Here is a 124,480-nt window from a genome sequence, read left to right on the forward strand (position 1 = left end):
CAGATCACATCCTGATCTTATGATAAAACCCCTCTGCTCACCGTACATCCCCTTCCAGCTGAACCTGGGAAAATGAAGCACTGGGGACTCCAAGGGTGGCAAAAATTAATGTTGTTAATTAAATGACATGGCAGCTCACAGGGACAGCACATCCCTGCTCAAGGTGAGGCCTCCTGAACACCTCAGGGGTTTTATAAGCAACTGTGCAGCTTTTTTATTGCTCTGGAACATGCTGCTGCCTGCAGGGCCAGGTGGATTGTGGAATATGATATCCAGGAGTGACTAAAAGCCATGGAAAATCAGCTTCTTTCCTTCACCCTGCAGGGTTCAGCTCGGAAAAGGAGTCACAGGGAAACTCCTACATGGGACAACTGCACGAGTGGCAGCTGCTCCAGGAATGAGAAGGAGCCTGGCAGCAACAGGAGGGATCTACTCCAAATTTTATAGGGTAAAAGCACTTACTGTTCATGCCAGGAATCAGGAAGGATCCATCCCTGGGAGCACCCATCTTCCCTGGATGGGCCAAGCCACCCCTGAACCAAGGGATTTTAGTGACAATGACCCTGACACCCCTGGCACATTAAAAACCATGGCTGGAAAAAAAACCTATCAGCAAAATTACACTTTATTTTGGGTTTTTTTTTTCTGTTGGGGAGTTTACTTTGATGAATTGTAACATAAAAAGGCCTGGAAAAACCACATGCAAAAGGGTTTCTAAGTAGCAGCTAAAGTTTCTATTCCAGCATTACAAGCTATTCCAAATGATTTCCAAATTCCCAGCTATAAACTATTCCATTAAACAAACAGTTTTATCTTTAAACCCCCCTCCACCCTACCCCAATTAGTGCAGTGCAAAGGAAAAAACCCAAGGAATTTACATATTATTTTCCAACTTATCCCATTGCAATTCCCAATGATCTTGAGACGACCTAAAATAATACATCCAATTTTCTCGCCATCATAAAAAAAAACATTTCCCTTTCTTATTCACAGATATATTTGTGGCAAATGGCTGAATAATTACTTACAAACAGAACAATCTCTCTTTTTTTAACAAGTTTCTTACACCAGTAAACACGAAGAGGGGGAGCTTTCTGGGGGAGGGGGTTTGGCAGGGCAGGCAGAGGGTGGGGGTCCCTTTGGGGTCCCTGGGACAGGGCTGTGCTCTCCCAAGGTGATGCCCTTACAAAATTGGCCATGTTAAAAAGGAAGGGCTGTAAGGCTTTGGGATGTGAGGAAGAACAGGAGCCACCAGGATTTTGTGTGTCCCACCCACCCAAAATGCCCCCTCAGCCCCTGCAATGGCAATGGGACCCTCTGCCCTGCACAGGGGCAGGGAATTGTCAGCTCCCTGCTGGCTGCTGCCCTCAAACCGAGCATGGAGGGGCTGGCTGGGAGGAGATAGCACCAAACAGTACCTTGGGAATGCCCTGAGCCCCCCTCTGTGTCCCTGTCACCTCCCCTCTGCCCTGGCCAGACCCCTTTGCAGCCACCTCACACCCCACGAGTGGGGCACTCCCAGAGCTCCAGCAGGAATGGGGAGCAAAGCAGGGGGGCTCTGGGCTTGTCATTGTGTAATTCCCAAGTCAGCATCATTCCCTTGTTCTTGAGAGATCCAAACTCTTTCATTTCTTATCCCAAGCACAATTCTGCTGCTCTGTTTGCAGACCCCCATGGCAGGGGCTGAGGGCAGCAGCACGGCTCACCCAGCCAGCACTGGCATCTCCCAGACTGGCAGCAGGGTCCCACAGCAGGAACCACCCCAAATGCCAGGGGAACAACAGCAGGGCATGGAAGCACCAGCTCAAAATGCCAGGTTTTCAGAGGGGCAGCTCCTGGGGCTCACACACAGGGAAGCTGTTCCCTGCCATGCTCCCACACGTGGCTTTTGTTTGTATTTGCACTTTGGGAAGGACAGAGGGTGCTCAGGACACAGTGGGAATGTCACAACACACGGACCTTTACTTGACAGCAGCAGCAGGAACAGCCTGTGGGAGGAAGAGGAAGAGTGGGGGGCAACGCTGCCAGCCCCCAAAAGTGCACACAGCTGGGAAGAGGAGATGCTTTCACAGCTCAGGGACAGGATTCAGGACTTGATAGCATAGCCCTTGTTCAGGTGGGTTCACCCTGAGCTCATGAGGTGGGAATTGTCACAGCTGCAAGGAAAATCAGGCTGGCCTGGGGAGGACAGACCCATGCACACATCCTCTGCATGTACCTGGCGCCTTGGTGGCCTCTGAAACCCTTGTGTGGAGAACATCTCCAGTCCTGCAATGCACTGGGACGTCCTGCTCACCAGTGGCACCAGTCTGCTCCCTGGGCACCCCCCTGCCTGCAGCAAGGCTGGTGGGACCGAGGTGACTGTGAACAAAATGGGCTCAGGGGTGCCAAAATGGCTTTGTCCCCTCCTGGCTGACCTGGAGCTCCACTTCCAATGGTCACAGCCCTCTCCAGGCGTCCCCACCCTGCCCCTCACCCTGGCCACAGCACAGTGCTGCCCATGGCTGCCAGGGCCACTGCCAAAATCCTGACCTGGGCAACCCCCTGAGTGCTGTGGCAGAGGGTCTGCACTGCCTCCTCAGGGCTCCCTCCCCTGGAACCCCCAAATTCTCACCCAGGCACAAACCCTCCAGCCTCAGCCTCCCTCCAGCATCCCCAGGGTGGCTTTTAGAAGCCCCTGCCACAGGAGGGGTGCAGTGCCCACGCCCTGCAGGGCACCCAGAGTCTCTGAGCTCTGTCCATCGGGGAGAGCGCGGCTCTCCAGTGGCGCCGTCCCACAGCCCAGCAATCTTCTGTACACGGAACAGGGGGCCAGGCTGGGGCAGCCTGCACGCAGGGGGGGTCCTGAGGGGCTGCAGGGACAGTCCTGGGAGGTGTCCAGCACGGGGACAGTGTGCTCAGGCTGCAGCTGCTGGCTCCGGGCGCTCGACGACTTCCAGCGGCCACGGCCGCGGTCACTGCACGCCCTCCTCCTCCACGTAGGTCGAGGGAAACCAGCCCACCTGTGGGGGGACAGGACAGGTGAGATGGCTGGGAAACTCAGGGGGAACAGCACAGAGCCTGCTGGAGCTCAAGGATTTGGAGAATTCAGGGTGGGGTTGTTGGGGTGTGCTGTGCAGGGCGAGGAGTTGGATGTAGCCACATTTCACAGAGAAAAACAAGGCACAATTCTTCCCAAGAATATTTCCAGGATTTCCTCAGAGAAAGGAAAAACAATTCTTATCTCATTTGCTGTGCCTGTGTTGTGCCAAAGTAGAATGCAACATGGAGATTATTTACCCAAAGTCATGGTGTTTTGTTTCCTTGGCCTATCAGGGCCAGGTGTGTGTGTGGGGACTGTTGGGTGACAGTCACAAGGTTCTGGGCAGTTGAGTGCTTGGCAGATTCAGTTTAGGTGTAATGTAATATAATATAGAATAATATAGTATAATAAAGTATGATAAAGTAATTAATTAGCCTTCTGATAAGATGGAGTCCTCCTTGTAATTCCTCTCCTTCATTGGGGGCAAAAATATCAATTATAGTTGGACACCATGATCCTTGTGGGGCCCTTCCAACTCTGGTTTTATAAGGGAGCTCCTGTCCTGTCACTGGAATTATTGCCCTGCCATCAAATGCTGTTGCCAGTCCTGGATGTGGCAGATCCTGATGGTGTGAGCCCTAATCACCTTAATTTGGGGTGGTGTGATCACCTTGGACACACTGCCTGCGAGGGATCAGGCAGGAAGAATCTGTCTCCAGTGCTACAGAATCTGTGGGATACCAGGCCAAGCCACCAGGCTGTTGAGCATTCCCCTTGCAGACATCCTCCATGGGTTTAGGGAAGATCAGACCCTCCCACCACATGCTCCCAACCTGGATATCACTGCCACTGCCACAAAGCACCAAATGGCTACACAGAGGTGACTCTCATGAGGTGACAACCCACCCAGAACCCAGGAAAGAGTGAGAGGACATGGGACACACCCCCTTCTGTCACTGTCATACTTTCTGGAAAAATCCCCTTGCCCGGGATTTTGCTCCTGGGAAGCTGAGAAGCCTCAGAGAAAAATGAAAACAATAATTATCTCATTTGCTTCTCCTGTGTTTTGCTGCTTTGGAATGTATTTTGAGATTGTTTACCAACAGGTGGTTGTTTCACTGGATTCTGGTGTGAATTGTTTTTAATTATTGGCCAATCAGTGCCAAGCCATGTCAAGACTCTGGAAGGAGTCACGACTTTCCATTATTATCTTTTTAGCTTTCTCTAAGTATCCTTTCTATATTCTTTAGTATGGTTTAGTATAGTCTTCTTTTATATAATATAGTATCTTAAAATAAGACACTATAATAATATAAAATATAATATAAACAATATAAAATCTTAAAATAAGATACTATAATATTAACAATATCTTAGAAAGTTAAATTAGCCTTCTCTGAGAACTGATGGAGTCAGATTCATCATTCCTCCCTCATCTGGGGAGCACAAGACCCTTCCCTTTGCCACCCTGACAGCAGGGAGGACACCCCACTGCAGGAGTTGCCCTGGAGGCACTCACCCTTCCGTTGGTCTCCCCCTTCCACCATCCCTGGTCCCCTCCAATCCTGCTGTAGATCTTCACCACGTCCCCCTCGCGCAGCGACAGCTCCCGCATGTCCCGCGCCGCGAAGTTGTACCGCGCCACGGCCGTGCCTATGACCCGGGGGGTGAACACTGCCAGGGGACAAAGCACAGCCTCAGCAGCGGCCCCGCGCTGGCTGAAGCCTGGGGAAAGCTTGCAGAGGTTCAACCTGGGTTTTTCACCGTGGTACTGAGAGGTGGAGCTGCTCAGAGGGAGGGGTGGCGTCACCCGAGGCTGCTTGGGTGGGGTGGTGGGGTTGAACTGGGCTCCTGATGGGTTTGAAGGGTTCTGTGGGCTTGGGAAGCTCCTCTCCGGTGGGGATCACTGGGGTGAAGGGCACTTTTGGGAGGTGGTAAAAGGAAGGATTTCAGAGGATTACACAACCATTAACAAATCATGGGGAAATCCTGTTCAGCTCTCAGTGTGAGCTCTGGGAGACTGCCTCATGGAGCTGCCACCTCCCAGCACCTGATGGAACCACTTTGTGAATCAACTTGGATTTAAGCTACCTCAAAACCAGAGTTACTGGGAATGGACTCTCCTAGAGGTGTTGAGTGAATCCTGTGTGCTCTGCCATGAGGAGGAACCAGCTCCTAACCTGGAACCTCCCTGCTCCTGTCCCTTGGTCCCATTAGAGACCAAATGGTGCCAAACCTGACACTGAGCAGCACCTTGGGATGAGGAGATGACCCCAGGAGCCATCCCAGGAGCTGAGCTGCACCAGCAGCCCCAGGGATCTCCATCGCTTCAGGAAAGGGATGCTCAGGGGAAGCACAAGGAGGGAAAAGGCAGGGACAGCACTCAGCATTCCTGCCCCAAGGTCTGGGCACAGGGAAAAAAGGCTGGAGAACCACAGTGGAGGGATGGGATGGGCAGAGGAGGAGAAAAATGCACATCCTCTGAAGTTCACAAAAAAACTCCCAAAAAAACATCCTTAGGGGATGCTGTACTTCACTCCCCTCTTTCTCCCAGGATTTCCAAGGGTTAATTTCAACTGTAAAAGTGTGCAAACCAAGGTTGAACAAAGTTTGAGGGAAAGCTTTGCCCAGGTTTTCAGCTCTTGGGGTGGAAGGAGATGAGGATGATGATGGTGTTGGACAAACATTGTGCAACCACTGGAGGGTTTGTCCATCCTGGCCAGGCAGCCAGGCTGGAGGATGGACAGAAATCATGGCAGCTTTGAGCTCTGTCACCAGGAGCTTGCTCAGAGCCCCTTGCTACGCAGAAAACTTTCAACGCAGTTAGAGAATCTCAAAATCCCACATTTGTGCTTGAAAAATTCAGTGCTCTTCCCAACCACAGCACCAAGGAAGGCACACGTGGCTTTGCTGGTTGATTTTCTCTGTCGAGACTGAAAGATAAAAACTCCAATGGGAAGAAACTCTGGCAGGATTTTGCTCTGATCCCATCAGGAAGGAGGATGACAGCCTGGAAAGGATGACCCTGCACTCCCTGTGGGGACACTGAGCCCCAAACCACACCTGAGAGCACAGGTGTGACACTGTCCCCTCAGCAAGGGGCTCCTGGGCAGCCCCAGACAGCAGAGCTCAAACCCTGGATGTTCTCCTGGAGCACAAGGAGGGGCAGGCTGGGACAGGGTGAGATGCTGATGCTCAGGGTGACACACATGGGATAAGAGGTGGAGCTTGAAGTTCATCATGAGATCCCAAAGTGCTACATCCACTTTTTTTTGGGGGGGGGGTTAATTTTAGCCCCTTTTCTCAAACAGCAACAAGTCCATCTCCTCCCTGCCTTCATTTTGGGGAGTGCATTTTGCTGCCAACCAAGCCAGGGTTAATTAAGCTAATTAACTGATTTCCCAGGGCAGCACTGGGGACCCCCTGAACTGCCTGTGGGGATGGAGGGACAGGGGGGACCCCAGAGGTCCCACTGGTGATGGCTTTCAAGCTGGGGATGGTGGCAGGGCTCTCCAGCAGGGAGAGGCACTGGTACCTGACCAGAAGGGACTGGAGGAGCTCTGAGAAGAAAAGTTGAGGCCCTGAGGACTGAGAAAAGAAAAGTTGTAGGAAGCGCAGGAGGCTGCAAAGAGGTTAGAGAGAAACAGAAAGAGGCAGAACACGCATTAAAAAGGAAATTAAAATAAAATATTATAAGGCACAATGCTTTAAAAGCTGATGGAGGGATACAGGGCAAAGCATGCAGAGGGTCTTGTGCAGGGGCTCCAGGCTGGGACAGCTGAGAAAAGGTCTGGCCACAGCCCCACAGCCACTGGGGGCTCAAAATTCATCCTAAGGTTGTATTTAATGCAAAAAGGTACTTAACCAACTTTTAAAACCTGTCTTACTTTGATATTCTTTTCTAAATATACCAGGGAGAGAAATATTTAGAAGATATTTTTCCCCACAAAGCAGTGGGGAAAAGTTCTGCACTCAGGCCTTTGGATAAAACAACATCTTGCATTATTGCACTTTTTTCTTCCCATTTATTTTGATTTTTCCTTTCTTTTTCTTTTAGACAGACTTACCCTTTCACCCATCACCTCCATTAAAGGAGTCTCACTGGGATTCAAACCACCACAAGTGACACTGGAACCAGATCCATTAAAACACAAAAATCTCACGTGGGTGGGAGAGACAGGATAAATCCCGCATCACATCCCTGCTCCCAACCAGAGGATGGGCAAACAACAGGGTGGAGAACCACAGGAGAGGAACCAGCCTGTCCCAGCAAAAACTGTCCCTTCAGAGAGCCCCAGCTTGGCCAGACCCCATCACCTCCAGTGAGACCCATCCTGAAATGCCACCAGCCCTGAAGGACTTATCTGCAAACTGAGCAGCTCAAACCCTACAGAGAAGCTGTCAATTCCTTCACCCACTGCTCCTAGAGCTGGCAGGAAGGGAGGGACAGGTTTTCCATGAGAGCCAAGGGTGTTACCTGGGGAGCGGGTGAAGGTCCTGGAGGTAGAGCGCTCCCGCGATTTGTAGGGGTATTTCAGAGTCGTGTCCAGCTGCTTGAAGCTCTCCTTCAGAGAGTGGCTCTGGTAGTACTCAACCAGCTCCTGGGGAGGAAAGAGAGGCACCTGGCTGTCTCTGCCACCCCCTTGTAGCAGACACAGAGCTACAAAAGGGAACAGAAACCCACCAGCAAGCTCTCGAACTTCTTGGCTTCCGTGATGTGGATCCAGTTGTCCTTCTCCACCACCTTGATGTGCTTCACCTCCTCGTTGAACCTGCCAATGACAGCAAAGGCACTCAAAAACAACACAGCCACGTGCTCCAGCTCTGGCTCATCCTCTGTGGGTGAGAAATGTTGAATTATTGAGTTCCTAAGTGGGGAATTACTCACTTAATACTGATGGCAAAGCGCTCAGCCTCGGCCGGCCGCTCCCGGATCAGGTAGGTGCCACTGACGTGGGTCTTGAGCAGGTTGTCTGTCTGGTGCCTCTCCATGTTCCCTGCAAACCTGAGCCCAGAGGTTAATTAGTCCATTTAATTCATTAAACGAACTTGTATCTTTGAACAGGCACGTTTTTAGATAAAAAGAGACATCTTTTTAAAGGCATGAAGGATAGAAGGCAGGTGGAACAACATTTGAAAAATCCTGAGCAGGAAGGGAAGTGCCCTGAGATATACAAGAAGCTGCTGAGCCATGAAGCACACACAGAGAGTGGCCTCTTCCCTTTGAAGTACCTGACACCTGGAAAAACCCACTAATTGAGAATCAGCCTCCAGGTTAATGAGGCCTCAGCAAGAGCTGGAAGAGCAGGGCTAATTTATATCCATGAATTCATAAACCTGGCTGGAGCTGGAGAGAAGGAGCAGCAGGCAAGCCAAGCACAGCCTCTCCTGCCAAGGCAGGCGTTGCCTCCTCCCTCCCACAATCACTTTCTGGGCACAGAAAATGGGAAGAGAAACCAACATCTCCCTTTTTGCCTCCTCACCAGTGAAGAAATCCCCATAGCTGCTGCCAGGACTTTCAACACCCCCCAACCACCACCGTGGCAGCTCCATGGCCACAGAGCAAGCTGGATGCAGAGCTCTGCATGAGGAATTCCTTGCTGGGGCGGATTCTTGAGCCAGCAGCACCCAAAAGGCCAGGCTGGGCTGTGTCTGTGCCCACTCACCAGGGGTAGGCCGTGTAGTCGATCTCCCGCGAGGCCGGCCGGCTGTTGGGGGGCTGCAAATGGAGAATTTGTTCATTAGTGCAGAGCCAGCAGCTCCTCAGGCTGTGCAGCACGTGTGGGATGCTGCTCTCCACGGGAGCCTTCCCTCTGCCAAGCCATTCCCAGATTCTGGGCTTGGGCAGAGGAGGGCAGTGTTGTAGCTGAGCATTTCCCTCCCTGCTCCCAGCTGTGTTTGTTCATTTACCTGAGTGGTTTTTAATTGGGAAGCAGCTGACAACATTACAGCAAGCAGCTAAAAGCAATTAAAACAAACCAAATGCAGTTTTGCTGCACTGGGCCTGCTCTCCAGCACTCTGCTCCTGGGTCAGAGAAGGAACAGACCTGGAAATGATGATGCCAAGCCCAGCCTTGGGAACAGGGCTGCATGCACCATGGCAGGAGAGATCCACCTCCACTGTGAGGCAGAGGCCTGGCTGAAGGCCCAGGGAAGGGCTGAGGCCTTGAGGGGAAGGCTGAGAAGAGTGACAGGGACAATCCCACACAGCTGGCAGTGCCAGCTCCATCCCTGTCTGGCACTTACCCTGGCATCCACGGGGCAGGGCTTCACTGAGGAGCTGGGGAAATAACCCGACTTCTTGGTCTGCAGCAGCCTCCCCTGCAAGGCCAAGCTGGGCATCAGGCTGGGGACGGGCCCCAAAGTGCCTCCCAACCCCAGCACACCCCTGCACCAGGAAAGCCCCAGAATCAAAGGGATAATGTGGAAATCACTGGTTTAGGAGTTTCACCCTCACCTCCCACCACGGCGAGTCGGGGTCCCCCCTCAGCAGCTCCATCACGTCCCCAATCTGAAAGGTCAGCACTGGCTTCCCAGGAGGGGCTGGGTTCCCATGGTAATTCTGAACAGCCACCATTTTAGGACCTGGCAGAGAAGAACAACAGTTTCACAACCTTGTCCCAGCTGAAAAGAACCCAAAGAGAATCCCCACTCCTGAACTGCTCTCCCCATCCCTGACAGAGCACAGCAGGCAGGATTGAGGGGCAGGAAACATGAAAGCAGAAAGGAATGGTGTCCACAGTGAGTGTTCCTGGCTCCTGCAGTTACATGCATGATTGAGTTCCCTGAGCAAAAACAAACCCAGGGGGGACCCAGCCAAGCTGCAGCTCCAGCTCCCAGCCCTGCACCTGGATCTGAGCCTCACCAAGGAGCTCAAACCCAGCAGAGGAGTGGGAAATCAAGGAGAGGAGCCCTTGCCAGGCAATGCCTGGCCAGCAGTGACCCCACAATTGCAAAAGGGAGCAGTGAACACTCAGCTAGCCCTGAAAATCAGCTGGACCTGGGACTCAGAACGCCCCTGAAGCTCCCAGGCAAAGTCCACTTGTCTCGCCAACAACTGCACATTAAATAAACCTCCCCCACTGCACCAAACCCACAGTGTTTATCCTCAAAATGCCTCCCCACCTCTGCCTCTCCCCTCCCAGCAAGAGCACTCTGTGCTTGTTTTGTTGGCTTTTGTTGTTTTTTTTCTCCTAACCACAAATTTGATTCAGGTTTCTTTTTGCCAGGCTTGGCTTTCCTTCCATCAGAAACAGCACAAAAACAAATTGTTCTTCTCCTTTGAGCCACAGCAGGGGCAGGGCAGGACCAGAGCTCTGTCCAGGCAAGTTTTAAACACAGGAAGATAAAAAGTTCTTGCAGGAACCTTTGTGACTGGTGGCACATCAGAGCACACTGGACGTGCCAGCAGGAGGATGCTGCCCGTCAAATCTCCCTGCAAGGACATGCCTGCTCTGCCCTGGAGGTTGGTTTGGCACCAGGATGTTGTGCCAGGCTCTCCTGGGTGTGAGGGGCAGCAGCTTTGCTGGCCAAGGGGCACGAGGACACCAAAGAAATTGTGGGGCAGCAGGGATAGAGAGACCCCAGTGCCCCATGGCTGGCCATGAGGGGGCACAGGACCCTCTGCAGGCACTAAAGCTCTCTGCTGGCTTTGGAAGGAGCCTCCCCCTCTCCCACACACCCAGTGTGGGGGGTTCCTGCAGCCACAACCTGTCCCTGCCCTCTGTCCCACAGCAATGCCCTTACCAGGTCCTGCACCCACTGAATCCTGCAAAGAAAGAGGAAAAAAACTCAATGAGGACACACCAGCCTCAGGTCTCCCCACCAGCACCCACCTGATGCCTTTGGGATGAGAAAAATCCCTCCCCAAATCTCCCTGGTACCCCCCCCAGCCCATGGTGCTCACCCCAGCTGAGTGCTGGCACCTCCTGAGGGCTCTGGGGCTGCTTAAACTGGGCCAGTTCTGGGCTGGAGAGGAGGCCACTGGTCCCAGTCCTGTCCCAGTTGTCCACAGTCCCATCCCACTGGTCCCAGTCCTGTCCCAGTTGTCCACAGTCCCATCCCACTGGTCCCAGTCCTGTCCCAGTTGTCCACAGTCCCATCCCACTGGTCCCAGTCCTGTCCCACTGGCCCCAGCCCTGTCCCACTGGCCCCAGTCCTGTCCCAGTTGGCCCCAGTCCTGTCCCACAGGTGAGACCCCTCTGAGCCAGGGCTGGCTCTTCCCATGAGCTGGACAGGGACCCAGGGGTGAGGAAAGGCCAAAGCACGTACCTGGTCTGCTGAAGAACCTGCAAGAGAAATGGAGGGTAAGGGGTTAATTTCACAGGAACAAACCCCATTTTCTGCTTCTCCTGATGCTCTGAGTGTCACAGAGCAGCACCAGGGGGTGAAGCTGAAGGCCAAAGCAGAGTTGGGGACACTTGGGTCGCTGCTCTGCTCTGGGAGGGACTGAACCAGACAGGGCCATTCCCTCATTGCCACCAAGTTCTGCAGTTCTGTTCCTTCCTCCCTCCATTCCTCACCCAAAATCTTTCCAAAGCCCCCCTGTGACCCTTCCTGGAGCATCACCATGGTTGTGCCCTGGTTGGGCACAGGGGAGTCCCAGCTTGGCCCAGTTCAGAGCAAGGACACAAATTTCTGCTGTTTGGGGTCCAGAGAGGAGCTCTCTGTCCATCAGAAATGCTCTGCCTGCTGCAGACCCTCCTGCTTTCCCTGGTAAATGATGAAGAACTGATCAAGATGAGCTTCATCAGTTCATCTTCATCAACTGGTGAAGAACTTCTCTCTTCAATTCCCACCCACAAGAGCTGGAGATCCCACCCTGCACAGAGCTGCTGGGATTCCCTGCCATCCATGGGATTAACTCTTTGTTTTGGAGAATTTTGGCTGCTTTGTTTGTATTTTAAACCACCAACCAATGTGAATTACAGCCCTGGCAGGTGGGCTGGGAGCATCCTTGTGTTCTTTTATGCATTAATAAACATCATTGCTTGATAAAGTGAATTTCTCAGATCATTCAATGAGCTGCTCATGAAATTACTCACCCATCTTGCAGGGAGGAATAATCTCCAAGCACTCCTTGTGAGCACCTGCTCCACATTTGGGGCAAAGATAGCCCTGGTAGAAAGTTCCTCTGTGCCACCAAAAAAAATAAATTTAAAAAGTCAGAAAATCCTAATCCAGCCTCAGCTTTGGGATTTTTCTTTCTGTGTTTTACTGCAGAAGGTTGCTGCTCACCTCAGGAACATCCTGCAGGCTTTGCAGTTGGTTGTCTTTTCGAATGTGTACATCTGGAAGTTGTGGTGATTTGCATTGGCTTTCTCTGGCTTGATGTTGGACCTGAGGGAAAGGACCTGGGGGTTATCAGCCTGTGGCATTGCAGTCACAGCCTGGACACCACGCAGACATCAAATCCAGTGTGGGAGGAGATCAGGGCTTGGTTGTGGAGAGGATTTTGCCCATTACCTTCTCCTGGGACAGGAGTCATGGGTTTTGTTTGAGTTAACCATCAAGCCAAGCCCTGCTGTGCTCAGGACCAGGTCCTGCAGCACCACCCTCCCTCCCCACCCTGCTCCTGCTCCAGGGTCTGGTGTCCTTCCAGAGAACCACAGAAAGCTCTGGGTTGGACATTTAAAATCATCCTATCCCATTCCATTATCCCAGGTCACTGCAAGCCCTGTCCAACCTGGCCTTGGGCACTGCCAGGGATCCAGGGGCACCCACAGCTGCTCTGGGCACCTGTGCCAGGGCCTGCCCACCCTCTGGGGAAGTGAAGGAAGAAATTGGGAAGGATTCCTGCCCAATATCCCATCTCAATGTCAGAAATGCTTTGCTGGGGATGCTCAGAGAACAGTTCCAAGCTCCATCCAGCCCCTATGAGCTTCCCCAGCCAGAGCTGCTCTGCAGTGCCCTGATGGCCCAAAACACTTTTAGACACTTTCCCCCCACTCCTGGCGACTGCACCCAGGGCTAGAGCAGCCACCCATGCTCACATGGCCATTTCAAACTGCTCCATCCACTTCCTCTTCATCTCCTCAGTCTTGCAGAAGAACTGGAAGCCCTGTTTCCCCTGCAGGTGGATCAGGTAGAAGCCGTAGGACCACTGCAAGAGGAAAAGAGATCTGATCTCCCAGCAGAACACACCACAGCTCCACTCACACAGCTCAGGCACTGCTCTGAGTGCCTGTCCCTGCCCCCTGAGCTGAGCCATGGCCAGGGACAGCAGGAGGAGGAAGCAGAGCTCCCTGTTTCTCTAACACATCCCAGTTAATGACGCCTGCAGCGCTTTGGGCGCTGTGCACTTGGAGCAGGCAGCATTTCATGGTGGCAGATGAGAGAAAACCCAGATTCTTCTGCTCCACTGGATCCTCCCCAGCCATTCTGTCTGGGGCTGACAGCAAGTGACAGCCCAGGAGGAGCATCTGAGCTGCCCAGTGCACATATGCTCAGCCCGTCTCACACAAACACACCACAGCCACAGGGGTGCTCTGCTTACCATTTTTCCATGGGACTAGAAAGCATAGGAGAGCAAAGTGGAGAGAGATTTCATTAAAACACAAAGCCAGGAGAGCAAAGTGGAGAGAGATTTCATTAAAACACAAAGCCAGCAGCATTGCCTCAGCAGCTCTTGGCTGTTCTCACCCCCAGTGTCCCTTATCCCACCTGCTCTCCCCATGGCATGGGAGTGCATTCAGCTAAAGGGGCTCAGTGAAAGCAAAAACTGGGAGGTTTTTCCTCCATGGCTGCAGAGTGAGCATCAAAGCATAGGGAAATGATGTTCCTTCAGTGCTTTGAGTGCCAGTTTTGGCAGCCTGGTGTGCAGAGCTGCCTTTCCAGGCTCCTCCGCCCTGCAGCTTGTGGGAGAAAGAACATCGTGGACCTTCCCTCCCTCCTCCCTGCCCTCCTCTCCTGCCCATCTGATGTTTGCTCCCTGACACTGGGCCAGAAAGCAGAGAGCAGCTTCCTCCCTCCTAACTCCAACCATCCCAGCCTCCTCAGGGCTGCTCTGCCAGGACACAGGTCAAGGATCCAGCCCAGCCCCACATTAATAAACATTTCCCAACTCTATTTAAGGCTGCCTTGAAAGCTGAGCATTTATTTTCCAGCTTTTTTTCCTCTTTTAAAAGGCTAATGGGAACATACTACCCTGAAACAGCTCCAAAATGGTCTCCAGAGCTAATCCTTAGTCCACCTACCTTCTTAATGTCCTTGTTATTCATGGGGTCATCAGTCATCTTGTGGAAGAGCAGCTCAATAATTTCCTTCAGCTCATAATTGTATCCTTTCCTCTTGCAGACGATCACCACTTTATCAAATAAAAATAAATACCTGCCCAAAGCAAGCAAATAAACCAGCAAGCCAGTCAAACACATCATTAAAAAATCCAAGGGGAAAGATTTGTAAAGTTCTGAGGAGCTCCCCAGCTCAGCGTTCAGTGTCTGTGTCCTGCTGTGATTTCACACTGATGCTGGGCTATGGCAGTGAAATCCCAGGCAGTAATAAAAGAAATGAGCTCAAAGGGAGTCATTAGATGAGGGCATGTTTGGGGACACTGGGGACAGGGGCCACTCACTCACCTGTCCTGCTTGGTGTGGTTCACTATGGAGCGCACCTTGAGCTCCCCGTCGATCTTCGGCCTCCCAAACTCCTCCAGCTTCACTTGCTGCAGGAGCAAAGCAGGGCTCAGGGCCTGGAACGCTGCCCTGGGCAGGGGGGAGCCCAGAGCTGGCTGGATTCACCCCCCAGCCCTGCCCAAGCCCCTGGGAGCAGCAGCACCCCCAGCCAGGGGAGGGAGGATGCTGCAAGGGGAGCCTGGCCATGAGAACAGCACCCCAGGAACCCCCAGAGCTCCAGCACTGGCACCCAGGACAAGGCCCAGCACTCTAAGCATTTTTACAAACCCCTCCCCACCTGCAATCAGCTATTTTTCAGGGGTTTCCACAATAATTTAGGATTTTGTCTCTGTTAAATAGCCATCAATTAAAAGTTCATTGTTTCCAAATGAAGCCAAACCCAGCACCCCTCCAGGTCTGCTGAGGCACAGCACCCCATGAACCCCCAGAGTTCCAGCACTGGCACCCAGGACAAGGCCCAGCACTCTAAGCATTTTTACAAGCCCCTCCCCACCTGCAATAAGCTATTTTTCCGAGGTTTCCATAATAATTAAGGATTTTGTCTCTGTTAAATAGCCATCAGTTAAAAGTTCATTGTTTCCAAATGAAGTCAAGGCTTAAAGCCCCCAAACCCAGCTCCCCTCCAGGTCTGCTGAGGCACATTAACAGGGCTGAGTGTTTGACACCTCTGCAGTTTGGAGGATGAGTTCTCCTTAAAATACCTGGTTGAAATTTTTGGGGATTCGGTGCCTCTTTACATGAGCCCTTCTCCTCCCCTTTCAGTTAACCTCTGTCCTCTTAAAATCAAAAGAAAAGCTGTTTTTAAACAGAAGCCAGACAGGCATCTTGAGGAACTTCTGTGTCCTCCCTACACTGATAATGTGAGAAAAAGCTGAAGAAACATTTTTAGTGTAACACCAGCAAGAGAAGCCACCCTCCAACCCAGTCAAAGCTGGATAGAGCATCTACTTCAGGACCATCAGCAAATCATGAGAGTCTGAACACATGGGGATCTTTCAGCACATCAGAACAAGTAGTAATTGCAAAAAAACCCCAAATACATAATAATAAACAAATTAATTAATAATAATCAATTAATTAATTAATAATAATAAAATTAAACTGGGTTCAAGAGGAACCTTACCAGGTTTTCTATAGAGCTCTGAAATTCACTTATTTTCTTCAAAGTCTCTTTGTCCCTCTTGACTTCATTGATGTACATGGCCAAGTCCTTTACAAAAAAAAAGGGTGAATAGTGATTTTTACTTTACCCAGGAGAACAAACATGAGCCTGGCTCCCCGAATCCCTCAGGAATGTGAGCAGGACCCCACTGCAGCCTGGGACAGAGGCAGGCAGGTGCTGCAATGTTTTCCATTTCCCAGAAGATGGCAATGCATGAATCCATGGCAATGCAGGAATCCATGGCAGCACAGCGACCCCAAACCCCAAATTTTCATCCATCAAAGAGAAGGAACCATCCCTTCCACTGGAACAACTTCTTGCACCTTTCAGAGTGGATTTGCTGTGCCTGTTTGCTTCTTATCTGCTCCCTCCTTGACCTCAACAACAGCTCTTGTCAGCTTGGATTAAATCTGAGCAGGGAATTTTTTAAGACATCCCCCCCAGGTCAGACCTGGCTCAGCTCCCCAACACAAGGAGGGTTAATCACATCCCATAATCACAGATCTACGTGACAATACTTGTAACATCACCAGGCCAAGGGCTGGCAGGGATGGTGATGAGAAATGACACAACCAAAAAGATTCTGAAGCAGGGAAACACAATCCCAGCATCAACCAGGACTTGAAACAACAACCTGCAAATGTTGGCTCTGGAATTTCACTGGGAACTCAGTCCTGCATTCTCAAGGCAGAGGATTGGTACCAAACCAAACCCCACTACAAATTATTTTTTTTTTGTGCCCTTTCCTTGCAGAACCAACTATTCCAGCAAAATAAAAGGGAGCTGAATCCCTTTGGGAATGTCACTGCATCCACCCCAGACAGCAGCAATGTCTGCTGCCTGCCAGCACAGCAGACAGAAAGGCTGGACTTGTGATGAAAGACATCATTTGGAAGTTAAGCCTTGGTTTACAGATCAATTAAAACCCCACTGAATGGCTCCCAAACCCCCCGAGCCCAGCGCGGTCGGAACTGCTCCCACACTCTCCTGGTGATGGGGAGGAGGAGAGAGAAACCTCCCTGATGCTTATCAACATCTGCTTATCAACATCTTCCTGCAGCAAATGCTGAGTGTGCAGCAGAGCCAGAGCAAACACACATTTATTTTTCAGCAGTGCTGCTGGGTGATGAGGCCACGAGTGGGGTTTAGCTGCTGTCACCAGGCCCAGCGTTCATCTGAGGCCACGGCAGCAGGCTGGGAATGCAACGTCCTTGAAAACACCTCAGCTCCACAGAGAGCCCCAGAGCAGCCCTGCATCCCTGGGCTGGCAGCAGAATGGCTGGAAAGGTCACCCAGCTTATGTAAGGGCCAGGAAATGCAGCCCTGTTACAAAAGCTGCAGCCCAGGGGTGGAAAACAAAGTGACCACAAGCACAGGGATGGACCCTGAGGTGCTCCCCAGAGCTTCTGCTGACAATGGATCTGCTGTGAGTGTGTGTGTGGGGAGACATAACCCAGCCAGAAAACGTTTGGATCATTCTACAATTTGATTTTTTTGTTGTTGTTGTTGCTGATGGTTTTTCTGAGATTTTGGGGGCTCCAGCTTGTTGCAGACATCTTTTATGAAAAATCCTTTCCTTAGGATTTTTCCTCCTGAGAAGCTGGGAGGCCTCAGGAACAAAATGTAAACAATGGTTATCTGCTGCTGTGGAATGCAACAGGTGCATCTGGGATTGGTCTCATGGGGTTGTTTCTAATTAATGGCCAATCACAGTCAGCTGGCTCGGACTCTGTGTCCAAGACACAAACCTTTGTTATCATTCCTTTCTATTCTTAGCTTAGCCAGCCTTCTGATGAGACCTTTTCTTCTATTCTTTTAGTATAGTTTTAATGTAATGTATATCATAAAATAATAAATCAAGCCTTCTGAAACATGGAGTCAACATTCTCATCTCTTCCCTCATCCAAGAACCCCTGAACACCGACACAACAGCTAAAAGCTGAAAAAAAACCAACTTGAAGCAAAGTGCTGATGTCAAAAGTCATCAATTGTTGAAAACACATCTTCCCTTTAATAAAATAAATTTAAAAAAAAAGGTGGATGAAGGATTCCCACCCAGCACCTGGCTACCAGCACCCAGGGAAGGCTCCCGTGGCTGCCACACTCCCTGACTCGCTGATTCCTCTGGAGCTCCTCCAAATCCCTCCCAGCAGAAACAAAAGCCAGATCTGGCACAGCCTCTGCACATACAGCAGCAACCAGGGAAAAGTCCTGGCTTGTCAACAAACCCCAGCTCCCCCTCTGCCCCAGGGGGGACAAGGGATCTGCTGGGAGGCCACCACACCAAGTGACAGCCAATGCACACGGGTGTGGCCAGGAGCAGACCTTGCCTTCCCTTCAGCTGCTCCTGGATGGATTTTCCATCCAAAATTTTGTTCCACAGAGCAGAGGGATGCTGAGCTCTGCTGCAGCCCAAAGCCAGCACAGCCCCCTCCTGTACCTGCATTGCCTCCAGAGCCTCCTTCAGCTGCTGCTTCTCTGGCCTGTCTGAGGAATGGCTGAGCAGCTCCTGAAATAAAAATAAAATAATTAATAAAAATAATAAAATAATAAAAATAATAAAATAAAATAAAAATAAATAATAACATAATAAAATAAAAATAATAATAAAAATAAAATATTTTAAAATGTAATTATATATATAGAAATATAATATAAAAATAATAAAAATAATAAAAAATAGAATAAATAAATAATAATAAAATATTTTAAAATGTAATTATATATATAGAAATAAAATAAAAATAATAAAAATAATTAAATTAAAATAATAAAAGTAAAATTAAAAAGATATAACAATATAATATATATATATAAATAAAATTTTAAACATATAAAATATTTTAAAATATAATATATAGAAATATAATATAAAAATAAAAATAAAAAACTAATTAAAATAATAAATAATGAATAATGAAATATTAAATAATAAAATATAAATATAAATTAACAAAAATAAATAATAAAAGTAAATATAAATTAATAAAAGAAAGAGTTTGGATGTGCTAGGAAAGGTGCCCAGACCCTGCTTGCACCGGACAGGGTTTGCCTGAGTGTTGGCAGGGTGGTGACAGGGATGTCAGGGTGGCTGCAGGCATTCCAAGGGTGACTGGAGGCATGCCAGGGAGGTGCCAGGAATGCCAGGGATGCCTGGGTGACAGCAGGAATGCCAGGGAGGTGCCAGGGATGCAGGGATGCCCAAGCTGTGGCTGCAGGACAGGGAACACACCATGGGCTGGTGCTTGAGAGATCTGTTACATGGAGCTGTCTGGAGGAATTTCACACATAATCAGATTATATGCAAGCTTATTTTATATTCATTAAGTGCCTCTCGTGGGTAGCAAGTGCAGAATTACCCTGGGTCATTGTACTTCAGGAGACAGCACAAATATTATGTCGTGTTAAGTAGCTCTAGTAATTATTTTATTTGAAGGGGTATAAAGATCCCAACCCTTGCTCTGCATTTGGCAATGATTCACCCTCCACTGACAGAGGTGAAAGATGCTACAGCAGAGAGAGACGTGCCAGTGCTGAAAAACTTACTTTCAACAGGAGGTGATACTTCAAAACCCTTTGCATTGGAACCACCAGCAGGTCTTGCAATTTGAATTTCCCATCCTGGACCTTTAGTGTGCATTCCTAGGAAGGAGATCAATAAATAAGCAGTGAGAAAACAACAGCTTCACATCTAAAATAATGTTTTCAGAGACTAAAAGAAGTCTCTGAAGTCTTGAGAATGTTTGTTTGGCTCCTGTAAGCTCAGTTCTGATGCCCACAGACCTTGAAGCCACCTAGCCAGGGCTGGGTCCCACCACAGAGGTCATCAAGGGATGAATTCCAAGGGCTGGACCCTCAATTCCAGCCACTGCCATGCAAATGAGCCACTCCAGCCTAATGAGATGCTGCTCATTAGGGCAGTGCATGAATGCTCCCAGACCTGGGGAAATGTCAAATGAAACCCATCTGCCTCAGCCACCTCCTCTCTGGGCCAAGCTGATCTGTGAGGGGCTGGCACTGAGCATGCAGCCTGTGCTCTGGAGTCACTGATGAGCATTAACTCATCAAGATGAGCTAATTGTGGTTGCAGGAAGTTTTGTCACCATTACCTTTGCCCAGACCCATTTTCAGCCTCTCTGTGTGACTTGACAGAGCTGCCACAAGGGAGGGAGAGACAGCAAAATCAGGGAGCAAAGGATGCTCCAGCCTTGGTGTGAGACACAGAGAGCACATTTTACACAATTCCCAACTGCAGTTTTACCCCTGAACTGGGTTCACACAGGGAATCAAATCACATTTGCACAAGGTGAGGTAACATGGACAGACAGCCTGGCAAATTCTGATGAGCATCAAGAGCAAAGCAGGAATTAGAGCTGGGTGGAAACAGCAGCTCACACAATGCAGCCCTTCTGAGGCTCCTCTGATTCCCTTCATGTCTGGATCAGACTGAGGGGGCCAGGGCAGGAATTGTGGTGTTTGCCTGGGGATTTGGGTTTGCCTCTGAGGGTCCCCAATGCTGCTGGTAGCTTTGGAAAACCACATGGGTCCTGCTCTGGGGATGCTCAGCTGTTCTTTGCACAACTCACAGCCAGTCCCACTCAAATAAAGTCACTGGTTTAACTTGGATACACTTGTGGAGTGTAACTACCTTATATCCACAAAGTAAATTCATAATTACTGTTACTATTCTTGTTACCAACTATTTCCTAACTACATTATAGTACATTTTAAGCGTTAAATACATTATAAGTGTTTCCTGGCCTATCAGCTTTAGCCACACCATGCTGTAAATGCCTTAAAGCAAATTATCTAAAACTACCCCTGGTGGGTCCTACTCCAGTGCATCTTTCACAGTTCTATTTTTCCAAAGTATCCAGTTTTATTTGCAAGGCCACCCTTTGAAACTTTTTTTCTGGTTCCATTCCTCTCTCAGCAATGTCTGTCCCATTCCAGGGCATTTCTAAGTCAGCATTTCTCATCTCAAAGTCTGCATACAGATGTGAGCTTTCTGTCAGGCTTTGAGAATTCTCTACAAATCCATTTCCCCCAAATGAGGGTGTGGAGTGTCCCAGGAGCAGATCAGTCCTTGTGGCAGTGTTGCAGAAGGACAGAGCAGAGCCAGTGCCACCAGCTCAGTGTGACAGACAGGCCACACACACTGCCCCAACCTTTCAGAATTTCAAAATTTAATTACACCTCCAAACCCATAAAAATTGCTTTTTTAAATAAACCACTTGTTACTGATTTTCATTCCCAGAGAGCAGTTGGATGCAGGGTGCTTTGTTGGGAGGAAGGACAGACTGAGGGTCTGGTGAGGAGAAAAGGGAAAAACGAGGGGTCAGGACAGCACAACCCCCAGCTTTGCCCCCTCTGTGACAGCACAAACACACTCTGACACCCTTCTTCTCTTTTGGTCAACCAAACATTGCCCAAGCACCGTGCTCAGCTCCAGCAGGTCCTTCCCAAAGCTGTGACAGGGCTGGGGACAACCCTCACCCCCTGCTCACCTCCACCTTCTGCCTGACGTCCTCCCGGTTGGCAAGGAGGTGGTTCAGGGTGTTCTGGGCATATTCCATGTGGCTGCAGTACTTGCCATAAATCAGCAGCCTGGAGGGGAGGAAAATCACAGGTTTAACTGGAAATGCTGGCAGTTATAAGCTGTTATAAAAGATATATAAATGTGTGTACAGCAAAAGGTGAGGCAAACAGCTATTCCCCCTTTTCACTGCTTAGCAAAGGATAAACACTCTTTTATTGTGTGGCTTTTTGACATTTAGATTTTCAATGTTTGAACATTTGGAAGCTTCCAGAGCCTATGGAGGTGATGCAGCTCATGATGAACAGAAGGGGCTGGGTGGCCAGAGCAGAGGAGCCTGGTTTTGGAGGGGTAGATGAGATAGGGGGATGAAATTCTTTCTTGTGAAAGTGGTGAGGAGCTGTCAGAAGTTCCTCAGAGAGTTCCTGGAATTATCCAAAGCCAGGCTGGACAGGGCTTGGAGCAACCTGGGATGGTGGAAGGTGTCCCTGCCCATGGCAGGGGGTGGAATAAGATGAATTTTAAGGTCCCTTCCAACCCAAAACCATTCAGTGATTCTGTGATGGTTCCATGTCACATTTTAGAATCACATCTTCTTGAGAGAGCCACAGGGACCCAGAGATCAAGAGCCTGGGTAATTGGGAAAAGAATGTTGTCACAGCCCTGGGAAACTCAGAGGAGCTCTGCATGGACACCCTGGGCTATAAATTTAAACCCTGACAAAAAAGAGCAGTTTTGTCATGGATTCCCCCCTTTCCCTCATTAATCCTGCCTGACAGGGTTGGGTTTTCTCCCCCTTTCTGGCTGTTAACTGTGCTGCTGCTGCTAAGACACATCTTCCATCACAACCTGCACCTCATCCATTATCTGGGGGCCTCATCTCTCCATGGAGATGACCTGGGAACCACTGACCCAGGTGCTCCATAAACATGGGACATTCACACCCTGCAGGGAAGAGAATAAGAGATTTATGGAGCCACAGCCACTAAGGATTATTCTTCCACCTTTTCCCCCTGACAATTTCTGCACAGGCACAATAATATCCACCTTGCCAGCACGGGGAGAGCTTCAAAAAGGTTTCAGGAACATAAATTCAAACCTGTGGCTTCCACAGGAAGAGATTTACAAACTATTTCCTTAAAAAAGGCCCCTGCAAAGCCAAGGAGTGGTGCATCATCTTGCCAGAATGTCTCGAAGGGTGTGGAGGAGTTATTTGTCATGGACCGATCTGATGGAGAAAGGTCTCACATTCAGGGACCAAGAAGGGACTCTGGAGGTCCATGTTCCCTTCTTGGTGGGGCAAAACTGTCTCCCCAGTGAGTTCATCTTCTCCTCCTCCTGCACTGAAATCTTCTTGCTGTAAAATGTGTTATTCCTGACTTTCCTGATGGAGGAAAGGACTCTGCCTGCTTACATCAGCTTGCTCCAAACTCCTCATCCCCAACAATCTGATTTTAGGGATTTCTCCAAGGCAAACCCCTCCTCGAGCAGCAGTTTCCCACAGCACTGATGTCCCCTAAAATCCCCATGAACTGAGGAGAGCTTCAGATCCACCATCACCACCTAACAGCTGCTTTTTCTCCTCCCCTCACATCTCTCCAAGGCTTTCAGGTCCTCCCTTAGGAAGGGGGTCAGCTGCTTCACCCATCTGCAAGGAACTCACCAGCTCCAAGCATTCTCCCAGCTCCCACCAGCACGTTAACAGAGGAAAACATTGATTTAATAGCTCAAAACCCAGCCCTGTGCTCCTGTCTGGGCAGCAGTGTCACCTCCAGAACCCCTCCTGTGCCCACAGCCCTGCCCCAGGGATGGCACTGCATGCAGGGGGCTGAGCCAGGAATCAGGAGATCAAAATCACCTGAGTGACTTTTATGAGTGTTTTGAAATTATTTGCATTCCTCTTTGGAATATTTTTTGTAATTTAAGCCAGAAATAAAAAAGCCCTTTATAAGGAGAGGCCCCCAGAATGATGGAAGATGTGACCTCACGGTGTGTTATTAATGCAGATGGTATTTCTGGAGTTATTGACTTCTGAATGGCATTTCTGTGTCTAGACACTGGTTTAATCACAGTGAAATAACAGTCTGGCACCGTTCCACAATGAATCACCCTTTGATTAGTATTAAGGATATTAAAGGCTTTTATCAACCTTATCTCTGTGTGCTGGGGTGCTCCTGCTTGCAGCTGCCAAAAGCCAGGATTGATTCTGTTTGTGAAAGAAACTTTTACATTTATTCATCGTGCAGAAGGTGCAGGATGATCTCTGTGCCAAATATGAGATTCTTTGAGGGTGAGGCATCACTTTGATCAGAGCAGGGCTGATCTCCCCTGCACAGGAGTCACCCCACCACATCACAGCCCTCGCAGAGACCACACAAAACCCCTGGAGGTTTTGCTCCATTCCAGCTCATCTTTGTCCCCACAATCACATTGGGTATTCACTCTCCTACAGGATGCTGAGCTCAAGGAAAACCCAGGGGTTTGCAGGAGCAGGGATCCAAGGGATCCTGGTGGTCACAGGGGAGGTGTCCCAGTCTCTGCCCCGGGTGGCCTGAAGTTGTGGCTGGGTTTTGCTGCTTAATGTCAGCTCTCAGTGATGTTTCAGCTGCCTGAGAGCAGTTTGCTATGGAAGATGCAAACCTGGGCTGCTGTGAAAGGCATCTCTGGAATCACAGAATTATTAAGGTGGAAAAAGACCTCTGAGTCCAACCATTAACTCAGCACTGCCACTAAACCACGACTCTAAGCACCACAGACACACAATTTTTGGACACTTCCAGGGATTCTGACCCCATCACCACCCTGGGCTTGACAACCCTCACAGTGAAGAAACTTTCATCAATATCCATTTAAAACCTCCCCTGGTGGAACTTGAGGCCATTTCTTCTTGTCCTGTTGTTACCTGGAAGAAAAGACAGATCCCCACCTGGCTCCAACCTCCTTTCAGGCAGTCGTAGAGAGTGAGAAGGCAGAGAGCAACAAAAACTGTGTTTAAATCTCCCAAAATAACCCAAATCTGTTCAAACTGGAGCTGCCTGAAGCCTGGCATTCCTTTACCTCTCTTTGAACTCCAGGAACACTTTTGCCAGGCTGCTTCCTCCAGACATCATCGAGACATCGATGGCTCTCAGGAAACTGAAGTGCACTTTAATGAGGTCCTAAAACCAAGCAACAGCCAACACTTTACACACATTCAAAGCAGGTGGGCAAACAGAGCCCAGAGAAATGCACATTCCCTCCTCCACCGGGCAGGGGTCTCACTCTTTCAGGTGTTTGTAAAGAAAAGTTGGTCTGGTGAGGGGCCTGGAGGACAGGGTGTAATTCCAGCAGGGAGAGATGCCCCAGGAGGGCAGGGAGGAGGATTTGGGATGGAAGAAATGGAGGAGATGAGGTTTGAGAAATGCCCCAAGGAGGAGAGGGAGGAGGATTTGGGATGGAAGGCATGGAGGAGATGAGGTTTTGACCTAGACCCTATGCAAACCACAGTAGAAATAAATCCCTTCATCACCCTGTGCCCAAACCAGCTAAAATCCAGAGTCCTAGCCCTGAAACACGCACTAGATTGAATTGTTTTATTTCCTAGAGTTCAAATATTCCCCACCTCTAAAACTGAGTGTTAAAGATTGTCTCCCAAAGCAGTTTAAGCTCCACAGCACACGAAAGGCTGGAGCTCTCCAAGTGAATGCACAAATCTAACAGGAAATCAGAAAACCTCCTCCTAAGCAGGGAGAGGGCTGAGCTGCTGTGAAAAGAACAAAGATCTGAGGCACAATGCCCACGGTGTTACCTCCAAATTGATAAAAATAGCTTCCATGTCTTGGGGAGTCAGTACCAGCCTCAGGGGGTTCATGTAGTTCTGCAAGAGAGAAATGGAAAAGGGGTTGAGGTGCTGGAGAGCAGGGAATGAGGCTGTGTGAGGGATTTATTTTTATTTTATTTATTTATTTATTTATTTGGTTTTATTTATTTATTTTAATTTCTGCTTCACCAGCTGAGCTCACCTGGGCAGGTTTTGATGAGTTTAACCATTTGCAAAGGTAGAGGATGAGCAGGGATGGGAGTGGGATGCAGGAATTCCATGAGTGCACCATCCCTGAGCTCCCACAGCACTTCCAGGGGTAGGAAAGTGCCAGACCCCCACCCATAGGTGCCCACAGCCCCTTCCCCTGCTAAAGCTGCAGCAGGGGAGGGTGAAATGCCCTCTGCAGCCCTTGGCTGCACTGAAGCATCTCCACAGCCCTTTATCTCCCTGGAATTCTGCCCTTGAGAAGGCAGCAATGATGTGATTACATGGGCAATGCCTTTCTGAACAAATCCATATTAATAACAACATCTACTGTTCTGTTGTGACTTGGAGCTGCAAAAAACCCCAAACACAACAGCCCAGGAGGGGAAATTCCACCCATGACACCACCAGGACCTGCAAAGCTTTAACTGATATGAAAGCAATAATTTAACTCTTCATTCTCCTGAACCAGACGGCTGTGGCTGTTTCCAAGGAAGAAGGATTCCTTGGAAACATAAATGACAAATATATTGGGGCATTTTCCTGGAAAATGGGAAATGTCCTTCCATTTTTCTCCAGTTTCGCTCACAGCCTCTTCGGGGGAACTTTCAGCAGACAGACAGAGGGAAAGAATGGCAAAAGGGGAGGAAACAAAAGCATCAGGGTGATTAGAAATGGCAGCTTGATTTTCATTATTGTTCTTCCTTCCTGCTGCTTTCCTGGGAGCAGGAACCACCTCCAGGCTCCATCCATTGCTGAGGTGTTCCCTTCCATTTGTTTTTAAAAGAAAAGGAGCCACAATAATTCATCAAAACCAATTAAACCCCCACGAATTTAGGCAGCAGAACGTTCCTTTTAATCCAATTAGCTTCAATGGCAAGCCAGCACAGCCTCAGCACTCGGAATAAAGGAATTATTCCGTGGCAATCAGAGTGATAAGAGATATCTGCAAACACAGCTCTTATCAGCAAACCCGGCCTGGCTGAGCCAGGAGTGGGGGATTCTCACCCCAGGATGGGGGGACACAGCAGGAAGGTTTTCAGCCTGGTTCTAATCTGAAGCAATCACAATAAAAGATGCTGGTTTTGCCTCCTGCACATTTCTGCTTGTTAAGATTTTGTGGATTCCCCTCCTCTCCCATTTTCCTCTATCCTGCCCCTCGCATCTCCCAGCTTTGGGAGCAAGACCCAACCCAGCACAATTGATGTGGGATCCAGGGCTGCAGGGCTCAGCTCTCACCTTTTCTATGTCTTCAAGGGTTTTGTAGTATTTGGCCTCAGTTTCTTGGATTTCTAGCAAACAGCAATTCCTTTTGTCATCTTCTGTCATTCCCATTTTCTAGGGGAAGGAAAAATAATTCATGGTCAGATGGTCCTAAGGGTGGCAACCTGGTGGGGCTCCAGTTACAGCAACCAAGCACAAGTTTGGCAAATCACGAGAGAACCACTACTGGTTTATGCTAAAGGGAACTATTTTTATCCAAAAAATATAAGGAGGAACCCTGGCTGTGTTATTAAATATGTTTCAACATGGAAAAACTGCATTTTTTGCATTTATTACAGCCACACCACCAAAGGCTACCAGTTGAAGAAGAATAATAAGAGATAAAAGCTGATTTTTTTCCCTTTTTAATTTTTTTTTTTATTGCTTAAGATGAAACTCACAACAGATCCTAAGTGGGTCACAAATAATACATCAGACTCATACAAATCCCTGGCCAGGGTTGCCAATTCTCCTGATTTTAGGTCAAATCTGATAAAATGTGCTTTTCCCAAAGCCCCAGCTCTGTAAAGCTGGGCCCACGTGTTTGGAGCTGCTGCACTTGGCAGGGCAGAACGTGAATTTGGGAGGGAGTTCAGTTCTGGGATTTTATGGATCATGCACAGGAACAGAGCCCCTCTGTCCTCCCCCTCAGGACTCACAGCTGCATGAAACCCCAGATTTTAATCAATTCATCTTACCTGCATGTATCTAATCTGAAGCATGCAGAAATACAAGAAGCCATTAGCATCACACACTTGCTGTTGCAACAAATGTTACCCAAAAAACTGTTCAATTTTTGGGGCAGATATATTAAAAATAGGCTATTTTCTTCATGGAAGGGAATGGGAATCACAGCTCCCAACTGCCCAGCAGAAAGCATAAAATAATGTGGAGGGGACAGTGAAAAATTGCCAATTCCACTGACCTTAATCCTTTATTACCTGGCTGCTGGAGCTTTCCCCAGTTTTTCCCATTTATGCAAGAAATCAGAAATTCCTACCAAAACCTTCCCCTGGATCACTTCTTGGGCCAAGTAACTTTTGCAACTGGTGGCAAAAACCACTGGAGCTGTGCTGCCTTCAGATCCAAGCACTTTGGCAGCATCAGGGGAATATTTTGGGTCCAACTCATTGATCCAGAGGGGTTTTGGTGCACAGGGAGCTCCTGCACACCATGGAATGAGGAGTTTGTGATCTTTGAGGAACCAGAGCACATCCACGGATGCAGCCCTGCATTCCCAGGCTCCAGCCCCCCCAGGGATTGAATTGATCACTGAATTTGCCCATTGATCCTGCTTTGTTCCAGGGAGGGGTGAACAAGGGGAGAATAATTAGTGGCTGAACAAAGCCCGGGGGAGGCAGATATTGGAGGGAGGGCAGGAAATTTGGAAGGTCACAGGTAAGGAGGTGGCTGTGGGCACCTCAGGGAGGTGCAAGGGCCACCAACACCTCCTTGGCTCATCCATGGAGTGTGATATTTGCAACAGAGCCCTTGGAGACATCCATGATGCTGTCCATGCCTCACACTCAGGCTTGTTAGAGGTGACAAACGGGGTGTCCCCAATGCCACACTGGTCCCTGCTGCCCCAGAAAGCTCCACTGTAAACATTTTCCTGCTCCAGGGAGGAGCAGCAGGCCCAGACAGCTGCTGGATCCCTGACACACAGATCTGTCACCCTGCACTAAAAATACCAGTGGCACCTCTGGCTGACGGAGCAGGCTGGAGTGACACAGCCTCAGCAGCAAAATCCTATTTTTAGCTTTTCTTTTAGGGCTTATTAGGTCTCCCTTTCCCCTCCTTCCTCCCCACCTCCTGCAGATGACAGGCTGGGCTGGGAAACTCCTTGTAGAACCCCTGTGGGCTGGTGCCATCCCAGTTTGGAGGAGCGACTCAGCACTTCCCTTCCCTGCAGCATCACCTGCCAGTGGCAGGGAGTTATTTCCATCCTGGAGCCCCCTCCCTGCCCCTCCCAGCGAGGTGCAGCTGTGAGAGCACAGCTGGGCTGTTACCATGGGCTGCTGCACCTCCACTCTGATGATATCCTCGTAGATATCATCGCCCTCATCCTCGCAGGGCACGCAGTCGTAGATGTCCTCCCCCAGGTCGTGCTCGCTGCAAGGAGAAGGAAAAAGAGTCAATGATAACACCCAGGGGATCTCACTGGCACTTCAGCAGCACCAAGGAGGGAGGAGAAAGCAAGAAAATCCTGTGGGAATTGAGCCCTGCTCTGTTTTTTCCCGGATCAGTGCCTGCTGCACATTTCTTTCCGCTGGCTGGAGGCTGGAAAAGGCAGAACGCTGCTGGACACGAGCAGGGATCACAGCCAAGAATGGCTCTGTGCCCCGTGCCAGGCTCTGTGCCCCGTGCCAGGCTCTGTGCCTGTGCCAGCCTCTGTGCCCACCATGCCCACATCACCACAGGCTGCCAGCTCTGCCCCTGCAGAGCCTTTTGCTCAGCACTAATGGGCCCACTGAGATGGATCTGCTAGCCAAGCACCCAGAGGGACCATCTGAGCCACCAGAGTCTCCAGCTCCAGCTCCACCTGCCCCAAAGGTGCCCACAACCTCCCCTTCAGCTCCTCTTCAGGAGCAGGACAGATCTTGCCTCAGTGATTTTGTATCATGCTCAGAGAATTCACTCTAAGGTTGGATTTTGGTCTGCTTAAGGCACTGTGTTTGCTCTTGATTTGATTTTTCTTTTTCTCCTTTGTGCCAAAAAAACCATCTCCATCCCCCAGCCAGGGCTGCAAAGTGCTGTAGGAGCCCAGATTCACTCCAAGCAGGAGCAGATATTATATTAAACACTCAAGCAATGTCTCTGAGCAGTAGGAGAAGCATCCCAGCCCTGATGAGCCAACCCTGGGCTGTGCAGGACCCACAGCAATGCCAGGACCAGCCCTGAGTATCCCATCCAGGTTTAAACACTCTGCATCCTGTTTCTGAGTGATGCACAAACCCCCACAAAGCCCAATCCCTGTCCTGATGGGGAACTGGGTGATTTTTAACCCAGCATTTCCCGGAGGAGCAGGAGGCTCTCCTGACCACCACGAAACAACCTGCTCGGTGGGCAGGGGCCAATAACAACATTTACAGCAGGGAGAAATTAAGCAGCAAAATGTCACATTTTGAGGACCAGCCCCATCACTTTGGAGCTGCCCCTGCATTCCCAGGCTTCAAAGGCATCCCAGAGCTGTAGAGCCCAGTTTGTGCAAAAGGTGATGCTGTTCAGTAATTAATTATCATCTGAGCCTCCACACCCCTCCCAGGGGCTCCTCAGCCTCGGAATACTTTTGAAAATTCAGCCCATATTAAACACCAATTAACAATAATAATTCCAGTGCTTAGATCTACAGGTGCTGGCTGCTAACAGCTCCCACTGAAGTCAATCCCACAGGATCAGGACAGTGTGAAATGCTGGAATATCAAACAGCGCTCGCATATTTTACGAGCTGTGCCTTTCAACAGCGGCATTAATTACACACAAATAAATTTAGGTGTAAAGCTGTGCTCCAAGTGTGACACTCAACATCTCTCTATTACATATCAGGGAGCAGCAGAGCACATCTGCCTGCAAAACCAGGCTGCTTAAATACGGCCCTTTCTATTTATACAAGCAGATTTATTCAATAAAAGTTTGGGGATTTTAAATAAATACACTGGCATGATGTATCCATCCCATTCTTCCCGGGTGATGCATTGCAGCTGCTGCAATAATGCCCACTAATAGCTGGTGATCCATCTTCCCCCTCCCAGGCATCACTGTTATTATCTGTACCAATATTTATATTCTCAGCTCTGCTCCTCTTCCAGAGCCAGTCACTCCCAGCTCCTGATGAATCTCCCTGCCCACACCTCTTGGGTTGCTGGCTGCCTCTCCACACATCATTTCCATGGCTGGAAGGGTTTTGGGAATGTGTGGTTGGGTTAATGGCACGGGCAGGAGCCCAGCTGGGTGTGGAAATGATGCCTTGGGAAGGCTGAGATAGAGCAGAGGCTGGGCAGAGTTAAAGAATAAAGCAGGGATTTATTAAAAGGATCTCCTCAAGGGATGCACCTTGGGCAGCACAAGAGCCCAGCCAGGGCTGCACCCAAGATGAACCAAAATGGGCACAAAATGAACCCAAGATGAACCAAAATGGTCCCAAAAATGAACACAAAATGAACCAAAATGGTCCCAAAATGCATGACTGCTCATGGGGTCTCTCACTTTGATCAGTTCTGCTCCATTTGCATCTTGCAGTTCATTGTCCAGCTCCAGATTTACCCCATGCAGTCCCATCCTGCTTGTTTTTCTCTCTCCAGCCCACATTGTTTGTGCTCTTGGGCTGAGATTTGGATCATTTGTCCTTGGTCCCAGCTGGAGCAGGAATTGTTTTGTCTCCCTGCTCTGTGCACAGAGCTCACCATCCCCTCATATGAAGCTCAGAACTACACACCAAAGCAGCACAGAATAATATAATAACATAATATATCTGAAAAATATAAAAGCTAAACCCTGAGGCATCATTTCCTCTTAAGGCCTCAACACAACCAGGGGTGTGCTGCTGAAGTGACTCTCACAGAATCACCAGGGTTGGGAGAACCCTTCAAGAACATCTGGTTCAACCTGAAGCCAGCACCCCTCAGCCATGTCCCCAAGTGCCAGATGGGTTTTGGTCAAGGGTGGATGTCCCAAGGCCTTTCCCACCAGGAAAGAAACACCTCCCAAAGGACAATCCAGCAGATTTGCCCTCAGAAGTGCCAACAATTTGGACACAAAGGCTGCCCCCACCATGTGGGGCCACATCCTGACAGCTCCATTCCCCTAATGAAGGGGCTGAGCCTCGCTGCTCCACCCCTTCCTGGTGCTCCACAGCACAACAAGCCCTTCTCTACTCCAATTTCTTGTTTTAGGAAAAAAAATAGGAACTATTCCCACATCCTGGGGACACCCAGAGAGACACCTCCACTCCAGAGCTCTGGGGGGATGCAGCAGAGCTCCTCAAACCCAACAGCCGTGGCAGTATTACAACATCACCATGGTCCAGCAGTCTGTTATTTATTAAAACACATTCTCAGAGCATCTCTGAGAAACACCAGAGGCTGGCAGCTTTTCTGGAGAGCAGTAAAGCATGAGGATCAGCCTCTCCTGGAGCAGCCAAGCTCCTGCAGGGCCCTGTGGATGTTGACATCTCTGCTTTGCACATATTGATCCTCACCTGTCCCCACCTTGTGAAAATACACACCCTCCCTGTGCTTAAAACAGAGATTGGGATGATTTTAGCCAGTGGAAAGCTCAGGACACACCGAATTCAGGCAATAAATTCAGCATCCCAGGCGTGTCACTGGCAGACGGAACAACTTGAGCAAGGAAAGCCAGATCACCTCATTCCTCACAAAGAAAAGCAATTTACTCCTTCAATAAAAGCAGCAGAGTCTGTGAGCTACCCGTGGGTATCAGAGCCTGTGATCTACTGCCTGGATTAGGAGATTCATTGACAGCTCTGGGGTTAGGAAAGGGATTTCAGCCGCCCTTCAGAGGGAACACCAGCACGTGCAATTACTGTTATTAGGATGAATGCAACCAGCTTTGGGCTGGCAGCCTCTTGCCGAGCCAGAAAAGCTGATAATGAATAAAGCTTTTCATATCTGAGGCAATTTCAGGCTAAAACAATGCTTTTGGCTGAGCTCTGCCTCACTCTGCTGTGCACTGACACCCACCCAGGCAGGCAGAGCCGTGCCAAGGAGCAGCTCCCAAAACTGAGGGAATGGTGCCAGGATGCTGCCTTGGAGTAGGGGAAAATGAAGGATAAATCCATAAAATCACAGCTTGTTTGGGGCTGGAAGGGACTATGGGAACAAACAAACTGTGATCAATAAATGTGCCCCATAAATGACATGCAGCGGGTCCTCCAAGCTGAGGAACCCTGCACTCATCCCTGCAGGGACACTGGGGAAGCCCTGAGGGATTTCAGGGCCACTGAAGAGCCTCTCCAGCCATAAAAGCTGCTGTGGAGAGTTGATGAGTTTGTACCAGCCTCAGGAATTCAAGGACAAACCCTCATGACAAACCCACCACAGCAAAACTCCGTCCAAACCACGCTGAGGAAAGAGCCAGAACCACCAGGAACAGCAAAAGAAAGAGCAGCAAGGGACAGAAGGAGCTAAAATAAGACAACCAAGAGACAACCCCAAATTTCCAGTCCTGTGACCAGGGTAAAGAGCCAGAAGCTCTCAGATCCACCACAGGGAGATTTGCAAGGTCTCTGAGGCAGCTGTGAGGCTCCAGCCCATCCCAATCCCCACTTTCTCATCCTCACTCTGCACTCACAGCTATAAATACACAGTTCCCCCAACCAACCCCCTCATTCTGTCAGAGAGGACAAGCAGAACCCTGAATTTGCAGCACATCTGGCAGGTTTAGGTTTCAGGGTGAGGGAGTGCAAGATGTGCAGCTGGAGGACTCGAGATCTTACAGGGTTTTAATTACTCAGATTGGGCTTGGATGGAGACACAAATCTGGAAATAGCAGAAGCCTTTTCCCATCTATTCTTGGGTCTTGCATTCCCCATTCCAAGTGGAATTTCTCAGGCTCTGATCCTAAGAAAAGTGACCAATATGATCCAAGAAATGGCACAAGCAGGACATGTAAAAATCAATAGGAGTGACACACAAGGGACAGACACATTTACAGGCACTCTGGCTCAAGTGCCCTGCACCACAGAGCCATTTATTTGAGGGGCTGTCGTGCCTGCTTTGTCCAACATAAAAATAATGGGAAAAGTGGCAGCTCACTCATCATCTCACCTTGGCTCCTGTGCTCATTACTTTTTTTAATGCATTTGAGAAATTCTGCTGATCACAGCACTATTTTGGAAAATGTGAGGGGGGCAAGAAGTGAAAGAAGCAGGAGAAACTTCAGCAAGAAGCTGAGCCCAGAAGAGGCATCACTTGAGAAACTGTGGCCTAGCAGATCTCCTTCCCCTCTTCTCTAGGATGGAAAGGTTGGGAATACACAATTATCCCAATAAATATGTCAGGGATAAATTCCCAGTGAGCTGCAGCTCGAAACAAGAGCAGGGGACATCAACATCAACCTGTGGGACAAAGCTGTCCAAGGGTAGGGTTTGGAGGGGACCTGCTTTGCCTAAAGCACTTTTTTGGCCCTTTATGCAACACTACAACTCCTCTCCTCACAAGAAATTATTTTCAGAAGAGAAAACAAAGGTAAAAGTTATGCAAATTAAATATTTCACATCAAACCATTCCCAGAACTTCTGTCTGATTCTGAATTCTTCAAGCAGCCAACAAAGAACCCAAAACCTGCCCTGTGTCATCTACTTAATCGTGCCAGTGCAGAGGAGAGGGTTCATCATAAAGAAGGCTCTGGGGCTGCAAAGAGGGCCAGGATTAATCACTGCCATAAATTTAAAGAGACAAAATAACTGGAGAGAGCTCAAGTGGCAGCGGAGAAAATTTAGGTGAGATGTTAAATATAACTCTGAGGTACCAGGATGGTTTGGAGCAGCTGAAAGAGCCATAAAGGGGGATGGAAAAGCAGTTGGCAGGGCAGCAAGGTGGATAACTGCCTCCTGCCATCAGCTGCCAGCAGCCACAGCCATGTGGGAAGCAGCAGCTCCCCTCCCCAGGGACCTGCAGGAGCATCCTTGGGACACTGACAATCCCTGATCTGGGGGCACAGAGGATGAACCCACTGTGCTGCTATTGCAAAACCCAGCTCATCTAATTCAAAAACACCCCCCAAATGGCTGCAGGAGCATCCTTGGGACAAGGGTCACTGACAATCCCTGATCTGGGGGGCACAGAGGATGAACCCACACACTGCTGCTGTAAAACCCAGCTCATTTCATGGACAAACACCCCTCAAATGGCTGCAGGAGCATCCTTGGGACAAGGGTCACTGACAATCCCTGATCTGGGGGCACAGAGGATGAACCCACACTGCTGCAGCAAAACCCAGCTCATTTCATGCACAAACTCCCCTCAAATGGCTGCTCCAGGGTCTGGCATGGGGCAGGCTGGAATAAATCAGGCAGCAGAGGCCAATTGTCCCTTTCCAGCCCCTCACAGCATCGATCAGCAGCACTTGCAATGCAAGCAGCCCCTGCCATCTGCCCAGGCTGGCTGCAAGCTGCCATCTGGCCCAGGGCACAGCAAACCGAGGGGCCAGAGGGCTGGAAACAGGGAATTTGAGAACTTCCCAACTCCCCTGATAGCCTTTTAGCTTCCCTTCCCCTTTCCATCACCAATTGTTCAGGGTTTTTTTTTAACTAAATAGCTGTTTCCAGGCAATTATGTGCCTTGATCTGTCTGGGGCTGGGATTAATCCCTGCACCACCCCAAAGGTGAAAGCACAATGGGGTCAGCAAGGCTTAAACACCCTTTAAACACACAGAACCCTGTGGATGCCCCATGATTTCATACACAGCTTGTTCCTGCAGCCCCTTTCCAGGCCTGGTTTTTGTCCCACAGCTCCTCCCTGCTGGGACAGCTCTCAGGATAAAGGTTCTCACTCTTTAGAGCATCATGGGGACATCAGGGACAAAGCCTGGTTCCTTCTGCTCCCCAAATCAGCACCTCCATCTCAAATATATTCATATTTTAAAGGCTCTGCAGCACTGGAATTCAAAATCTCAACCTGGGGACGCCAAACTACTCCACTCAAGTTGAAACGAAGCATTCTGACATACTCCAAAAAAACCCCAAAACTCATTTACTAGCCCCCAAAATGTCTTGTTAGAATCAACTGAGAGTTTATCCTGAGCTTTTTCTCCAAAGAGAAAAGGCTGAGGGGTTCTCAGGGAGTTTTTGGGGTTTTTCCAGCTATGAGGGGATTCTGACACTGTTTTGTAGGCTGTGCTTCCATGCACTGCGAGGGCAGGCCTGGAAGAGGGAATTAATGCAATCCCTGCTCATTTCAACATGCCTTTCCCCCACTAGTCCTAAATAAGATGTAAAAAAGAGGATTTTGAAGAGAAAGGGAAAATAAGGAATGTTAATTTAGAGATCTGGGACGGAACAGGGAAATCAATGGAAATGAACCTCCAAGTTATCTGCTGGGCATCACAGCCCCTCTGACCATGGGACAATTTGGGAAGTTTCCACCTGGACACCTTGTCCCCAGCAGACTGGAACAAGGAACCAGTCTGGGAACCCATTCCCAGCACCAAACAACCAATAAAACTGGGAACCCACTTCCAGCACCAAATAACCAAGGGCAGCACCCCAAACCCACTCTCCTTTCCAGGCCAGCACTGCCATCCCCACCAACACTCGTGTGAGAGTCCCCACACAAATCTCTCTCTAATTAAAAGCACATCTGTGTGTGAGAAAGAGGAATTTTAAACCCCAATATTAAAGGGATTTTGAGAACTTTCAGAGAGGGGGCACAAAAAAAAAATGCTATTCTTGAAAAGATCCCTTTCTGAGTTAAAATTTTATTAAACTGCAGCTGCTGGGAGCCAACAGCAAGCAGGGAATTCCAGGGCACTCCATTCCCTCTGCTGGTAATTTATGATTTACTTTTGTAATAACTGAAGCCATAAGGAACTCATTGGATTAAGGAGCCTTATTATTTATGTTGTGGAACAATAATATTTAACTGCATAAAGCCACACATCCAGCCATGCACTCCATCCCTCCATATGAGGCAGACAGAGCCCTGGCTCGATGGGAATGCTGCCATTGAATTCCAATAGTGCCTGCAGTTCAAGGTTGATTTTAAAAGCCTGTTACATCACCACCACAGGCACAAAAACCAGATAAACACACACAGAGACAGCAGCAGCATCACCCCACGTCCCACCAAGGACAAGCAGGACGGGTGCCACGGCAGGATGCGGCTGCCACAGCCCTGGAAATGTCCAAGGCCAGCCTGGGATAGTGAGAAGTGTCCCTGCCCATTGCAAAGGGGTGGAATCAAATGGTTTTCAAGGTCCTTTTTCAACCCAAATATTTTCTGATTGCCCCAGGGCCAAAAACACACATGGGGATGCAGCTCCAAAAAATGCCATGGGGGGAATGAGTACTCCCTTGGATCACCTCAGAGGATGAAGGGGTTTGGGATTTAGGATGCCCTGGGTTTGGCCCCTTTCACCCCACACCAAGCCACTCATCAGCTCAACCTGATTAGAAGTGACATCTCCCAGGGTTTTCCCACCAGAAAAAGATGGACTTTTGTCAGAGCACAAAAATCTCCTGGCCAAAGGATCAAAGCAGCCGTGCTGGCTCTCCCAGCCCTGCTGTCAAACTTTATGTGCCTCTGCTGGAAAAGCCACAGGAGCTTTTCCCTCAGCCCTCCCAGGAGGAGAAGGTGAGGCCACTCACTCTGCCAGCTCCTCCAGGCTCCGGTACACGTCATCGTCATTCTCCGTGGTCTCCTCCGAAGGGAAGGGCCTGGCAAGGGAAGGAATGACAGGGTTAGATTTTATTTTAGTGCCTCACCCCTCACAGCAGAGCCCCTGAGCACAGCACAGCCCTGAGCATCCTGCTGAGCAGCACAAAATGTTCACTGCAAAGCTGGTTTGGTCCCAGCCCTGCTGCTTCCCCAGGGCACAGATGGCAGGGGTGCAGGTGGGGAGGCTGCTGGGCACACAGGGCAGCACTTGGGCACTAAAATGAGCAGCTGCATGGGCTGACAGCACAGCACCTCAGAGCCCCTGTGGTGCTGAGCCTTTCTGCTGAGCTGGTGCTGCACAGACAACTCAGGAATCTTAATTCCAGCCTGGTGCTGGATTTGTTGGGATGGAGAAACACCTTCTCCTGCAGCCTTTGCACCTGTGAGCTCCTTCCCTGCTCAGGAATCTTAATTCCAGCCTGGTGCTGGATTTGTTGGGATGGAGGAACACCTTCTCCTGCAGCCTTTGCACCTGTGAGCTCCCTCCCTGCTCAGCCAGGCTCTGCACTGCCTCTCTGGAAGCATCTCCCAGCAATGCCAGTGGAATGACTGAGTCCCTGTGAACCCCAGGATTCCTCATCTCAACAACTTTGTGACAGCTGAAAAAAGTTAAACCCCTGGAGATGAGGGAAAGGACACCAAAAGGGCAGAAAGAAAGGAGGGGAGAAAGCAGATTAAAGGAGCCAGGGAGGGAGTGGGGGGAACGCAAGAATTCCTTGGCTCATTCTGAAGCAATAACCAAATATGAAGCAATAACCAAATAATGTATGAGGGAGATGAGAAATACTGTTTTAATTAAAGCCCACGTATTATTGCTGGCACAGGGCCAGGCTGGGCTGGGGCTGGAGCATCCTCATGGGCACAGGGACAGCACAGGGACACAGAGGGGTGGCAGCAGCTCTGCCCATCCCTCCTGGGCATCCTAGAGGGCAGGTGGGGCTCCCCAGGCTGGAACCACTGTGGAGGAGCAAAGCTGGCCACATCTGAACCTCCAACTGCCCTCAGGAGCAATTCCCTCCTCTCCCCTCCCTGCCCATGATAGATTGCCTCTCCTGAAAGATTTAATACATGGCCTGGTTAGCCCCTGAATTTGCTATTTCTGGATGCTTTCACTGGCATTAATTTGCTTTCTCTCCCCTGCTACACCTCAGCCTTCCTCAGGTGAGCAGCTCCACTCCAAGCAGTTTGAAATAGAGCTGAGACCTGAAGCCAGCTCAATTAAAACCCTGACCAGGAGGGGAAAGAGCTGTGCTGAGCCCAGCCATGGAGCAATTCCAGCCATCCCAAGGTGTGTCCATGGCCAAAGTGGCAACGAGGGAGGGAGGAAGGCAAGGATGCAAAGCTCTGGCAGGAATACAGAACTCAGAGGTGACTTCTGGTTAAACATCACTTGTCACAACAACAATAAAAAATCCACCACAAGGCACGACCTCCTTTCTCCCACATGCATTTCCTGCTCTTATTCTCTGAGTGTTTCCTTCCCCGGCGCTCGCCACACCAGAGAGAAAGGAGTAAAAGAGCCATAAAAAATGCTAAAATCACATGGACACATGTCCAGCCATAAATCTGGGCTTGAGGTGTAATTGGCTCCTGTGACACAGCCCCCCATGTAAGACAAGGAACAGAAAAGGGAGAAAAATGTTTTCTAATCAGAGTTTCATGGGGATGCAGCTGCCCTGGCCCTCCCAGCTTCACCTTGAGTGCTGGTGAAGGCCCAGAGTGAAAGTCAGGGCAGGGGAGGAATTAATAACCTGTGTCCCTGCAGTGGCAGCTAATGGCTAAATAAGGACTCAGAGAATGCAATTAGAGGGAGAAGTCACACCAGGGTGAGGATTACTAAATGGACCATCCAAAACCCAGAGCTGAAGGGCAGCTTTTGGGACAAAGCCTTGGGTTTTTCCTTTGTTCATCCCTTGCTCTTCCCCAGGAGTTCTAAGTGGAACAACACAATTTAATTTAGCTCTACCAACAGCCACAATTTGAAATATCTCCCTACTTTTGACTTAAGCTCCCTTTCACATCCATTTAGGTTCTTTTTTTGACTCTGAACGCACCTGAGCTGGCTGCAAAATCAGATTTGATTTTGGTAGGGACAGAGTGGGTGAGAGGAACTCTGCTCTAACTCCCATCCCATCAAGGGAACACAAAGAAAAGCCAGCTGGGAGATCTTTCAAGCCAGTATTTGTCACCAGCACAGGGTTTTTCACTCAGAACCATCCCACAGGTCCCCAGCCATGCAGGGAGCAGCATCTCCATCCAGGTGATGGATCTGCACCTTCCCCAGCCACGAGCTCCCCAACAGCAAACTCCTGCTTTGGGACCAATCTCTGTATCCTCTTTTTTTGTTTTGGTAAATTGAGGAAAAGTGTTGTCAGTCAAAAGAAATAAAAGCTCTGGGTTCCCTGGGAAATTGTCCAAAACCTTCAGGCACATTGCAAATCCTTATGTAGAGCTGGGAATGCCCAACAGCAATGAGTACTGTGAGTCCACTGAAACCCAACAGGTCTGCAGAGACCCCAGCTTATTAAAATTCATTTGAAAACGTCTCTTATTTCATATCTTTAGCTGAGCACCAGCTTTCCTTCCTCCGCCACCATGCAAATCCACCTGCTGAGCCATCCATGCTCCCAGCCCGTGCCAGGGCTGCTGCCAGCCCCACCCTGCTCAGATGAAAAGGAAAAGCCCCCAGTGCATCAAACAGAGCTGGAACAGGCTCTTAGGAGATAATCAAGCTCCCAAAGTGGACTCCTGCCCAGACAGACCCCACAGCAGCGCACAGCATCACTGCAGAGATCAAAGCAGGGAAGCGAAGTGGGATCCATCTGATGGGTTTGCTCAGGGCTGAAAAGGGAAGAAAGGACCAAGCAATTTGTTCTGGAGTTTGCAGTGAGCTGCTCCTCTGGAGGGCAGGATTACAGCACACGTTGATGCCAAGCACCCCCTTGATCTTACAAAACATTTTTTGGTCATTTCTGGATCTCCCGGAGGACACAGGCAGAGCCAGCCACAGCAATCACCCACAAGGACAATTAATTAATATTTTATGAGGCAACTCATGCAAAAAACCCTCCTGTGCTCTCAGGTTGCCCTGTGATCCCTCCCACACCCCATCCTCACCATCCACCCTGCCCAGGGAACCTCTCAGCACTGCCTGGCTGCTCATTGCTCTGAATTATTGAATGGGAAGAGCCAGGTAGGCTGCAATTCTAACAGCAATAAACAGGAGGGTTTGTTTATTTATTTATGAGCATATTTCAGCATCTGGGCTGCCTTGTCCTGGCAATAAAGCCAGCTCTTCACCTCTTGCAGGGAGCAGAGGGGCAGGGATGAGGCAGCAGCTTCAGTCTGATCCTTTTGTACAGCAGCACCTTGGCCTCATACAATAAATCCACGTAGGACAGAGCAAGGAGGACCCAGCGTAGTTTATTTACCATTTTTCCACTCTCCACTCTGATTTCTCAGGGTCAAACACCAGCCCTGGGAACAGCAAGCTTGGTGAGAAGCAGAGAGGGAGGAAATGTCCCGCTCCATCCCAAGGAGCTGCTCCCAATGGAGGTGGTTTGCCAGGCAAGGAAGCTTTCCTGACTTGTGCAAAGCCCCTGAGGAGTGTAAAGGAGGTGATTTATCCCTTCCTGGAGGGGGGTTCCACCCTGCCAGCACCAGCAGGATGATCTGCCCCTGTTTCCCTGAGCCCAGGGATAACACTTGGGTGTTTTGCAGAGCAGGTGGAGTGTGTGACACCCGGGAAACCTGAGCTGCTCCCATCTGCTGTCCCTTCTGCGAGCCATCTCTGCACTAATGGCAAGGAGCAGAGCCTCAGGCTGGTGCAAAGGAGCTCCTGCAGCTCTGCTGGGATGGACAGGGCTGTGCTGGATCCTCCTGGCACAAAAATATTCCCATGGTGTGGAGCCTGCACCCTGCAGGATTTCCAGCACCCCTGGCTGGGTGTGCAGACCCCCTGATATCCCTGCTTTGAAGGCAATGCACAGAAATGCCACAGGACACTGATTTCATCAACATTTTAGGCTTCAGGCTGTGTTCCCATGGGAGTTTGGGAGTGGGGTTCTCAGCCCCACACCTCCCATACTTCCAGAAAACTCCTTCTGTCCCACTGCTGAGGTTTAATGCTGCTTCAATCCCAAAATTTCAGGCTTTGGGTGTTCCCAGCACATTATTTTGGTAACTCCAACCTTCCCCTTTTTCTTTTTTCCTCCTCTTTTTCTCCAGGAGGACGAGTCACTGGGGTCACCCCATTCCTGTGCCCTCAGTTCTGGAACCCTGAGCACTCCTGGAGCTGCCCAAAGAAAATCAGGGATTGTTCCAACACTTTCACACACCACTGAAAATGCTCCCCTTGTTGGCTTAATGGAATTAGGCAGAGTAATTTATATAAAAAGCAGCATTAATTTACCAAGAGGTGGCTGGGAGCTGACCAGGCACCAGCAAAGAGCTGACCTGGAGCTGCCCCTCCAAAATTTGGTTCCCACCTGTGAAAAGGAGCAGCACCAGGCAATGATCCTGGTCCTGTGAGGTAAAACCACCCTATTAATGCCCCCAAAATCCATTTATATAAAGCAGAATAGAATCAATTCTCCCTGTGCAGAACAAGACCCATCAGAGCATACCAAAAGCTGCTGAATTTAATTAAAATCACACTTTTCTGTTGCATTACTCATCTCTGGAAAGAAGCACCTCACGGGGAGCCAAATTTTAGACACATCCTCTGAAAAATTACAGTTTGCTTTTATTTGTGGTCTGGAACTTGCAGAAATTCTTGCAGGATGAATTCTGATGGAAATTCAGCAGGGAAAGAGTGAGTTACATCACCAGCTAACACAAAGATGAGGATGATAATGATTTTGCAGGAGAGCACTCTGAGCAGTGTCAGCACCCAAGGGTGAGCTGCAGGCCCTGCTTTATCCTCAGCTCCAGTCTGAACTGAGCATTTCTGGAGATGAGAAGACAAGAAGATAACAGCTCGTAGAATTTTATGTTTCGACGCATTATCGCGTTTTTAAAAAGCCTTCGTGTACCAATGCCTCACTCCAGCAAGAGAAATTATTTTCTCCTCACTTCAGCGCCACACTGAAGAGAACAGATGGATAAAATCAAAAGTGGAATCCAGAAATGTCTTTCTTGAAAAGAAAGGAATAAAAAAGATCCAAACTCTGTGGGGTAACAGCACAACCAACCAGCAGGGAATGACTGGCCCAGTAAAGACCTGGGATGCATCTCACCAACAGCATCCCCTGCCTCACACTGGAAAACACCTGAAATCCTGAAATCCCCCTTTTTAACTTGCAGCAAAGCAGCACAAGGAGATCTTTCAGCACTCTGAGTTTTCCTGCTGTACCATCCTGTGAAACGTGTGCCAATAAAAAGAAGTAATTACCAAAATGAACCTTTCTGTTTGATTCCAGCACAAGATAAACCCTCTTGCAGCACAAACCAGCTCCAGACAGCCCATCCTGAGGGACACCAGGAATCCCTGCCCCAGGGAGGTGCAGAGACACCTGGGCTGTCCCAGAGCATCCAAGTGCCCCTCTCCAGGCACATTTATCCTCATCCCCCAGTGCTGGAACCTCCCAGGTCCTCTATTTCAGAGCCTGGAACCTTCTCCATCCTTGGAGCATCCTTGGGACAAGAGCTGCATTTTGGGGAGGTGCTGGAAAGGTCCCACAGGGTGGGCAGTGACACAGGAGGAGGCTGAGGGAAGCACCAGTGACACAAGAGGTGACCCCAAAGCCCAGCAAGCCCCAGCTGAGCCCAGCTCATCAGAGCTGAGCTCGTCAGAGCCGTGCTCATTAAGCAAAGCTGCTGCTGGGAAGGGACAGAGAAGCTGCCTTTGCTTTGTGAGCAGATGCTTGTGGGGTGACCTCAGCATCCCCCCAGCCTACAAAGCAGGCGTGCAGGAAAACATGTCAGGGATATTTTTTCAGGCTTTCTGTGAGGATATAAACTTGCCAAAAAAAAATCTGTTAATGTTTTTTTGTTTGTTTTTTTTTTTTTTTTCCCTAAAGTGGGAAAGGAGCTGCTTTTCAGCCAAGGATTCTGCTTATCAACAAATGGAGGAGCTTTATGGTGACTCCTAAAGGTTTGGTGGGGTGAGAAGAAACAATCCCCACCTGATCTCCTGCTTGTGGGGTTTGTGCTTCCACTTCCACTCTGAATTTGTGCCAAAACTGGTCCCAGTTCCAGGAGAGCTCTGCAAAACCAGCAACTGCACCCATTTCCAGACACAGATCCTCCCACAGCCTTCTCCATCCATTTTATAGCAACACTTAAAGTGTGTACAAGGAAAACACAACGGCAGTAAAAGAATAATAGGTAGAGTGCAATTCCAGAGAGCCCTTGGCAGGGAATAAAACAGGCCTTGTAAAACCAACCTGCGGGAGAAGAGGAGCCCTAACAACCTCCCCATCAGGAGACACTTGAGGACTTAATTGTCAGCGCCTTTAATTGCTGGCCATTTTCACACCCAGCTGGATCTGCCTCCCATCCCCAGGGGAAGGGGGAGCAGAGACCAAATCTGATCTGCAGGAAGCCTGAGGATGCTGGAGAATCACTGCAAAGGCCATAAAAATCTTCCCCATCTCCCTTCTCTCCTTCAGGACAGCGAGGGGAATTTCCTGATCAGCTCCAGCTTGTGACACCACATCTTCTGCGAGATGGGGGCTTTGATGGTGGGATTGCTGCCTTAAGTTTTATGTTTATGTTTTGCTGCCTTAGGCTTTTATGTTTTTCACATTCTGTGCTGCTTTGGTGTGTAGTTCCGAGCTTCATGTGAGGGGATGGTGAGCTCTGTGCACAGAGCAGGGAGACAAAACAATTCCTGCTCCAGCTGGGGACCAAGGACAAATGATCCAAATCTCAGCCCAAGAGCACAAACAATGTGGGCTGGAGAGAGAAAAACAAGCAGGATGGGACTGCATGGGGTAAATCTGGAGCTGGACAATGAACTGCAAGATGCAAATGGAGCAGAACTGATCAAAGTGAGAGACCTTGCAAGCGGTCGTGCATTTTGGGGATCATTTTGGTTTTTAACTGCCTTTTATTAACTGTGGTGCCTTCTGAGGAGAGTCATTGAGAGGTTCAGTTCATAGAGAAAGGATTTACTCAGATTTAGGGCCTCCACAAAGGCCTCTGAACATGCAAACCCCTTCCTGTCCTCAGCTGGGCTCTGCTGTGCACACATGAAAAATGCATGCAGGCAGCACGAGCCAATATTCCTGAACCTCCTGCCTGGCTTGCAGAAGTCTGCTTCCAGGAAAAACACAGATCTCAGGGAGATGAATAAACACGTGCCCCCTGCTCTGCTCAGAGCTCCCTTTCAGCCCCCAGAGCACGAGGAGGATGATGGAGCCCAGAGGACGCCAGGATGTGCCACAGGCAGCAGGAACAGCAGCGGCTGTGGCAGGAAAGTCTTAGGGGAAAACAGAGAAAAAAAAAGCTTCAAAAATATAATTATAATCCTGGTTTATTGGGACCTGCAATAAGAAGTCTTGCTATCCTCCAGAGAGCTGAGTTTGCTCAAGAAAACTTGGAATGAAAATGCAAAAAGGGAATGAGAATGCGAAACGGGAATGAAAATTCTGGCTCCAAAGGCCGGGAGAAGCTTTGCACGACATCCCTGTGCAAAGAGCAAGCTGCTGCAGGATCCTGCAGGCTGGCTGGGAGGTGCCAGCCAGCGTGGGAATGGGGTAATGGAATTAGGGCTGCAGTGGAAAATCCTAGCTACATAATAAAGGCTCCTTGTTCAGGGATGGAGCACAGTGGAACTTCTCCCTGGAAGTGCTGACAGTCCTCCAAAGAGATGGAGAGAAGGATGAGAATCAGTAACAAACAAATCTCCTCTCCTGAGAAATGATTTTTCAGATTCTGTGCTGCTTTGGTGTGTAATTCTGAGCTTCATATGAGGGGATGGTGAGGAGAGCAGGGATTCCCTTCACAGAGTAGGGAGACAAAACAATTCCTTCTCTAGCTGGTGACCAAGGAAAAATAATCCAAAATTCAGGCCCAAAGAGCAGAAACAATGTGGGCTGAAGAGAGAAAAACAAGAAGGATGGGATCTGCTCTTTGTCCCTGTGTACAACTATTTGGGACAACAGAGGGATCAAAATCCCAGCAGAAAATTCCCAGCCCATCAGCACAGAGCCTGCAGGGTTCTGCTTCCTGCAGGATTTGTGCAAGCAGCCCTGGGATGGGGACAGGGCAGGCACAAGATGGTCACAGCAGGGCTGGAGCTGCAGCTGCTGCACATTAGGCACATTGCAAGTAAAACACTGCATTCAGGATGGAGTTTCTGCCCCAGTTTTGCTGCTTGTTTCTTGGAAGAAGCACTCTGTCATCTCCACAGAGTGCCCTGATAGCTATCTGCAGGACTCTGGGAAACACAGCTCCTCTGCCAAGGTTCCTGCAGCCAGAAATTATTAAGACAGAAAGAGTGGATTTCTTTTTTTACACTGAACAGCACACAAGATTGATTTTTATTTTTCTCCATGCCATGAAACTTGTTCAAGGACAAGGAGCAGGCTTTGGGATTTATTTCACTGTTAATTTGTGTGATCCTGATTCTCAGGCCCCTAAAACAGGGATTGGAGCAGAGCCACATTCATGCTGAACACCATGCAATCCACCCAGCATCCAAATTTCACTGTATTTACCGTGGTTTTAAGCACTGTGCCTAAGCCAACAAGATTTTTTCCCAATTCCAAGGGAAGCATCTTCACTGGGAGAGGGAAGAGGATGGACCCAATGAGCTGATGTGAGCAGTCCCTTCAGGGAGCCAGAGCTGCTGCTGGTTCCCACAAGATTAGATTAATTCAGATTCATTCACTGGAGATTAGTTTGTGCCATTGAGGGGTTTGTGATGGTGCAGCAGCAAGAAATCACCTAATTTAAAGGAAAGGAGATGCAGCAATGGACAAAGCCAGGGCTCTGTGGCTGCAGGGGACAGTGAGATGGGAGGGAACACTCCCAGGAGGGCATTTTCCTGGAATTACAGAATTCATTTCCAGTCTGTTCCATTTTCCAGCTAAAGGAGTGACAGCACTGTCTGTTCCTGCAGAGCTGGAGGAGAAACAGGGTTAACACACAGGAAAACAGGGTTAGAAGCAAAGGCTCATAAGCTCTGTGCTATTCTTGTGTAATTACGGTGCCAAAGGCTTCCAAGATAAAGGATTTTAGTGGGAACTGTAAATGCCAGCTGTAAAATGAATGAGAAAAAGCCACATCCCCACAAGAACAGCAAACATCTCTTGTCTCTGCATCCCAGCTATGCCCAGCCCTCACACAGCCAACAGGGGCTCAGCAAAGCCTTCCAGGGGATGGAGCTCCATCCTCTGAGCTGGATCCAGGACCCCCCTCCCTGCCTTGGGAAGGGCTTTGCCAGGGGTCACACCTGGAACCATCCCAGGGATGCCCCAAGCTTTAAACCCAGCTACAGCAATGCTGTGATGGCCCTGCCAAGGGGAGGGAATGATGAGGAGGACTCCATGGATGTCAGAAGGCTAATTAATTACTTTATTATACTATATCATTCTATCTATTATAATATTATACTATATTACACTATATTATAATATAGTGTGATGTAGTATAATATTATAATACTATTATAATATTATATTATTTATTATTATTATTATTATATTAGAATATTTTTTACTACTAGTAGTAGTATATTATATGATATTATTCTATTTAAAACTGAACCTGCCATGCACTCAACCTGCACACAACTACCCAGAATCTCGTGACTGTCACCCACAGTCCTGACACACTCTTGGCCCTGATAGGCCAAGGAAACAAAACACCATCACTATCAGAGGGCTAATTAATTACTTTATTATACTATATTATATTATAATATTATAATATTAGCTATTATAATATTATACTAGTCTATTATAATATTATACTATATTATAATATTATACTATATTACCATTATAATATTATACTATTATAATATTATAATATTATACTATATTACCTATTATAGCTAGCTATTATAATATTATAATATAATAATAAAAATTATTATTATTATTATTACTACTACTACTACTAATAATAATAATAATATTTCTATCTAAAACTGAACCTGCCAAGCACTCAACCCTGCACACAACTGCACAGAATCTCATGACTGTCCCCCAACAGTCCTGACACCCACACACACTCTTGGCCAAGGAAACAAAACACCATCACTGTGGGTAAACAATCTCCATGTTGCATTCTGCTTTGGCACAAACACAGGCACGGCAAATGATAAGAATTGTGCTTTCTTTCTCTGAGGTTCAGAGAATGGGAATCCCAGAAATAGTCTTGGGAAGAAGTGTGCCTTGCTTTTTTCTCTGTGAAGGGCAATGTGGGGCTGCACCCAGCCCTTGCCAAGGCACTGCAGTTTGTGACTCCCCCAGCCTCCAAACCCCTTGGATGTTCCTTTCCCTTAAAACAAAAACCACTGCAGGACTCAGGGCTATCACCACAGCAAACACTCCTTAACTCACAGCACATCTTTCTCCCCCAGACCCTGGGCCCTGCCTCTCCCCCAGCCCTGCTGGGATCTGTGTTTAACAGATGGGAAGGCTCTGAGCTGGTTTTACACGTGAAAAGCTGTTCCCCTCCAGCAATCTCAGCACAGACAAGGCAGGGAAAATATGTTCCAACAGTGGGAATGGTGGCAGGGCTGGGTGGCAGGGCTGGGAGTGGGGCAGGGATCCCATCCTTCCCTTCATCCTGGCTGTGCCTGCCTTGGGATGCACCACAGATCCCCACAGAACAGCAGCAGGACACATGTGGAGAAAATCCAATGTGTTCTGTAGCTGGGGGGTGAAAACACACACATTCCATCCCCAGAAAAACGAGCAGAGGTAATTTAGGCTGCAAACTCATCCCTGTTATAGCCGTGGCCCTAATGAGATGTTCCCAGATTAATAATACAAATGCACTCTAACAAGGAAAAGCAATTGCAAAGCAATTTTGCAGGGAGCTGAACAAAGAGCAGGATAACAGCTCTGCTTAATAGGGGCTGTCTGCTGCTGTTAATTCCTTCTGCACTGCTCCCTCAGAGGAGGAGCAGGCAGCACACCCTGCAATCCCACACCCAGGATGTGCTGTGACACAGCCAGGGGACATTTCCCAGTTGTTTGGGGCAGAAAGGGCCCTGGGCTCTCCTGCACAGGGGACAGTGGGGACACTAGGGTGATGCCACAGCTCCTGAGCACTGCTGGCTTTCCTGGGATCCCTTGTGGAGTTGAGCAAAACCTCCAGATAGAGACAGCAAAACTCTCCTTGCTGCATTCCCCAGCACGAACGATTCCTCATTTTTCACTTATTTCATCTGCAACTATTCCTACCTGCATCCCAAAGGTGTCTGTTTAACCCCATTATGTGCAGCTTCTGAAGAGTGTGAGGTGATTAAATACAAGGAATATGGAGAGAGGGAGAGAGAGATGTTATTTTAAAGCAGCATATTGAAAAGATCTTACCTAATTCCTTTGGTTTGAGCAATACTGTGGAAGGAGAGCCTGGATACTGCAGACAGCAAAACTCTCCCTGCTGCACTCCCCAGCACGAACAGTGTACACAATTCCTCATATTTTCACTTATTTCATCTGAAACTATTCCTACCTGCACCCCAAAGGCATTTTGGTGTCTGTTTAACCCCATTATGTGCAGCTTCTGAAGAGTGTGAAGTGATTAAATACGAGGAATATGGAAAGATGTTATTTTAAGGCATCATATTGAAAGGATCTTACCTAATTCCTTTGGTTTGAGCAATGCTGTGGAAGGAGAGCCTGGATACTGCAGAGATCACCTGGAAATGAGAGAAAAAGAGGCTGGAGTGCTTACTGAGGACACAGGAAGGTTTGGTGGGAGCCCAAGGACCCCCAGCCTGGTGCTTGGAGCTGGGATGGAAATGTTCCAGTCCCCCCCTCAGTGTCACAGTGCCACCATCAGCACCCTGCTTTAGCTTCCACCACTGAGCACAAAAGACATTTAACCCTCAGGATATTACTGAACAGCTTCATCTGAGGAAATTCCATCCCCACACTCATTTAATGAGCCCAGACCTGCCCTGACAGGTTTCATGCAACACTAAGAAGTGTTGAGAAAACCCTCTTATAGTTTGTGTTTTATTACAAAAGGATTACAACTCCTTCCGTGGCTCTCCTCACACAAAATGATCTTATTGAGGCAAAACTTGCCAAGGCTGAACAGCTCTGGCTTCTTGCAATTCAATAAAGATGCATCATCAGTTTGTCAGAGGTGGGGGCAGACCATCGCCCTTTTCTGGCAGAGAACAGCCAGGGGTGATTCAACACCAAAATATTCTCATCAGCACTGCAATCAGAAGCAATAAAACCACCAGGATTTTCAGAAAAACTCCCATTTTTTGATGGAAGTTTTAATTGCTATGGGGAATTTTCAATGAAGAGGAACAAAGAATGGGTTTGAGCTGGATTTAAAGTGTGTTTTACCCTTGTTCACATTCACCATTTCAAAGCTGAGGTGATAAAAACAAAGCTGTTGTTTTTGGGCTGGTTTCCAATCTCCTGGGATGGGACATGGATAAAGGGCTCCAGGTGTACAAACCCAGCCCCTGGGGGCTGCTGCTGCCTGGGGCTGCCCTGCATCCAACCCTTTATTCAGGAATTTTTCTTTGGGATGCTCCCCTGGCTTGCTGGGACCACAACCCAGGATTTTCCCCTGGGATGAACTCAGAGCCACATTTTTATCCCAGAACATCAATGAGAGCCTCATCTCACCATCCTTTCCCTCCACACTTTTTTGCAACTTTCATCCCTCTCATTTTTCATGTGCCATCAATGCCAGCCTGGCTGTCAGCTGCTGGTGTGGAGCCAAAGCCAGGGCAGCAACAAAAAAACTGGGAAATCACCCAAAAAAAGTCGGGGATTTCCACATGGAAAACAGGGAACAGAACATCCCTGAGAGGCTCCAGGGCTCAGAACACCTCGAGTGGTACCTGGAACACCCAGCCCAGACAGGGCACAGCGATGGAAACTCCCCTGGCACTCCCAGCCCTGCTCCAAGGGGGCTTAAAATAGCACCAGGGAAATCCTAGACTGACTGAATGAGTCTCTCCATGCTCTATTTTTAGCCTTCTGAAGCAAAAATCCAGTTTATGAATCAGACAGTGCCACCGCGGGGTTTGACTTCCAGGGAAATGGAAGAGAGAAGTTCCCAGTTCTCCTCCCCAGCAAGGCTCCCTCTGCTCTGTGCTCAGCCTGGCACATCAAACCTGGCTCTGCTTCCAGTGAGGAGCCAGCACAGCCCAGTGGGGATCCCAAATCCATGGATCCCAAACCCACGGATCCCAAACCCAACCCACGGATCCCAAATCCTCATTCAGGCGAGAAAGTCAGGAGCCAGGACAGCCAAGTGAGGATCCCAAATCCACTGATCCCAAACCCCAAGATCCCAAATCAACAGATTCCCAAACCCACACTCAGGTGAGGAAGTGAGGAGCCAGCACAGTCCAGTGAGGATCCCAAATCCACTGATCCCAAACTCACAGGTCCCAAATCCATGGATCCCAAATCCACATTCAGGTGAGTGAGGAGCCAGCACAACCCAGTGAGGATCCCAAATCCACACCCAGGTGAGAAAATCAGGAGCCAGCACAGCTGAGTGAGGATCCCAAATCCGTGGATCCCAAACCCACAGATCCCAAACCCACAGACCCCAAATCCATGGATACCAAACCCACGGATCCCAAGCCCACGGATACCAAACCCACGCTCAGCTGACAAAGCCAAGCCACCCAGCGTGAGGGACCAGGCACAAAAAGCCTCCTTGAAGCAGCTCCAGAAGGGCTGTCCCAATATCAGGAATATTTTTCCCAACATCTCCTAAGATCAAAACAAGCCAAGTGCCAGCCCAGCTCCTCACAAACCCCAGCCCCCAGCCAGGGAAGTGTTTAGGATCAGTAATCCTCTCCATTTCTACAGGATTAAACAACATTATTAAAACTAACTCAGCCCTTAAGTGTTTGCTAAACTGCGTCTCATTTTGCCCTGTAAAAAACTTCTTATTTGCAGGCAAACCCAGGCCTGATTCTGGCTCTGGGGTTAGGTCAGGACCTGTCCCACACCCACAGGGCAGCAGGAGGGTCCCTGACCCCAGCTGAGGCTTTTCCCTGCTCCTGGAATCCCAGGACACACCAAAACAACTCAAACAGATATTCCAACCTGAATTTTGCTTTGCCCCTGAACACTTTGGGCAACTTTGCCAGGGCCTCACCACCCTCACAACCAGAAATTCCTTCCCAATATCCACCTAATCCAAATCTCTGTCAATTTAAAGCTATTTCCCCCAAAAGTCACCCTCCAAGTCATTTGAAGATGTTGTTTGGGAAACTGTTCTCTTATCTGTGCATATTTCTTCAGGAGATGTGGGGCTGTGGGTTTTAACACCAGGGGCTTATGCAGATTATTGCTATTATTATTACTTCTTCACCCATTTCTCAATGCAATTTCCTCCCTGGAAACTGCATTCAGCACACAAAATTACCATAAAAGCTATATATAACATCCCAGTGACAATAAGGTGGCAGGAATATAAATAGGAATATAAAGGTGCCACATGCAGGTAGTGCACAGACACTTTTCTCTACCAGTGACCTGCAAAGGCTTCATGGGGATATTTCTGGTGGTTTTGCCATGAAAAGTGAGGGATGCCCTTCACATTCCTGAAATTCCAGTGAGTTTTTGTGTTTATGGTTCAATCCAAGCACCCAGCTGATCATTTACTGACCCGAGAAATCATTGCTGCAAAACAACAACACCACAAAGTCAGGCACGAGCCCTGCAGGTGAGTTTGGGTTTAAAGAAGCCCCTGAGGAAAGGAAATTTCAAGGAAAGTAAAGGAAAGGAAATTTCAAGGAAAGTAAAGGAAAGGAAATTTCAAGGGAAAGGGAAAGGGAAAGGGAAAGCAAGAAAGAAAGCAAGAAAGCAAGAAAGCAAGAAAGCAAGAAAGCAAGAAAGAAAGCAAGAAAGAAAGCAAGAAAGAAAGCAAGAAAGAAAGCAAGAAAGAAAGCAAGAAAGAAAGCAAGAAAGAAAGAAAGAAAGAAAGAAAGAGAAAGATTATACTTATAAAATAAAAATAAAAATAAATCTATAAATAAAAATAAAAATTATAACAAAATTAAAAATGAAAATAAAAATATAAAATAAAAAATTAAAATTATAAAATAGAATTACAATTAAAAATAAAAATAAATTAAAAATTAAAATAAATAAAACTAAATAAAACAAAATAAATATTTTAAAATATAGAAAATAAAATAAATAAAAATAAAAACAATTAAAATAAATAAATAAAATTAAATTAAAAATAAAAAATATAAAATAAAATAGATAAAAATAAAAACAAAACAAAATAAAACAAAACAAAATAAAATAAAATAAAATAAAATAAAATAAAATAAAATAAAATAAAATAAAATAAAATAAAATAAAATAAAAATCAAGACTCAAAGTGGAAAATTTTGGTCATTGGTCATCACTGGTCATTTTGGAAAACACCAAAGTGAGTAAAGAAATGGGATTTTTGAAACTAATTAAATAAAAACCACAATAGCCACACTACTTCAACAAAAATATTCACCACTTTTCTTCTTTACTCCCAACACTTTCTTTTAGGAATTGCAGATTTTAAAATAAACCAAAGCCAAATAGAAAATAAATTATTATGTTCACTGCTCTTCTACTTCCTCTGGCATTGTTTATGGCTGATGGTATCTTTGAGCATCTAGAAAACTTTAAAATAAACTTTTTTTTTAATTTGAAAAAACAAACTGCCCCAGCTGGGCTGGAGAACACTTTGCATAGGAGGAACTTTCCAGCTCTGGGCACTGCAGGGAGCAGGAATGAGCTGAGGGCTCACAGCCAGCACTGAGCATTTCCAGAACAGATTTCCTTCTAAGCAAACCAGGAGCTCTGCCCAAAACTGATAACTCTGGGCAGAGATTTCTCTGTGCCAACACTGATAACTGTGGGCAGAGATTTCTCTGTGCCACCTCTGCCCATGCCCTGCCAGGGAGGGGGGTTTGCAATTACAGGGAGTCATTTTCTGCTTTGCCCCTGAACTCAGAAAGGGCAGAACAAATCCTCAGGCCAAACATCCCCAGCCTCAGGCGGAAACTTGACCCCAAAATCAGAAATAAACTGATGGTATCTCTGAGCAACCAGAAAAAATCTCTCAAATAAACTGTGTCAGGTCTGAAAAAACAAAGCAGCTTGGCATGGGAGGAAGGCAGAGAGCACAAACCACAACCTGCCTGCTCTGGATCAGTCATTGGTGCTCTCGTCTGGGGCTAAACCTGCGAGAGCTGATGTCTTGTGAAAGCTGAGATAGAACAGAGGCTGGATGGAATTAAAGAATAAATTCGGGATTTATTAAAAGGATTTCCTCAATGGATCCACCTTGGGCAGCACAAGAGCCCAGCCAGGGCTGCACCCAAGATGAACCAAAATGATCCCAAAATGCACCCAAGATGAACCAAAATAGTCACAAAATGAACCCAGGATGAACCAAAATGGCCCCAAAATGCACGACCAGTCATGGGGTCTCTCACTTTGATCAGTTCTGCTCCATTTGCATATTAAAGTTCATTGTCCCATTCCAGCTTTAGCCCAGGCAGTCCCACCCTGCTTGTTTTTCTCTCTCCAGCCCACGGTGTTTGTGCTCTTGGGCTGAGATTTGGATCATTTGTCCTTGGTCCCCAGCTGGAGCAGGAATTGTTCTGTCTCCCTGCTCTGTGCACAGAGCTCACCGTCCCCTAATGTGAAACTCAGAACTACACACCAAAGCAGCACAGAATCTGAAAAATACAAAAGCTAAACCTGAGGGATCAACCCCAAGCCAGCCCTTTTCCCTGGACACAGAGCAGCCAGGACTGCTGCTGCTGCTGCTCCAGCATCCCAGGAATTCACTGGGAATTCCTTCAATCCCATCTCCTGATGGCAGCTGAGCATCTGCCCTGGCTGGGCAGGAGCAGTCCAGGGTGTGATGCTTTCCTGGGCTGCCAAGGGTGGGCACAGCCCCATGAAAGGATCCAGTCAGATGGATTTTCAGATGGATTTTCCTACACCCATCCTCTCAAACCCACATCCACCCAGCTGCCTGCTGAGGATGAGGCTGCTCAATAATAACTGGTTTGGACAACTGGTTTGAGCCCTTCCAGTGCCTGCCTGGGTGATTTCCCCAGCGGCTCCACTTCACCTGCCCAGGTGTGCCACAGCTTCTCCTCCCACTCCCTCTCATGCCAGGTGTGATGTTTGCTGGCATCCAGCTTCTGGAGAGGTGCCAGCTGAGCTGATTTGTGCTGATACACATTTGATAAGGATTTCAAATCAAAGCCAGTGGGGTTTTCCTGTGATGGCACATCCAGGCTTCTGTCCCTGTATTTACTGCAACAGATGGGGAAGTCTGGGCATGGCAAAGCCTCTTCTCTCCTCCAACAAACACCAGGGATCCTTCCCTGCCACTTCCATTTGCTTTATTACTGGTCCCAGAGCTCTGGCAGCTCCTCCTCTTCCCCAGCCCCATTAGCTGTAAAGTGCTTGAATGGGCTTTTAAAAACAACGTTATTAAACCATCGCTACTTTGCATTAAACCCATGATTTGGCCACATTACGTGCTGGGGATGCAAATATTAAATCACTGCTGATTTCCAGTGGGAACAGGACTCGTGCGGGATTTTAACAGGTTCATTTTGGGCTCTTTCGGGCTGGCATCATGTCTAAAATCACGAAGCCTTTCAAGAGTGAGCAGTCAGTGCAAAACCAGCACGATTCCCTTACCAGGAGGAGAAAAGAACAATTCAGGTGGATTTATGGCTACTGCTCGAAAATCTCTGCACTCTGTCACACCACCATAAGTTATCCAGGTGCACACCTCACATCCTCCATATTTAAGACACCAATTTGTCTTTTCCCATCACAGACCAGCTGAGGAAGGAAGGGAACACTGCCACACATTTTTGGTGTCCCTAAACCACGATGTCTGCGTGTCAGAGGTGTCCATGTCCTCTGTCCCCACCTGGCCAGGGCAGGTCCCTCACCTTCCCAAGACACAGAGCAGATCCAAAAGCAACAAGAGAAGGCGGCAAAGCAGCCCAACACAGAGAAACAGCCACAAACCAGCCCAGCCACAGCCCTGCTCAGCTCCAAACCCAGGAATTAATGCCCTGAAACTCCAGTGCCTGCTTTGTGCTGCTGAGTTCCTCTAATACAGCAGCAATAAAGAGTTATTCTGCTCCTTAATGGGCTCTCTCCTCCACTGAGGCACTGCCTCGTTCAGGACTTTTATTATCTCTCTGTGATAGCAGCGAGGAGCTGCCTTTGATGGGACTTTAAAAGCCTCAGGGGAGGAAACCCAGCAGTTTCTCAAGTGAGCCAACACCAAAATCAACACAGATGAGCTGGGAAAGAGCCTCCAGCTGAGCAGGGCACAGAGATTGATCTGATGGCCCTGGAATAGTGGGAGCAGTGAGCTCAGCAGCACCCATGGGTGCTGGATGTGCTCCCTCCTGATTAAAGATAGTACAAAATTGGCTCTTAAGGAAAAAAAGAAATCCAGGGTATGACTGGAGAGGTTTGCATGGCTTACAAAAAGAGCTTAACTCCTGAGGTAGAAGGTGAGGCAGGGGCAAGGCTCTGCTCACAGCTGTCCCCTGGGCTGTCCTCATACCTGGAATTCTGCCCTGGCCTGGCACAGGTCACCCAGAAAAGCTGGGGCTGCCCCATCCCTGGAATTGCTGAAGGAGGCTTGGGGCAACCTGGACTAGTGAAGGTGGCACCAGACGGGCTTTAATGTCCAAATTCTGTGGTTTTATCACTTGTCCTTTGGGAAAGGAGGGTAATGAGGCAGGGGAACTGGGCTTTTTCCTGCACATTACAGGGGAGAAAACCACAAACAAAACTGGCTTGGCTTGGAGCTTGGCTCAGGTGAGCTCCAGGCAGAACTTCTGACTCCCCACCCCGACACAGCCCCTCTGCTCTGTCCAGCTCCTTCCCCTGCCCCTAATGAGCTGCTCCCTAATGAAGCTGGCAGGATGCCCAGCTCTGAGCAGCAGAGGAGGGGGCTGCAGCGTGGGAAGGTGTGGAACACACCCGTGGGCAGGACGTGGGCGCTGACAGCCCCTGCTGAAAGCCACCAAGCTGTGCTGGGCACTTGGCCCGGAAAGAGGGGCAGGAAGGGGGGGAAAAAATCCTTAAAAATCCTAAAAAAAATCCTTTAAAAATCCTAAAAAAATCCTAAAAAAGAAAAAATCCTTAAAAGCACTAATTAGCTTCCAATGCTGGTAAATGGGTTTATACAGGTGCTGTGCAAACCCTGAGCTGCCTCAAGGACACCTCGTGCCCAGGTGTGGGAGCAGCAGCAGGACAGGTGGTCCAAACCTTGGCCAGGATGCTCTGGATGGGTCTCTGCAGGCTGTGGAGAGCCTAGAAAAGGCTCAGAGCCCACCCCATGCTAAGCATGATATTATAAATATCATAGCTGTGCTTGCCATGGATGTAACAACCAGGAATAATCAGGGAAAGGGTCCTGCAGACAACTCCTGACCCCACAGCACGGATGCAAAAGGAGAAGATGGACAGACAAGCACAAAAATGGCCCCAATATTTGTTTTATGCCATAGGGAACACCAAGACAGGCTAAACTTTGTCAGAAATCAGCTGCTCCTGCTAAACATTTGAATTCAGTGAGATTTAATTCAGTTTACTCCCCAGATTGTGGGCCAGCTGCTCCACAACTTTGTGCTAAAGGGCTCCAGGTCCTTCTCTGACCCCAGCCCATAAATCAGGGTGCCCAAATTGATGCACCTAACCAAAATTCTCACCCTGTGACCCAAAAAAAGCCACCCCAACACACTTTTCCAGGGAAAAACCCCTGTCAGAGGCACCCAAAGTAAAAAGCTGCTCAGAGAGAGCACGGAAAAGGAGCAGCTCACGTTAATTCCTGGTGGTAGAAGGTGAGGCAGGGGCATGGCTCTGCTCACAGCTGTCACCTGGGCTGTCCTCATACCTGGAATTCTGCCCTGGCCTGGCACAGGTCACCCAGAAAAGCTGGGGCTGCCCCATCCCTGGAACTGCTGAAGGAGGCTTGGGGCAACCTGCACTAGTGAAGGTGGCACCAGACGGGCTTTAATGTCCAAATTCTGTGGTTTTATCACTCCATGACCAGACTCTAAATTAATTAAAAAGCTGCCAGCACAGCCCATCCCAGCCCTCCCATCAGCTCCACCCTAAGATATTCCAAGTGAATTCCAGACATGGGGACTTCCAAGGGTTCCTTGCACGAGGCTCTCCTGCAAAAACATCCCCCCCCTTTCCCCCAGTATTGATTGGATTTGTTGAAACAGATGGAGAAAACAGCTAGTCAGATGCAAAACACGGATATCCAAACCTGCTTCCAAGAAACTGGCTTTAATCTGTATTAAATTTAATCCCTTTCGATCAAGGCCTGGGATGGAAGCAGAAAATATTACAGATTGTCACATTCCTCTGGGTTCCCATTTCCTCTTGGCCCCAAAAGGGAGCTGGGAGGTCAGAGCAAAACATGTGGAGCACCAAAATAAAAAAAAAGAAAAAGGGGTTTAGGAAGGTTTTTTGCATGTGCAGGAGAAATTGGAAGCATCCATATGAAACCAATCCACTTGCACAAAGAGGAATTTACCTATTGGAGAGAGAGAGAGCTCAAAACTCTCCTTGCCTGATTTCCTTCATCATTATCCCAGGTGCTAAAGGAAAAAATGCAGCTGTGTGTAAAAACAACACAAAGGAAAGTGTTTAAAAGACTTTTTTTTTTTTTTGCATTTTGCAGAGCCCCCAATTTTTCTGCAGAAGCCTCCAGGTTTTTGCAGAAAAGTTGAAATCCTTTCGAGCCCCAGAACTGTGGGAGATGCCCAAGCCACCTGCAGATGGACAGAGCAAGGTTGGATTTCTGGATGGAAATTTCCCACTCCAAGGGACTCACCTGCAGTTTAACCCTTCACAGGCTGCTGTGCTCCAAGCCCTGAAGCTTTTCCATTGATCCCTCAGGCTGGATTCATCCTGCAGCTCTACTGAACTCCCCCCATCCCATCCTACCTGCAAAGCATCAGCTCTGCCCCAGGGAGCCTCAGGGAAGCCAAGTCCCTCCTAAAACCTCACTCTCCATTCACTTAAAAAGAAATTTTTACAATCGTGTCGTTTATTGCTATAATATTTTTGCTTATTATTATTATCTGCTTAAAGCATTTTCTTGCTGGCACTAAGCATTGCTGTATTACAACAGTAATTTAATGCTGTGAAGGTTCAGTCAGTGGAAAGGGCATAAATTACACCTGACAAGAGTTACAAGTCATAGTACAATAGTCACAATAGTTACCAGTACAGCACAATCCAAAAAACACAACTCCTCCTCTACCCCTCTTAACAAAACTCCCAAAAAAATGTAATCCTTAAGTAATATTACTACCAAAAATTCAAAATTCTCTTCACCCAGCCATACTAAAAAAACTGCCCCCAAAAAATTTGTTACTATAACAACACCCCTACCAAAAACTTCCACAAAAATATCCAAAATCCAAAATTCTACACTACATAGATAATTTACTCCAAGGCTCCTGCAGCAGCAGCTTAACCATCCCAAGGATGTTTGAGACCAGCTGTGTTTTACAAATCACAGAAAAACTCGTTTAAGCTCAAAGGAATTCCTGTAATTCCAAGGTACACATAAGAGGCAGGAAGCAAACAGGAGCGTTTTAAGTGCACTGTAAAAGGCAGCTTGCAGAATTTGCCTGGGATTTGCTGCTTTGATTTGCTCAGAACCTGGCACCGCTGTGTTGGCAGGGATGGGAGACCTTTCCCAATGAAGTTTTTCTTTCCCTGCAGCTGCTCAGGGCTCGGAGCAGGAATCCCTCTTGGTTCTACAGATGGAGGGGCTGCTGCAGCTTCCTGCACACGCACAGACCCACCTGGATGAAATATCTTCACTTTGGGTTTAAAAAAAGGAGGGAAAATGTTTAAGTTTAAAAAAAGGAGTGAAAAAGGCCCAGAAGAGAAGGAAGGAGCAAAATAACTCGATGTGCCCATAAGCTGTGGGAACACACAACCAGGAGAGGGCTGGAGCTCTCCTCTGCCTGTCACAGAGATCTTTTATGGAAAATCCTTTCCTTTGGATTTTTCCTCCTGAGAAGCTGGGAGGCCTCAGGAACAAAATGTAAACAATGGTTATCTGCTGCTGTGGAATGCAACAGGTGCATCTGGGATTGGTCTCATGTGGTTGTTTCTAATTAATGGCCAATCACAGCTGGCTCAGACTCTGTGTCCAAGCCACAAACCTTTGTTATCATTCTTTCTATTCTTAGCTAGCCTTCTGATGAGAACCTTTTCTTCTATTCTTTTGGTATAGTTTTAATGTAATATATATCATAAAATAATAAATCACCCTTCTGAAACACGGAGTCAGATCCTCGTCTCTTCCCCAATTCAAGAACCCCCATGAACATGGTCACATCTGCCTGCACCCCTTTGCTAAGCACCTCAAAACAGAGTGACACTGAGCAGAAACACTCAGGAAGGAGAACAGTAGGAGGAGAAGCACAGGAAAGCAGGATGAAGCTCATTTCCTTAGCCCTAATCCTCTCCCAGACTCCAGGGAGGAGCAGCACCTTGTAAACTTGTGGGGTTTGTTATCATTGCAAACAGAATTCCCCCAAAGGCAGGGGAGGTCTGAGCTGCTCCTTGGCCCAGATCAACACTAAATGCCTGTTGAATATTGTTAAATATCCACTTCTCAGGCACTGGGGACACTTGCACACAGCACCAAGGCCCATCACATCACCAGGGGCTGCTCCAGGACCCTCAAAGCTCCTCACACTGAGACATCTCCTGGTCCTACAGAGCTCCACCCTGGATTGTTTGCAAGTGCCAGGTCCTGGTTTCATGAGTAACTAAAAACCTCTGATAAGATCACCTCAAGCATCCTACAGCAGTTCAAGTGTGGGGCACAAGGAAGCAAACTTCTCCTTTCTCAACCCAGAAAAGTTGAGCTCAGTTATGACTTCAGGTACAGCCCTTCCTCCCGAGCTGCAAGAGGCTCCCAAAGCCACGTTCAGACATGAAATCAATCAGGGAATCATTTACCCATCCCCTGCACCACTCTGAGAGTGTCTGCAAGCATCCAGCAAGTCTGGAAAACAACTGACACGAAATTCAGCCCTCCAATATTACCAATTTAGCTGCTCTTATTGTCCCTCCCAAAGTTTCTCTGAGGAAAGGAGGAGTGATGCAGGCTGCCACTCATGGAGGCAGGCAGGAGAACATTCCCTCTGCTTCCTCCTCCTGTCCACAGGGAGAATTTTACAGCAGAAAAATGCCCAATTTCTTCAGGTTATTGAGAGCCATCACAGGGATCCACTGCTCTTGACACAGAAAAAATAAAAATATTCAAAGCTGTGGAAAGCTCTGGTTGAACCTTCAGCTGGAGTAAGGAGAAATTCCTCATCTATTTTCACCAGGCTGTTTCTATCCACTCATTTTCCCTGTCCTGAGCACCTAAAGCAGAGGGATGAGCCAGGATTCTGCTGCTGGCCTGACCCTTCTCTCAGCATCACCCAGCTGGACACCTCTGTCCCCTCCTGTCAGTCCCCAAAGTGTCACCTCTGGGTTTCCTGGAAAAAAACTGTGTAAAATTCCCAATTCCTGGGAAAATTTGTGTTAAATTCCCAATTCCTAGAAAAACAGGCAGCCAGCAGGAGCTGAACCAGGATGTTCAGAAGTCTCAGGGTAGGGAGGAGCAGTTCAGAGCAGAGAGGAGAAATTCCCAGCTCCTGAGGTGAGGTCAGATCACCTTTTTCTGTGAGTTTGCCTCATTTTTTGGGAGAAAAAAAACCCAACCAAACCTACAAATGTTTAAATTCTTATTCTGTAAGAAGAGGCCAGTGTTAAATATCAGAGCTCCTGATCTGTGTGTTTTGTTCTTCCTCATTGCTCAATTTCTGCCCAGTTTTCCAAGAACTGTTTCAAAAGGAAGAGGAAGGGAAAGGACAGCTCTACCAGGCAAACAAACACCACCAGGAGCTTTTCTCTCTGCAATTATTCCACGTTTGACACAAATGAAGCCTCTCCAGACTGCCAAGACATCCCTGTGCTCTGGGTGCTGCTCCTCCTCTTCCCTGCCCTCCCTGAAGGAGATAAAAGGATTGGGTTTTATTTTATTACAGATTCTCCTTTGCTGGTGAAATACCTTCCAGAAATAAATGTTATTTCAGAAATTAAAAAAGGGTTTTCCATCAATCATAGCCTGAGCACAGAAACAACCCTCAGTTCCTCTGTGATTCAGTTCTCAAAATAGCAAGCCCTGAATTTCCCAAATCTGTGATTCACTGGAAGCATCAAGAGGTTTCCAGACAAAACTCTGTCTGGAGCAGCCTCCTACCCCTGGGCAGGCAAATTCCTGGCCTGGGCTTTCCAAAGAGAATGGCACACGGCACAGAGACCTCTGACACTGCCACATTTTTTCCTTTAATTAATCCTATGACATCAATTAATGCATTTCCACCTGCAGGAAGGCAGGAGGGAGCAGAAACCCACAAGGCATTTTCCAGAGATGCCCAGAAACCACCTCCCTCCCTCTCATCCTGTAACAGAGGATAAATACACCCACAAAGTGCTTTGATTTGACTGAGGATTTTAAATTTAGCTGCTGCTCTGCCTCTGCAGACAGCACATTTACTGCTCTGGGGGGACTGAAATGCACTGAAATGCACTGAAATGTGCATCACTCCCAGCAAAAGGGCCCAGAAAAGAACTGCACTGAAAAAAACATCCAAAATTGGCTCCTCTGGCAGGGTGTCAGAGCTCACAAATGACAGGGTGGAAGGGGAAGCTGGATGCAATTCCACAGTCACTAGTGCACAGAGGGTGAGACAAGATGATCTAAGGGTCCCTTCAGGCCTAACAAATCCATACAGCTGTAAAAAAAAAAAAAAAATAAAAGGAAAAAATATCATAGATTAGATCTTGTCTGTCTCCAAGAAAAAAAAAAAACAAAAAGGAGTCAGGCATGATGTTTTCAGGCAGTGATTTAAGGAATGCAAATGGCTTTGTCAAGGATGCTCAGGCAGATCCTGCAGTGTGAGCTCAGCTCTGCTCAGGACCTGCAGGGAGCCAGGATGGTGGGAAACAGCAGAGAGAGCAAAGACAGGGCTGGGCAGCCCCATCCCCACATGGAGCAGCACATGGGGGGTGTTGGCATCCCCAGGGAACACCATCCCCATACCCTCAGCATCCCCCAGCTCCGTGTGCAGCCTCACAGCAGCTCCCCGAGTGTCACCAGCTGTTTATCAGCTGCTAAAAACGCCTTTAAAAATTAATAGGAACAGATTGAGCAAGTGTGGAACACGCAGAGAGATGAAGCTTTGAGGGATTTCGACATGAGACGTTCAAACCCAGTGGGCTGGGGAGAGCCAGACTTGGTACAGGAGAGAAAATTACAAAAATACACTCACATCATCACACAGAGAAAGGAAAATGTGGCTTCAAGCACCTCCTCCCTGCCCTTTAATCAGAGTTTAGAGACAAAGAGCAGCTGGGCTGTGCACTGTGGTCAGCCTGGGGTTGTAGGGGAGGGGAAAAAATGGGATTTATCCATGTGTGAGTACAGGCTCCCATCACCACAGCCCCCTGATGGTTCTAAGGGCTCAGGTTTGAACACACAATGCTGATAAAGGTCATCAAGATGGATGAGAGTCCTTGAAAACACCCTGTGCAGGAAGGAATGAGGATCCCACCAGCCACAAAGGGAAAAAAACAGTAAAAAAGGAACAGGAATTGCTGGTGCCAGCAGGGCAGAGCTATCAATTAATGTCAAAACTCAAAACTGCATCCCAAAGGCACTGATGCAAATGTGAGGACGAGATCAGAGAAGTGACTGCTGTCACCCCAGGTCTGAGCGGGTCAGAGGGTCAGGGAAAACTCCCTGGAGCTCCTGTCCAGAGCAAAGAGATTGTTGTAACCAAACAGGTAAAACTGGTTTCTGTCCCGTGGAGCTCCTGGAAATGCCTGGCAAGTATTTACTTGTGGGAAAGGAACGGGAAACTGGGATTTTTTTTGTTAGCATTGGCATTTTCTAACTGCCAGGAAGAGCACATTAAAATCTTACCATCTTAAAATGCACAGGGCATTTCACAGAGCACAAAATCCCCAAAAATCCCAGGTCAGGGTGAGCCCCTGCTCAGGTGTCCTCATGTGGGGCATGAAAATCCATGCTGCAAATAACCGTGTGTGCTTAAAATGGCAGCAATGTCTGGAATTCCCAAAGGAAAAGTTCAGCCTGGTGTAAAATTCAAAATTGAGGAGTGGGATAGAGAAAAGATAAAGAGCTTTCTGTTCTATCAATATTGAGGAGCATTTTGGTTTTGTCCACTGAAAAAAGGCAATGTTTCCTGTACATCCACAAACAAACAAAATATTTTTGAATTTTAGATTAAAAAAAAAGCCAAAAAAGGTCCCTGAAAATTGAGTCTTAATGACTTTTTTCCATCTGCTATTAAGGCTGGTTTTTTGTACAAAACATCTTTTTTTCATGCCATATTCTGGCCAGATGTAGACGATGTGCTTGGACTGCAGAAAAGTGCCTTTGACAGCATTACCAAGAGATAACCAGGCTTTGCAAAAAGCAAAACCCTTTTATTTGACATCAGCCCCTCAGCTCCTCACCAGCATCATCTCAAACCAGTCCGCGGGGAGGGACCTGAAAGGTTTGAACAATTCCCCATCAAAATCAACTCCGCTCGGCTGATGAGACTTCCACCAAAGCATCAAGACAAGCACGAGACAGGCTGTGAAAGAGGGAAAATCCATTCTTGTCAAAATGACATCCCCCTGAGGAGCGCAAGCCCCACAGAAGCGTTTGCGTCGGTTTTGGGTCCTGCGCTACGGCGGGGATAGGAATGATCATGTTTGACTTCTTGAACAATTTAAAATTCACATGTTTGGCTTTGCAGCTGGAGAAATCAAAATTACATGTTTGAGGGGCTAAAAGGGAAAAAAAGGGGAAAAAAAAGGAAAAAAAGGAAAAAAAGAGGTTTGACAATGTATGGATATTTATGCGTGAATTACATCCGTGAAAAGAACGTTCAGCTGAGCGAATTCCCTCCCCCTTGCTGGCTGGAAATGGGGTTTGGAGTGCTGGGACTGGTCAGGGAGGAGCTGCAGTGGTGGGTTTGGGGGCAGAAAGGAGGAGCAGCTGCTCCAGCTCGGAATTCACTCATCCAACCCCACCTGAAAGGAAGAACCACCCCAGGTGTGATGTGTGCTGACCTGGAAAGGGATCTGGGCTCTCCTTGGGGGAGAGGTGAAGGTGCCAAAGCACAAACCCAGCGGCTCTCACATCACCCACACCCTGGCAAAAGGGTCACCTGAAGCAGCACAAGCTCTGCTGGGTTTCACCCTGCACACAAATGCACATCCCACAGCTGAGGAGAGAATTTTAAATGGAATATTAGGAGAGGAAGCCCAGCCAGGCCCATCCATGAATCCCACAAAACAAGCTGACATCCCTATTGAGTCTTTCCAACAGCATCTCCCAAATGATCCTGGAGAGCCTGGTGCTGGCTCCCGGCCCTGCTGCAGGATTCAGACCTGTGGAAATGCCCATCTCTCCTCTCTGGATGCTGGCCCTAGCAGCACATCTGTGTTCCTGCCTTTGTCTGCCTGGGGCCACATCTGTCCCCAGAGCTGCTCCTGCACTGCACGGTGCCATCAGGCTGTAAGTGATCCCTCACTGCAGGAAAAACTTCAAATAAATACAATTACAAATCAAGAAACAACGCAGTGCAACCTGTTAAGGGAACAGCTGGGGTGCTCCATGCCTGTTGTCGCTGGGATTTTAACTTCAGAGCATCTCCCCACGCTGGACACAGATGAGTCACTGGTGAATCTGCATTTGGGATGTAAAATGTGGAGCTCTGCACTGCTCCATGTGGCACCCCCCTTCCCAAACCCCCTCTAAAGCTGCGTGACACTCAAGACAACAGAGTGGAAATGATAAAAGCTTTGATGGGGAAAAACTATGCAGAAAAAGGGCCAGCACTGTATTAAAGTATATTAAAAAGCCAGCACGGAGAGCAGTTCAAACAGCTCCCTGTAAAGCAGCTCAGCTCTCTGGGGCTCTGTTTAACAGACATCCTTTTATTAGAAAAAGTCGCTGAAGAAGGTTGTTTAGCACTTCCAATAAAGGATAGGTGGATGGGGATGGAGTTGTTGGTTTTTTTTGTTTTTTTTTTTTTTTTTTTTTTTTTCCATTAAGATTACAGAAGGGCTTGGGGCTGGAAAAAAGGGAAAATCTCCAGATCCAGGATTTTGTTTCTGCCTCATTCATGAATGCATCAAAATCTGAACTTGGGGGTCTCTGACTTGGAGGGTCCACCAGTTATCCAGGTGGTTTTAGCTGAGGAACAGGCACTTGAATGATGGAAATAAAGAAGGAAATACCAAAAAAAAAATAAAGAGTGATGAAAAGAGAGACTCTGCAGCCAGCCCAGCATCTCCCCTGCCCCACACACTCCTCTGGCACAGCTGGACACAGCTGGCTGGCACATGGGGTGAAGAACACAACATTTCATCCCAAAACTCCTCAGACTGGAATGCAAGAGTTTAGCAGAAGCTTCCAGCTGCACCATTTTGCAGAAAAAAATCGATTTTATGAGCTCCACAGCCATTGCAGCAAACAAGGAAGGAACATCTTCCCTGGCAGGGCAGGAGGGTTCCTGAGCTCTCACAAGTGGTGGCTGAGGCTCCTCATCACACAAGAGCTGCCAGTAAAAATCCAACTCTGCTCTTTCCTACTAAACCTTGGGTCTGCTCCAATTCCCTCACTGTGGCACGTTATTAGTGCTCATTACCATCAAGATTTCAGAGTGCAAGAGTGAGGTTGGGTATGTTTTCCACCCAGTTGTGCTTCCCTCAAATCTCAGCACAGCAAAGAGACGGGGAAAAAGGCAGGAAAGGAGAGAGGAAAATATCTAAAGGATTATGGAATAATCTTGGAAAGACCACGGGATTGTCCAGGCCCTGAGTAAGGCAACACCAACATGCACCCCAGTTTTTCATGAGAACATTAAAAAATGATGCAAAATTGCCTTGGAGATCAGAGAAGGATGACCAGGGAGGACATCTGGCTTTAACCAGCTGATGTCTGCTCCACACACCCCTGTCTCCAGGGCACACCTCAGATCTAAGCTCAACATTGCATTATTTAAGCTCAGACATGGCAAAAACAGGCTGGAGGTTTTAACACCAATCTCACTGCTTTGAGCGTGAAGAGAATGGGAATTGAGACATGTAAAAAATAGCACTGTTAAAAATAACATTAAAACTGCTCCTATTTGGGCCCTCAGGCCTGCACAGAAAGATGTTTCATTATCCAAGTTGAAGAAATTAATTATGCTTTAATCATTTTGTCACTAAAAAAAGGCAAGTCTTTTTGGTTTGATTTGCTCTTGAAGAGGAACCCTGAGCCAAGCTCCACTCCTCCCTGTTCATCTCATCCAGGATCCAGCCCAGAGCTCATTGGAGCATCTGGGATCATCCCCTGGACCAGCCCCCCAAGCTCTGCACCCCTCCATGTCCCAATTAATAAATAACACCATTAATAAACATAGCATCAGGTCTGTGTGCAGGCAGCAGCTCCAAGCATCTCCTCTCTCCCTCCAAAACAAGCGAGATCCTAATTTCAGACACAAAAATCAAATTATTGTCACTTTTAAAGGGATCAGACAAGTTTGGCATCACAGGAATGAGTTCAGCATCACAGCAAGAAGCTGCCCTGTTGGGGAAGATGGAACAGGAAAGCCTTATAAATATGATTGTCTGGCAAAAGATTTGGAGAATATGGAAACTTTAAATGAGATTGAAATGAAAGCAAGCTTTGAGATACCTCAGTTATTGAACAACTGGAAAACAATGGTGTGGCCAGAATGAAGGTTGATGGAACAACACCCTCTGCTTGCAGACAGGTCCAAGGGTCAGAGCAGACCCTACAGCTTGGCAGAAGGGGCCCAAAGAGGAGTTTTTAGGGTTTAAAATGTAACACAGTACGGTAATGTAATGATTCTTATAGGCTGTATGTAAATGCCATAGGATTTGTATATTGTACTAGATTGGTTAGTGAGAATCAGAATGTTCAACACAGAAGAAGATTTATTGGATTGTAACTGGGAACCTCACTCTCTCACCGTTTTACTCTCTCTCACTCTCTCACCCTCTCTCCCCCTCTCCTCTCTCAGTCCTGCTCTGAGCTGCGGCTGGCAGCTCCCAGCAGGTCTCTGCACCCAGGCCCTTTGCAATAAACCCAAAATTCCACGGCCAGAAGAAGATTTATTGTATTGTCACAGGAACCTCGTCCCCTTTTACTCTCTCTTTACCCTCTTGACTGTTCCTCACTCTCTCATCTCTTTACCATGATCCTGCCTTCCCTCTCTCTCCCCCTCTCTTCTCTCAGCCTGCTCTGAGCTGTGGCTGGCAGCTCCCAGCAGGGCCCTGCACCCAGGCCCTTTGCAATAAACCCCAAATTCCAAGCCCTGGCTTCAGAGATCTCTCATCTCCCTCTGTCCCTACCATCCTACCCCCGATGCTCCTACACTGCTCCCCCTTCCTTGGGGTGCTCCGGGTGTCATTGGGGCCCCCCTGGCCCTGGGGTGGCCTCCAGAGCCAGGGCCTGTGCTGGATCCACTGCCTGGCGCTGCAGCCTGGTTTCCATAGAAACAGGGGGATAGCACACGGCAGCTAAAACTTATTTACCGAGTTAAAGGAAAGGGCTGCACAAGCTGTAATTTAGTCCTGGGGTAAATATGACATTATGAGAAATACAAAGGTTTTCACCGTGGCAAGGAATGTGGCTTTTCACGGCTGGTTTTTCCCTTTAACATCAATTATTATAATAGGATTAAGATAAATCAGTGCACACCTCCTTTAAAAAGTTCCACTGCCTGAATTTCCTAATAGATACTTACATATAATTTTTTTATTAAATGCTAAAATTATTTCCTCTTCCCCAACCAGAAATAATCCCATTAACAAATGAGGAAATCTGCATTTAGTAACAGATTCTACCTTGGCCGTAACCATCATTTAAAGCAAACATCATGACCCCAAGTCCAGCAGGATGCTCTCAAACTGCAAACTCTCACTTTTTTCCCAACAGATATATTTAGACCAGACCAGAATTTCTGTAACAAACCACTTATGGACACCTGATGGAAATGCTGCTTGTAAACATTTAATTTTGGGTGCATCCCTTGCTCTCTGCTAAAGAGGAGGATTCCTTGTGTGCCCCTCAAAAAACACCCCCACAAAATCTGTCAATGCTTTGAATATTAAGATTTATAGGTTGGAGACATCCCTCAAATCACTCTGCCTTGCCCTGCACATTGACAGGCTTGGAATATGTATTATTTGGGATGAATAATACATGATGGCACTGAAAATCCAGTCCCAGCTGAGCTCCAGCAAGGAGCTAGGAAGGTTTCTGGGACCACACTGAGCTGGCTGCAGGGAGCATTTATCTCCTTGCTAATGAAGGGGGGTGCTGCTCCAGCCTGGAAAAGGGGGCTGGAAAATCCTAATTAATGAATGGTATTCAAACCCCAGCACGTCACTCTGTGTGACAGCCCCAATCTCATCCCATCAGAGCGCCTGGGGCTCACTCCAGCCCTGCCTGATGGGAACAGGCACAGTTTAAAATAAATAAAGCAGTGGAAATATTTCCTTATTGGGGGGGACAGGAGGGTGAAGTGAGGAGAGGTCACTGAATAAAGGGCACCTGCAAAATTTGGGGAAGGATTGTTTAATCCCTTTTAACTGGGCTCAGCCATCCTAAAAAAGCCCCAGTTCTGGAGGGCAGTGGAGGCTGCCCCCAGCCCAGCCCTGTGCCACATTTTCCAAGTCACATCATCCATCTGATCACAACCAGAGCAGCCCCAGCCCAGCATTTCCCTGTGCTGGACCAGCCCCACAGCCCAGGCTGGGCTTTCCAAATTGTCCTTTTTAAAATGACCATGGAAGTGCCTTTCCAAGGCAGTCTGACAGCAGCAGCTGATGTTTTCTCATTAGCTGAGCTGGGATGACATTGCTCATGGCTCTGCCAGGGTAATAAAGGAACCAGCCAGCAAACAAAGCAAAAATCAATATGGATGAGTGTAATATTTGTCATAATGTCTTTATTGTGCACAGCCTTCCTCGTGCAGCTATTCATAGACATATTTTCTCCTCTTTTTTTTTTTTTCACAAGGAATGAATTGATGGGAAATGTTCTTATTCCACACCAGAAAACCCAACACTGATTCATCACCCCTGAAGAGTTCATAAATTAAACCCAAATATGAGCAGAATAAACCCAATATCCAGCCTAACTGGTGGAGCTGATTTTTCAGACCCATCCTGAATGCCCAGGTGCTGCTGGTGGCACTGGGGACACCCAGGTGACACTGAGGACACCCAGGGCATGGAGCAGGAAACCAGCTGAGCCCCTGGAAGCAGCAGAGGAAGAGAAACCACACTCCAACAGGAAACCCTGCAAGCAAACACAGCAGCAGCACATCCTTTCCAAAGGCATCCTCTCCATGGCAGCCCTGACCCCAAACGACCCAAAGGGAGGGGAAATTGGGAGCTCTGGGGGTGAAACACAAGGGGTGAAACAATTGCGGCACCTCCAGCAAGGATCAGCTCACCCAAAAAGAGGAAAAACTTCCAAATCTCACCAGATGCATCAGCCAGCACATCCTGGCTTTGCTGCCTTTGCATTATTTTTTGGTCAAGTTAATGATTCAAAATTAATTTAGTTTTTGGTAAGAGCAAATCTTTTACCAAGTCCCTCAATCCAAACCTCACCACCAAAAGACACCTGGACACTTCAGAGCACCTGGCTGGATGGAGAAAAAGCTCTTTTTATTTTGAAATCTCCATTTCTGCTGCTGCAAGGCTGAGCTTGCCTGCAAAATAACCCAGAGCCAATCCCCAGCCCTGCACCAACAACCAACACCCACTTTGATGCTGTCTTTTGATTTTAATTAGTCCCAATCATGGCACAGCTGATTGTCCCCAAAACAGGAAAATCATGGCTTTTTTCCAAGCAACTGGTTGGGTTTTGGTACCTCCAGCAAGGGGTTTTGAGTTTAATAAAGGAGAAAAGGAAAAGCAATGATTCCTCTGTGGCTTTGCTGGTGGTGAGTAAGCAAAAAGCATTGATTAAAAATGAGCAATGAGAAGAGGAAGCACCTCTGTGCTCCATCAACACTCAGGATACAATGGTTTATACTGTGCAGAAATGGGACTCAGGGAAATAAACGAGATCCTTCTGAGCCAAAGGATGAAGCAGCAGTGCAGGAAGGGACCCCTGAACTAAACAGGAACAAGATAACAACGAGAAGGATGGAAAAGAAGATTTTACCTAGCTCAGAAGGATGGAAAAGCAGATTTTACCTGGCTCAGAAGGAATTAGGCTCTGCAGGACATTCCCAGCTGCTGCCTTTCTAACACAACACATATAATATTCATTTTGGTATTTGTGATAAACCAATCATAAAATAGGCACTTTTCACAGATCCATGACCAAACCCCCATGCAAGAAACAGAAATCACCAAATTCCCTGTGCATGGAGGTGGGGGAGGTTTGGGGAGGCTCTGGCAGAGCTCAGGTTCTGCTCCTGCACCAGCACCAAGCCCTGGTTGGGGCTCATCCCAGGGGAAGGAACAGCTGGGAAATGATGGGATTTGGGTCTGGAAACAGCATCTGATCTGGGGGGGACTGAGGGGGGCACAAAGAGAGGGCAAAGCAGAGGGTGGGAAAAGGCTGGGGGTGTCTGAGCCCAAGGTTCTCTCCAGGATTTACCCCAAAGCAGCTAATCTGCACTAACAGGAGTCAAACAAAGAGTGATGTCACCAGCTCCATCTGCTTCAAATTTGCTCTGAGCTTTCAATCTCCCTAATTAAAACACAAAACATAAAAAAAGAGAGATAAAAAAACCCACCACCATTTGCTGAATGAACCCAAAGCAAAGCAAACATCCCTGAAATGCTCAAAACATTGGTACTGGGAAGCTGAATGGAGTTATTAAAGTTTGTAAAATACAACAGGGTGCCATGGCACAGGTAAAAGGTAAAGTAGTATCATAAGGTGCAGAGCTTATAAAAATAGTAAAAAAAAAAAAAATTTAAAAGGCAAGAACAGAACTCATAAGGCCACAGCAATTTCCATTATATTCTATTTAACCTATTCATGACTGTTTCAAGGTAACCAAATAAAAATTCTATTCAAAAGAAGGAAGCCTGCCTGGCAGAAATAAATAATAAAGAGATAGAAAGTATTGCTTTTATGTACCCTGCTGGTTTGGGAGGTGAGCACCCAGAGCAGGGATCAGGGATCTGCTCTGGGGGCTGATGCTCTCCGCTCCCTGTGGCCTTTCATGGCTGTGCAAATGGAAAATCCAATGAGGGTGACATCACATCACGTCATCACCTCCAGTGAGGGCTGGGGTCAGGTCAGAGATATTTTTTTCCAGTGAGCTCTTGAGCAGAGAGGAGATTCACTGGCACCCTTGTCCTTGCTTTTCTACATTTTACATCATTTTTCTGCTATCTCATGTCTCCTGCTTAGCCCTAATCACGGTTCTGCTGTCTCTGAGGCCTGCCTTTTGCAGCTTTCCCAAAACCTTCTGAATTTACAGATTCCCACAGCCAGAGATATTTTTTTTCAGTGAACTCTGGCAGCCAGGTCAGTGTCTGCCACAGCACTGGCAGCTCATCCAGGAAAAGCTTTGGGCAGCTTGGGATTCCCCCAGGAACACTCCTGCAATCAGGAGAATCATCCTAGCAGCACCTGGCAGGTGTTGCTTTGATTTTTTTTTTAAAGATTTTCTGAGTTTTCTAATGTCTACATTCTCACAACGAACTTTTTTACACTCTTGATGGAAATAACTTATTGCTCTGCATTCTTTTATGGAGGAAGATAAATTGGATGGATGGTTGGTTTGTTCAGTGTCATTGGAGAGGCGGCACTTTCACCCTCCAATCCACTCTTTGGGAAATCTATAAATGTTAGAGTTAGAAAAATGAAACCCCCTTTTTTAACCTTGGAAAGAGCAGCAAACCCACATTGTGCTGTTTTGTGTCCCACAGTAACACCCGGGGAGCTGTTTGCCCACAGAATTTGCCCCAATTTCACAGCAATCCTGGCAAACCCCAGCTCCAAGGTGCATTTCCCAATTTCCACAGCTCCCTCCATCAGGTGCTCACACCTCCCAGTGCTGAGGCTGCAAATCCAAACAAGCCCAAATCTGCCAAACCATCAGAGCTCTCACAGCCTGAGGCAAACCCTCCTGGAGATCTGCTGGAGCATCAATTTTCTCCAAAAAACTCAGCATGGGGCTTGTTTCCTTAAATCACAAACAATTCCAGGCCCTTGCCTCCCTAAAATTTTAAACCTATACAGTTTTAAAATTTATTTATTATGGACACACCTGAATTTCAGCAGCTGGTTCTTCTCCCCAGATAAAAGCCCCTTTCCCAAGTTTATCCCACAAAACCTCTGGGCATCAGCAATATTGGGATACAGAGCTGCTGCTTCACTGCTTTAACTTATAATTTATATATAATTTATATAAGTGATAATTTATATAATTTATATAAGTTCTATATGTATATAATGTATATAAGTTATATATAAACTTATATAAATAATAATTTATATAATTTATATAAGTTATAATTTATATGTTATAATTTAAGTTATAACTGCTATAACTTATAATTTACATATATATCCCTAAAAATTCAGACCTATACAATTTAAAAATTGATTTATTAAGGATATACACCCGTATTTCAGCAGCTGGTTCTTCTTCTCAGATAAAAGCCCCTTTTCCCAAATTTATCCCACAAACCTCTGGGCATCAGCAATATTGGGATACAGAGCTGCTGCTTCACTCCTTTAATATATAACTTTTATATATATATTTTACATATAGATATATATATATAAATTTTATATATATACATATATATAAAAATTGTGTGTATATATATATATCCCTAAAAATTTAGACCTATACCATTTTAAAATTTATTTATTATGGACACACCTGAATTTCATTCAGCAGCTGGTTCTTCTCCCCAGATAAAAGCCCCTTTCCCAAGTTTATCCCACAAAACCTCTGGGCATCAGCAATATTGGGATACAGAGCTGCTGCTTCACTGCTTTAATATCCCACAGCTCCTTGGGATCTGATTTATAACTACAGCAGAAAACCTTATTGGAATCAAAACTAATTTATAGACTCAGGAGGGGGGAAAAAAACCAAAAAAAACCTGACATCTTCTAGATCACACAGCGTCGCTGTAAATCAATTTCCATTCTGTGCCCCTGGTGCAAGCTGCTTCCAGCCTGGGTGAATAAATGCCAGGAGTAATGAGTTTGGAAACAACCAGGAACAAAGAAATGACAGCCACTGAAAAAATCCTCCTCCTGCCAGGAAAGCCCAAGTGCAGATTAAAGCAATTACCAAAACCCAAGTGATGAGGCAGAGGAGATGGGGAATTTCAACAAGGAGCTGATTTTCTGTCTTTTTTATTTTTGTCTATTTTACCTTCTCCTTCCAAACAAAGCCACAGCAGATGCTCAGTCCTCTCCTCCACAGGAGCTCCTCATTGTTGGAGGGGCAATTTTGATGAAATTTGATGAAAAGCAGCAATTTTGGATGTGGGTAATGAATGTCCCAGCGATTTGGGGCAGGGAAAGCTCCTGGAAATCAGGAGAGGGCTGGACATGGAAAGGAACAGCAAAGAGCCACCCCTAAGGCAGCCAGCACTGCCAAATACATCCTGGGCTCAGGCAGCAAATTTCCTGCTGGAAATCTCTTCCCTCTGCTTCTTTCTGCCCTGTCCTGCTCCAGTTTGGAGATTCTCCTCACCAAAACTGCCTCATCTCCCTGAAGGTTTGGGTTTTGGAGGTGAAAAATGTAATTTCACAGTCAAATCCAGCTGGGGAAACACCAGAGCAGGGCACGAAATGCACCACAGCCACCTCCTCACACAGCCGCACTGGAAATATCACCAAAATATTCTAATTTTTCAATTTTCACACAGCAGTACTGGAAATCTCATTTTTCAATACAGCAAAAGTGGAGGAGCAGTGGACAAGAAGTTTTGTGGTGCTCTGTATCCACAGGAGCACAACCAGCTGAGAAACACAGCTTGCAAACCTTGCCCAAAAACCTGAAAATCCTCCCAGTGTGAGCTCCTGGGTGCAAGCAGCCCTGCAGAAGGCCTGGCTGTTGCCAAGAAGATGCTTCCAGTGCCATCTGCTCCTCTTTGGAAGCCTCATCTCCATGGGCAGAGACAAAACCCTTTGTTCATCAAACCTGTGCTCCTCAAGGCATCTCCTGGTGCTGGCAGTGCCTCCCTCACAGAGAGGTTTGGGATGCTTGAGGATGAAGAGAGAGGGATGTAAAACCATCCACTTTTACTATTTCCAAAGATTAAATCCAAACACAAAGTCTGTCCGACAGCAGTCAGCTCAGGAACAGCCAGAAACACTGAGATAAAAACTGAATAAATTCCCAAGAGTTTATTGAATAAACTCCCAATCATGGATGAAAGCAGTGCCCAGGTGAGACTTTGATGCCCAAAGCCCTGCATGGCAGAGGACACTGGCACTTCCAGAGGCACACATCCCACCTGGGGATTATTTGGGGCTGTTTCTGTCAAGTTTCCAAAGAATTTGGCAGCTGCAGCCAAGGATCCCAACAGCCCCTGATAAGGAGTGATGCTCTGACCACTGGAACCGCTTGATGTATGGGACTAATTTGAATTTCTGCATCAGAAATGCAAATTCAGCCCCGGGGCCATTCTCCTGCATGTGGCTGCTGGCACACACGTGCTCCAGAGGTGAGTTCTATAGAAAATAAAAGCAAAACTAATTACTGCTCCCAGAGCTCTGAAGCTTTTGTTGCAGGCTCAGAAGGGAAAGAAACAAAAGACTGGTGTGAAAAACCACCAGGGTGAGCGGAATTTGTCTTCCGTGCAGAAAAGCCTGGCTGAGACAGATCTGCTGCATTCAGGGCAGTGAGGGGCAGTGCCAGGTCCCATCTGTCCCCATCTGGTGGGCAGGGAGGGGGGGATGCTGGGTGGGAGGAGGTGGGTGCCAGGGCAGGGCTCTCCAAAGCACCCAGGGGTTCCTCAGAGCACCCAGGGGTTCCTCAAATCATCCAGGGGTTCCTCTCACCTCAGATTTCTCCAGGGCTGGGTGCTCTGGGGTTTATAAAACAGGATTCTCCAAAACTTTGGGGTTTATATAAAATAGGACCATCCGAAGTTCTGGGGTTTTTAAAACAGGACTCTCCAAAGTACCCAGAGATTCCTCACACTACAGATTTCTCCAGGGCTGGGTGCTCTGGGGTTTGTAATATAGGACTCTCCAAAAATCTGGGGTTTTTAAAAACAGGACTATCCCAAAATCTGGGGTTTATAAAACAGGACTCTCCAAAGCAACCAGTGATTCCTCACACTGCAGCTCTCACCAGGGCTCTCCAAAACTCTGGGATTTATAAAACAGGAGTCCCCAAAACTCTGGGATCTGTAAAACAGGGCTCTATAAAGCCCCCAGTGATTCCCCCACTTCAGATCTCTCCAGGGCTGGGTGCTCTGGGGTTTATAAAACAGGAATCTCCAAAACTCTGGGGTTTTTAAAATCAAGACTCTGCAAAATTCTGGGCTTCTTAAAACAGGGCTCTCCAAAGCTCTGGGATTTATAAAATAGGACTCCCCGAGTTCTTAAAAACTTTAGGAACACCAGGGTTCTTAAAACAAGACTGTCCAAAACTCTGGGGTTTATAGAACAGGACCCTCCAAAATTCTGGGGTTTTTAAAACTGGACACTCCAAATCATCCAGTGATTCCTCAAACCACCCAGTGATTCCTCACACTGCAGCTCTCTCCAGGACTCTCCAAAACTCTGGGGTTTTTAAAACAGGACTCCCCAAAATTCTGAGGTTTTATGAAACAGGACACTCCAAAAGTCTGGGGTTTCTAAAACAAGATTCTCCAAAGCTCTGGGGTTTAGGGTTTATCAAACAGGACTCTCCAAATCATCCAGTGATTCCTCAAACCACCCAGTGTTTCCTCACACTGCAGCTCTCACCAGGGTTATCCAAAACTCTTGGGTTCTTAAAACAGGACTGTCCAAAACTCTGGGGTTAATAAAAAAGGACTTCTCAAAAATGGGGTTTTTAAAACAGGATTCTCCAAAGCACCCAGTGAGAACTCACACATATGATCTCTTCAGGGCTGGGTGCTCTGGGGTTTATAAAAAAAGACTCTCAAAACTCTGGGGTTTTTAAAACAGGACTCTCCAAAGCACTCAGGGATTCCTCAAACCACCCAGTGATTCCTCACACCTCAGCTCCCTCCGGGGCTGGGTGCTCTGGGGTTTATAAAACACTGATGTGTAAAGAATTTGGAGAATTTCTGGGAATGAGCCAGGTTTTTTAAAAGAAGGAACATTCCTCAGGCAGGAGGAGAGGCAGCAGCATGTAATTTTTGATATATTTAAAATGTATTTTTTAAATATTTTAAATGCAATTTTTATATTTTAAATGTAATTTTTAATATATTTTAAATGTAATTTTCATATATTTTAAATGCAGTTTTTAATATATTTAAAATGTGTTTTTTAAATATTTTAAATGCAATTTTTATATTTTTAATGTAATTTTAATATATTTTAAATGTAATTTTAATATATTTTAAATGTAATTTTAAATATATTTTAAATGTAATTTTAAATATATTTTAAATGTAATTTTGATATATATTTTTAATGCAGTTTTAATATATTTTTTATTAAAAGCTACTGTGCCCAAGACTGGCTTGTGTGACTGAAGGAGAAACCCACTCTGTGCAAAGCCTGGCAGAAGTGCAAGGGAAGCATTTTCCCAGTGATTGACAAGATAGAGCCTCCCCCTGATTGACAGGACAAAAGACTTTTGTTTTCAGCTGATAGGCAATGCAGTAATTTTCTTTAAACGGCATCTTTTCTCCCCAGGTCCTTCTGGAAAAAGCACAACCCACAGGCTGAAGCCCATATTGAGCTGTATTGATCCCCTGCCCTGGGGAGGAGGCTGAAAGCCAATGATCACCACATTTTCCATGCTCCAGAGCCTGAAGAACCCAAGAAAATCGATTATTTGAGAGCCAAGGCTGCTCCTGTAAGAGACACAATCCCTGTGCAAACAGGAACATCTCACCCCATCACCCTCTGGGTGAGCAGAGCCTTCCATGAAAGCAAATCCTGCCCATCCCTGCCTGTTCTCCTCTTTTTCCTGCCCTCACCAGGAAAAATCCAAAAATTTTGTGCAGCAAAAATCCAAATATCAACTCATGCCATGAGTGCTCTGGTGACGGATTCATGCTGCACATCCCAAACTCCACAAAGTGCAGAAGCCCTGACCCTGCCAACACTTCCATGGAGAAGAAACTCCATGCGTGGAGAAGAAATTCCATGCAAAAATCTCATCCCAAGGTTGAACTCTTCCCCTCAGGAATGACCTTTCCAGCTGGGACTGCTGAAAATGGGGGTCACCCCCTTCATGTGACCTCCAGGGCTGATAAAAAGTGGGTGTCACCTCATTTGTGTGACCTTCTCAGACATCCCATGGCTGAATTATTCATTTTGGGGGATGCCAGGAAGGAGAGTGGGATACCAGCAAGGTTTGCTCCTCCTGTACCTCTGTACAGTTCCCAGCTCTCAGAATAAAAACCTCAAAATTATATACTAATCTCAAAATTATATATTAATATAATTTTAAATGAAGACAAAGCACACTGTGTAAAATTTAAAGAAAATTAATCTCAAATAATATGATTTTTAAACAAAACTATCAGATGCATTCAAGCCAAAATTAGGAGTTTTTTTAAATGAAGAGTTTGTCTGGAGAATTAAAGAAGATGAGAAATCCCCTTGCATTGCTGTGACAGTGAGGAAGATGCTTTGCTCTGCTTTGAGTGCTTGAGGAACAAATCCTGGCTATCCATGGGTTATATCAGTATTTATAATATAAATAATATACTAAGTTATAATATAAATAATCAACTGAGTTATATTTATAATATAAATAACACACTAAATCATTTAGCCCAGGGAAAATTACTAAGAATATATAACAACACAAAAAATCATTTATCCCAGAGAAATCCCACCACGTTCACCTGAGGGGACAAATCTGAGTGAGAACATGGGACAAACAAACCCAACTCTCAGAAACCAAATGGAACAAATAAAAATCTGCAGGTTTATCACCAAAATCACAGGATTAACGCTCATTTTCCTGAGTCACCACTCAGCCTGACCCTGCCAAGGAGCAGAAAACACCCAGAGGTAGGAACTGTACCAGCAGCTCTCTGTGAGCCCTGAAAAAATAAAATAAAATAATAAAATAAATAAAATAAAATATCCATAAGCAAAGGAACAGAAAAATTATGGTTTGCCTGTGAATAATGACTTGGAACAGGGGGAACAGAGACACCCAGGCCTGGGTAATGGCACAGCTCACATCTGTCTCCATCACTCTGCATCTCCCTGAGAAGTTCATACATATTTAAAAAGGCCAAGAGCTCCATCACTCCTCACTTCTTACAGTATCACAGGATTGGAGTCCATCAGGGAGAGAAAGGCAAAGAAAGAAGCACAGGGGGGGGAAATGTCACTGATTTAATCCTGGTCCTGTCTCTGAAGGGGCTTTGGGGATGAGGTGGGGTGGGATGGGATGTAGAGGTTTGGATGAGATGGGATGAGGAGATCTGGATGGGTTGGGATGAGAAGGTTGGGAGGGGATGGGATGGGACAAGGAGATTTGGGATGGGATGAGGGAGTTTGGATGGGATGGGATGAGGAAATTAGGATGAGATGAGGAGGTTGGGATGGATTGGGATGAGAAGGTTTGGATGGGATGGGATGAAGAGATTTGGAGGGATAGGATAAGTGTCTTGTATATAAGCCTGTTTTGGGGGGATCTCTGCCAGATGGGGGGATAAAAAGGCAAAGTTTGAGCACAACTTGAGGCTTGTGATGCTGAAAACCAGGAAAATTAAGGGCACTGCCCTGCAGGCTGGAGAGAGCCTCCATGGAGCTCCATCCTTCCAGGTGGACACGAGGTGACAAAGGCAGCACTGCCAAGGAGTTCACCACACTCAAACCAAAAAACAGGAATTAAGGCAAAGCACAACCCCATCTCCAGAGGGACAAACCCAGCCCCTGTGTTCCCATCCCACACGGAAGCCTAAACATCGAATTTCTCCGTGTCAGCTCTTTTTTAACCAGGCAAAAGCCAGCTGGAGCAGGAGGGGACAAAAAAAAAAAAAAAAAACCACTAAAACACTGGTTCTCCATTAATTTTAAAGCTGTTCAAGAACTTATTGCTCCACACTGGTGCATCCACACACACAGCATGTGCAGCTCTTTTCTCTCTGCCACGCTCCAGCAGCTCCTGTGTCTTTAGGGGCTGGGGTCCCAGCACTGCTAACAGGGATTTAATTCACCCTCACTAATATTTTATCCATGGTATTAGGTCATGTTTTCCCTTTCCACTTGAAAGGCATCCCCAGTTTTCTTGGCAGCAGTGAAATTAATAGAGAAATCATTAGAAAGCAGAAGGGCTGGGGCCGTGCGAATCGCGCGGCGCCCGAGATTATTTCCAAACAATCAAATTAATTGGTGTCATCAGCCACGAGCAGCAGCACCCAGAGAGCTGGCATTAAAAAACATGGAAGATTATTGACAGCCCCGTGCCTCCTCATACATAAAACATGGGGTGGAATTGTTTTATTTGATTATTTCCTATGCATGAAGGCTCTGCCCTGCACGGGGGGTCGGAGCAGACACAGCTGGGATGGTGATCCCACAGCCAGGAATTGGCTGGAATATCAGGAATTGCTCCTGAGGCTTGAAGCAGAATTAACCAGGATGATTTTTAGTGAAAGTGGCTCCTTTTGGACAGCTGAGATGCAGGGATTCGCCTGTTGCAGGCACTTTTAGGGAGTAAATCCTACTCATGTTCCGCTGAAACCTTACGCAAATATCTCCCAACCCTCCAAATTTCAGGTTTCCATCTCCCTGGGCTCTCCCATCCCCTTGGTGACCCCATGGAAACCACACTAACAGCAGCAGAGGATTTTGAGCCTAAAAGTGTAAGATGTTGGCCCTGACTACACTATCTTCCCCTCAATATTCAAAAATTGCTGAAATGCTGTGAGTGCATGAGGAACAGATCCTGGCTATCCATGGGTTATATCAGTATTTATAATATAAATAACACACTAAGTTAAAAGTTATAAATAATAAACTAAGTTGTATTTATAATATAAACAACACACTAAGTCACTCACCACAGAGAAATCCCCCCGTGTTCACCTGGAGGGACAAATCTGAGTGAGAACATGGGACAGGCAGCCACCTGAGAGAGGCAGATGAGGTGGGATCATCTGAGCAAAGCAGAGTGAACAGACAGTGGTTAAAAAAGAAATAAAAAATAATGAATCCCAAGTCTTGAGAAGGCACGTGTGAATGCGTTTTGTTTTGGAAGAAAAAAGAATAAATAGCAGCCTCAAGTCAGGATAATATTTATCCACATGCCTCACTTTGAAGTTGAGCCCTTGTTGACTTCACGTGGTGTGTGCACACACTAAAGTCTCCTCCAGAAGAGGCTTTTCTGAAAGCCCAGCCTTGAGCAAAGGGAAGAAAATAAACCCTTCAAAACCAGGTACTAATGGAGAAAAATAAACCTCATCACCAGGGGAATTACCACTGTCCCTCCCAAACCCAAAAGGGGATTTAAACAGCTTTATCTCTTCACCTTGTGCAGATCTGTGGAGCTCACAGGGCTGAATTCCGTGGCAGGAAAAGCAAACTGAGAGGAGCAGCCCAGTTAATCTCCAAGATAAATCCCCATTCTCCTCGTTGCTGCCATGAAGAGGAATTTCTCTGTGCTGCCTTTTCTCCCTGCCATCACCTGGGCAGCTCCAGGCAAGGAGACAGGCAGCAAAGCCCTGGAATAAACCACCACATCCACCAGCCCTGCAAAACCTTCCCAGTCCCACAGAGCAGGGAGTTTGGCTCTTGTCTGCAGTTTATTTCCGTTTTCTGAACAGCTCCATGCATTTCCCTTCAGAATTCCTCAAGCAGAAACCACCAGAGATGGGTGGCAGATTCCAAATCCAAATTTCAGGCTCCAAACTGCACCTCTATGCACCTTTCACACACCAAGGGGCAGGAAACAAAACAGCCCTGCCTTCCCCCAAACACAAGCACCACAAGAGCCTTCCTTTCCCCCTCAAATGTTTTTTTTTCCCCCCAAAATTCCAAGCTAATCACACATCACAGAAAATCATCACCATCAAAAACCCTCCTTCGCTTCACCCTCTGCAAACAACAGGAAGAAAAATGTTTCCCTCTCCATTTTTTGCAGCTCTTATTTCTCTCCACGGGTCCTCCAACTCATTTCCCAAATCCTAAACAGGATTTTAAATTCCAGCCTGGCACCCTTAATGAACACAGCTGGGTAATGTCTCTTACCTGACCTTCCTTTCAGGTGGGTCACTCACATTTATGGTCTTGCTTCATTTTGCCTTAAGTGTGCCCTTGTTACCTCATTTACTCATTTATGTTTCACAGGAGAACAGGGTAAAAAATGGATTTAATGGACCTAGAAATAGCAGGGAGGAAAACCACAAAAGAGACACGAGAATCTAAAGATCTGCTTGTTCTCCAGACAGCTCCCACCACCAGGAACTCCATTTTCATTGATTCTTCCCTCTTTACAAGCATTTCTGTGGCCAGGCAGAGCTGGAAAAGCATCTGGGGAGAGTAAAGTGCCTGAAGTCAAACAGATTTTGGGCCAATTTACACCCTGTTAGACCTGCTAGAAGTGTTTGCTGTAGCTCATGCTGAGACTTCAGAGAATGCACAGCTCCCAACACAGAGCTCTGCTTCCAAAAAGCATCACCTGGGCTGAATCCCATTTCAGCTGCTTCCAGGTTTCCCATTTCTGCTGCTTCCAGATTTCCCATTTCTGCTGCTTCCCAAATTTCCCATTTCTGCTGCTTCCCAAATTTCCCATTTCTGCTGCTTCCCAAATTTCCCATTTCTGCTGCTTCCCAAATTTCCCATTTCTGCTGCTTCCCAAATTTCCCATTTCTGCTGCTTCCCAAATTTCCCATTTCTGCTGCTTCCCAAATTTCCCATTTCTGCTGCTTCCCAAATTTCCCATTTCTGCTGCTTCCCAAATTTCCCATTTCTGCTGCTTCCCAAATTTCCCAGCACTGCCCTTTCCCTCATTTTGAAGGTCCCTGGCACTGTGAAAACACAAATCCCAAAGCTGAGCAGCCCTGCCGAGCTCTCTGAACCTTCCCTTCCTTTTAAACTCTCAGCAAGGTGAGAAGGGATGAGCTGGGGAAGGTTCAGGCTCTGCTGCTCCTCTGAAGGGTAACTGCCCTTCTGTGAGCCATTCAGAGAGGAGAGGAGCATTAAAATCACACATCCATGGCATCCCTGAGCTGGGAAAAGACCCCCAAGATCACCCATTCCAAGAATTCACCCAGCCCACACTGAAATAATGAGGCAGGGGGTGTGGAATTCAGGGGACACTGGAGGCCCCTGATGTCCCCAAAGCAGCTGGGGAGGTGGGAAAGGAGCCCCCAGCACATCCCCAGAGGGAAACTGAGGCTGGGGCAGGTTCCCAGAGAGGGGCACAGAGGATGTGGATACTGTCACACAAGTGTCACACACTCAGCAGAGTCATGGGGATGAGTTTGGGCTCTGTCAGAGCAGCTGATTCAGAAAAATCAACTGGGATCCATAAAATGCCTGTGCAGCCCCAAATCCAGGAGGATTCCTGTGGGGTTCACCCTAAAGGAGGGGATTCCAGGGCAGCCAAAGCCACTGTGCTTCCCTTTGTCCCCTTCCCCTCTCCATCCCAGCCCTGCTGTAACTCCCAGGGCTGAGGGGGAGCCCAGGCAGCAGCATTTTTTCATTTTCCAGCCCAATTCTGCTCACTGGATCCACCACAAGGGCTCTGGAATCAGGACCTGTGCAAAGCTGCCCAGCCTCCAGCATTCTGAACAAAATCTCCTCCCTGGCATTTTCCTTGAAGCCTCAGTCCTGCAAACATTGCAGTTACTCATTAACTGAGTTTTCAGCATCGTTTTTCAGGTTTTTATGCCCTTGGAAATGCAGAAAAAGCCTGAAGCATTGCACAAGTACTCCTTTCTCACTTGGAAAAAAAACCAAAAACCCAAAATCTCTAGAAACAGCCTTGCAGTGGTGCTGGTTTTAAAATATTTCACTTTGGAAGTACCTAAAGCACAGAATTCTCTGCAAGTCCATGCTCCAACCAAGGAGAAGAAGAGCCAGGAACCCCTTCCTTAAGGGACAGCCATGGTGAGAAGGGAAAGGACATAAAAAACCACCACAAAACCCCTGTTCCCTGCAGGGCTCAGGGCTGGACACCCCCAAATCCCTCAGCCCCACAACTTTCCTGCCAATCCCTTCCCTGAGCTCCTCCTCAGAGCTCTGCACCCACAGCTGTCCCAGCCTGTCCCTGTTTAGCCCCCCCAAAAAAATCAAAATCACATCTGGCATCTCCCCAGGAGAAACAGCCCAGTGAAAACACAGCCCAGCAGGATGGCAGCAAACAAGTGTTAACCCTTTTCCCTCCCCAAATCCCTCCTTTTCCATCTCCTGCTGGATTTTAGGGTCACCAGCCAGAGGAACAAGCCCCACATGTCCCGGTTTGGGGCTGGGATGGGGAAGTTTGGTGCCAGGACGGGCTGGACATTTCACTCATTTCATCAATGCACAAATGGAATTTGCCAAGAGGCATTTTAGGAGTCAATTCTTCACACTCCAGTAATTAGAACAATATTATGGGGGGGGGGGGGGGGGGAAAGAAAAGAAAAATAAAAAAGGGTGAGGGGGAGGGCAGGCAGCAGAGCTCCCAGGGGGAATTGGCTGGAGGAGGAAAAGGCTGAGCAAACACCCAGAGTCAAGTGAGGCCCCAAGGCAAGAGACCCTCACAGCATCCCTGCAGGTTGGACTTCAACCAAAAACCTTCTCCACTTCCCACTTGTCCATTTTTCTATGCAGGAGTGTTTTTAAATGATATTTCTGATTTCCAGATCAAACATGAGCCAGACCCAGCTCCTTCAGCCCCTCATCAAGGTCAGTGGGGTTTTCCTGTTTTCAGGCAAGCAAATTCAACTGAAGGTCCTGCTTCAGACACTCCCAGGGAGTAATAAATCTCTGTTCTTTTATAAATTAATCTCTATTCTTTTCTGAATAAATCGCTATTCTTTTCTGAATAAATCTATTCTTTTAATGAAGAAACAGACATTGAAGCCAAATCCCACCGAGCACCCAGCCCCCAAAAATCAGATTCTCACAGAACAGCTGTCATCTGCACCTACAAAAAAATCACAACACCCCAAACTGTTGCATCATCTGAATACACAGAAAATCATCTCTATTTTAATAGGATCCCAGCTGGAAAAGGAAACAAAACCAGACAAACCCAGATGTTGGTGGATCCATCTCCAACACCTCCCTGGCCCTGGAGCATCCTCTGCAGGGAACTCCAGCATCCCAAACTGGAGTTCCCAGCACAGAGCCCACACAGCCAGCTCCACTGGGGCATTTCCAAAGCCCAGAAAATTCATTTTTTAAATAAAACCTCATTTTCTGTGCTTGTGAGAGGCCAGCCTGGGAGCAGGGCTGGCGTGGGGGCTCAGGACACTGCACAATGGTTACTCAGAGCTGCTGAAAGTGGCACTCAGTCAGTTCAGCTCACATCTGCAGCGAGCTGTGAGCTCAGCCCTGCTGCTGGAGCACAGAGGTCCCTTTGATAAATCTCTCTGTACAGGACTGCTGCACTATTTCCGCATGAAAGAAATAAATTCAATTTTTTTCCCCAATCATCTTTGCAGCCCACTGGCTTGGAAGAGTGAGTTTCTCTCTGCTGCACTCCATCAGGCTCAGGTACAGGATCTGCCTCACACCCTGGCTCTCCAAGCTTTTATTTCTATCCTCCAGTTTTTTGTCTTTATTTCTATCCTCCAGTTTTTTGTCTTTGAGCAGAATTTTTCACAGAAAATCACACCCAAAGCTTGCAAAAAAATCCTCCCACTTTTACTCTCAGTGCACTCAAAATCCTGCCACTTTTACTCTCACTGCACTCTGAAATTTCTCTGTAAATTCTCCATAAGTGGAACAATTTTCCTCTTTTTTTTTTTTTTATTTTTTCCTTGAGAAAACTCCTCAAAGTTCCATTTCTGCATCCCTTCTCTGCAGAGATGTGCACATTTTAAATCAGACGCACAAAACTAAGAGAGGCTGAAGAGGGGAACCTGTGTGGGGTGACATCCACCACAGCCCCGAGGTGTTCAGCTGTGATATTTCCAGGTATTAACTTGCACCAAGAAAATTCAGTTTCCTACAAAAGCTTCTTCCCCCTCTTTATTTTTTGGGGGTTTTTTGGGGTTTGGTTTTGTTTCTTTTTTTGGGTTTTTTTTTTGTTTTTCTGTTTCATATTTAAGATGCTGTGCTCCCAGCACTGAGGACTGTGGAGTGCCAGAACTTTCAGCCTGCTAGTTTCACTTTTACTAAACCTCATTTACACCCATGTGTTAATCTGTTTCTAGAAATGTTAATTATTATTTGTATTATTTGGCCTTAGCACAGCCTCATCATGAGATGCTGAGGGTTTCATTGAAGAAACAGAAATTTTTTTATTCTTCTGACTGAATAAAAAAATTCCTTTTTTTTCCAAGTGATTTCAGCCAGGATGGATTTCCTCCCTTTCCCAGAGCACATGATGCTGAACAGTTGAGCTCAAGTGATGAGAGATAAATTCAGCACACAAAGCCTGGCTTTGCCTCTTGGCATCTTGCACCCACAGTGATGCTCACTGCACCAAACCTCAAAAATCCCATGACATCACCAAAGGAGGCTCAAATGAAACCACAAAATAGCCAGAAATTGTTGGATCACCCCAAAAAAAAAAAGCCTGGTATCTCCTCTCCCCAATTTTTGGAAATACATTTGTAGGTGGTTTAACACTCACAGGTTTTTTTTTCCCAAGTAAAAAAAGATTATTCTCTCCCTGATCTTGTCTAAAATTAACAAAAGGAGAACTCCAAAAGGAATTGAAATTAACAAAAGAAAAAGACCAAAAACCAAAACAACCCCCCAAAATCAAACAAAAACAAAACACAAAAAAACCCCCAAAAAAACCCAAAACAAATTTTAAAAAAGAAAATACCTAAACAACCAAACAAACCAAACAACAAAAAAAACAACCCAAAATTTTTAAAAAGAAAAAAAACTAAAAAAACAAACAAAACAAAAACAATCCAAAATAAAAAAGGACCAAAAATCAAAACAACCCCCAATAAACAAAAACAAACAAAACCCCAAAAAACCTAAAACCAAAACAACTAAAAAACCAAAACAAAAACAACAAAAAACCAAACAAACCCCCCCCAAAAAACCCCAACCAAAACAAATTTAAAAAAAAACCACCAAAAAACAAAATAACCCCCCAAAAACAACACAAAAGTAACAAAAAAACCAAACACAAAAAAACCAAACAAATAAAACTAAAAATAATAATAAAAAAAAAAACAAAAACAGAAAATCCCCCAAAACCAAAGCAAATTAAAAAAAGAAGCTCCTGTATGGAGTTAATCATCCAGGGCTGCCTTCCCCAGCTCTACACTTCCCTGTGAAAAATGCCAGGGAATCTATAAATGTAAATATTACAATAAATATAATTTATTTTTATATTTTATATAAATATATATAATAAAATCTACACACCCTTCTTTTGGAGAATTCTCCTCGTTTCCTTCCCCACTCATCCTTGGTGACACAGGATTCCCAGGCAATGCCACAGAGCCACAGCCACCATGACATGGGCAGCTCCATCCAGGCTGCCTACTACTACTATTATTATTATATTATATTTATTATATTTACATTATATTTATTATATCTACATTATATTTACATTATATTTATTATATTTATTATATTCATTATATTCATTATATTTATTATATTCATTATATTTATATTCTATTCATTGTGTTTATTATATTTATTATTTGTTATTTATATTTGTTATTGATATTTATTATTATTACTTTTTATTTGTAAAAACACCCGTTTGTTTGTAAAAATACCCTGGGGCTGGGCTGGGATGGGACACCCAGCTTGGCTGGCCAGCCCTGCTCTGCTCCCAGACACTATTGCTTCACTCACTCCGTGGTGCAGAGAGAAAACACACTGCTTTTAATATGTTCTTGGCTGCAGGAGGTCAGAAAAAATCCCCTGAAAGTCAAAATGAGAGAAGAGGAGCAGTAGGTCACAGCTGGCAGTGCGTTTACAGCAGTTGTATATCTGGAATTTCTGCAGTTTCTGCTTTTTTTATATTAATTCATATAAATCCCTCTCTCTTCTCAGCCCAAACTGTGTTAAAAATAATAAATTAAATAGAAAACCAGTGGTTTTCTAACACTAAAAAAAAAAGGCACCCTTAAAAACAGGGCTGGAGGCTGTTAGATGGGGTTGGAGATGCTGGAGGGAGGGGAATTCTCAGCAGAGAAACAGAAACACCAACTCTCGGTTATGAATCCCTTAAATAATTCTGACAGCACTCCCCACCCTCCTGTCTGAAAGCAAACAGAAATTGGAGTTTTCTGACTCCCTGGCAGCATTCGGGGTGGGGCAGAAAGGGATTGTGGCAGCTGAGCCCCTCCAGAGCTGTCCCAACCCATCCAATGGATGCCAAAGGGGGAATCCCTCACTTGGAAGGGGCTGGGGACAAAGTGAGGACACCCTGGATCCCCCCGGGGCTTTCCAGGACCTCCAGCAGCAGGAGGGATGGAACACTAAAAAGCACCCTGAATATCTGGAGCAATTTTGGAGCAATTACCCCAAATTTACCAAGGACAGCTCTTGCTTGAACTCTGATTTCGCTCCCACCCCAAGGCAGCCACTGGAGCGTGCCAGGCTCAGGGCACCTCCCCAGCAGCCACATCCTCTCCCTGGCACTGCAGCCACCCAAAACAAATCTCCTTTGAGTCCTGGCCCTGCCCCACACCAGCCAAAATCTCCCTGGGTCCACCTGAGAGGAAAAACTGATCCAGAGCCTGCTCCAAACCCTGCTCCAGCTGTTTGGGGAGGAAGATCCGAACAGGTGGGTTCAGATCTCAACCTCTGGAGCAGAACCAGAGTGAAAAACACAACTTTAATTCCTCCATTAGCAGGAGGAATGGAACACCAAAAAATACCCTCAATACCTGGAGCAATTACCCCAAATTTACCAAGGACAGCTCTTGCTTTAGCTCTGATTTCGCTCCCACCCCAAGGCAGCCACTGGAGCATGCCAGGCTCAGGGCACCTCCCCAGCAGCCACATCCTCTCCCTGGCACTGCAGCCACCCAAAATAAATCTCCTTGAGCCCTGGCCCTGCCCCACACCAGCCAAAATCTCCCTGGGTTCACCCGAGAGGAAGAACTGATCCAGAGCCTGCTCCAGATGTGAGGTGGGTGCAGATCTCCCTCCCCAGCCTCTGGACCAGAAGCAAAATGAAAAATACAACTTTAATTTCAGTACCAGCATCTCCTCCTCCTTCAGCTGCCCTGTGAATCGCTTCCCCTTTTCATTTTTAGCGTTTCCTATCTGTGGGGCAGGGCAGGGAAGACCCTTATCTTGCCAAAAAAAGCCTTTTTCAAAGAGAGCAAGAACTTCAAAAGGAATTCAGGGTGATTAAATCCACGTCAGGAGGGCAGAGAGGAGCTGGAGGCTAATAAATGGCACGCTCCACGGGTTTATGAATATTTGAACTATATATTTCTTTTTTAAAAAAATTGTACATTACTGCAAGTTATTTAAAATGAGTAACTCCTTTTAATGAACCTGGCTACCATCACGCTGACTAATAGAGTAATAAAGAGTTTAATCCATATTTATGTACATTTTATGTCATTACAGTTGCTGCCAATAAATTAGCAAGTCCAATAAGAGTTTGATTTTATACCATCACTGCTACTAAATGTGTAACAACACAGACTACATGAGCACCAGATTTTTATTTTATTTCTTTTTTAAGAGCCAGGCTGTACTAACAGCAAGCCTGGAGAATCAGGCTTAGTTAGGAATGAGGCAATATTAACTGAGGTTTTACTCCTGCATCCATGGAAAAAAACACTTCTGCAGATGCCACTGGTGATTTATAGAGAGATCTGAACCACTTTAAAAGGATCAAATATTCAGATATAATTAATATTGAAGGGGCATGGGTAGAAATACAGGCACCAGCACCTCAGGTCACTTCTGCAAACCTCTGCCATGAAACACAGGATTATTCTTTATCATCCACACCACAGCAGGATTGCTTTAAAACTGGACATGGGGGGGAAAGAGCTGCCTGCCAGCAATTCCAACTGGCCATGAGCAACTGGAATGGGCCTTTGGGCTGCCCTGGGGAGCTGGGGGACACTGCAGATCGCAGGGAATGAATGGGGTGCACCCATCTGGCAGAGCCTGAGCATCCATTGCCCAGCATCCCACAGAGCCAACTTGGAGATTCCAGCTCCACTGGGATTTTGGCTGGAGAAATCCACGTGGTTCGTGACCCCATTTCACCCTGCTGACAGCAAAAAGCATCTCCTCAAGCTCAAAACTCAAGGAAGAAGCAAAACCAGGAGCAAACCTGGGTTTGGGAAGCCCACAGGCAGAGCTGGAAGGGGCTCCACTGCTCCCACGGCAACTCCTCCTTGCAGGAGCCAAAAGGAGTGATGGAAACATGGAAACCTCTCTCAGAACAACAGCTGGGCAAGGCAGGACTGAGGGCTCTGATTTTTCAGCCTCTTTAAAGCACCAGTGGTTTTCTAACACTAAAAAACCCCAAAGATTCAAAGCCCTTTACGCAGAGGTTGGCACCAAGTCCCCGCCTTCCTCCTCAGTAATTACACTCCAGCAATCCCAAAAACTGCTGCTAATTGCTGTCCCAGTGGCCTTTTTGGTTTGGAGGAGAGGAATAACTCTCTCCCAGTGGCATCCAGAAAGGAAACACCCACCAAAATCCATCTGCAATTAAACTCTGTGTAACTCTGACCCACCAGAAACGCCTCCTACACGGTGTAAGTGTCTTGTAACCAAAAAAAACCCCATTGATCTGAGCAGTGAATAGCTCCAGGAAGGACTTTTTGTGTGTGGAGGAGAGGAATAATTCTCCCAGTGGCATCCAGAAAGGAAACACCCAACCCCACTCCACCAAAATCCATCTGCAATTAAACTGTGTTACCGTGACCCACCAGAAACGCCTCCTACACGGAGTAACTGTCTTGTAACCAAAAAAACCCATTGATCTCAGGAGTGAATAGCTCCAGGAAGGATTTTTTGTGTGTGAAGTCTGTGTTTGGCCAGTGGGGAGGTGGATTAGAGGCTCCTTTTGCTGTGACTCAAAACGGAAAGGGAGCTCTGGTCAGCAGCAGATTTTTCCCTGTTTATTTGCTTTGCCACTGTTGAACACAGATCTGAGGGTAATGTGGGAATGAAAGGTGCTGGAGACAATGGGAATGTTTTGACAGGCTTCCAGAGGGATTTAGGGTGGTGCAGAGCTGGACAGCTGATACCTCCACCAAGCTGATAAAAAAGAAAAAATGAGGTTTTTTGTATAGAGAGTTTGTGCTTCCCACATTTTCTATGGTTGGTTGAGGATGAGAACAACGTGAAAACAAGCACGATGCAGGCAATAAAGCACATTTGGATCTCTTGGAAGTTTATGACACATTTCTTTCTCAAACCTCCTAAAAAAACAGATTGCCCTGAGCAAAGAGGGAGTGGCAAATCACCTCCCCAAGTCACAAAGCTGAATGCACCCCCAAAAAATGACCAGGGGGAGGGAAGAGCAGAACAAGGAAAAGCAAACTGCGCTCATCAGCTGATGTGTTCCAGCAGTGTTTAACACCAGGCATCAGAGGCAATTTGAAACTGCACAAAGCAAGAGACAATGTGACGATAAAGCAGCATTTTAATTAGCAGCAGTTCCTTCCCCAGCCCAAAAGGTTCCTTCTGTGCATTCATATTCCCAGAACAACAACTGCCTTCTTGTATTCCATAAATCAAAAAAAAACCTCATAAAACAAGGCACTGCAATTGCACATTCCACATAATGGTCCAGAAATAAATTAGGCAATAAATATCAAATAATATATCCCCACCAGCAGTGAAAATCTACTCCTTGGATAATCAGAAGGGAAGATGCCTTCCAGCAGCTTATGTCTGGCAGCTTGAAACAGGTAAAACAATACAGAGCTTTAATAAATCTTTTATCACCTTTTCTGCTGAAGAATATAGCAATTGTCCTGGGTAATGGCTTCCCTGAGCCCTGCATCCATCAGCCCTGATGCAGTTGGTGTCAAAGGCAGGGGATCAGAGCAAGAGCCACTTGTCAAAACCAAGACAGAGTTTTCCTTCTTTGATATTTGGTGCCAACCACCACTTAGAGCCAACACATTTCTGAGAAGCTCAGGGCACTCATTTTACCCTGCCATGAAACCCCACAGACACTCAGTGGCCATGAGACAAAAATCAGGGGTGATTTCAGCAAAGTTTATTTTGCTCTGCATCTCTGGCAGCAGATGGGGAAGGACTGAGTGAGGTGTGGACCCCAGGCAAGGTTTGGTTCTTCTCAAAAACACATGGGGTCATTGTTAGGGATGTATTTTATGAAAAATCTTTTTGCTACGATTTTCCTCCTAAGAAGCTGAGAAGCCTCAAAAATGAAATGTAAACAATAATTATCTGCTGCTGTAGAATGCAACAGGGTTCATCTTTGATTGGTCTCATGTGGTTCTTTTTAATTAATGGCCAATCACAGTCCAGCTACCTCAGACTCGCTGGTCAGTCGCAAGATTTTATTATCATTCCATTCCTTTCGATTCCTTTCAAGCCTTCTAATGCAATCCTTCTTCTATTCTTTAGTGTAGTTTTAATATATAATTTTCTTTTAATGTAATATATATCATAAAATAATAAATCAGCCTTCTGAAACATGAAGTCAAGATTCTCATCTCTTCCCATGTCAGAGTTAATTCCACATTTGCAAATTCCACCTTTGATGACCTCGAGAGAAAAACACTACCACAGGTCACATCCTTTAGAGACTGATCCCAGAGAGTTTTTCATCTAAAGCAGAAAACTCAATGGCTTGGTCACCCTTCACTGAAGACACAGCAGAATCAACTTGTTTTAGGTTTTTAACCCCTAAATTTAGGGTTTTAACCCTTAAATACACTGAGAACACAGCAGAATCCTAAATACACCACAAGCATGGGGGAACTGGTGCGCAATTCTCAGAGGCTGCTCAGAAAACCACAAAATCTTTGTATTTTCACCCCAAATCTGGAGCACAAACCCAGGGAGCCCCAGTGGCAGAACCATCCCTCCCCAGGAGCTCAGCATTAACTCTTACCTTCCCGAAATCCCGCACATCAAAGAGGTCAAAGGGATCAAAGAGGTCGCTGTTCCTTAACCCAAACTTGTCGTGGCACACCTTCAGGAAGGTCCTGATGTTCTTCAAACACAGAAACTGGGGGAGAAAATGGAGGAAAAGAGGGTGAAAAGAGTAAGACAGGCACAAATTACAGCTGAGATTTCCTGAGTTAAATGCAAGACAAGCAAGCATTGGGGAAGATGAAACAGGAAAGCCTTATAAATATGATTGCCTGGCAAAAGATTTTGAGAATATAGAAACTCTAAGTGAGACTGAAATGAAAGCAAACTTTGAGATCCCTCAGTTACTGAACGATGGGAAAACAATGGTGTGGTTGGCTGAAGGTTGATGGAACAATCCCCTCTGCTTGCAGACAGGCCCAAGGGTCAGAGCAGACCCCACTAGCTTGGCAGAAGGGGCCCAAAGAGGAGTTTTTAGGGTTTCCAAAGAGGAGTTTTTAGGGTTTAAAATTTAACACAGTGTGGTAATGTAATGATTCTTATAAGCTGTATGGAAATGCTATAGGATTTATATATTGTACTAGATTTCTTAGTGAGAATCAGAATATTCAGCAGAGAAGATTTATTGTATTGTAACAGGAACTTCACTCTCTTAACCCTTTTACTCTTTTACGCCTTTGCCCTCTTACGCTTCTGCTCTCTTTCCCCGTTTATTCTCTTGCCCTTTTTACTCTCTTATGCTTTTACTCTCTCACCCTCTCCCCCTCTCTTCTCTCTTTGCTGCTCTGAGCTGTGGCTGACAGCTCCCAGCAGGGCCCTGCACCCAGGCCCTTTGCAATAAACCCCAATTTCCAAGCCCTGGCTTCAGAGATCTCTCATCTCCATCCATCTCCACCATCCTACCCCTTGTTGCTCCTACAAGCAGGGAGTGAGAAGCTCGCCCTGCAAGGCCAGCAAGAGTTTATTTGGATTATCCCCAGTTGTTTCTGAGGATGTCAGACTCTGGTGCCCTGTGAGGGCTCCTGTGTTCTCAGCTGCGCTCCACGAACACAAGGCCCCTTTGAAAAACAACATCTTTTTCCCAAGGTAATGCTGTGGAAGGGCTGCAAAACTCAAGAACTCAAGCCAGGACGTTTCCCTTTCAAGGTCGAAGGCAAACGTAAATTACAGCTGATGTTGCACAGAAGCCCAGGGTTGAACATTTAACCATTTCCAGCACAGTACCATTTGGCTCCCTACAGAAGGGACACGTGTTACAGCAACAGGACAAGGGGAATGGCTCTAAACTGGCAAAGGGCAGGATTAAATGGATATTGGGAGGGAATTCTTCCCTGTGAGGGTGGGGAGAAGTTGTGGCTGCTCACGTGCTGCAAGTGTCCCAGGCCAGGCTGGATGGGACTTGGAACAACCTGGGATAGAGGAAGGTGTCCCTACCCAGTCTGGATGATCTACAATATCCCTTCCAAACCTTTGGTTATCCAGCAAGGTTGACTGGCAGAGCAACATCAAGTTTCTCTTTTAAAAAATCCCGTCTTTACAGCAAACAAAATTTTTGTTTATCAAAAATTATCAGGGATTCCAAAGCCGGAGGACTCCAAATGGTCTTGCTCCCGGCAACATGGGGGCTTAAGAAGAGAAAAATAAAAATCTGCTTCATTTTTCCAGCTGCATCACCTACATCCTTCATCTGCTGAGCCAGCCAATTAACTTCCCTTCTTTTTACATCCTCACTGCAAAATACCTTCAATTTATGGCTGTACCTTCAGGCAAGCCTTCACTTTCCCAGCAAATTCCTCAAAGATACCTAACAAACACGTTAGAATCCTGAGGAAATCCATCCATCAAGGGGGTGAATCACCCCCGTGTGATCAACAGGCAGAGGAGCCAAGCTGCCTTTGGGTGGATTCCTCCTGCTTTTGTCACATGGCACAATCCCCGAGCTGCCATCAAACACACACCGCCTGCAAACTTCACCCAGGGTTCAAAGCAAAGGAAAATAGCTTAATTTTCTTTTAATTAAAAGAATCAAAGCACAGTCTTTGGGGCCATGGTACCTCCACAGACGTGGTTCGTTAGTGCTGCTTTGGGGATTAGACATGAGGGTTTCCAGCCTGGATTAGCAAAACCACCTCATTAACAGCAGGCTGCTGCACCTACACAAAGCAAGAAATAACCTTTTACCCCTCTGCCCCTCCAGCAGAGCTCCCCCAGCACGGGGGGCACAGGACAGTCCCATCACATCAGAGCCTTCTCATCAGACAAGCACGTGCTAGAGGCAGGAATTGAAAACAAATCTGGTTTTCTGGGGCATTCCTCTATCTCACATAAACACTGCAGTAAATATAAGTGTCTAGACTGGGAGGTTTTTGGTTGTTTTCTCTCTCTCTTTTTTTTTTTTTTTTTGAATTGCTTTACAGGCTCTCTTGCTGACACTGGTTATTTCACAACTTTATCTCTGCAAGAATTTGCACCCCAGGCTGCCTGTGCTCGCTGCACTGCAGTCCCATTGATTCCAAAGTTCCAGCGTGTGCTTATTTTAAATCCTTTTAAGCCTCCAATTTTGAAAGTTAATGGCACAGGGTGCAGCCACAATTACACACAGCAAGATGCAAACCTCCTCTGCAGAGCTGCCCTGCCCTTCTGCAGCATTCCCTCCCTCCCCTGATCATCCATCCCAGGCTGGGCAGCACCAAACCACAATCACAGAATGGCTTGGGATGTTCAGGATTATCCATTTCCATCCTCTTGCCATGGGCAGGGACTTTCTACCATCCCAGTTTGCTCCAAGCCTGGCCTTGGGCACTGCCAGGGACGGGGCAGCCACAGCTGCTCTGAGAACCTGTGTCAGTGAAGGAAACAAAGGCCAAAAGTGATGTTCCATATCCAATTCAGAGGTGGAAACCCCCTCACCACAGCTGGTAAAGATATAAAAAGAGGAGGAGGCACCTGCTAAGGTGGCAGCTCCAGGTGACATCGGCACAGAGCCACCACACCACCAGCCAGGCCCTGGACAAACATGGACAAAAAAGCCCATCATCTATTCAAAGAGCTGCTGGAAAAGGCCTGGTGGAATCCACAACAAACTCAATTAACCAGTTAATTAAGGAGCTGGCAGCAAGGCCACCACACTGCCCACAGGAACAGCCGCCACTGGGGATGACAGCTGCAGGTGGGTTTCACCCTCGCTCCTGGAGGGCCACAAGTCCAGGTGGGGACACCCAGCACAATTCACTCCTGGCCCTTTTTCTGTGACCAATCTGCAAAGTGCCATCTTGTGCTTTTGATTTTCCTGGCGTTTTGAGGTCGCTGCTGTTGGAAGATGATGAATTCTTGGCTCAGGACTGTTACTCAAGAGCCACAGGTTAAAATTAGCTCCCATTTAACATGGGCTGTGCTGAGGCCGTTTTATTCACCAGTCAATCACACCTTTGGACAAGCAAACGTTTCACAGGAGAGAAAAGAAATCAATGTTTTCCATGGGGCTCATTCAGCACCTGTCAGGCCCAAAATCAGTGCTGTCATTTATCTAATTTTAGTGAGGCTGGAGCTGAGCAGGGCCCTGAGAACAAGGGAGCACCAACATCACAATTTCCTAATCCTGGCACCCTCCTGTGCATCCAAAACAGCTTTGGGAGCCACCAGCCATGGCTCCAGGGAATTCCATTAATTCCATGGCCACCAACATTTCCAGGCTCTGGGACAGCCCCAGGACAAATCCTTCACGGGGGAGAACACCCTGGGCACTGCAAAGCCCATCAGAGAGGGAAGAGGGACTGGAACAGGGATGGGATTGTGAAAAACAGAGCAAGAAACTCATCTAGTGAAACAAAACACCCTGAAGGCAGATAATGGATGAGAAAAACGTGGTCAGCTCTGCCCCAGGCCTTGCAGGGTTGTAAGAAGCAGCGCTAGAGAGAGGCAGCAAAGGGCCCCATCACCTGCACTCAGCCAGTTTCACAAGAGCTCTGCTTATTTTTAACCACTCTGCAGAGTCATAAAGTGAATAAACTGCTCTGAACTCCCCCTGGGAGCCCCTGGCCACCCTCCTGCACATTGGGGTGGCCAACACCCCCAAGGCCTGGGACACACTGGGAGCTCCTCAGCAGCTTCTGGGACGCTCTGTTTAATAGAAGGTTTTCATGATTTTCTCTCTTTTACTGAATTCAGTGAGTTTAGAGACTCCTCAGATGATTACAGGGCATACAAAGGGTTGTGCTGCTGAGTTTTTGTGCCACTCAAACTCAGAAATGCACTGGAGGTGCCTTCAGGGGAGGTCAAAAAAGGGGTAATTTGGTGTTTGAGTAACTCCACTTTGCACTGGGATCCCAGCAGGGACATGCCCAGCCACCCCAGATGTTTCTGCAATTGGAAACTCCAGCCTGGGGGTGGGACAGGACTCTTGGGGAGGGTGTGGGTGACTCTTCCTCACAGCCCACACTTCAGGCCCCTCCCTGCACTCCCCAAATGACTGGGCACCCGTGGCACCTGCACTGACAAGACAGGAGCCATTTCCAATGCAAATTCACCAGAGAAGAGAAAACTGCTCGGGGTGGGCTGGAAACACATCCCAGACCTAAAGGCAACACATGCACCCACCAAAACCGCTTTGTTAATGGAGAAACACAACCATTTTTGTTAAAAAAGATCTCCAAGATCAAGTCCAACCATCAACTCAGCACTGCCAAGCCCTCCAGTAAGGGGCTTGGATTCCCCCCCAGACCTCCCATGGCTTTGTTCCTGCTGGCTTTGTTCCTCCCCAGCTTTGCCCCATTGTCTCTGGTGCAGAGGCAGCACAAACCCTCTGCAGAGAATTCCCCAACGCATTTGGATTCAAGTCAGAGCTCATCAATTACTCCAAATGGACAGATTAAATTTCAGGTTGTTGGACAGCAGATTTATCTATTGAGAAGTGGAGAATGAAATTATTTCTCAAACAGTTTAGCACTATTATTTCCCCCTCCCTTTGCCTTTCAAAGCCATTCCCATTGCTGAGCGCTCCAGGGCTGGGCTAATTCCACTTAGGGAGGCTGATTAATGAGCCTGAAACACTGATGAGGGCTGACCTCTCCACAGCTTCTCCTTCTCACATCCCCTCACAAGCACCATTCATCCCTAGGAAAGCACCTGAGGGAAAGCAACCATGGATTTTAGCAACCACCCATAGCAGGGCAATGGGGGAAAGCAAGAAAAGGGAGGAAAAATCAGCCAGAGCACAGGGGGGATGAAAAATTCCTGCACAAACTCACCAGGAGCTTCCACCTTGCCCAAGAGAAGCACAGAAGGGTCCAAGCAGCAGGGCAGGAGAGGCTGCCAAACCCTGCTCTGGTCCTGCTCATCCTCAAAGGGACAAAGATCCACCCCAGTCACCATCCTCAAACCTTCACTCATCATTGTCCTGGCATGGCTCAAAGGGACAAAGACCCCACAGGAATCATCCTCAAACCTTCACTCATCATTGTCCTGGCATGGCTCAAAGGGACAAAGATCCCCCCCAGTCACTCCACAGGAATTTCCCATCATGGGCTCTCAAAGGGAAGAAGTCTCCCAGTTAACAACATAAAGCCAATTAAATGGAAACCAGAATATACATGGAATTGTGAAAAAATAATTTAAAACTACAAAATAAAAGTAAAAAAATAACAAAAAGAGAATCTGGAGTAACCTGGTTAACACCCAGATGTCCCAAGCCTCAGCCCCACAGGCAGAGGACTCTCAGATATCAATATAAAACCCATGGACTGGAAACCAGAGTATACACGGAATTGTGAAAAAATAATTAAAACTACAAAATAAAAGTAAAGCATTTACCAACAGAGAATCTGGAGTAACCTGTTAAATACCCAGAGGCAGAGGACACTCAGAGGGTGCTGCTGTCACCCTGCCACGCCCAGGGCTCCAAGAACTCATTGTGTTTTATCCAAGGAAGTTTTCCTGACTCCTGAGCTCCTCATGAAGACTGCCAGGCTCACTTCCCCCATTACACATGGGGAAAACAAGTGGAAAAGCAAAAATAAAGCTGTAAGTGTGGCTAAAACCCCCATCCATCAGGCAGCTGAGATGGATAACTCCGGATAATGACTCAGGACAGGGCTCTGGTGACACAGGGATGTCCCAGGCAAGCCCAGATCTTCCCACATTCCCAGGGGAACGCCAGGCTCTGTCTGTCTGTCCATCCACGCTCACCCCACAGCACTCAGGGGCTCTAAATGAGAGGAAGGAAGCTGCAACTTCCCGAAGAGAAAACGCTGGAGCTGCCACTGCTGACAGTGCTTCCCTCCTTTGTGGAGCCCTCCCAGGCCTGCAGGGGCTGGGAAAGGCAGGATAATTAAGGTTTCAAGGCTTTAATTGCAGTGCCTGGCAGGGTTTCACCCACAGTGCTCACAAGGGCTGAAATCGCCCCAAAAACCCCAAATCCAGCGGGTCCAACAGGTTCAGCACTGGTGCAACCCCCCGGGCACAGAAATGAGGTTTGTGTCACCCAAACCCTTCCCACTGGGGCTCTGGAAAACCCCAATCAAATCCCTGTGTGGCTGATTGTTCTCTAGAAATGATCTTTTAGGATATCTCTAAGAGATTTGAATAGCCAATCCCAGGGATAACAAAGAGTTCCTGGCAAAAGCAGGTGGGCAAAATGGATCTTTTAGGATATCTCTGAGAGACCTGAAGAGCCAAACTCAGAAATAACAAGAGTTTCTGGCAAAACCAGGTGGGCACAGCCCCTTTCTGGCAGCCCTGGTCTCCAGCAGCTCCTGGGGGATGGATGGCAAGGCAGGGAGAGAGGCTTTGCACCCCTGAGTGTGGGCAGGGCACCAAGGATCACCCAGAGGAGAAATTCAGGAACTTCCAGGGCTCATCATTTGCCCCAGCACATCCATCCAAGGTGGTTCTTTTGGGCTTTCTCCCAGAATTCAGGAATTTCAGAGTGCTGCAGGCCAGATCTGGGGTGTCTGCACTGCAGACTGACAAATCCAGGCTGGGCTTTCCTGAGCAGTGAAATCTGGGGCTGCAGAAAGAAATAAAATCTGAGGCTGCAAAAAGCCTGGGAGCAGCAGGGCTCAGAGGCATTGCTCAACCTGCCCACATCTGGCATCCTGAATGAAGAATTCCCTTCCACACTCCTCACACCCAGCCTCTTTCCCTTATAGCTGGAGGAAACACAGCTCTATTGGGAAAATCAATTTAAAAAGGGGAGAAAAAAGAAAAAAAAAAATAATAAAAAAAGAGATGTTTCAGCTCATGGTATTGCTGTGATTCCCAACCTCACCCAGGATCACACTTCAGCCCGAAAACACAACCACAGATAAGAGATGGGACATGTGAAAAACAAACCCTGCTGGGAGCTGATGGAGAAATGAGATAACTCCATGCGTGGGAAGGCTCCTGCAGAGAAAACTCCAAACACTTGGGCCAACCCAAGGCTCTGGGAGAGGACTTGACCTGAAGCATGACAATGAAATTACAGCAGAGCACTTGAGGAAAGGCAGGAATTGCGTAAGCCCAGCTGGGGTTACGCTGCAGGGCTGCTCTTCCAGGGAGCTTTCCAGGCAGGAATTGCCCTCCTGCTCCTCAGGCTGGCCCAGGGAATGGGACCCTGATGGACTCTGCACAGGGCAGGGATGAGAACAGCTCTGGTGCGACTCTCAGATGAGTCCAGAGCAGCCAAGCCAGCAAATAGAGCCTTGTCAGGTCAAGCTCTGGGTGCAGCCTGCAAGCCTGAGCTCATGCAAGGCATTCCCACAACTCGTTTTTGTCTCTTTGAAACCAAAATGCCCTGAAAAAATGGTGAGGAGCCAAGCTCTGAAGCGTTTGTGAGCCACAGGGTGGGATTGGAGGGCGTTTGCAGCAGGGGACTGCAGTGCCATTCATGCAAAATCGTCAAAACAGACAAATAATAATCAAACATGCAAGCTGAATTAAAAATATTTATATATCAGATATGGAGGAGTAGATTTTAATTATTCATTGATATCTGGATGTGTTCAAGGCCAGACTGGACAGGGCTTGGAGCAAGCTGGTCTAGAGGGAAGTGTCCTTGCCTATGGCTCCAATGAGTTTTATGGTCACTTCCATAAAATCTGTGATTTTATAGTCCCCAAACACCCCTGAGCTAAGATGAGCCAGAGGAAAAAAATCATTTCAGGGGCCTCACTGCAGACTCTGCTTTCTTCAAGCACCTCAAGAAATCTGATTTTAGAAATTCTGCCATCAGACCAGCAGCATGCAATCTTCCAACACGCAAAAGACTTTTCTGGGAAGAGCTTGTATGGCTGCCATGGCATTATTCATCCATGGCGGGGAAAATTCAATTTTTCTGCACACAGTCACGCTGTGGGGTGACTCCTTCCCAATTAGCCTCACTTCACTCCCACAAAGCCTCCAAAATTACAGCCAAATGCGGTGTTCTCCTCAGTGCAAGAAGTGCCAGGGTACCTGCCAGGAGGCAGAGCAAACAAACTCCTGCCACATTCATCCCACAGAGCATCACCCACAGGGAAATCACCCCTGCAAAGCAAACCCTCAGCCAAGGAAAACATTCATAACTCACAGCTTTTACCTTTGAAATGGGTGATGGAGGAAATAAAAGCCTGGAAAAACTGCAAGCCTCTGTTGTGGTGTGTCACTGTCATATTTCCTGAAAAATCCAGGATTTGCCAGGATTTCTCCTCCTGGAAGGCTGAGGAGCCTCACAATATTTATCTCCTTTGCTTCTCCTGTGTTTTGCTGCTCTGGGATGTGGTGGGAGATTGTTTATCCAACAGGTGGTTGGATCATTCAAGGTTTGATTGGTTTCATGTGAATTGTTTTAGCTTAATGACCAATCACCATCAGCTGTGTCAGGACTCGAAGGAGTCAGGAGTTTTCATTATCATTCTTTGTAACCTTATGTCTGTATCCTTTCTCTATTCTTTAGTACAGTTTTAGTATAGCATAATATAATACAATATCATATTTAATTGATTTAATATCAGAACTCCCCTGGCAGCAGGAGAAGCCCCCCATGAGTCTCTACCAGCTCCATAAAGCTTCAGAACACATCCCAAAAACCCAAATACACCAACCCCAAACCCAGGAAAGGAAAACCCACCCACAAGCACAAACACCCATTTGTCTTTCCGCCCAAAGCCCTCGTGCTGCCCTGGGCAATTTGCATTCAGGGTTTCAGTTCCTCTCCTTGCAGCACTGCAAGGAAATTAATTAACTGAAGAGTAACTGTGAGTATCACAGGAAATCTGAAGGTTAACCATCACCTCTAATGTAGGCACCAGATAAAAATCAGAATGAACTTTGATCAAGGGGAGGATGAAGAGGCCACTGGCATTACTGTGATGTTGGTTGGCTGAGTTTCTTTTTTATTAGGATTTTAAGATTAGAGGCTGTGTTTTATCTGTAAGGTTTCAATTAAGCATTTTCAGCCCTCGTGGAGGAAAGGGAGAGGTTTAATTCCTTACTAGAGAGTATCAAGCATCATTGCAATCAGTGTGACATCAGTGAAAAACAGGTGAAAAGCACAGGAGCCATCACTTCTCCATCCTGGCACCTATTTGGAAGGAAATCCAAATTCTGGGGAGGATGCTCAGAGCCCCAGCAGGGGCAGGGCTGTCCTAAACCAGCCCAATTATCCCAACTCACACCACAGCAGCAAAACAGGCAACAAAAAGGAATCACTTCCATTTCGAGTTATTTTTTTGCAAGGGTGGAACTGAATGAGACTCCAGCCAGAGCTGAGTCTGGTTCTGGGAAGTTCCCTAAAATATCAAGAGATTTTTTACCACCATGAATTAAAGATCTTTCTGCAGTGAGCAGTGCTTAAATTTTGGCATTTTTGCAGACTCCAAACCTCCCTGGGTTTGGGCAAAACCCTGTCCCTCACCTCTCCTGAATTAAAACAAGGGCAGCTTCATTTCTGCCCAATTTATTTCGATCTCTCCTTGAGGATGTGACAATTTTACCTTATCTGGAAGATTTTTTTTTTTCCCTCCCTTGCCAAGAGGTAAAATTTACTGCCCCAGCAATGCAGAACAGTTCCTGCTCCCCATGATGAAAACAGGCTACAGAAAATTAATCTGCTGGCTACTTAATTTGTAAAGCTGCTTAAAAAGGTCAGGTCCCCAGCTCATAAAAACCACATAAAAACCACCCCTGAGAACAGATCCCAGCGATTACGGGAAACAAGGCTCTGGATATTTCTATAAATTAATGCTCGGGGAGGATAACAAGATAACAGGACCCTCTAATTTAACACCCACATCCCATTCCTGGCAGCTCCACACACTCATTTATTACAGTAACACATCAGGGGTGCACCCAAAGCTGGCACCTGGGGCTAGAGGGGGTTGGAAATCCTCCCAAAATCCTCCCAAAATGCTTTGACCGAACAGTTTCCAGCCCTGGATTCATATTTCTGTAAAGCAATTCCTCCTTTCTAAGCCAGGCTAACAGGGGTTAAACACACACAAGCAGAGAAATATTTTTATATTTTTTTATCTTTTTTTTTTCTTTGCTAAAAATAAGGAAGAACATCATTCTGTGTTTTGTGAGGGGGGCTATATTTTTTTCAATATAGGCTTTGGTAAATTATTTAATGGGAAGTTGCATGTTGGGGATTAATCACAAATATTTGTGTAATTCTGCACTGATTTAGTCTGTTAAGCAGGAAAACTCCACTGGAAAATCTCCCTGTGAGACAATGGGAATATCCAGGTTGGCTGTCTGAGAATTCCTGAATGGAATTGGGTCCTGTCAAACCCAATTCCCCAGGACATCATTTCCTCTGGAACAACCTGCTCCAGTGCAAGGTGTCCCTGCCCTGTGGCACTGCACGAGCATCCAAGTCCCTTCCAACCCAAACCAGTCTGGGATTCCATGGAACAGGATTTAATGAGAAATTCCCAGCCAGACAGGAGCTCCAGTGCAAGGTGTCCCTGCCCTGGGGCACTACACGAGCATCCAAGTCCCTTCCAACCCAAACCAGGCTGGGATTCCATGGAACAGGATTTAATGAGAATTTCCCAGCCCTCAGGAGCTCCAGTGCAAGGTGTCCCTGCCCTGGGGCACTACACGAGCATCCAGGTCCCTTGCAACCCAAACCAGTCTGGGATTCCATGGATTTAATGAGGAATTTCCCAGCCAGACAGGAGCAGCTCCACCAGACAGTGCACAAGCAAAGCTGCCTGTTAATTGGAATATCTCAAATAAACTCTGGGAGCAGGGTAATTGCATTTGCACAGCGTTAGGGAAGGCTGGGCTGCTTTTTGCTGTGCCAGGCTAATTAATTTGGTACAATTTGAGGATGCAGATAAGGCCCCAGGGACATGTTGGGCTGGACCATTAATGCTGAGCTTCAGCCAGAGGGGTGAAGAGGGGAACTGGCAGCAGCATCTGATTCCTCCTCGGCAGCTCCACTGCATCTCCTTCCAAAGCCACCCACTCTGCTGGACTGGGCTGGGAACTGTCTGCACAGGAAAGGACATTTGGGGCTTAATGGGAGAGGATCAATAAGTCTAAACAGGCAGCAGCCCTAAAAAAGCTCACTGACCCACGAATTAAAGTGACTTTATTGACACAGTTAAGACACTATCAACACCCAGTCAAATGCAGACTCTTCATTTCCCCTTTTTTTTTTCTTATTTTTTTGGCAGCATCCCTGCTTTAATTTCCTAAGTACCACCCAACTGAAGTTAATTTTTAGTACAGCTGCATGTATGACTTCCTTCTGCTTTAAATTATCCCTTCTCTTAGCAACTGCCTCCATCAACACACACACACACACACACACAGAGTGGAACTCAGGGAGGGATTTTTTAAGCCCAGAGTTAAGGTGTGAGAACAAGCACCAAGGTTTTTGTCGGACTCATGTACACTCAGCTCTGAGCAGGAGCTATTAAAAAGCCTGGTTTAGGAGCCAGCAAAATGCATTTAAAAAGCCATCCAGCAAACATTAAGGCAGGTCTGGCTCCTGTGGAAATGGCTGTGGCACACATTAGGCTGAGCTGTTAGGAATAAATTGTTCCTCTGCATAATGCAACGGAGACCATGCAAAGAGGGGAAAATGAAGGCTCCACAATATTTTACAGGGCTATAAACAGCCAGGGAAAATAAAACATCCCTCCTAAGGTGTAGCTTCCAATGCAAAAAGCTCTTATTCAAAGCAGAGCTCCATGGGGGAAAAGCTCTCCAGCTGCTGAGTGCCTCAGGGAGGGCAGCAGAAATAACATGTCATGTAAAGTCATCGTGACCTGTCACTTCTGCTCACACTCAGGGAGCAGATGGAGGCTTTTCCTGGAGCACACTCCACCAGGAACAGCATTCCAGGCCAGGGCTGGGGCAGGGACCAACATCTGCCTGCTGGAGCTCTGGCAAGGGCTGCAGGGAGGAGAGGCTGAGGAGCCAAGCACTGCTCACATCCCTGTAAAACACTGTAGATGATGATGATTGTATTCAGCCTAGGTGAGAGATGGAAGAAAAGGCCAGGATTTTTCAGATTTGTGTTTGGTTGAGACCCACTCATCCCCCCAGGGCTGCTGAGAGGATAGCTAGGATGGTTAAGAGAGCAGGATTTAGTGAGGGCAAGGTTATGTGGAGTAGTGTGACTGGGGGGAGTTTTGTGATAGTAGATAGAGGGAGGCCAGTGGTGAGAGGAGAGCCTTGGAGTACTTCTGGGAATCAGAAGTGGAATCATTATCTACAACAATCATTATCTACATCAATCATTACCATCTACAATCATCTACCCTGGGGATGGGCATTGGAGCGTCCAGGGAACAAAGCTGTTCCACCTCTGGCTTTGGAACAGCACAGGTGGAGCTCCAGAGGGTGCTGGCAGCCCCTGGGGGCCCCTCCCAGATCCCAAATCCCTGAGTTCTGTGAGCCCAGGGACAGCTCTGTGAGCCCAGCACTCACCCTCACACTCCTGATCCATCATTCCCTAACTTGGCAGGAAGGACCAAAGAGATTTCATGGAATTTTTAATCCTCCTCCACTCCCAAATGCCTCCTTCCACCCCGGGAAACTTTCTTCACACTGCACTGAATAATGCAAGGAACATCCTGGAAAAGTGATGCAACCATCTGAAATGCAGTTCTGGTTTCCTGCCATGTCAGCTCTCCCCTGGTATGGAGCTGCTGGGCTCACTCAGACACTCAACTTTTGAACTCTTGTCCCTCCTCCAGCACATGGAATGAGCTCCCAGCTGCTCTGTGCCCAAACTTCTGGACAAAAACACCTCCATATCTTATAAAACAAATTTCAGTAGATCAAGGGAGATGCTGTGATTTGCTCCAGAAACTCAGGGAAATCACCTACAAGGTCCCAGTGGGTTTCAGCTGGGCACAGATGTAAATGCAGCTATTTGGGGTTTTTTTGGAGGCGCCTTTGATGGGGGGAGTGTGCAAACAAAGTCATTTCAAGCCCAGATAAATCCAGCTGGGAAAGGTTCAGCATTGCCTATGGAGTAGCTCAGCGTCAGAGCCCAGCTCTGAACGCTCAGGGAGGAACTCCAGGGTTGCACAACCACCAGGATGGAAGGAATCCTCCTTCCCCACCTCCAGGCACATCCCACAGCCTGACAGCACCACCACCACTCCCAACATGAGCCCAAATCCCCAGGAAAACAGCAGAGGGGCCCTGGGACAGCAGCCAGGCAGGAGGGATGGTCACAGAGCACCTCCAAACTTCTGCCTGTGCCTTGGACCCCTTCATTCCTCCAAGGTCTCACAGCAGGTCAGTGTGACCCCAAAAACTGCTCCCAGACCCTCTGGAGGGCTGGGAAATGCAGCTCAGCTCCCTTCCAGCCTCCGTTCAGGTTTGGGGGTGCCCCTGGGCAGCCTGGAGAAGGGACAGCACCCAGGGAATGCTGTGGAGGGCACAGAGTGTCCCACAGCTCTCCAAACTTCCTGCAAAAGGATCCATGTCCTAAATCTGGGACCCAGCACCACCCCAGGAGCAGGATGAGGAAGAGGAGGGGAGGAAGAATTCACACTTCTGTCCCCTTCCCTTCACACAGCCACACACCAACATAACATAACCAGCTATAACCCAGCAATAAACCAGCAGCTGAGCCCTTTCCTGACCAAAACAAATTGTGGATTACAAAATCCAGCCCAGCTGTCTCTCCCCAAGCCCTAGCAGGGCAGAGGGACAACAAATCACCCTCACAGCCAATGGTTCTGCTCAGGCACGGTGAGATCTGGGTGCTCTGCATTCCCACATTAGCTGGATAACCTCTGCCCAGGATCTGTTTGCAAAGGGCCTGGTACCAAGTGGAGCTTGGACCTGGGAGTCCAAAAATAATCCAGAAAGCAGCGCAAATAACTCAAAGTAGTGCAAACAGTAACAGGTAAGTGGCGCTTTTGGGCACTCACATCCAGTGCTGAGCAGATTCCTGAAGAAGCAGGGTGTGGGAGCAGCCCACAGCTCTTCCCAGCTGCCTTAGACCCACAAAACTGTGAAAATCCAACAGTTGTTTGGGTTTATTTCCCCCCAGAAAAGTTATAACAGGAATAACAATGCCAGAACACCCAGGGATGGGAATGACCCCATCACCCCTGGGATTATTGGTTCTCCTGGGACTCCAGGGAGCACAACACAAGGAGAGCAGGGTGGGAGGCTGAAAAATCCATTTCACATCCACAGACACTGCAAATGTCAAACCCCAAAGACCTGAGCCAGCCCTGGGCGGGATGAGCAGCCAGAGCCAGGAGGATTTTTGTCCAATTTTTGAGTAAAAGCCTCAATGGGTGGAGGGAGGAGAAGCTCCACATTGATCCCTCAGCACTCCCAGCCCGGCTGCTGACGTGCCAGAGACAAACCCAAGCAGGCATTAAAGCACCTGGAGCACAGACAAGTTAAATATCTCTTTTGGGGAGCAGCAGAGGCAGGTAATGACAGCCCTGCTCGGCTGAATAACGGGTTTCTATAGAGCCACCACGCTCCTGACAGCCTGGCTGTGTCACACAGCATCCTCACAGCCTCACGCTGCTGGGAGAAGGGCTGTCTCTCAAAAATAAAGCTCTGAATCAGAGGGGGAAAAAAAGCAGCAACAAAAACAACAAAAACACAAAAACAAAAGAAACAAAGCAAGCAAACAAACAAACAAAAAAACCCCCTAAAAATCAGAGAAAAAAAAAACAAAAAACAAAAAACCCAACCCTCCCCCCCAAAGAAACTAACAAAAAAAGAAAAAAAAACAAAAACAAAAAATAAAACCCCTCTAAATCAGGGGGGAAAAAAACCCCAACAACAACAAATAACCAAAACAAATAAACAACAAAAAAACCCAAAAATAACAAAACGAAAATAAACCTCTCTAAATCAGAGGGAAAAAAAAAAACAAAAAACAAATAAACAAAAAAAAAACAAACCCCAAGAAACCAAAAAGAACCCCTCTAAATCAGAGGGGAAAAAACCAACAACAACAAAAAAAAACCCACAAAACCAACCAATCAAAACAAAACCAAACAAAAAAAACCCCAAACTAAACAAAAAAATTTAAAAATTAAAAAAAAAAAAACAAACATAAGATTTGAGCAGTTCTGCATCTTCTCAAAGAAAAAGAGATTTTCCTGTGAAGAGACTCTGGAAAATTTGGTGGTTACAGGGGTTTATTCCTTCCCTCTGCCCCATGTCTTTGGTAATTCCTCTCTGCCCCTCTGGATTTATTGCAGTTTTACTCTCACTCCTTTCATTCATATCCATTTAAATCAGGTGTTTAAGATGGTTTAAACACATAAACCAGATAATTCTGTTCACTTAGTTCTTGTTGCTGGAAGCCCAAAGCTGAACGTGGGTTGGCTTCAGTTTAATTTTTGTATTATTTTATAGGGGAATCCCTCCAGAATCCAGAATTTCACCAATCATCACTCTGGGTTTGTAAATTTTAAAACCTGGGCATTTTAAATTTGCTTTCAAGTCTGTGAGGCTTCAGAGAACACTTCAATCACCTTCTCCTGCATTTCCCCAAAGCAACAAAAGCAATGTTTGTCTGCCTTTCCTCAAGGAGAAATTGAAGTGTCACATCACAGGATGCCAGGGAAACACCAGGGGAGGGAGAGCCATGGAAATATTGAACCTCAGTGCTGGATCCTGAGCCCTGAGGATGATGAGGGATGGAGAGGGATCAGCACAGGGAACTCATTTGGGAAGTGCCAACACAAACTTGGCCAAAGTGCAAGGAAAAGAGATTTTGATGAGCACAAAGTGCAGGGATGGCACCCACTGGATCAGGTCTCAGAGAGCAGAGTTATTCCCAGGGATATTGAATATTCCCCACACACACAGCCAGCCCAACCAGGGCTCATCTGGCAGATGGAGCCTTCCAAAGGAACCCAAACTCCTGGCTTGGGGTGAAATGACAAAACAAAAGACACAGGAGCCTCAAATCACATCAAATCCCACAGCCCAGCCCTTCCCACTGCACAGGAACAGATTTTGCCCACGCTGCCAGAATTACCAGAACTATGAAAACTCAATGAGGCTTCATCTTCCATCAATAAATTCATTTCTTTTTCTATAGAGGCTCTCCCCCAGCCCTGGCAGCTGTATGCTAATTCCCCCTCAGCACTGCATTATTATCACTTGGAACAGATGTTGCAGCCACTCCAAAATCTGGAGGTTACAAAAACTATTAACCTAAGCTGGGCTGAGGAGGAGGAACAGCTCAGCCCTGTCCTTCTGTCCTTCTGCCACTGCCCCCAGCCAGGCTCTGCTCCAGCTCAGCAACCACAGCAATGAGGGGATCCCAAACTAATCAACAAAAACACCCCAAGACATTATAATTAATATAATATAATATAATATAATATAATATAATATAATATAATATAATATAATATAATATAATATAATATAATATAATATAATATAGTATTGTATTATATTATATTATATTATATTAGATATTACATTCTAAAGTATATATATTCTATTCTATATATTAGATATATACATTTTTATTTTATACAGAAAATAAAATATAGTATATATTCATATATTTTATATATAAATAATATATATTATAGATTATTTATATATTTTAGATATAAATTTATATTTTATATATAATATAAAATATCTTATTTTAATGGTATACTATAGTATGTTATGCTGTATATATTATATATATAATATATATTATATATAGTATATATATATACTATATATATTATATATATTATACTAATATATACCATTATACTATATATAGTATGTACATTACATTATATAATTTTTATAATATAATATTATTTTATATTATTTATAATTTCTTACAAATTTCAAGAGATCAAGGAAGACTCTGTGATTTGCTCCAAAAACTCAGGGAAATCAGCTACAAGGTCCCAGTGGATTTCAGCTGGGCACAAATGTGGATTCAGCTATTGGGTTTTTTTGGAGGTGTCTTTGATGGGGGGAATGTGAAAATAAAATAATTTCAAGCCCAGATAAATCCAGCTGGGAAAGGTTCAGCATTCCCCATGGATTTCTTTCTCCAGAGCAGCCCAGTGTGGCTCCTGGAGTAATTAAGGCCAGAATCTATTTATGACCTTTGAATAAATTGTTCTTTTCTGAAGGGAAAGCTGTTAAACACGTTAGCAAATATAATTAAGAGGGGAAGGGGGTGGGGGGATGACAAAAATCTGGAATTAAATCTCTCCTAATTAGAAATGCTTCTTGCAAGAACCTGGCTAAAACCCCACTCTCAGGCAGATACTGTAGCTTCATTAGGGCCTCCTCATTACCCTTCCCGAGATAAACCAGCTGCCAATACCAGGAAAATTCACTTCTAACCTAAGAAAAAAAAAATATTTAGGTGTTCTCTATGTGGGGAGAGCTTGGGGACGTGCACCTGAACACGCAGAGGGTGGAAAATGCAGCAGGGGAGCAGCAAAGGGTTTGTCTGGGCTCTCAGCCTGCCCCAAAGGAACAGGTTTGGCTGCTCAGGGTATCTGACCACGATTTCTGCATCTCAGGTGAAGTTCCCAGCAGAGAGACGCTGATTGCATCAGCTCCAGGCGGCCAAAGCTGCAGGGAGGGGCAGCAATTGAGGTGGGAAATCCCTTGGAAGTGCCCTCCTGCATCAGTGTGAGCATCCCAACCCCTGGGAGCCAAAACTGATGGGTGAGAGCCAAAATGAGGGATGGGGACTCCAGGGGGCTCTCCAAAATGCAATTTATTGTCTCCACGAGTTGTGCTTGTGGTGACAGAGCTGTGCCCACAGCTGTCAGCTCCAGCTGCAGGCAGGCCTGGAGACCCTGAGTTTGGGTTACAAATGCATTAGAGACTTTTCTTTTGGTTTCAATGCATTATAGACTTTTCTTTTTGTTACAAATGCATTATATCCTTTTCTTTTGGTTACAATGCATTATAGACTTTTCTTTGCTGAGCATCTTAATACAGTAGGACCAATCTGTACCTTAACTTTTATCTACAGCCCATCATAACTACTGTAATCACCATATTCACGTTACTGTTCTCCAGTCACTCAAAGTCAGTACATTACAGTTTAAGCTAGTACATTTTTAGTTTACTAGTACATTATTAGTTTAAGCTAGAAGTTGTTTTTCAGTTTTCTTGCAGTGGAAAATTCTGAGAGCTTTTTTCTACTTGCAGCATTTGCTGCCTTGTTTGCCTGTGCTCTCTTTCTGCTTGGTAAAAACATCTTCTTGTTTGGGGTGGGTTTATCCTTTGCTCTAAGCCATAAAAACCCATTCTAACTCACACACCCTTTGCCTCCTTGGTTACCCAGTGAGACTGGCTCAGCAATTCTTTTCTTCTATATCAAAACTTGCTTCCATCTCTATTCCTTCATCAGACTCTACATCCAAAAATCTTTCTGCCAAGCACACATATCTGTGAGACTTTCTTGTCAAACTTTCACCCTTCCCAACAGATGAGGAAGGGTTAAAGTGAGGTGACAAATCTGTGATGTCTGCCCTGTGACCTGGAATGGGATCATTCACATCTGGCAAGATCCCAGGTGACACTTTTAATTATTTCAGAAAGCCCTTCACAAAAACTCCTCTTTTCTGCAGAATTCTTTGTGCTCATGCAATCCCCATTCCCAAAGTCTATAATGCATTGTAACCAAAGGAAAAGTTTACAAGGAAATTTTCTGGTTTATTTTCTGTCTAAAGCCACAATTCTCCCACAGCTATGGGAGGAAAAGCCTTGTCTCTTTTTTTTGTTGGTTTTGTTTTGTCTCCTCCCCTTTCCAAGGCTCACCAGTGATTTTCTTGGAAGATCACTCACATGAGAAAGTGCTTCCCATAAACACAAAATGTGCACACAAGGCTGTCCCAGTGCTGTGCACATTTCCTGTCCCGGGGCCATGCCACTCAGCCTGGGATTTCCAGGCTTTCACACACGCCATGTCTTAAAGAAACACCATTTTATTTACATATAAATATATTTTATAAATATATAAATACATAAACTTTTATATATTTAGTTATGTTTAACTATATATTTTATATATTTTTATTTATATATTTAGTTATATATAAATATATAACTTTTATACATTTTATATATATTTTAAAATATATATTTTATATAAATAAAATATTAATATAAATTAAATATAAATATGAATACTATATAGAATGAATTGATATATAAATATAAATATATAAAATATAAAAATAAAGTATAGGTATGAATAAAATATTTTTATAGAAATATATAAAATACATATAGATAAAATATAAATATATCTAAAGATATAAAGATATATATCTATATAGATATACAGATATATAAAAAATATATATAGTACTTATTTATTTATATATATAGTAATTATTTCTAGATATAAATACTATATATATAAATAAATATAGTATTTATTTCTAGATATAAATATTTATATATATAAATAAAATATTTATATAAAATATTTATATATTTTACACAACTCTCTAGCCCATATTTTATATATAAAACACATTTACACCATCACAGATCTCCCATTCTCATTGCTTCTGCCCCAAACCCAACCTGCCAGGAGCAAGGCTCAGCTTTAGGACAAACCTCTATCCTGCACGGATCTGAGTGCTCTGAGAGCATTCCCTGCTCTGACAAAGCCCAAGGAGCCAAACTCATCCTGCCAAGCCAAGAACCCCTCCTTGCAGGGCAATCCCGGAGCCAGAGGCTGCCCTGGGCTCTCCTGCAGGGCCCGGGAGCTGCCCCAGCTCTGGCAGCAGCACAGGCACTGCCCTGCTCCCAGCCTGGCTGCACGTTTGTTTTCCAGGCACTGGGTGCCCCCAATTTCCATGGATTTCACAGATAATTCAGTGTTTGCGGTGCTGAACACAAATCACTCCTCCCCTTCCCCAGGCACAAACCTCCTCTGTTCCCCCTTCAGACACACCAGATGTTCCACTGAGCTGAAAACCACCATCAAACACACCAAAATATGTCAGTGCTCCAAAAGGGCCAATTCACTCCCCCCTCTGTCACTGACACATTTTCTGAAAAATCCTCTCTGCCCAGGATTTCTTCTGCTGGGAAGCTGAGAAACCTCAGAGAAAAATGAAAACAATATTATCTGATTTGCTTCTGCTGTGTTTTGCTGCTTTGCAATGTGGTTTGGAGACTGTTTATCCAACAGGTGATTGTTTGATTGGTTTTATGTGAATTGTTTTGACTTAATGAACAATTATGGTCAAGCTGTGTCAGGACTCTGGAAGGAGTTACAAGTTTTCATGATCATTCTTTGTAACCTTCTGTCTGTATCCTTTCTGTATTCTATAATATGATATGATATGATATGATATGATATGATATGATATGATATGATATAATATAATATAATATAATATAATATAATATAATATAATATAATATAATATAATATAATATAATATAATATAATATAATATAATATAATATAATATAATCCATGATCATATATAGTATAAAATATTATATAATTTATAATATATATGTAATATATAATATATAATATGTAATATATAATATATGAAATATAAAATATAAAATAAAATATATGGTATATAATATGTAATGTATAATATACAATATGTAATATGTAATATGTAATATATATGTAATATATAATATATAATATATTGTATAGTATAGAGTACACAGTATAAAATAAAATATAATATAAAATAAAATATAAGATATAGTATGTAATATAATATTTAATTAGCCTTCTAAGAACATAGAGTCAGATTCATCATTTCCTCCTTCATCCAGCAAATCCCACACTCCTCCATCAGTGTTCAGCCAAATGCTCCAAGATAAAGAACAAATTTCCTCCATGGGAACCTTTAAACCTTCCCCTTCTCCTCATTTACCAAATCCTGGAGGTCTGGGGGCCAAGCAAGGCCCCAGTGGGGGCAGGCACAGGGTCCTGGTCCCTGCTGGAGCTCCAGGGACAGCCCAGAGAGGCACAGAGCCCTCCCAAGCTCCCATCCCAGGGAGCCAAACCAGCTCCATCACCTGGAGCACAGCTGGGAGAGGGCACTGAGAGATGGGAGATGCTCCCCAGCTGCAGCAAGGCTGGAAAACCCAATCCTGAAAAACCCAGTGAATAAAAATCAGATTTTCTGGTGGGTCTGCAGCACAGAGTGCATGCACTGCAGAGCCACGAGGAGCAGTCAGGATATGAGTCAGGCTGGGGCTGTCCAGGGAGGCAGAGGAGGCTCCTGCAGCTGGATCCTGGCTGTCCAGCAGGGTTACAAAACAGGAACAGATCCCACAGTGCCTCCTCAGGGCAAAGGGTGCCGGCCAGAGGAGGCACATCCTCTGTCCTGGGGCAGGAAGGGCTGGCAGCTCTCACACAACTGCTTGGGGACTGCAGGGAAATGTCCAAAAAGATCCAAAGAGATCCAGAGAGGTGCCCAGAAATTCATTCTGTAGGACTGGTTACACCAGGCTGGGGAATCTGATGGCCGCACATGATCTGCAGTGACCTTCCTGAGGAGAACTGGGCTTTTCAGAGCCTCCACAGAGCAGCAAGCTGCATCTACACCTGGTATTTTCACCATTCCTTCCACAGTGGAGCCCTTGTGGCTTTAGGTAGAGCACAAACACCCCCTGACACAGGAGGGGGGACTCAGACAGCCCAAACACCCATCACAGACAGAAACCCCAAAAAAGCCTTTCTGAGCTAAACCTTGGGTTAATTCAGACCAACCTCCAGGGCTGGGCTAGTCCAGGATCTCAGACAAACACTCCCAGAAGCACAAAATGTGCAGGGAAAAATCAAACCCCAGGCACGGGGCTCAGCATCTGCACAGCCACAAATGCCAGGGATGGGGATGAGACACCTGGAGAGCAGCACAGATTTGTTAAATGTACAAAGTTCTGTGCTCTGTTTGCAGCCAGGAGGGAGAGCCCAGCCCTGTCTGTCCATCCCACCCAGGCTCAGTCTGAAGCAACATTTCTGTCCCTGCCAAAATTCAGGTCCCTTCTGGCTCCAGATGAGCTGAAGGAAAAGGGTCTGGGGCTCCCACACCCACAGAATTTGGGGTGCTGGGTCCCATCCCAGCAGGCTGAGGTGGGGGATGCTCAGCCCTCCCACAAAATCCACCCCAAATTCCCTCATTTCCCCAATTCCTCAGCCAGCCCCAGCAGCTGGGCAGTGCCAGAAATCCCCCTGCTCCTGGCACAGCACCCCGAGCAGGCTGGACCAGCCAAGCACTTCTTACAGCTCATCAACAGGGACAGGAGGCAGCTTGAAAAAAACCCAACCAAATCACATTTTTTTTTTCTTTTTTTTTTTTTTAAGGCATCCATTCATTCAAGAGCCCGTTGCTGGTAGGTGTTTAATGCAGGTATTTAGCTCTCATCCATCATTCGAGAGCGTGAAGAAAATAAAAAAATAAAAGTTTTCACTGCTTTTCAGGTTGCTTGGCACCGCTCACAGCATCCATCCAACACCCTGCACCTTCTCCTGCCCCACCAGAATATTGAATATTTATGAGCCTTCAGCTGCAGGTTCAGTTGGATGCTCCAAGCTCAGAGGGTCACAAAGAGGCTCCCAGAAGGGTTTGGGGTCTGAGTGGGGCTGGGCAGGAAGAGTGGCAGCAGCTCACACAGAGCACCTTTTTTTCCCTTTTTTTTTTCCTTTTTTCCCTTTTTTTTCCCCTTTTCTCCCTTTGCAAGTCTCAGCACATCCCAACGGGAAGTCAGTGAGACACAGTAAACAGGGATATGCAACCAGGCCATTTTTCACTTTTCTTTTTTTTTCTTTTTTGGAACAGAACTCACTTTCAAAAAAGCAGAGAATAAACAAAAAAGCCAGAGGAGCTGAGCAGGGTAAATCAAGAGTAGCTACACAAACCTTGCTCAAAGAACCCACGAAGCCCTGATAATATTAAATTATATTTAACTGCTATCATGACATATGGAAGCAATTACAAGCACTGCAGCTATAAACCCTTCAAGTGGCACATTAAAAACCCCAAAGCCTTGTGAATAATCACCTGCCCCAAATCCTCCAGCATCCCCCACCTCCCCTGTACCTGGGGGAGGCTCAGAGCCACCTGCTCCTGCAGAGGCACAGCAAAGCAGCACCTCCATCACCAATAAACCAATAAAATATATAAATATATAAAGGATTTTGATGGCAAATTGAGGAAAAAGAAGAGGTAAATGTGACAGCTCAGGCAGCGTGGGGCTGCAGTTTTCTGCAGAGCAGTGGGCAGCCCAGCCATCACTCCAATTAAATTTGCTGCCTCTCATCAGCCCCCAGGGCCCCAATCAAACCTCCAGGTGCTGCAGGCGGGGCTGGATTCCCTCTGGAGAGATGTCAGTGTGCTCCCAAATAACAATCCCTAACGAGCTGGCCATTGCTGCTAAATCCAACTCTGTGCACCCACCAACACATCCACTCTGTGGCTGCTCCACTTCCAGAATCCAGGAGGTTCAGGAGCAGGAAAATGAAGATTTTCAGCAGAGACCATGAAGATTTTCAGCAGAGACCATGAAGATTTTCAGCAGAGACCATGAAGATATTTTGCAGAGATATTTTTGCCCAGACCAGCCTTTGATGGGGGGGTGATATCCATGGGAGTCTTGATGTTAAATCACACCACCACAGCTTTGTGCAGGCACCAATTTTCACCTTTCTTAACCCACAGAGAGTGCTCAGACAGCCAGGACGGGGCAGTGGGGCAGGATTTGGGGTGTTATTACTTCTTCCTCAGTTGTTTCCCATTGAATTAACCCATTTCAGAGCAGAAATGCCCTTCAGAGCATCCCCAGGAGGGATGAGACTGAACCAGAGGAGGGACAGAGATCTGGAATTCTGCAGGAAACTCCCAGATCCCCCCAGTTTTCCTGGATAATTCCTGATCGAATCCTGCAAATGTTGTCTGGCACAGCTGATGCAGCCCCCATGACATTTCTGCTCCAACCAGGCTGCCCTGCCAACCCCCAAACACATCCAAGGTACCAAACCCCCAAACACATCCAAGGCCCTGTCAAGAAGAATTAATTTTATCTAAGACAAATGCCAAGAAAAGGAAAAAAAAAGGGAAAACCTCACAAAATTCACAGCACCAATATTAACCTCACCCAAACATGCAGGTGTTTTAGTGCACATATTTTTTTTTTAATGCTGAAACAAGCAGTGGAGAGTCATTTAATTTGTATTTGACCAGAGATTTAACAAAATTAAGACTCAAAGCTAATTATTGATGAAGATGTAAAGTTTAAAGTTCTTTGTCTCACACGGTGGCAGAGGGCTGGGATTAGGAATGGGAATGGGGAGAGGAGTGGGATTTTGGGGATGGCAAAGCACAGGGCTCCCACCTCTGTAAATTCCAACATCCTCTGCACAATACTCTGGCTGGAAAATCTCCCTGAATGACACCCCCAGAAAGCCAACCACAGCCACAGACACAATGATCAATAAGCACCAATCACCCCCATGCCGTTCCCAGCTCTCCAGAAACAGAAACCAAGAGCAGAAATGAAGTTTCGCTCCATCCAAACTGCCCTCACGTCCAGTGACTCTCACAAGAGAGCTGGGACTCAAGATTCTTTTTCCTGTTTATTTTCTTGGCCACTCTGGAGGTTCTTGGGGTCATCCCATCCTCCCAGGCCCCACCAAGGAGCAGATCTGGGGTCACTGAAACTGAATATGAAAATAAAGCAAACTTCAGACTGCAACTAACGGGGTGATTTGTCTCATTTATTTAATTAAGCATTAAGTATTATGCTTAATAACCCCCTACTGCTGCATGGCCAGCCTGGCCTCTCAGCTCAGTCATCCTGAGCTGATTTTACTTCTTTTTTTCTATTTTTTTTTCTAATTTTTTTTCTATTTTTTTCTCCTTTTTTTTGCAATTTGTTTAAGCCTCCATCCACCAAACCAACCAGGAACTGGAAACACTTCCAAGCACAGGGAGGTTTTATGAGTTTGGGGACATTTTGGGAGGACAGGGACACCAATCCCTCCACACTCCAACCTCAGCTCTCATCACACCTCCAACAGCTGCAAGGAAAAACAAATCAGCACAGAAAAGGATTAAAAAGAAAAAAAAAAAAAATAACACACAAGTGCCTGGATCTTGAAGTGTTTCTGTGCAGTGATGTGATTTCACCTCTGGCCTTTGAAACGCTGCTCACCTCGGGCAAAAATCTGTTTTTCATTGCACACCTGCACACCTCACTTAATTCAGAGGGAAAGGTGGATGACAGAGTATTTTACTGGCTGTTTCAAGTCTAGCACAAGTGTCTTGTCCCCTGGCACTTCACCTGATTAATAACAAAATGAGCTCTCCGGTGAGGCAGACAGCTGGTTAGCCAGTCCAGCCAGCCAGGCAAAATGTGCATTTATCATCAAAAACAGCCTCTGAAGTTCCTCAGTGCACACCCCTGCCCCGTGTCTGAGCACATCACAGGTGGCAAGGATGGATTCCTACACAATTCCCCTGAAATCTGGCCCAGAGACACTGAAGTGCCCCCAAGAGCCTCAGCAGGGCTGGGGCATCCAGGGGGGCTCAGCCCCTCCATCATCCCCATCACCCCAGGGCAGCAGAAGTGCCTTTAACCACCCTGGGGAAAAGCCAAATTCCCAGGAATTAGCAAAAACATCAAACATAAAGGCTGATTCCAGAGTGGTTTGGGCCCCATCCTGGCTGAGGATGAGGCACCAGCAGAGCATCCACTCCCACTCCAGGTGATGCTCTGCACTCCTGTGGGCTCAGCTCTGTGCTGCTCCCCTCAAATGATCTGATTTTCAGAGGCACCAAACCCACCCCAATCAGCCCTTAGAGCTGTGAGAACAGCCAGGTGGGATAAGCAAAAAAATGTATTACAATTTTATTGTAATAAACAATTTTATTGCAGACAGCAGGGCTGGGAACTGTCCCCTCCAACTAGGCAGGGACAGCAGAAGCCTCCTCTCCAAACCTCATCCCAAACCAGCCCAGCATCACAGCTCCCACAGAACCAGAGCTCAGGCTGGAAAAGCCCTCTCTGATCCAGCCCAAGCCAGATTTGGTGCCAAATCTGCCACCAAACCACGTCCCCAAGTGCCACAACTCCAAACCCATCCTGACCTCCCCACCACAGGGCAACTGCCACACCAAAATGAGCCTTGTAGGACTACTGTATTCCCAAAAAAAACCCCAAAACACAGCGTGCCATTCCCAGCACGTTGTAGGGAAGCTCCTGCACTGCAGTTTAAATTTGGAAACATCAGCGCGAGCGGAAAGCAGTCTGATCAGTTCAGAGGCTGGAAAGCCAAGAGGAAATCTCCCAGCATTGTTCCACCCAGGGCAGAGGCATCAGGACGTGTTTTTATTTATTTACTGGGGGATGGTTTCGCCGTGGGGCTGGGGATCCCCATCCCGGTGCTCTGCAGGATCCTCCTCCTCACAGCAAATCGCACTTTGCTCCCCAAAAAAAGGGGCTCCAAATTTGCCGTCCTGAGCCACAGCAGCCACACGTGGCTGTGTCCTGCTGGGTGAAGGGGACACACTGGAAAAAAAAAAACATCAAAACATCGTCCTGGAGGGAAACTCCAGCGGAAAAAGGGAGAGGCATTCACTCTCACAGCACAGGAACTGAGCTCCTGCGGGCACAGGGGGTTTATTTATCCCTGAAGTCACAGACAGAAAGTTTCCCTTCAGATTTCACCGCCAGAACCTGTTGTTCAAAAATAAAAGCCGACGCTCTGACATGAACTTGTCAACACGCAGGGGCTGCCGGCGGGCAGGGCACAAAGCCCCGTTTCGTTCGTTCCGATCGATTTCACTTCCCGATTCCCATGCAAATACCCGCGGCCCAGCTTGCACAAACACCAGCGGAGCTCTCAGACAAAAAACAACCTGAGCTGAGCTGATTTTACTTCTTGTTTTCTTTTTTTCTTTTTTTTTTCCCTTTTTTTTTTTTTTCTGTTTGTTTAAGCCTCCTTCCATAAAACCAACAACTGGAAACACTTCCGAGGATGGAGCCCCTTTTAAAGGAGCCAAATGGGAGAACAGGGCAAGGGTGGAATGGGGTCCCTGCCCTGAGGCCCCCATCCCCATCAGGGATGCAGCACCGGGGCTCGGGCACTGCTCCGGCCTCGCTCCCTGCCCGGCCAGGCTCGGGGCAGCCTCACCAGAGCTTCGCGTGTTTTCATAAATTTACTCATTTATTTTGCTTTGAGTCTTCCCAGCCAAACTTTGGTCCCGGCGCCCGCTCCTCCCGCACATCCCAGACGGAGCAGCGCCTCCACGAAAACCCCCAATAATCCCATCTCCTCCATGCCCTGCTATTTGCTTTTGTTTCGCCACGGCTGTAAACACCAGGGGGATGTTTCCCTCCTGCCCCGGCTGCTCTCACTGCCCCGGAGCCTTTCCCGGAGAGAAACCGGGGGAGAAAGCCTGGGAGGGGCTGCGGGGTGGTGGGGAAATTAACCCACAAACATCAGAGCAAAGGAGACAGAGGAGTTCTTTTACTTATTTCGAATAAAGGGAGAGGCTATGGGGCATTCCCTTAATTTTTAACAGAGGAGGGCTTTTACTTTATCCGAGTAAAGGGAGAGGCTATGGGGCATTCTCAGATTTTTATCCTAATTTCTCGACCGCATTTGAACCGGGAGGGGGTGAAACAGAGGGTCTCCCACCCCATCCCATCCCATCTCCCACCAAGTTGTGCAGAGCAGCAGCCGCATCCCGGGATCCAGGTGCTCCCGGGGGTTCCGCACCCGGCCACCCCTCCATCCATCCACCTCTCCGCTCCTACCTGGGACATCTGCGGCCTGAAGTTGATGTCCTTGAGGTCGATGGAGCCGGGGGACAGGTTGTGCAGCAGCTGGCACAGCAGCACCCCGTCCCGCAGCGCCTGCGCCAGGTCGAACACCGCGGCCGAGGGCCAGACCACCCGGTGGTTCGGGGGCAAAACTTTGCAGTCGATGAGCCAGCGCCCGCACTGCCGCCACTCCTCCATGGCCGCGCTCCGCTGGCCGCCCCGGCCTTCCTCTCCCTCCTCCTCCTCCTCAGGGGCCGCGGGCAGCCGCCCGAGGGGCCGCGGTGCTGGGCGGCTCCGCGCTACCGCCCCGCTCCATCGCCGCCCGCCGGCCCCGCCAGCATCGCTGCGCGCCGGGGCTGCGAGCGGCAGCGGCAGGAGCAGGAGCAGGAGGAGGAGGAGGAGGAGGAGGAGGAGGAGGAGGAGGAGGAAGGAGGGCGGCGCGGAGTTTTCCGGCGGAGGGCTGCCCCTGCCCCCGCTGCGGCCCCACCGCCTGCGCCGGGGTTAGGCGCGCCGCATCCTCCGGGAACAAAGCGGCGGACGGACGGACGGACGGACGGACGGACACGGCGGGGCCGCCCCCCCAGCGTAACTCCGTGGCGGTGCCCGGTGGAAACTTGCGCTGTTGAGGGAGCCCGGCTGGTGGCCAAGCCGGGCACCGCCGGGGGGCCCCGGGCACCGAGCAGCGAGAACCGAGCAGCCCCCAGCGCCGAGCAGCCCCCGGCCCGCCCCCGGCACCGGGCACCGAGCAGCCCCGGTCCGCCCCCGGCCCGCCCCGCCGCCCCTTTGTCTGCGGGAGCCCGGGGGCGGAGGGGCTTTGGCGACGCTTTGGCTCGCAGCCTGCTTTTTTTTTCCCCCCAATATTTTTCCCTTTTCCCCCCCTCCCCCTTTTTTATTTTTCCTGCTTTTTGTTTTGTTTTGTTTGGTTTTTTCCTCCCCCCCCCCCCTCCCTTGTATCCCTCCCTCCCTCCCGCTCCTCTCCCTGTTCCGGGAAATCCGCCCAGAGCCCCGGCGCTGCTTCGCTGTCCCCGCTGGCCGAGCCGGTACCGGGTGCCCTCTCTCCAGGGCTGGGGCAGGAGCGGTACCGGGGCTCCCCCGGTTCCCCTGGGGCAGGAGCGGTACCGGAGCCCCCCAGTTCCACTGGAGGAGGAGCGGTACCGGGGTTCCCCGGTTCTGGAGCAGGAGCGGTACCGGGGTTCCCCGGTTCCACTGGAGCAGGAGCGGTACCGGGGATCTCCCGGTTCTGGAGCAGGAGCGGTACCGGGGCTCCCCCGGTTCCCCTGGAGCCGGAGCGGTACCGGGGTTCCCCGGTTCTGGAGCAGGAGCGGTACCGGGGTTCCCCAGTTCTACTGGAGCAGGAGCGGTACCGGAGCCCCCCGGTTCCCCTGGAGCAGGAGCGGTACCGGGGTTCCCCGGTTCTGGAGCAGGAGCGGTACCGGGGTTCCCCAGTTCTACTGGAGCAGGAGCGGTACCGGAGCCCCCCGGTTCCCCTGGAGCAGGAGCGGTACCGGGGTTCCCCGGTTCTGGAGCAGGAGCGGTACCGGAGCCCCGCAGTTCTACTGGAGCAGGAGCGGTACCGGGGCTCCCCGGTTCCCCTGGAGCAGGAGCGGTACCGGGGCTCCCCGGTTCCCCTGGAGCAGGAGCGGTACCGGGGATCTCCCGGTTCTGGAGCAGGAGCGGTACCGGGGCTCCCCGGTTCTGGAGCAGGAGCGGTACCGGAGCCCCCCCCGCCTCCCCGGGGCCGCACACGCTCACACAGACCCCGCTTTGTCTTCCCACTCGTCATGCCGTGTTTGGGTTGCAAATACTGCAGGGGAGATGTTGAACCCAAACACGGCATCGCGTTCCTTGACTTTCAAACGGGAGGACAACTCCTATAATTAATTACCAGCGCATTTATTAAAAACCTCGACGCTCAGGCATTAACTCCTTGGCAGCAAACTCTTTGAAAAATCTCCGATTTTCACCAGTGGCTTCCTTCCAAATCAGCGCGGCTTAGAACAGCCTCTTTTCAAATCTGTTCTGAGTTTTGTTCCGAGATCCTCTCCCCAGAGTTTGCCGATTCATTTCCAGCCCGGCTTTTCCAGATAGGCAGAGCCGGAAGCCGGGACTGGGACGAAGGGAAGCTATTAACCTGCATGTCAAACAAATGCGGAGCTAATCTCTTCCAAATGGAGCCGAGCGGAGATAAAGGAGAAAGAGAACTCCACAGCCATGATCCTTCCTTTTCCATCTGGGAAGGAGGATCTCTCCGACCAACAGAAAACAATTCCAAGGAAAGTTTGGGGGTTTTTTTGGTAAGAAGGGATTCTTTCATGGCGAGGTGCTGGCTGTCCCTCAGTGCCATCCAAGAGGGAGCAGCAACCACACAACTCCAGTTTCACCATCAGAGCTGCCCTGGGAGTGCCCAGATCCCAGCCCACACTCCCCATACCCTCCGGAGCTGCTTTCTCGCAATGATTTTCTTGCTCTTTCAGCTCTTCACCAAGCGTTTCTGCCCTCCAACAGCACCCATGGGCAGGGATCACGAGGCTACTGAAGGCAGTGGAGTGGTGCCAGGGATAATTTTGGTTGAGTCAGACCCAGGCTGCCGTGTGAGGTCAGGTCTGTAGGTAGATGACAACAGAGGAGCTGATTGTATGTGCATAATTAAAGCTGCGAGGCACAGCTTGGCTTTCTCACTGAGTAATAAAAAGCATTCTTGGCCCCTGGACACTTGGGAGCAATCCCTGCAGCTGCAGAGCCAGGCTCGGCGTGGGAGGTGTTGGAGCGAGCACGCTCCTCGCCTACCTCTGACAACCCAAAGGGCTGATGGCAGAGATTGCTGAGAGCAGGAAAAATAAAAACAGCCAAAACCTGCGCAGCCAGACTCGGGAGGAGCTGGGATCCAGCACACGCTGGTGAGCTGTGAGCTCCAGATTGTACAAACGTGGTGTTCTGCAAGAGGATGGGGCTGTGGAGAGGAACAAACCTCTGACTGAGCAGCGCCTGGATGTCACTCATCCATTCCCCTGCTGCTGCCTCCTTGGTTTATTGGGAAGGGCCCTGAGCTAAAAGGGAGCTTGAATAAATTATAGAGGTTGGATTTTGAGCTGGAGCTGGTGTTCCCCTCTCCTGTGTCTTGGCACTGCTGGGAATGACAGCCAGGGAACGACAGACAGCCAGGGAACGCCAGCCGGGCTGACACCACCCTCTGCTGGGGAACTCTCCGCTCAGACTTTGCTCCTTGGGCTTCTGTTTCAGCTTTTCACTCAGAGAAGCCCCAGAGGTGGCTGGATGAAGATGCTGCCGGAGGGAACATTTCTGTGCTTTTTCTGTGATTTTTTTTTTTTTGGTGCTTTTTCACCCCCAAATGTCTCCGTGTGCACGGACAGGGAGCCTGGCAGGCAGCCCCCCAACATAGCTCGGGTCCCAAGGCACAGGGAATGGGATCTGGCTGGAGAGGTGGTGGCACTTTGGGAATGTCACAGAGCTCGTTGGGGACATCCCAGTCTTGTGTGGAACAGGCAAAACTAGTGGGAGGAGACGAAGAGAAGGAAGGAGGGAAAGGAAAGGAAAGGAAAGGAAAGGAAAGGAAAGGAAAGGAAAGGAAAGGAAAGGAAAGGAAAGGAAAGGAAAGGAAAGGAAAGGAAAGGAAAGGAAAGGAAAGGAAAGGAAAGGAAAGGAAAGG

At 47.2% G+C, this 124,480-nt stretch overlaps 1 protein-coding gene across 3 annotated transcripts; it reads right to left on the reverse strand.

Moving 5' to 3' along the window:
- Positions 1 to 607: 607 nt before the first annotated feature.
- VAV2 (vav guanine nucleotide exchange factor 2) lies at positions 608 to 121,050 on the reverse strand. 3 transcript variants are annotated; one of them, XM_063175026.1, is made up of 28 exons: positions 120,808 to 121,050; positions 92,621 to 92,737; positions 48,783 to 48,841; positions 36,948 to 37,016; positions 28,647 to 28,734; positions 26,599 to 26,697; positions 25,141 to 25,209; positions 24,411 to 24,511; positions 21,325 to 21,424; positions 19,364 to 19,459; positions 18,258 to 18,326; positions 15,779 to 15,865; positions 14,599 to 14,684; positions 14,218 to 14,350; positions 13,015 to 13,124; positions 12,260 to 12,361; positions 12,067 to 12,155; positions 11,294 to 11,310; positions 10,769 to 10,790; positions 9,480 to 9,607; positions 9,269 to 9,343; positions 8,689 to 8,741; positions 7,911 to 8,027; positions 7,707 to 7,794; positions 7,500 to 7,623; positions 6,558 to 6,644; positions 4,542 to 4,696; positions 608 to 3,002 (listed from the first exon to the last, which is right to left on the reverse strand). In XM_063175026.1, exons 1-28 carry the CDS (start codon positions 121,009 to 121,011, stop codon positions 2,955 to 2,957), a joined length of 2,592 nt encoding a protein of 863 aa, XP_063031096.1. In that variant the 5' UTR covers positions 121,012 to 121,050; the 3' UTR covers positions 608 to 2,954. The 3 variants fall into 3 exon arrangements, with proteins under 3 accessions (XP_063031096.1, XP_063031094.1, XP_063031097.1); XM_063175024.1 differs by having other exon boundaries at positions 28,632 to 28,734; positions 120,808 to 121,047; XM_063175027.1 differs by lacking the exon at positions 6,558 to 6,644 and having other exon boundaries at positions 28,632 to 28,734; positions 120,808 to 121,045.
- Positions 121,051 to 124,480: the final 3,430 nt, after the last annotated feature.

This window comes from Melospiza melodia, chromosome 22 (assembly GCF_035770615.1).
Source record: "Melospiza melodia melodia isolate bMelMel2 chromosome 22, bMelMel2.pri, whole genome shotgun sequence".
NCBI classification, from domain to species: Eukaryota; Metazoa; Chordata; class Aves; order Passeriformes; family Passerellidae; genus Melospiza; species Melospiza melodia.

Excerpts from the sequence above, each read along its gene's own strand:
- VAV2 (XM_063175024.1), bottom strand. The coding sequence starts at position 121,011 with ATGGAGGAGTGGCGGCAGTGCGGGCGCTGGCTCATCGACTGCAAAGTT. Across the intron at positions 28,735-36,947 it reads AGCCTGGAGGAGCTGGCAGA|CGAGCACGACCTGGGGGAGG; the intron begins GTGAGTGGCCTC and ends TTCTCCTTGCAG. Across the intron at positions 15,866-18,257 it reads AGGCTCTGGAGGCAATGCAG|GACTTGGCCATGTACATCAA; the intron begins GTACAGGAGGGG and ends TTTTTTGTAAAG.